General features: G+C 39.6%; 2 protein-coding genes across 3 annotated transcripts; both read right to left on the bottom strand.

The window, feature by feature from the left end:
- Positions 1-29247: 29247 nt before the first annotated feature.
- On the bottom strand, positions 29248-37371 carry ZNF622 (zinc finger protein 622). Its single transcript, XM_017838361.1, has 7 exons — positions 37267-37371; positions 34567-35183; positions 32952-33206; positions 32074-32236; positions 31162-31274; positions 30167-30310; positions 29248-29582 (listed from the first exon to the last, which is right to left on the bottom strand). The coding sequence occupies exons 2-7, from the start codon at positions 35171-35173 to the stop codon at positions 29455-29457; spliced, it is 1410 nt and encodes a 469-aa protein (XP_017693850.1). The 5' UTR covers positions 35174-35183; positions 37267-37371; the 3' UTR covers positions 29248-29454.
- Positions 37372-37862: 491 nt separating this feature from the next.
- Positions 37863-103781, bottom strand: FAM134B (family with sequence similarity 134 member B). Of its 2 annotated transcripts, XM_017838357.1 has the most exons (10): positions 103724-103781; positions 103172-103333; positions 89620-89726; positions 87845-87875; positions 51699-51825; positions 49509-49593; positions 48187-48324; positions 46357-46421; positions 45080-45206; positions 37863-42098 (listed from the first exon to the last, which is right to left on the bottom strand). In XM_017838357.1, exons 2-10 carry the CDS (start codon positions 103330-103332, stop codon positions 41587-41589), a joined length of 1353 nt encoding a protein of 450 aa, XP_017693846.1. In that variant the 5' UTR covers position 103333; positions 103724-103781; the 3' UTR covers positions 37863-41586. The 2 variants fall into 2 exon arrangements, with proteins under 2 accessions (XP_017693846.1, XP_017693847.1); XM_017838358.1 differs by lacking the exons at positions 87845-87875; positions 89620-89726; positions 103172-103333; positions 103724-103781 and adding an exon at positions 61567-61778.
- Positions 103782-113106: the final 9325 nt, after the last annotated feature.

The raw sequence follows: 113106 nt of genomic DNA, 5'->3' as shown, positions 1-113106 counted from the left end.
CCAAACTCTTTTATGAAGCTTTCCGAAGGCACTGTATGCCTTTGCTAACCTGTTGTCTATCTCTCCATCAATCTTACCATCCGAGGAGATGAGGCTACCTAGGTAATTAAACTGCTGGACTGATTTGAGCTCTGATTCGCCAATGGTGCTATGGGGATGAAGGAAGACTTCCTGAGGTGCTGGTTGATAGAGAACTTCTGTCTTCTTTAAGCTGACTTCCAACTCAAAGAGCTCAGCAGTGTCTGCAAAGCAGGATGTTAAACGCTGCAGAGCTGCTTCTGTGTGGGCAACAAGGACGGTGTCATCAGCATAAAGCAGCTCCCGGACAAGATGTTTTAAGGTCTTGGTGTGGGCCTTCAGTTGCCTTAGGTTGAATAGTACTTCCATCAGTACGGTATCGAATGTGGATACCGTCCTGATCATTGAGATCTGCCGTGGCCCTTTGGAGCATCATGATGAAAAAGATTGTGAATAGGGTTGGTGCGAGAACAACAGCCTTGTTTCACACCATTAGTTATTAGAAAGGGCTCAGAGAGTGCATTGCCAAATCTGACTTGGCCGTGCTGATCCTCATGGAGTGAGATAGGGTAAAATGAAAAACACTGATGTCAAACTAACTCCCAGACTCTGTGTGAAACACTTGTGTAATCAGGAAGCGACCAAGAGAGGAATTCTTGTCCGCCTAGATGGTGCTACGAGTGAGAGTGGGAGCAAGTTGAGTGAGTGTGTGAACACACAGGAGCCTGTGTTTGTGTGCTGGAGCACACAAATGAAAAACTTGAGTGACAGCTAAAAATGCCAAAGGCAATCCAAGGAGACAAAAGCGGAATAAACAGAATGGAAAAGAAATAATGGAAAACTCAATCAGCGGTGGTATGGGGAGAAGTGGAAAGCAACTGAGACTTTTCAACTGGGTGAAATAGAAGATGAAGCAAAGAGCAGATGCAGGGAAACAGAAAATAGATATGATTTGGGAGAACATTACGAGCCATCTTCCTTTTATATTCTTCAAATGACTACCACCCTTTCCAAGATAAGCACATCTGTATTGACTCTTTCTTATAAAATATCTTTTTTACCTTCCTGATCCACAAGATTTTTTGCTTGATATCTTACCAATGTACATGCAAAGGAAGTTTCCTGAAATTGTTTTCCTGTTTCAAGTGAGCACCTTATAACCAGAAACAGACTGAAGAGAGGCAAAAGCCTCACTTCCAAGGAGAACATCATCCTGTGTAATAATATCAGTAGGTCTAAATTCAAATTATGTGACCTGAACCACAACTCTAAGCTGCAAAGACAATCTTTGTTTCCTGAGTGATGAATATGAGAAATTCCAAACTGGCATTCTTTAGTCCGCCCTTAGAAAGCACTCTGTAATATTTCTCTTTTTGAGCTGTGACTGGATACTTCCTCCCTAACCAGAACAACAATGCACAGCTGAAAAAAAATAAACTAAAATAGTCAAAATTAAGTAAGAAAATGCAAAACAAAGCCATGCTTTGAGCAGAGGAACCACTTGGGAGAAAAGAAAAGAAGGAGCCTTCCAGTCAAATCTCCTAGGCTGGGAAGAAGACAATTTTTTCTATTTCCTGAATTCGAACACTCTGTATGAGTGCTTCCCTCCAAATGTCTTTAGAGAGTGATTAGCTTTTCTAGCTTTCAGCCCTCAAAATTGAAGGAACTTTCAAAATGTGCAACTTCAGCTCTTCCCCAGCAACCAAATCCTCCACCCTCAATTAAATCTTGTATATAAAATCCAAACATAGGCAGCAAGATGGCTGATGTTCGAAGAAGCATAGCTGTGCTGGTTTAAGAGTCAACCAGCAGGGGAAATGAACTCAACTCAAAGGAGAGACCACAAGTCAGAATAACAATTTATTAAAACAACACAGCAAGCACAATCACACAAACAAACAATTGGTCCTAACCCACAAAACCCACATGTACAACCCGGTACCCTGNAACATCTCCAAGAACAAAGACTCCACATCCCCCCTGGGCAATCCGTGCCAGTGCTTGGTCACCCTCACAGTGAAAAGCTGTTTCCTGATGTTCAGAGGGAACCTCACGTATTTTAGTATGTGCCCGTTGCCTCTAGTTCTGTCGCTGGCCACCACTGAAGAGATAGTCTGGCATATTCTCTTTGCACCCTCCATTCGGGCACTTACAACATTGGTAAAATCCACCTGAGCCTTCTCTTTACCAGGATGAATAGGTCCAGCTTTCTCAGCTCTTCCTCATAGGAGAGATAGTCCAGTCCCGTCCCTTCATCACATTTGTGGCCCATCATTAGATTATCTCCAGTAGGTCTAAGGAACTCTTGTACTGAGGATCCCCAGACCTGAACACAGCACTCAAGGTGTGGCCTCACCAGTGCCAAGCAGAGGGGAAGGATCCCTCCCTTGACCTTTTGACAACACGGCCCAGAATGCCTAATGCAGCCCAGGATACAAGTGCACCTTAGCAGCCGGGGTGCACTGCTGGCTTGTGTTCAATCCAGGTCTTGCTCTGCAAAACTGCTTTCCAGGTGGGCATTCCCCAGCATATAGTGGTGCCTGGGGTTGCTCCTCACTGGGTGCAGGACTTTACACTTTCCCGTGTTGAAATTCCTGTCAGCCCATTTCTCCAGCCTATCCAGATCCCTCTGGATGGCAACATGACTTTCTGATGGGTCTGCCACTCTTTGCAGTTTGGGTCATCAGCAAACTGGCTGAGGGTGCTTTTGAGACTATGCCCTTCTGTGTACTCCTCAGCTTATACAGAGAGGACAAAAGAAGATGAAAAATATCAGAGACCTGGAAACTGTGTTTTCTGGCTTACATGCAATTTTGCAGCTGCTTTGATCAGTAGTTATCCTTTCCCATATTACAGCTCAGTAGGTCCTGTCCCTGTTCCCTCAAATGGAGAAAGAAATTGGGTCCTCTTTTACTACACTCAGATACTTTTATCTACAAAAATATGGACAGGAACATATATAAAACCACTGTGTAAGCAAACACTCCAAGACTTGCAAGAGTAGCTTCTAAAAGCTTAAGAGACAATATTAAGGACTCTGCTAAATCTCTGTAATTTCAGTATGTGTAAAATTAGAAGAATAATCACTGTAGTGATGATGAAAATCAGGAAACCATATTATTCCTATGTATTTGCTGTATGTTATCCTGCTTAATTCAGTCTAAGAGTAACATTAATACTTCTGCTAAGCACAGCTATAGGGATAGATTCATAATATTTTTCTCGGAACAATGCTTTGGAGAGGGGCTGTGTGTTCCAGAAAGGAAAATCGATATTATTAGTTTAAGATCTGTAACTCTCTCTGCTACCTGGCTTTAAATTGCTAGAATTTACTGAGGAAATAAAAGCATATGTGGCCTCCTCAGCTTTTCCTCCAAGTTTTCCTCATCCAAAGGGAGAAACAGCCGTCATGATCAGTTTAGCCACATCCCCAGACATGGCATCACCCTGCCAGGAAACAAACAATTTTGCATTAATTATAACTGATCCCATAGTTCATATAATAAAATCTCAAGTACTTTACAGCAACTACTCCAACAGCAATAGGAGGAAGGAAGAAGCAGTGCGATGAACAACTCTGAGTGTGACTCTGATGGAGCTGGTCACTCATAGCCATCCTCAAAGGTAGCTTTTCCGTGGTTAGCAATGGGACTGCTTACAAGGTAAGGTGAAACATCTCCATAGGGAAACCAATTGCTTTAAGAGAAATGAGACTAAATTAATCTAATTTGTAAGTATTCATTAGAAATAAATTTCTCAGCTCAAACTGTGATTTTTACTAGTGCCTCTTGTTAAATCTATTAGAATACTGAGTTGATGAGTGCAGCACAGAGAGGAAGCAGTATGCCTCATTTTGTTTGTAAAATAAATGCTTTCCAAAGTTCTCTATGTGAATCCTGGAAAAGAATGGTTTTGATTTTCCCTTGAGAAATGGGCTGATGCATTTTTGTCAATAGGCGTCCTTTTCAGATAGAAACCTAATTCATTCTGGCCCTGCTGAATGGTTTCAGAGCCATATACCCTGGCAGCAATAATACTGTTAGCTTTCTCTCATATTAAATTCGCACTTGAGGAGCCTGTAGATGATGAATTTCAGATTTCTTTAGCCCTTGAAGCTGCTTTCAGGTTTTGAGCAAACTAATGCAAAATCTGCTTGCTGAAAAAGTCTATATGGAGCCTGTAAATAAGAGTCTGAGACTTGTGGTCAAATAGTAAAACATTAAAAAAATTACATATAGATATATATTTCAGGCTATGCATGTTTATACAATGTCTTGAACTTTTAAAGAAGAAGATATGCCCATTCAAGATGCAAGCCTGATTGCTTTACAGAGTGGCCTTGAACTCTGCATTTAATTTTATGGAGAGAAAATCAGAATGGAAGCTCAACCGTCAAAGTCTTATGATCCAAGTAGGAACTGGCATGGGAAGCACAGCATTCGGCTCTGGTGAGGAGTCAGAAAAGTCAGGAAAGAGCAATTCTAGGAAAAAAAGAGCTCAAGCACAGTTCAGAAACAGAGATTTTCCGAAGAGGAATTTGTATCCTGTTTGATGTTTTTTTCTAGTGAGTACTGGTATGGCACTACTAGCCTGTATATAGTGTTCCTAGTTCAGCTGCCATAAATACTCTCTCTTGGGTGTAACTAAGTTATGAAGACAGATAAACCCATTCACCAAAGAAAACAGAAAGACACTCTGAGAACATATGGTTTCCTTAAGGTTCTGCACAGCAGTGTGTTTCTTGTCCATTCTTGATACATGCCACAAACATTTACCATGTCTGTTCAGCTCATCTGTCCACCAGAGATTTTTTTTAGAACTGAGCATTGCAATTTATCACCGGGGAACAAAATTCCCAGCCTTGCCTCACCACAGGAACATGGCTGGATCTCAAGCAGTTTCTACCTAAATGTTTTACTTTCTTCCTTAGGTCTCCTTCTTTTTCTACATCTATACTCTGTTCCTTATTTATTAGACCCAGAATTTAGGCAGAGTACACCTTAAAATCATTATGATCAATGGCAAAAAAATGGTAGGTTTTGGATTGACAATTAAGTTTAAATTAAATAACCTTACAATAGTCACTATTTAATATGGCTTGTACAAGAGAAGATAAAAATAAATATGACAACATCATTGCAGCATGATCATGGAGAGAGTTATATGATATGTTGCAGTATTGGGGAAATTAGACTCGGTGGGAGAAGAAAAAAATCCTCAGCCATAAGAACCAGCTGTAGCACTAAAACACAGACAATAAAATTAAATCCTTATTAAAAAAACATCTGAAGTACGTGGGAAGATGTTTCTTTGTAGTTCAAGAAGGGAGAGTTGTAGATATGTAGATATTTATTTGTACATAAGGAAGTCCTCTGAAACTATCCCCTTTGAACCTGAAATAAGCAGAGTGGATGCTTCACATCACCTTCTGGGCATCAATCTTTTACTTTTACTATCTTCCTTTTACTACACTCAGTCCAAGCTATGGTGCTACCTCCAGGCACCAGAGTCACAAATCCAACTTGTTTCTACTCATTTTAGCCCTAACATCATAGAACCTGGCTCCTAACCAGGGTGTCAGAAATATCTGCAAGTACTGTTGGAAGATAAAATGATTATTTGTATTACCCATTAAAATGGAAAACATTGCAATTCACTCAATAGAATGTAGAAAGTACACAAAGAAGACTTTCCTCAAAGCAACAGATTCAGGCAACCCCAAGCTAATCCCAAGCATTGAAGAAAGATAAAGTACACTCAGTTGCCTAAGCCTGTGTATTAAACCTGGTAGCAGCCAGGTTCTCTATCCACTGTAGATGTAAAGAAGCAAAGAGAGTAAACATTTCCTATTGTACTGCAGGATACAAGCAAGGGGAGCTCAGAACTAGGCACTCATGTACATGCTGCACTTGCCAATCCAATAGAAGCCTTTCCTGTGCCCAAAAAGGCAAAGGTTGCAAGGTAAAAGAAATCACAAAAAAACCAAAAAACTAGAACACGTTTCTGTATACTGTGATGGCCCCAAGCAGCACCAAATGCAGAGAACCTTCAAATCAATGTTCACACTTGAGCGCTCAGGCTTTTCACCAGTATTTGTAGTACTTACACATCAAAAAACCGAAAGAATTTCCTGCCACTGAAATAATTCTAATTCGTGTATGTTTAAGGTACTTTAAGGTACTCATAAAAAGCAGTGACATATAGGTATTCTAGACTAAACTGGTGAAATGCAGCATTCCAGGACCAACCATCACTGTTGCGCAGTAATAACAAGCACAAACCCACTGCATCGTAGCTCCTGCTGGGCATTTTACAACACGATTGCTCATTCACTCTTCTCAGTCTGACTAGAGACAGACACAGAGCAGTATCAGGACAATACTAACTCAAGAGTTGGCTCTTGTTTTGTGGTTTTCTCCCTCTCCACATTTTAACAGTATGTGGCCGTTTCTATTATTTCCCGATCTGAGTTCTCTCTGTGAAGATGTTGCTAATGGCTAATTGTATTCATGAAATTCTAGCAGGGAATGCATTTCAGCATGAAATACACTGTATATCCTGTATTTATTCTTAATCAGGAAGCTCAGCTTCTAAGGAAGTGTGCTGATACATCTTCTTTATTTTTATGTCTGGCACCTTACGAAAAAAAAAAAGGTTGGCAAGACCTCAGTCTTTGCTAGACTGAGATTTTAACTCCTTCAGAGCCTTGTGTTAAGGAAGGATGAATCAGTCTGAATAGGAAAGGCATCCTCATCCTTTATGCTGAACATATGGAGAAATCTGGTAGCTCTCTGATGGCAGAATTTCAGAGCAAAGTTATTCCTAATTTCAAATGCAAGCAGGAATTTGAAAATACAGATATCACCAGCCTACTCAAAACTGAAAGCCTATTTCTTAATGGGCCAGCTAGATTCCTGATCATGAGAACGTCAGTTGCTACACTGAAGTTGATTTGTATCTCTGCATCTCTTGGGGTTTATGCATCCCCAGAGAGATGTGCATGAAATCTATTGAGTTCCCTTCTCACATCATTGAATCTTAGGAATTCCACTGGAGCTATACCACTATATACCAATCTGGAGGCATCTGCTGAGAGGACCATATCAATACCAGTGGATATTGTTATGGATGACGACATTATGTGCCAGTGTTATCTAGTAAATTACTTCAAAACAAATGAAAAAATAGCTGGGCATATACAAAAATGTACCTTGTATCCACTGTTAAAACAAACACTTAATTCGTCCTGATCACAAAGAATGTTTCGTCAGACTGAATTTCTTAAGGCTACTGGTTACTAAGTGGTAACCAGTTTCTAAAGAGGGGCCAAGAGGTAAAAATATGCATTAGAATACAGGGTCACAAATATTATGCTGAAAAATCTGGAGAGTAATGTTAATGTTTCTCAGAGAGGAAAACTTATTCCGTGAAACATAGATAGTGGCAGCCAGAAGGGTTTCCAGGGAAAGGTACTAATAATATATGCTCTTTTTTTAAAGACTCTCTTAAAAAGTAATAGAAAATGCTCTTTTCAAAACTCGTATATAATACATTTAAATTCCAAGAAAAATGGTTTTGGGAACAGTAACATTCTGCAGAATGATACAGGTAGCTCCGGAAATAGCCTAGTTAGACCTGTAGTTCAAACTGTAAATCAGATCTGAACACATATTCAACTCTACATGTACACACAACTGTATATATTATGTCCTTCAGTGCTGATCCAGAAATGCAAGTTGACTGAAAATGTCTAGAAACTGAAAAGCGGGGAGCTGGAACACAGAGTGTTCCAGTGGAGGCCACTCATTCAGCTGAGAAAATGCAGGAAGAATATCAAGACTCAAGCTGCCCCAGAAAGACCCCACACAAGTTGTCCTGAGGTCTTCCAACATTTAGGAAAACATAATGGGAGATGTAGGAAGCAAAAGTTACTTCCGTTCCACTCACTTATGGCAGAAGAATATCTGAGCCATTGTCCCCTGATTTCCCAGTAGTGCCGTTTCCACTGGGTGATTTGTCATGCTTCAGTAACACAGTCACCTTGATAACACATGATGATGCTTTGTCATGAGCTCTTCTTGAGGGACAGATTTCAGGGGAGGGTAGGTTGGGGGGAACATATAGACTGTACAAGTGCTTGCACATGGTACAAACTGTTCTCATAGCTGCTCCAAAAACACAACCACAGCTCAAGATAATCTGTGCTTTGGCTGATAATCTTATTAGTATTTATGGGAATTGGCGTGTAAAGTTACACACGGTGTTCCTTGCCAAAGGATCAATTTAATGTTCTGCCCTTAAGGTGCATCAGTTGTCTGAATAGTTTCCTCTTTATGGATTTAGGCAATATGAGACTGCATTTTCAGATATTCCTGGCTGCGATCCAGTCCAAGATTCACAAATACATTGGTTCAGAGAAGGAAATGAAGGAGATGGGAAGTTACAGGGGGAAGTGCAGACCTTGATAGTCTGTGTCAGATAGACTGAATCAGTCTTCTGTTACCTGCATTGGAGGGACAGTATCAGTCAAAGATATATTTAAGAAATGGCTCTGAATCACTGAGATCTGTTTCTAAGTAACAAGGAAGCTTATATTTCTGTGATGTTTATTGACCTTTGCCACGGTCCGAGGGGGGATGGGGCCATGACATAGCACGGACGGGTCCGGAGACAAGGTAGAGGTGCAAATGGAATACTTTATTGAGGTGTGCCTGGGGTTTTATGAGTTTAGGAGGGGAAAGGGCTAGAACATGGGGTGGAGCATGAGACAGACAAACGGGGGAGCAAATCGGGATAGGGACACAGGCAAAGGGGGAGGAACATGAGAGGAACCAGGGAAGGAAAGGGCAAATGGCAGCTTCTTCAGCCTATCAGAGAGGGGAGCGGGGAAGCAGGGAGCAGGCAAAACTCGTGGCAAGTCCGGGCGTGCCCAGGCTGTGCACTGTGTAATGTGGATACAATGCGATACGCATATCTGAAACCACATAATAAAGGTAAAGTCCATATGATAAAGTCCTGACAATTGCTGTATGTCTTTCTCCACGCCTGGAGCTGCTTCCATCCTGAATCTTGCTCCTTCACAGACCTTTTAAAATTCTTCTTTTGAAATATACTTACGATTGTGTCTACGACTCACCAGATTGGCACCTGTCAAAACAAAGCTAGCTTGGGTGCTGGAGCACCCTTCTCCCCATCCCATCGTTTTCAAGCATTGGTTTCATTCCTTAGTATTTAGATCAGTTAATCTACTTGTTGACTTCTTCCTCAGGATCTGTAATGCTGTTTTTTACAATTTCTCTACCTGAAGTGGTGCCCAGCTTGCATGCCCCCACTGAAGCTAATTTACCATCTTCACTTTTCTCCTGTAAATCTTTGTCTCAGCTAAGCCTGGGGAAGTCCTGATATCCAGTCTGATTTCCATCATTTGCACAGTGCCCACAGAGCTAAAACAAGAACAACAAAATAATTGACAAATTAATAAGACAGAAGATATGCTGATATGTGCAGGATAGTTGCGAGCAGGGGAGACAATTAAAAGCTGCTAGACAATAAATGACTCCAGCTAGATCCACTCAGAGACAGACATGCTTTCACCAGATTTGTCTATTCTTTCAGATAGAAATAATTCTGTGCGGGACATGATTTTACTGGAATTTGTCAGGAATTCTGCTAGAAACCTGTCTGCTTTGCCAGTGTTCATTCTGCTCAGCTCTGGGGTCACCCTTCTTGTTGATGGAAATGCCTGATTCTCAGTGTCTTGAAATATAAGATTGACTTATATGTTCATAAATCTAGGGGTTTTTTTCCTTTCACAAAAGGAGAAGTATAACTTAATGAAGAGATATTGTTGATGTTCATCTCTGCACAGGACCATCCCAGATGCCCATCAGATGCAGAAATTGATTCTCTCAACTCAGTCCCTACTGTATCTCAAGTCTAGCTCTTCAAAATGTGGGAAAAAAAAATCATAATTTGGTGCTTAACTGCTTAGAAAGATGGGAGTTCACAGCCAACCCACTCAAGAATTTTGTATTAGTAAGGGAGAAAAAAAGAAAAAAAAAACAAACATGCCAGCTGTTGCAAAATGGTATGTGGAAAAATGAAACCTTAAGATATGTTTGTGTGATTCAGCTGAGCTATCTGTAATATGTATCACACATTGCCTGATATAGTGTCAAGGTTTTAAAGAATTCTCTGAAAACTTAAGATTATGTTTTTCTTTTTTTCTAATTATTTTCTCACCCGTGTTTCATAGCAGATCAGGTAAAAATGGTTTTCTGCCATCCTAATTCATGTTAGTGGTGAGGGAGTAATATAACCTGCTGTCCAAATATCTGATTATTTGGTATTTTTACTTGTAAAGGTAATTTTCTTGCCAGATATTTTCTTTTTCACAGGTATTTGTTCCCTTACATATGCTTACATCTGTGTTGATGTCGCCTAACTAAAAAAAGGTACCTTGCAGATGAGTATATGCATATTTCTCCTCTGACTAGTTGTGGCTTCCACCTTCTGGATATTCCACTTGCATATCTACCTTATGCTGGAAATGAAACTGTTTCCACCTTCTGGAAACAGAACTGTTGTTAGATTTAATACTGTGGCACTTTATCCACACCATGGCTTCTGGAAGGAAAGAATTTGCTGTAGGATGGAAAGGGGAGGACAATGTTAAACGAATACTTATAAGCTCAATGTCCATCTTCAGCCAGATGAGCTCAAAGCAGAAAGTGTTTATCTTTCAGAAAATACATTACAGCATCCTCTCTTTGGCCACGAAATGACATGAATGCTGTCGTTATATGTATCTGCAGTCATCTGGAATTAGCAGAATGGGAAGAGTTACATAAATTCTGCATACTGACTGCACAGCACCCCAGAAGCCACTGGAAAAGTTGGCAGAGGGTAGGGGGAAGGTGTGGTAAAGGAGAAAGAGAACTAGAAAAGTTAATTTTGATTAAAAAGTGTTCATGTCTGTTGTTGGGGGTTACATTTCTGTCCTGTTATTGACTTTCATGGATGAGAATGTGTACTTTCATGTATTGCTGAAATAGTGTCCTGTCTGCCAGTCCAAAAGAACTTGTTCCCTTGAGGATGATAAGCAGAGAGCAGCCTCTCATGGACACTGCAATACATCTATGCTAATTTCTTCAATAAGTAACAAGCTCAGCCCAAGATGTTTGAAATCTCTCTCTGAAACTGCCAAAAATTTAGTACTTCACTAAATTGGCCACATTATCAATGCCTGTTTCATCCACTAAACCATCTGAAAATGTTTTCAGGGTGAACAAACACTTTCAGGTTGCCTTCAGCTAGCAGCACTACTGCATGCAGAAATGCTTCCTGGGCTATTTTCCTATTCCCAGCCATCTGTTACAATGGCAGCACAGAAATTCTTGGGTTTGTTTCATTGATGTATATGTGCCAATACAATACTAGTAACACTAATATGTTGACATGGACAGGTTGTCACAATCTTTCAGGGGCCACTTCTATGGGAAGTTTCAAGAAAAAGACTGCAACCATCTGCTTTATTTCTCTGTAAGGCACTTTTATACCATGGTGATGAAAACACAGAGAGGATCAAGCATTACTTTGTTATCAGATCAGAAATCAGAATCCTTTCAAGAAAAAAAAAAAGGGTCCATACTATTAAAACACTTAAAAAGTGCAACAACATCTTTTCAATGACTATAAAGCCCATTTACTATTATTTCTTGTTTTATTTGCCAGATTAACTTCCATAAAATCTATAGCTATGTTTAAAAAAAAGCAAACAACTCCCACAAAGACTGTTCTGCAATACCAGTATAGCAAGGAAAGTGATCACAAGGAGAGCATTTCATAAACTATCAGTTTATGAAAACAGCTCTTTGTATGTACTCTGTCAGTGAAATGCAGTCTCCTCTGAGGTAGACCACACGTGCTGTTGAGCAGTGCACATCAGAAACAGTGAACACTGGAGAGAACCACCATTATGTATCCATTGGAACCAAAAAGCCTACACAGAAAAAATTATTTTAAAAGAATCAACTCTGTTGGCCATGGGTGGTCTACACTGGTTGTTTATTAATTGTAGGATGGATAAAGATGCTTTCTCTCTGGTCCCCTGTGCACCTTTGATCTGGTTAGGCTTTTTAGTAAATTTTCCAGGAAGACAGGCATCCCAGTGGAAAGAAAGCTCTACTGTCTCTGATTGCATTTGCCTTCCAGCTTATATTAGTGTCCTCTGGCATCAAATACCAATACCAATTACAGAATTGGTAAAGGGGACCTTCAAGAACAGGAAGAAGGTGGTGGTGGTACTGGAAACAAGTAGCTGGGTTTGTGGTGGTTGAGAGGACACCGTGGACACCTGTTTGCTGGGCACCAAGGGAGTGAAACTTGATGTTTTGGGAGGGTACTTAAGTGTACAAGAATGAGCCCCCAGTTATGTAGGTATGCTGGTACCAAATGGTAGGGAAGGGTAGGACAGTAAGCTGTAGGATGAGGTCTGCTGTTGAAACTGTAGTCCAAGACCTCTATTCTGAATTTTTCTGAATACTTCTAGTTTCCTGTGAGAGACCATGGGGGCAGCTAAAGGTCCTGAGTGCCAGTGTGTGGATAAATGTTGGGGTGGAAAAGAGGGATTCATGCCTGTTAAGACCAGGAGACAGGAATAACCTGTAACGAATGGATGGGGTGTATCTTAACAGAAGCAAATACAATTTGCTGGTGCAGGAAACTGGGCTGAGGGAGTTGACAGGCATGGAAAATTCTCTTTTTACAGCTGGCACACTCCTCAGAAGGGATGCGGGTAATACTCAGTTGGCCTCTGAAAACATAAGAAGGGAAATAAATAGCACAATCACAATGAACAGAAAAAAATCAAACTGCCTACAATGCCAATACTGAGTGACAGAGCAAGGGCAGTGCTTGCAGTGCATGCAAATGGCAATCCTGATCAAACTAAATCCTTGGGGATGCAATGCCATGATACCCACTTTACAGGAGTGAAAGGGTGAGACATACAGATGGAGGAGTGACACCCTACATGAAGGACTATATGAACTGTAATAGAAGCAATGTATCATAGGAAAGAGACTCTGTTGAATGATTCTGGGTTGAAATACGATGATGGTACAAACACCATGATCAGGCTGATGACAACAATTAGGAAATCCTATCTCAGATCCCAGAACCTGTGAATTTATGACTGGTGACTGTAGAAGTCTTAAGCTACCTCTACACAGAGTGAAAAAATGCATCATTAGGCTGAGACACATAATAAAAATTTCAAGACATACTTTCAGAACTTTTTTGTAGACTCCCCAAGGGGTATGTGGCCTAGTTTATGACATACTAGCTAAAGGGCTGCTCTGTAACAGTACCCATAATGCTACTAGGCTAACACTACAGTGGGAAGGAACAAGCCAAGTACAGTCAGGCTGCAGTTATTAAATTGCAAATACAAGAGATATGTATAAATAGGATCAAACTATAAAGACCAATTCCAATGCTTTCCAGGACCCTAAGGAGTGTACAAAGATACTGTATCAGAAACCCAAGTAAATAGTATAGCATAAGTGAAAAAGAGAAAAACAGAAACCCTGGACAGAAGTAAAAAGTAGAAGAAAATAGGAAACAGAAAAGACTCAGTAGAAAATCTGGTAGGTTACCACTGGAGGGAAGCAAGTCCATGTTTAAAAATGGGAATGCTGAAATGAGAACAAGAATGGCCATAAAGCAAGTCAGGTCAACTGTAAACAGGAAATTAAGAAAGAACTTGAGGAGCACTTTGGAATGAATGCTTATGCTGACAGCAAGGATGTTATGTAAATGCTCAAAGGCAGGAAGCATTAGGAATTGTGAGATAATTGGATGATCAAGGTGTAAAAAGGACATTCAGGAATGAAAAGATCATGGCAGAGAAGCTCAGTAAAATCTTTGCTTTTCTTTTTGCTGATGAAGATGATGAGGAGATGCCTGCTCCCAACCCAGTGGAAATGTGGCTGTACAGCATGTCCCGTACCTTGGCTAGTAATGCTGCAATGCTGCAGCGGCACGAAGGCTGTGCTGTCTGCCAGGGTCAGTCTCATCTACAAGTACAACCCAGAAAAGGTTTGTGGAACCACAGACTTTTGAGCTTCCCTTCCAACCCTGATAAGAGAGACTCTGTTTTAGAAAATAGGTTCTCAGAGCATGGGATGAACATAACCATCTGGAAAAGAGCTGGCAAAGCTTCTGTAATGGAAAAACCTCTGCTCCAGCCTGCTGGACCTCAGTGGGTCAGTAAGTAGGAGGATAAAGGAGATCCATTCAGCCTCATTCACTTGGATTTTCAAAAACTGTTTTATAAGGTTCTGTGTTGAAGCTGGTTAAAGATGTCTTGAAGGAAAACTCCTTCTGTGGATTTAAAGGATAGAAAGGGAAGGGTTAGCTTATTGGTGACTTCTTAAGATGTGGACTACCAAAGGGCACTCCAAGGACCAGTGCTGAGATTAGTTGTTTTCAATGTCTTCATCAATTCCCTGGAAAAGAAGCACTGAAATCTCCAAAACAGTGGATGTAATTGGAATCTTTCCAGTAGCAAAATGCCAGCCTGATGATGAGGACCTTAAAACTGTGTATCTGTGTGGTGGGAGTGGGGACAGATGAGCTTCAGGGTAGAAAAATACATATTGTGTATTTAGGAGGGAAAAATAATATAATCCACATGTACATGGTGCTGAACTTGGAACCTGCAGCTGTAACTCAAGAGAGGTTTTGGAGTTGTCACTGCCAGTTCACTGAAACTGTTTTCCACTGGCTGCTGCATATTTAGCCAACAAAATTGTAGGAAACTCTCATGAAGGAAAAAGACTTTGGGCCCTAATAAAGACTTTGCACAACAACAACCATCTTAAATACTGTCTATAGTCCTGTTCACTGCAGCTCAAAAAAGGGCATAGTAGAGCTGGAGAAGGTTTAGCAGAAATCAAGTGAATTAACACCTGCCTTTGTAATAAAACACTAATAACAGAGACTGAGCCTTCAGTTTGGAGATGGGGAGGTTATTGATAGGTAACCTCTGAAACTTACCACAGGCAGCTGTTGGAGGTTCACTGTATCTGTAAGTTCAAAGATCAAGTCATAGACCATGAGGAGATGCTAAACAAAATAATCAGGAATGTATCTTCAACACTGTTATTAAGAGAAATATGACTGCTGAGGAAATAAAAGGAGGAGGGATAACTGAAAATGGCCAGGCTCACAGACTCCTGCTAGTGTCTCCTTTTGCCCTTGCTGGAGAGAGTATTTGGGCTCTATGGGCCATTGGTCCAAGTAGACCTTCCACAGCATTGTGGCTGCTACCAGAAACAGGACACTAGACTAAGTGCCTTTTGATCTGACCCAGTACAGATGTTCTTGTGTTCCTAGAGAGCTGGAAAAATCAAGAAAAAACAGATAAAAGCCCTTGTCCAGGAAAGGGGAACAAATTTGTTCCCAGATGGGAAAAAATCCAACTGTTTCTTTCTGGGGACTACCAGAAAGAAATGTAGTGTGCTGCTCTGACGAGATGGGCAGCTGAAGAAAAGCTCAGCAGAGGGGAATGTGCACTGCATTTTGTTTGTGAGAGTGTAATCCTACAGCCAACTGTGTCAAGTAAGGCCAGATTGGAGGGCTGAGTCAAAAAACAAAGCAGATGAAAACAATTACCCCGGCTTTATGAAGAAGCCTGCAAAGAGTCAAACTTGACCACAGTCAGACAAGGAAGGGTGTAACACCTAAATTCCCTGACTATGAGGTAATCATCATTACGCAGCAGCTTCTAATATAGACATTGGACACTGAGGTAAGGTACTGAGAAAAGGAAGGAGCAACCAGAATTACAGGTCTCTTGCCTGCATTACAGGGTACGAACTAAATTACTGTCCTTGCCTTACGTGGCACATGTAACCCTTCTCTGCACGCTCTCCATCCTGTCCACATCTTACTTGCATAGCAAGGACCAAAACTGAACACAGTGTGTGGCCTGACAAGCACTGAGTAGAGTGGGACAACGACTTCTTTATCTCTGCTGGTGGTGCCCTTGTTGATGCAACCCAGCATCCTGTTGGCTTGCTTCACTGCAGCAGCACACTTCTCACTCATGCTGAGCTTGTGGTTCACCAGGACCTCCAAGCCCTTTCCATGGAGCTGCTCCCTAGCCATGTAGATCCCAGCTTGTGCTGCTATGTTCTCCTGGGTGCAAGACCTTACACTTGTCCTTGTTGAATTTCATAAGTTTCTTGTTAACCCACTCTTTTCGGCTTATCTAGGTCTTCCCGAAGTCCATTAAGACAAGAGCATGGAGTTCTTCCTATTAAAAAGGAAACAACCAAAACCTGGACTCATCATTCAAGCTTCAATACCAAAGCACTTTCAAGCAGACTATAGTAAGAAAATTAATATCTTTGGGGCAGCAGTGAGTGAGGGACAGTTAATAAAAGCTCTTGCTCCCTCCTCTGCAGAGAAGCTCAAAAACACAATCCATATGCATCCTAGAGGTCCTACTGGAGGGAGGACATAAGAGTTGGATTTGCCTTCTTTTGCTGTAGGGGAGGGTTCGTTATTCCAGACAGTAGGGACTGAGATAAGACTCATGATTCCTATGAAAAACTGCTTCTGTGACACTATGGCCTTCTCTATTTTTCATGGTTTTTTTTCAGTGTCCTGTAAAAGGAAAGAAGTTAATCCAACTACGCATGAGAATATTTTAAAGGGTTCTTGCAATTTTTTTGCCATATTCTCCTTTTATTCCAATTTAAAAAATATGATTAGGGGAGTGGAGATGGTGGTACAGAGCTGCTATTGCCAGCACACACCTAGAAACCAGTACCACCGAGACAGGGAACTGCACCAGGCGCACCATTGGTCTGTGCAATATTAGCTTTGATTAGTCTCTACAGTGATGTGAGAAAGATGAAAGCAATCTTTTGTAGTCCCTCTTTTGAAAGGATTGAATCTCTTCCAGGGCTGCAGTGACGTTTTTCAAAACATACAAAGTTCAATGGGATGGATTAGTCCATTAAGACAAGAGCATTTCATTAAAAATGAAAACAATCAAAACCTGAAGTTTGGACTCATCATTCAAGCTGCAATACAACAACAACACTACAACAAGAAAATTAATATTCCTCTCCCTGGCCTTCTCATGCCTCCAATTGCATATTAGGATGGTGGGCTGGTAAAGAACAGATTTTCCACATAAATACACATCACATGTAATTGAATATGTGAGGCTGATTCTTCTGATTAACATATTATTTTTAGCTTCATTGATCAATGATCACGTCTCTTGCCATTCCACATTATCTGTTACTCTCCTAGGGATGTTTACTTGCCAAAGCAGCCATCAGTAAGCAAAATACTGCTAAAGTGCTGCAAAATGTCTTGGGGTTTTGTTCTTGACCTCAGCCCAGATCTCAGAAGAGGAAATCTTTCAGTAGGGTTGAGAGGATTTCCTGTAGATCTTAAGGATAACCAGGTTCTAGGTTGGATGGAGTAATTTCTCCAGTACTTCTTGGGGTCCCCTTCCAAAAAAAAAGTCCTCATACTGTCTTATATCTCTAGAAACAATGCAGAGAAAAAGTTTTTGTAGTGGACAAAGCTTTACAGCTGAGTATGGAGCCTGCTTATCTGCCGAGGTAATGGAAGATGCTGTCAAGGACTGCAACTGCAGCACAAATGAAATGGGACTGACAAAAAGGAACACCTAGTGTTGCAGATTTACCTAGGCACTCAGTTCACAACATTCTGCCTACTGTGATAAGGTATTTAGCACAATTTCCATTCACAAATAATTCATGCTGATCAGCTGGATCAGCATCACTATTGATGTTCTGCATACTGCTCTTCTTCCATTCAGTCATTAACTCCTTTAAGCTTGCTTAACCATGCTCATAATATGCAAAAAAGGTTTCGATTTACACATCTATCTTCTCAATGTAGACATTTTGAAGTTCATGATAATTTACAGAATGTGGCTCCAAGTGAGATAAAAACTTCAGCTCATGAATACTGTAAATAAAGCTCTGTATGCTGATGACTTGGACTTCTGCCTTCAGAAGCCAAATAAAACACAGGCCTAGGTGAATCAGCATATGCTATACTACTGAGTTATCCACATCTCACACAGTGAGGCTATTAACTCCTATTTAATCATAGAAGATGACAGTATTGAAAGGAGATAAAAAAGAAAAAAGGGCAGTTGTGAGCTAGCATCAAATCTAGAAGCTGTTGCATTTCAGCTGGAAGGCTGGGAAGGTGATGTGTTAGAGCTTGCCATTTCCTTTAAGATGACACAGAGTTTATGACTATTGAATTTGAACCATGAGATCCAGTTTGTTGTTTCTCTGTCCACGCACACAGCTCTGCTTGGAATGCCAAGGCTAGCCCTTGTTTTCTCTTGGCTGAAAATCCTAGGGTCTTGCCACTCAGCTAGAGTCTAAATGTGGTTGTGGATGGTCTGTAGGAGCAGAAGTGGAGTGGGGCAGACGGAAACACTGCGTGAAACCAGGAGGAAAGCGCAGGGGCAGCAGTCGGGAGAAGCTTCATGGCTGTGAAGGGTCCCGCAAAGCAGGTGCCAGAGGCAATGTGTGAGCCACCTAAGGCACGTTCCTCCGTGTCCCTGCAGGAAGCCTCAACGCTTCCCACCCATATAGTGCCTGAGTTAACATTAGAAGTATTAAGCTTGTGTGAAGTACCCTCTCAGAGAAAGGCAACAAGGCTGCTCATAACAAATGTGGAACTCTTCATCCACATGCCCCCATATGCCATCTGCGTGGTTCATCACCCATGCAAGGGGAATCTGGAAGTAGTTCCAGGGCAAATATATTGCCTAGAGAGAGCAGAGGGGAGCCTATGTCTTCAGGAGTCCTGCTGGTGTTGTTTGCCAGGCTGTGGTCAGAAAGCCTGTCACCAACCTGATTCGTGTCCACATTTTCTGAAACACCCATTGTGTGGCAGGAAGAGATACTATTTATCAAAGACTGGTTTTCTGCTGTGGTGGCAAACAGTTTTGTCTGGAAGTTGAGCACTCCTGTGCCCAGAATTAACATGTCAGCTAAAATTGGCAGTATGACTGGCCGCAAGTCCTGGCTGTGTCTCTCTGCTAGGCAGAAATCATACAATCATAGAATCAGCTGAGTTGGAAAGGACTTCTGAGATCATCAAGTCCAACCCTTGATCCACTACCGCCGTGGTTACTAGACCATGGCACTCAGTGCCACATCCAGTCTCATCTTAAAAACCTCCAGGGACGGAGAATCCACCACTTCTCTAGGCAGCCCATTCCAATGCCTGATTACCCTCTCTGTAAACAATTAATTCCTGATATCTAACCTAAACTTCCCCTGGCAGAGCTTAAGACCATGCACTCTTGTCTTGCTGATAGCTGCCTGGGAGACGAGACCAACCCCCACTTGGCTACAACCTCCTTTCGGGGAGTTGTAGAGAGTGATGAGGTCTCTCCTGAGCCTCCTCTTCTCCAGACTAAAATGCAATTGCCTTGGATGAATAAAGGTGAGGTAGTCTTTACCCACAGCACAGACTTTTTTTTTCAGCTGTGGGTTTTTCCTTTCCCCATTCCCTTTTTTTACCTTCACATTCGCTCAGGTCTAGGTGCTGTTTTCAAGCACGAGTTCAGGGAAGTTGGATCTTTCTTCTTCTTTCAGCACAAAGAACCGAGACCAAACAGATCCAGCATTAGGCAGCAGCCTCCACTGGACTGTCATTCACATGCCGGGCTGGAAGCAGAGGTGAGATCTCCTATGCAAACCCCTTAACTCCACAGGATGCATCAGGTTTTCCCCAGGGCTGCAGGAGAAAGTATTTCCCCTCTCAGGCAGACACTGCAGCTTTGATGAAAGCTGGATCGTTACAGTTTCGCGGTGAAAGCTGTCAGGTTACAGCACAGAAGCTCTTACACTCCAGATAGTTGGAGTGAGCTGCTTCCAGTCAGCTGGCTGAGGTTCCCATTGTGCTGGTTGGCTTCCACAGACAACTTATCCCTGCAACAGAAATGGTTTTGCTTGTTAATAGCTGTAGTACAACACTTGCATCACAAAAAGTAGTCACCTGCCCTGTCCTTTTGTTGCTACTGTGGGCCATATTTGACTTCAAGGCAATTTGTGTGTTTGCTATTGCATGTAGACAGCAGTTTGCATTTCCTCTCAGGCCGGTGTACTATCCATAAAGTTTTACACCTCTGGTCAAAACTGTAACAAACTTTTGGATGTAAGAAAGCAAGTTCTGTTTCCAAATGAGGCATTGAACTCAACTACAGAAAAACCCACAAGCAATGGTTTGTCCCATTTGAAGCCATTCTGAGTGTACTGGGTCCTTGTAAAGATGAGCATCTTCTGCAAGAGAATGGATAGGAGACATTGTTGGAAGTAAGCTTAGAGATTGCTGCCCAAGGGACTTATCCGGTGACTGCATCGTCAGGGTTTCTCTGTATTTTAGTCTCCAAATACAGGACATGCAGACATCAGACAGCAGGAAGAGAAAGCAATCAGGTGATAACACATCCCATGTTAACCAAAAGACTCTTACAACTAAAATCTTGTTTGTAAATAATGCAAATTATGTTACGCCATCCTCAAACATAGCTGGAATTGGAGCCTTTATGAAAAACCAAGCTTTTGGAGAGAACATCCCCAATTTTGTGTGGCTCTCCAAGCTGTAGAAGAGACTTGGGTCCCTACTGGAAGATTTCTTTTTCCTTCTGTCTGGATACATTTACCTCCTTCTTGCCGTAACCTTGATCTGTATCTGTATTCCAGATAGGGCACATCAGAGAGGAAGACGAACAGATGTGTAAGAATGCTGAGGCTTTTTGCAATATCATCACCTTGGCCAAGGAGGAAGACAGCCTTTCGAAACCTGCTGGGTACTTGTTCATAAATTGATGCTGTCATATTAATGAAGGAATTCCAGTTTAGTCTTCAATGGCTCTATAAAATCATTAATTACAGCACGGTACAGGAAAAAAAAGCAAAAGCCCTGTGTACATGACTGAAAAATAAAAAAAGTAAAATAGTTAAAAAGGTACTAAATCAAATAAATTGCATCTATTTTAGAACCACTCACCAATTTCATAGCTGGAAAATGCTGAAGTAGCTACATTTCATATTTTTCTGACGTATTTGGTTAGTTTATAAGAATAGCTCACCTGCTTCTTCAATGGGCTTTTAAAACATTGAGCAACTACTCTGTAAATATTATTCTCTAAAAATCCATTGGGATTCTTTTATTGCAGGCTACAAATTTTACACATTCAGTATGCAGAGGCCTTGGACTGCACAAAATCTCTTCCCCTTATCATACTAGTTTTTCTTTTCCTCCAAACCATTTAAGCTGTGCTGCAGATTTTATTTTTTGTTCTGATAACCTTGAGAGGTGCTGTTAGGTGACTAGTGAATTAAAACAGGGAAGATAAAGATGTGTGTTGAGTATTCCCAAGAGATTCCGAGATAGTATCTAAGAGGAATGAATGCCTTGATCACACAGCTCGCAAACATCTCTGATGTAACTGGTACACAATAAAACCCTGAGCAGCAAAGATTTATTAAAGGTACAAGGTCTTAGCAGGAATGAAATGTTAAGGGAGGAAAGCTCATAAACTACTCTCATAATGTGTTTTTTACACAAAAACACCGAGCAGGATCTAATAAAGTATATCAAGGTAACCATTGTGTTTATGATTTTTTTTTGTGTGTGAAGGCTTGAAAGACCCACTGTTCATAAGAGCTACTGACCATGTGGGCAGGTGGGGCGCAGCAAATCTAAATGCTCCTGACACATGATTTTATGCATTTGTATAACCTTCAGTCTCAGGCACGGTGATTTCTTTCGCTTGCCACTGGACATCAAACAACCTAGCCAGCTAAAATGGGATAATTTCCCCGCAATCGATAAGCCAGTAAAATATTATACAGAATAACAGAGGATTTATTTATTTTCTCTGCTTGAATGATTTGCTGTTAGTAGCTGCAGCTGTCACAGATAGGCATATAAATGGGCTTGGAAGTTCAGTAGCCTTCATGCTGGAATGCCTCGCTTAAGAGAGCATGTGAGCTGTGATCTGCTCCTGCTGACACAAACTGCAGAAAGGAAAACATGTAAAAAGTTATTTTGCTGTTAGAGTTCCTTCGGTTGTTTGCTAGAGTTATCAAGGGGAGTTTTTCTTTACTCAATCTCCTAACATGGCTGGTGTCAAGGGAAAAAGCATAGTTTTGGGGCTACTCTACTGAGCTCTGAGAGCTACTAGCCAGCTAGAGATGCCCTAGAAACAAGGTGAACAGCAGCAGCACAAGGACACAGCACAAGGGTATCTAACCACTGGAAAGAGCAGGTGGATTTCCAAATGATTCAATGCTTGGTGACCCCCTAAGTCAGGGTGTTCTTGCCACTGAGACATGATAAATGCTCAAGGTGGGCTGACTGCTGTTTCTGGCACTGATTTCCTGTATACATGACCCTGAGCAACTTGGGTATGCATGTACAGCTTTGGCTGTAATCCCACCCAAAGTACCTTAGCTATTCTTAATGGCTGTGCTGGGATCACTTATTGGAGCTATGCCACAGTACAGAAAAAAATGGATGAATCATGGGGCCAAAAGACCAAGGCATTTAAAATAAAACTTCAAAGGCATCTGGCTGATTTCTATATTTAGCTGCTTAGTGACAAGAATTTGAACAGCCGGTCTATTAATTAAGAAGTGGGCATCCCCCTGCAAGCACTTAAACCTTCAAGTCAGTTGTGGTCAGCTATCTGAAAAAACATCTGCTCTCAGGAGGGGACTCTCTGCTTCAGACTACAATTCAAGACAAGTGCCCAGACCCTGGGGCAAGGTGAGATGTTGCATTAGATCCTGATGATTAAATCTCGGTAACTCCTTGCTAGAGAATTATCTGGCCACAGCAGAGCCACCTAATCCTCTCTTTGTGCTCTGTAAATGGCTATGGGACTACACCATGACTGCACTGCTCCTCCTCTCTCCCATAATATGCCATTTTTCTGTCAGGAACTGTGTTGCAGGAAGAATCACGATGACTTGGGTTTTGGAAGAGTCAAGGACAAATTTAAGCGCATTCTCATGTGGCTACATCAGGATGGCTGAGTTAAGCAGAGAAGTAAGCAAACCAGCACAGACTATACAATGAATTATGGGGCTTCTAATGACACCCATTGGCCAACATCTAAAGTATTCCAGGATGACGGACAGAGCTCTGCACCTTACAGGTCACTCCTCCCTTCTCTGTGGGACTGTGAACCATCTACTGGTGGGAAAGCTGATGCAGCTGCCGTGTGTCCTGTATTAAAGATGAAAAAAGATGATGCCATTTACCAGGCACTTGGATGTGGGTCAACTTAACATATATTATTTGAATAAAAGGAACAGTCCAGGTTTATTGTTGGTCTATGGCCAGTTTAAGGAAATATCAGTTGGTATTGCCTAGCATTTAGTGGAAAAAAACCTTGAAATAATTCTTCATTTTGAAATGCTGTATTTTGAAAGCCTGCACAGTGTAGTTCAGGCAACTTGAATGGCAGGATTTATTGAAATACTGTGACTGCAAGGAATTAAGTGAATTAGGTATGACTGTACCTATGAAAGATGTCAGAAAATACCAGGATTTTGGAACACTTCAGTGAATATTTTACCAAGATTTTCAGTGCACATAACATGAGCAAACACATAGCTGCCCTACCTGTTAAGGCATTACTGGTGGTTAGTGTAGCAGAACAGTGAGACACAAAATGCAGCTCTTGCCTAGGAAAGACACGTTGCTTTCATGTCTGTAAGGAGTGGAAATTTAAGGGTGGAAAGCCACCCAAGCCAGAAAAAAAAGAAGCCAACATATCTGTACATGACTGTATAAACCTTGCCAAACCACTAACAGGCATTGGCAAGGGTAGAAAATGTGAAATTGTTTTTGCAGGGTGGAATTAGGTTGAGGTGGAGCAATGCAAGGCAAATTGGCCCTGAGATTTACAAGCATGCCCTCTTTTCTGACTTAAAAGAATGGCAAATAACAGGAAGCCAAGGCATGGACACCTCAATCAGGCTTCAGCTGGTATTTAGGGCTGCACTTGCACGCGTTGCAGAGCCTGGCATTAGTGTGTTGCAAGGGCCACAAGCCCCTCTGGAGCACTGCAGCCTGTGTGCCACAGGGTGTATGCTCAGGAAGACTCCTAGTGCCTCGGCTTGCTGAAAAATGTCCCCAGAGCTGAGTAACAGCCTATTCTGCAGCACTGCTCTCATATATCTGAGGTGCTTGGTTGAAAGCATTTGTCATAGAAATGCAACTTCTGTTGGTCTGGTGACTATTTACTGAGCCACTTTTGTAAACTTCCAGCTGCTGCCAATTCTGTTATTTGGGTTACTGACTGCCAGTCATTCCTAACCATACCTGTGTCCTGAAGATCCTTCAAGAAAGGAGTGTTAAGATATGAGGTTATTTGATCATGTGAGTATGAAGTTCTTCTGAGTCCTGGTACACATTCATTTCTCCTATTAACAGGATGCAGGAGGAGCAAGCCTCTTAGTTCCATATGAAAGGTAATGGAATTTAGCACTGTAAATTCCTAGCAAATAAAAGTTGCATAAATAAATACAATAAAGTGAAAAACAAGCAAGACACCAACACAACAATTGTAATTAATGACAGAAAATATGTCTCAATGTTAGATAACCCTTTTCCTTGCATAAGAAAGGTGTATAAGGACATACGTTTGGTAATGTCGTTGTGAAAAAACTTGCTTAAGGATCGCTCTTTGCTTTTGGAAGAGTCACATAACTTTACACTGGGAAGTACTTCCAGAGGAAAGTGATTCTGATTCCCTTCCTGGCTCAACTAGGATTTATTACTCTCCTTTAAGTCTGGTACAATAGACATGCAGAAATCCTTAAAACAAAACCAGCAGGTGCCCTGTCACCGCCTCTGTCACTCCTGAAGTGCCTGGCTGCTGCATCTTACACAGCTTGGGATGCAGTGGGAGAGAACAAAAATTTCCACTGGGTCAGATTCCCAAAAAGATATGTTTTGGCTTGCTCTGAAGACACGTTAAGTGCCATCAAATGGTCATCTTAACTATCCAGGCTCCGCCAACTGCTGAGGATTCAGGATTTGATGCCAGTCCGGTGACTGCTACTCTGCAGCTGCAGGAGGGTAATCTGTAGGACTAAAGCAATTAAACATTAAGATTCAAAGAGTTTAAGACATATTTTTAGTTTTCAGTCAGATGTGCCCTACAGCTTACCTATAATGTCTCATCTATTATAGGTCATAATAGTATAAAAACCCACTTGAGTCTCTGCAGTGTGGTTTCCCATCCGCAGCACTGTGCCCATAGTGTGGAGGAAGATGCCTAAACCCCTGAGCAGATGAAGGCCATTAGCACAGGATGTCTCAATTTCAATAGATAAAAAAAAACTTTTAAAAGTCGTAGCGGAGAATCTCAGCGAGATGCCCCTCAAGCACCAGATGTTAGCTGGGCAACAGTCCAACTCCTTTACATTTCAGGCCCTTTGCCTTGTGGAAACTGATTAGGGATCAATAATGCACTTTGAAAGGGGCTGCTTCCTTTAAATAGATCTTTACTTGTTGACTTGCAGCTTTAGCATAATTAGCTGTTAATTTGTTTTAATTCTGAGTCTCCTGTGTCTCTTCCACTCTACATCCCTTATGCTTCTCTCTCATTCCTAGCCCCTCCCTTCCAGATAACAATGACATATTTTTTCCCTCTAGTAGCATTTGAGTTGATTTTAGATAACTGAAGTGTACAAAACAGAACTACTTCCAAAAGGAGACAGCAGATGTACAGATATACTCTATCAGCTTCACCAGTTCTTTCATTCTGCATTCTGCTGCTTCATTCTGCAATGCCTGATGCAACACTGGGATCGTTTCAATACTTAGAAGTTAATGGATGGACAGGCAGGCAGAATCCAAAGAAACCTTGTCCAGAATAAGGTACCTGTTCTATGCTTCTTCCCAGCCCTTCCTACTATGAATGCAACAGCTTGAGAAGGGATCATCTCCTCCTCTGGGAGGAGACGCCCACTGAATTAATCATACCAGGAAATTCTTGCCCCAGAGTACCCACTATATCCAGAGACAGTCTCAAATCTACTTGGTTGACTCTAGATTTTACTTTTTTCTCATTCTCATTGTAAGAACCAGAAAATGCAAGGTTAGAGCAGGGGAGCACAAGTGCAAGTCTAGATCATAGCTGGAAACAGCTCCTTGTTGGCAACCAATATTTGGAATTCCTTTAGTAAACAAAAAACTGCCCTCAGCTGTCCTTTGTACAGGGAGGTAGAAGACTCAACACTGAGAAGTGTGTTTAATAAAAACATTCTCAGATACTTTGGCATAGCTGGAGTTACCTAGAAGCTGTGCAGACTGTAGCACTGTTGCTGAATACTGCTGACAATCCTCATACTTGTTCCAGCCACCCTGTGCCAGCAATGCTCTCCCAGGACCTACATAAAGATATTAACAGCAATTCATCTCACAGAAGCCTAGTGATAATCTTAACTTGTGGTAGTGATGAGCTTTGCCTTCTCTGTTATTCATGAATGTACTCTTACTAGGCTTTACTTATTTTCATAGTAAACACATTTGTGGGAAAAGCTTTCCTGTGCCCTCTGCTGGTTTTCCAAGGCACCCATTTTCAGCCAAGTGTTTAAATTCTTTCTGTAAAATACCAATAGGTTCCAATGTATCTCCTCCATTTTCTTCTGACTAAAGTGCAACAAGATGTATAGGACAGGAACATAGGTACATATCACACCAATCACCTACTTCTGCTTCCCCATGACCTGCAAAATGACTACCAATTTTCATTTTTGCTCACTTGCACTTTTTCTGAACTAGACTGTTCAGGAAATTCAGGCAATCCTCACCTTTTCATAAGCAACAGGCTTCTTTGAGCAAGTCTGCACAGAGAACAGGAGTTTCCTTTCGTGCCCTTTCATGTTGGGGAGAGCAGAGCAGCAAACTTCATGCACCTTCAGACTGAACCTTATGGCCCTAAAGTAAATTGTCACTGGATCAATTATCTCCTTATATTTCTGCCTTCACTGCCAAGACTCCTTTAGTACTTAACACTAAGATTTTAGCTGTTGTACTAGGTTATGCCCAAGACTCTTCCAGAACAATTCTCTTGTCTTTAACGTAAGTTTTGTATATTCCATGAGTGTTTTCCAAAAGCTCCAGGCTGAATACTGCTTTGATGGTCACTGGTGACTTATACTGGTACTCAAAGCCAGTTCTGCAGGTTTCAAGATTCAGGTTAAGAAGTCTAACCCTTCTGTTTCTGCATTTTTGTGGCATTTTACTTTGCCCTTTGTGTAAAGACAATCTCACCTGTCCAGAAACATAAGACTCTTTGATAGTAATCTCTAACTCCAAAGAAAAAGATATAAGCAGTTCCCGGTGGCCAGATGTTGATCCTACATGTATATGTGGGATATACCCTCAGTTCTAGAAATCAATACCGTAATTGCAAGCTGGGCCAGGTTATGACTGTAATAAAGGATATGGTGTCTAAAGATTCATATAGCTTGAGTCACATAGCTGAGACCAGGTATCTTACTTCTAACTTTGAGAGTGAAGCCTAATAACCCTCTAGAGCAAGCCCTCTAGAATAAATTCAAATGTGCACTAGATGCAGCTGGGATAAACAATCGAAGTAACTCTACCTTGCCAGGAGAAAGGAGGTATTAATTAATGAACCCAACTTTAGTTTAAGATTTTGGATGTGAACACAGCCTTTCTTGAAAATTCTCTCTGCTTCAGTTTTCCTTTTACTCAAATCTGTACCTTTTTTAATGTATTAGTCAGTTGACTTCTTAAATGCAGGCCTGTAGCCTGCATTACTGCTCAAGTTCTTTCTTCTTAGTAAAAGCAGGAACAGCAAAAAAACCTTCCAAGGCAGTAGAACTTACTAAAAAAACCCCAAAATCACCAACATACAAAACACCACAGACGAATCCACAAAACAACAAATCCCACACAGCATGCATGAAATTATCACTTTCCTAAGAGTCCCATAAAGACACTGCTCCCTCAGAAGTGCTGATACGCCAGTGGTAATGCTGTTTCTGAACTTACCCCTTAGGGAGACTTTAGAGAACTTCTTTAAGTGGTCAAAATACAGTGTTAATGGACAAAGTCTCTCTCTATATTCTCAGTGATATCATGAACACACTATTCACAAGTGAGGAAGAAAACTTGTATTGAAATAATGCCAGTGAAAGCCACTACTAGGGAATACAGAGCAATTGTAAAATGCAGAAGTGCAACTTGAGTGTAACCAGCCGCAGCTGCCTTCATAATGAACGGACAGGCAAGCAAACAGCCAATTTCCTGTGGCATACACTCAGAGTCCAGCACTACAGCTCCGAGCTTCATGAGCTAGCTCACACTTCTGGGTGTAACTGCCTGCCTCCCTACATGAAGGTCAGAACTGGTAAAGTCATGGAAACTTTTAAGACCTACAACACCAGGACTGACAGCAGCGCTGCTGCCTCAGCTCTTCAACAAGCAGGTTTTCTCTACACCTGCCTGCAACACTTCTCCTGTTTAAGTGGGAGAGCTGGCCTCTGTTCTAGCCAACATGTGTCTTGTATGAAACAAAATCAAATACCAAACACCAGTACTGAGTGGTAGCAACAGAAGCTGCCACCAACAGTGTGACTCTTCACAGTTCTAATCAGGAAATCAGCTGAAATTTTGATTGGCATTTGTCTAAAAGTTATGATAATTTTGAGCAGCTTTTAGAAAATGAAAATTCATTACATTCAATGTAAAACAACTGCGCTGTAAATTATTAATCCAATCCTGAGCTGGAGCACTAGGCAAGTACAGTCAACTTCTGAGGACAATATTAATCCTGAAGTTATATTTTCCATCAGTGCATTTCTTCAAACAATTATCACTTAACCTTCCATGAACCTCTGCTCTGAAATTTTCACCTCAACAGTGCCAGCTAGAAGTCCAAAACACCCTGCTAACATATCTCTGGCATCACAACTGAAAACATTCAGTACACTCCGTCTGAGGCTCTAGGATCTTCTCTCCGCCTCAACCAGTTTGTAGAATTGGAAACTGAAGATATTCAGATAAATGGCAACGTCAACTGCCCCACAGAAATGGGCTGCAAGACTATGTATGCATGTCATTCATAGCCATGACTACTTTGCCACATATTCCACAGAAGATATTTTATTTTTAAGTTAGGCCAACCCTCACTTCACTGCAATAGACAAGCTCCCTTCTCTTCTTCTCAGACAGGAAAGCACACCAGCACACACATCAGCACTGGACAGGTACCAGGTCCACTTTAATAACAGAATCCACAACCCAGAGACCATTAAATCCCCCTTCCCATAACCAGTTCCATGCAGCTCTTTTGGGAATTCAGAATCTGACTTGCATCCGGAAATGCATCTGCTTTGTAGCATTGTTACTCATTCCTGTCTTGAGCATCCACTTTGCCTTCATTCTCTGCAGGTACTGCATATCACGCAGCTGAGCGGAGACGGCCCCTTCAGGGAGAGAGCAGGAAGAGAAAGAGGGATCAGTGTCTGTAAGCTTACTTACTACTTATATGCAAACCAGCTGATCTGTCCACGTACATCAGCAGTTAGCTATAGGTTTTCCTTTCCACACTGGCACACTTATTTTCACTCTTCCCTGGGGAAAGGCCAGTTCCCTCTATGAATATCCACCAATGTGACTAAGGGAAAAGGTTGTTTTGCATCCTAAGCCTGATTCTTTTATTTCAAAAGTGGATATAGAACACACCACTGTTCCCCAACTGGAAAAGTATTCTGTCAAAGCATGATTTACATTACATGATTAAATAGCAAGAGTAGTGGTTTGGACAGGCAGAAAACAAGAAATCTCAGGAAGTCATCTAAATGCAAAGCTGCACAGAAGCCGTGCTGGATTTTAGACACAAGCAACTTTCTGCAACTTACTCTGCTTGGATGTCAGGAATGAAAAGGAACCAAGTGGAAGACAAACTACTGCATAAACCCCACATGTAAAACAAAGTCGGCCTATCCATTTGCAGAGCGATGACATCCTAGAAGCTCCTCCTCTGCAAAGCCCTCACGCTGTCACTCACCCGCCTGGCCCGTCCAGCCCAGAGCTCTGTACTGCTGCAGCACCCGACCCACTGCCTTCTTGTTTTTCGCAACAGCCACCGCTCTTGACAGACCAAACCGTTGCTTGTAGTATCTCATCAAAGAACGATGACCCACTCGTGCACCTGTTCAGAGGAGAGGACATCTTATTATGCATCATGAAGGAGCTTCTGAAATGGAGTATTCAAGCACATTGTGAAAACTATGGAAAAACTCTATGCTGAGAAACAATTTTAAAGGGTCCAGAACTTTAAAAATTTTAGGACAATCAGAAACTTAATGTAATTACTGTAAGAGCTGCTTTAAGGAAAAACACAAAAAGTACTGTGGTTCAAGAGGGCCTTAGCTCAGGTAACAAACAGACAGTTATCAGAAAAGAAAATTTTAATTAGTGGAATGAGCAGCGAGGCAATGCCATTTCAATTAACCAGGGAAGTAACTTGCTGACATTCAGGAAATCTTGTGTAACTGCATATTTGGCAGCACTTTTCAGAATGAAAGGGCTGAGGTTCCCTCATACAAAAACACCAAACAAAAAAACCAAGCAAGAGTGCCAAATGCTAAACAAGAGAAAGGCTGTTTAAATAAATTAATTTACAGAACTAGTTTACTAAAGTAGTTGGTAGCTGGCTCTCTGCAAAAAAACCCCTACACTAGATAACCTCAGTTATAGCCTCTCCGAGCTGCACTAAAACAAGTTATGGAAACTCCTGGAGTACACCATGAGAGTCACATGTCAATGAAGAGGTAAAACGGGCAAAGGAATCCACTGCCCCAGTCCACATATATATCAACGCTGAAGAAGTTGAACTATTTGGCAGTGACAACAATGGAAGGTAAGGACATAACCTCAAAGATGCAAAATTACCTTCCCCCTTCCCAAAAGAAAACACAACAATGGCCTATGCTACAGGTAATGGCTGCAGCTATGAGAAGTGCAGAGAAAGTATGGTATAACACAAACCCTATGGCCTACCTGAAGGAAGGATCAGCTCCATGGTGTCATCATCATAATCCAACTCTCTCTCTGCTGGGCGCTTTCCAGGCACCTCCACATCTTCCCCGTTCTCGTGATCAGGGTAAGTGCTCCTGTGGAAGAGCAGTAGTACACGTTTTATACATGGAGAGTAGCCACAGCTATACAGACTCATTGTACAAAAGAACTGCCACGCACAGCTACAGCAAGCCACAAACACTGTCACATTTTACCTGCCTTGGTGTGGGAGTTCTTCCCAGTAGCAAATTGCCTTGAATAGAGGCTGGAGACAAGGAACACCCTTCCTCCAACCCTATTCCACAACTCAACATGGTTCTGCTGCTGCACACTTATCAGTGACTTATGGTGAAATACCATCACAGTGCAGCCCACCAGCTCTGCACAGCTACTGAAAGAGCGCTCCCAGAAGCTCCACTAAATGCACCTGTCACCATAATATGAGGTATTTCTGACCACAATGAACACAGCTTAGGATAAGTTACAGAAAGTTCCACAAGAGACCTCTAAATCACAGCAGTCCTGTTAAACTCCAGCTACATCACAAAAAATATGTTAGAAATCCTCAGTAGATTTTAAGTCCACAATCTGCCTCAAAGGTAGTAGAAGAGACAGTTATGCCCTTTTATGGTCTTTTCTGGTGCACTGAAATCTATATTCAATAATGAACATACAAAACAGAATTCAAAATATATTTTCATGTAGGACTGGTAATAGTGATCACAGAAGAGGAGAACCAATCATGTTGTTATGCTTACCTAGAAAAGTGGTGAACCAACAATGCAAAATAAGTATCAGACACAGGACTAAATTTTAAGAATGAATAGTTTCTGTTGTAATATTTAACCTCCCTTTTGTCTGTCCCCATCTGTGCTCAAAGAAAACTGTCCTCACCTAAAGTCATAGAAGTCTGCAAATTCCAGGGCAGCATCTCCATCTGTGAACAGTTTGCAGTGACTTTTATCATTCATGTGAGCCTGTACTGCTTCTGTAGAGTAGAAGGATTTCCCTTTTTCATTGCACCAGATGCAGATTTTCCCAACGCCAACTTTCTCTCCTGCAGAAAACAACGGTACTTCTATTGGTCTGAATAGAACCTCCCCAGTCAGTAATTAACATTTCTGTAATGAAGCCCTCCCAGCTCGCAGGCAGAGAGATTGAGGCTTTTCATTTCCAGAAAAGCCCTGCTGTTCCTATGCCTTGACCATATGGCCCCATCAGGGACAAGTCTGTGCATTTAAAGATTTCTTGTGACAAGGTATGGATCATTAAGTATAATCAATAACACATTTTGTACTTCCAATACATTTTTCTATCTGATACTCCAAAATTATTTTATTCTCATCATTATTTGTAGGCTTCAAGGAAGATAAATTTCTTCCTAGCTTTTAGCTCTCTCACAAGTATAGTAAACCAATGAGGCAAATACTTGCAGCTCATTAGTAGGATAATACAGTTCATATGCACCCTTCAGCAAGAGAATTTTATCCCAAATTTCATGTTATCTGAATAACTTTCTCAACATTAGAAAACTATGTGAGACCTACAAAGTACACAATCACGTTTTCTCAGTGGGGTTTTCTCTCGCTCCTCCTGGAAAGCCTGTGGTCCTGCTCATCATCAAAATACTGAACTTGACAGCACATTCAGATTTTATACAAAAAAACACCCCCAAAAAATCACAAAACATTTGGTGTCATATCCAAATGACAATAAGCAATATCAGTGTATAATTATCCTGACCAAAAATCACAGAAAATTTACAGGCATACCCAGGTACTTGATTAGTCCTCTGAGGTCCACGAGATACTCTATGTCTGGGATAAAGAAGCTGTGAATTTTTGTCATATGGGCCACATTTTTTGTGAGAGATCTTGAATGATGGGGACAGAACAAGCAGTCTGTGACTGGTATAGCCCCAACAGCAGGCGTGCTTTCAGCTTCTGCCTGTTCCTCCTCTTCTTCTTCCACACTTTCCATCTCTTCTTCAGAGCCAAATTCTTCATGAGAATCCATATCTTCCCAGTCTTTTAAAGGAAGTTTAAAAAAAAGTAAAATTATATGATTACTTCTCCCAAGCAAAACAAGTACCAGTTAAGTCAGAAAAAGCCATCACAGAAAATACTGCATTTTCAGTTCTTACAGCTAAGTGCCACACAGTCACTTCCAGGTGCAAGAATATACCATTGCCAGTAAAAACACATTTTAAGATGCACAGCAAAGCACAAGGTTGCTCATAAAAAAATTGGCAGATCTGATACTTTTTCCCCTCCGCTTTCTTAGCTATTAACACTTTATTGCTGTTTCCATGCCTTGCAGTTAATTCACAACAGCACAAAACCACAAGAACGGTGCATTAAAAATAAGACAACTCTGACACCATCAGGAAAATACTCATATTCAGCAGTGACTCAGCAGTGAGGGAAAACACACTCCTGTTCACACACACATCTTTAACAACAGAGAACAATCCCAGCTGTCACAGATGTTACATGTTAGTATATACCAGGCTATAATATGAATTCTACACATTTGCAGGATTACTGCCAAGCTCATTAACAGATAAGCCATCAGATCATACTGCTAGAGGAGTACAGAAATATTTTTTAAGGAATTTGGCTTTGCGGCAGTGAGCATTTCACAGTACTTTTTCCCTACTGGTTCCCTAAAAAACGCCATGCCAACAGAGTGTTTGAGAACAGGTAACAGGGTGCTTCCGTTGTATGCTGCTAAATGGAGATCTTTGCTATAAGATGCAGTTCAATAATTTTAAACCCCTGACACTGAATTGACAGAACTTGTAAGAAACAACTCTGGACAAACACTTAAAAGGAAAATTAACATTCAGAAATCTACTGAGATTTTAGCATTACAATTTATGACTAACACATTAATCCAAGACAGGTGCAATATGACTCCTTTTTTAGGTGTTAAGGTGCATGTTCAGAGGTAAATGTTTCTTCTCCTGTAGAACAGATTTTCTGAACTGCAACTGAAATTTCAGCAGCACAAAACTGCTCTAACAGATGCAGTAACATGACACAGGGGTTTCAGTAACAAAGCTGGCATGAGGTTCCACCTCATTCATATCTGTCCCCTTGCTACAGTTGAATCACCCCATTCAACTGCTCCAATAGATGTGTTTGGAGCTGCACTGTCAACTACAGCACTGAAAGCATCCAGGTTAAAAAATAACCCTTTTCTGGAAACTCTGAAGCTCTCATCTTTTCAGCTGTCTGCTTTCCAGTCTGACCTTCAACAGAAACCTTTATTCACTGGAACAGGCAAGACCTTTTCTGATGGAAAATACAGCACTTCTACAGAAGGCTTTTGCACAAACCATGGCTTACCCCAAGTTATCTCTCGTCCGTATGTTTACTGCCTTACCTTCTTCATTATCCTCTTCCTCCTCTGCTTGTTGCTTGGCCAGCTTCTTTGCCTGCTGTTCAAACCACTGCAGTCGAGGAGGTATTTCTGGTCGCTCTCTGCTCTGTGATAAGCTGGCACTTTCCTTAGACACTGGAGAGCTACTTGCATTACTAGGAAATAAATGTGTTTTCTTTGGAGAGGAAGATGGCTGAGCTCTGATGGCTTGCTGAATAGCCGTATTCATTTCATCTTTGTTCACACTCTCCGGGGCCAGCCCCTTTTCCAGGTTCTTCTCATTTAGTATTTTTACCTTCTTGCTAACAGCTTGAACAGCTTTCTTCTCCAACTCCAGGTGCTTCTTGGACTTCAAGTGATTCTCGTAGGCATTGAAGGTAGAGAATCTCTTGCTGCAAACTGTGCAGTAAGTGGCAGTGATTTTGTTTCGCTCCTCTGCTACTGCTCTCTGTGCTAGGACTCTCTCTTGGAAATTCTCAGCAGTGACAGGAGGCATGTCAGCAACTTTACGCTTCAGGTTGTACCTGTGCCAGTCAGTTTTGTAATGGGCACGCTGAATGTCACCATCCTTGAAAGCCACACGGCAAGTGATACAAGTGTAGGTTGCCATTACTAGAAAGCTGGAAAAAAATAAAATCATGCTAAAAAAGATTAAGTAACAGCCCCAAAAAAAAACCCCAACAAGACACCCTGGGTGTGTTATGCACGAGCAGGAGCAAAAGAAGAAACTTATAAAAAAAAAACTTTGATGCAGTTACTAGAGGTTACCCATACCACAGCAGCATCTGAGTATCCAAGCTCTGGATGCAGAAAGACTCACTGTGCCTGTCGGGACTGAGACACAGAAGAGGGCTCCCAGTCACAGCAACAGTGTTTCAAAAGCTCTGCACTCTTCACTGAAGATCAGAGATTAAAGGTTTTTAACAATCTTGTGTTCTGCCAACTCTAAGATTTTGAGGAGACTAGTGATTGCTCCAAAATAAGGGTAAAAAGGGAAAACTGCGCTTTCAGGCCTATTTTCCATTTTTTACAGCCTTACCAAATGGGGAAAAAAGAAAAGTTACTGCATTTAAAAATAAAGCCTTCCTAGCTCTTCTGGAGCAGTGCATGTAGTGTTGACAACACTTTACCCTGCAGAGCTGTTCACCTGGAGATGCAGCCAATCATGCCTAGATCTAGCACTTGAAGCCACTGATAACCCTGATCTTCCTCCACTTCCAACCATCCAGCTGAGCTATGTTACTGGGGCTGTGACAGGACAACTGGAGAACAGTGACCTGTCACTGATGCTTTCAGTCCTTTCCAAAGCCACACATTTCCTTTCTTCTCAGTGCTTAATGAAACTCAACTTTTTCTTAAAACAAAGCTGATGGAATCTCTTCAATGTTCCAAAAGCAAAGAGCAAAAAAGCATGTTCTAACTGGAGATCACAGAAACCACCCTCATCTTTTAACTGATTTAGAGAAACCATGGCTTAATTGGGAAAAAAAAAAAAGAAATAATACATCAGGATGAGAGGTTCTGAAAGCAGGCAGAGGAAGAGCAGCTCCTCCCAGAAGCTACCAACAGGGAGAAGCAGTGGCAAAAGTCAAAAATACGTAGAGTCAAAAGACACAGTATGAAACGCTCATATCCTGTAACAACTGGACTCCTTACTGCTTGTGTTATCTCTAATGCTACAATGATAGGCAGAAAATAAAGGCCATACTGTTTTATTTGAAATACTATAAGCATCCATTCAGTGTAACACATGCTTTTTGTGTTTCAGAGAAAAATGTATCATCTGCCCACTGAGGGACTCCAATTGCTCCCTGAAGCATTTCCTTCCCACCTGCAGAGCTCCCTGCCCTTTTCCCAGCCCAAGCATCAATCTTACAGCTACAAACCACTGATGCAGAGCCACGTTGACTGTTAATCACAAACTCCTTGCAGAAACTTCAGGGACAGAACAGTCTGATCCGGTCCATGAGACACAGACAGTAGCCACACACTAGATTACCATGGGGGTATTTAAAAACACCCCGAAAAAAACAAAAAGCAGAAGAGAAGGAATAAAACTGACAGAATCTACAGCCATAAATCTTCACCTCTGGCTACTAGGCAGAGAAGTGCTTACAATTCAAGCTGCATAAAGCAGAAGAAGGCCCTGCAGTACCCTGTGTAGTTGCACCACCACTTCCCATGACCCACCTACATTTTCACCTCCCGTTTCAGGCCACCAGGCCCAGGCCCCGAATCCTGCCTTGTGTGGGGCTCGGGAAAAGGAAACCCGCGGCACTCACAACCCTGCAGCCCAGGAGGGCACAGCCAAGCCCTGCCAGACAAACTGGGTTCTCCCCCATGGTCTTTATCACGGGTGCTGCTTTCAGCCGCATTTACACTGAGCCCGTGTCCCTAAGGCTGACACAGGGCAGAAAGGCCTCACCGGCGGGGTGTGTGTGTTCATTATATGGACACCAGAAGTGCGGGCGAAACTTAAAAATAAATAAATTTTAAAAATAAATAAAATGAGAGATAAGACGTGGCGCAGGCGGCAGCCGGGAGCCTCTAGACCAGGCCGGGCTCACAGGGAGCCTCTGCCCCAAGGGAGTGCAGCCGGCTCGGCCGCGCCGCCTCCCCGCCGTCCCCATCGGGCCGCCCCGGCCCGCCCCATCCCGCCCCTCCGCATCCCACCCGTGCTCCCGGCCGGCCCCGCACACGCACCTGCGGCCGGCGGAGTAGAGGGTCCCGAGTGCCGCCGCCGCGGGACGGACGAGCAGGAAGCGGCCGCGCAGCGTCCGGCGGGAGGGGCCGGGCCGGGCCGGGCCCCGCTTCTGCCCCCGGGCGGCGGGAGGCCGCGAGACCGGGCAGGGCCGGGGAACGCATACGGGAGCGGCGGGACCTCCGCTGAAGGGGTTTTACTTTCACAGAATCGATTGGGTTGGAAAAGACCTCTGAAACCATGGAGTCGAACCTGTGACCGAACACCACCTTGTCAACTAGACCACGGCACTGAGTGACACGTCGTCTCTCCTTAAACACCTCCAGGGGCGGTGACTCCACCACCTCCCTGGGCAGCCCATTCCAATGTCTGATCACTCTTTCAGTGAAAATATTCTTCCTCATGTCCAACCTAACCCCTCCCCGGTGCAGCTTAAGACTCTGTCCTCTTGTCCCATCACTAGTTCCCGGGGAAAAGAGGCCGACTCCCACTTCGCTACAACCTCCTTTCACGTAGTTGTAGAGGGCGTTAAGGTCACCCTGCTTGTTGTTACAGAGTTCTTTTCCATTTTTGGGAATAAACACACGATAAGATGATGAAAGATAAAAACTAACACATATTTATTAAATGCTTTTACAAACGATCAATATAACAGTTCCATGTTTACAAAACAGTGATTGGGCAGGTAAAGTGCTGCAGAATACTTAAATAAAGACATTTTGTAATTCTCCAGTTTCTGGTTGCCCGGGTGGGGCTTACTCACAGACTGACACTGCTTGTGTGCTGAGAATACATGTGAAGACCACAGGGACTTTGTTCAGAAGGCTGGGACAGCCTGGAAAATGCCCAGAACGAACACAGAACAAGTAGAACGAGTATGTCTTCAGATCCTATCACTTTGGGTTGAAATAATTTACTCTCCTTTGCATAGAATAGTATTTTTTTTCCTGAACAAATGGAAGAATGGTCAGCAGGTGTGTGGTGCCTACCCATGGAAACCCCATGTGCTAAAAACAGGTGCTTTTGCACTGGATTTGACACGCCCATGGCCATCGATTAGATGGCGATCCCTCCGCCTGTCTCTCACATGTACTGACACAAGGGGAAATTTTCCAAGTATGAAGGACTGCACCACATCCCAGAGATGCTGCCCTGACACACGTCATTTTCTCCCAGTCAGGATGCATGAAGAAGCCACTGCAAGGCAAGGGAGTGTGAGCACTTCACTGCCAGGTAAGAGTAGACCACGTAACACAAGCAGTACCGATCCCACGGCAACATCACATGCTGTGTTACCGCAGGGCACTTGCTCACACTATGCCCTCCACGCTGCCTGTAGGCCTTTTGACTGGAAATCGCATGCAAGCAGGCTTTCCCTGGAAAAACTGAGTATTTCAAAGTTATTTACTACCTCATACTCACTTGCCTGTCTTTCTGCCTGTGTATTCAGTTTGGAAGATGAGAAGGTGATGACAGTGCTAGGTAGGAAAGATGCTGTGAACCATTGTGAGAGGAATTTTTTAAGGAACTGCTATTTTGTGGTTGCTGCTAGAATACAGCAAAATGAAGGTTTCTCAAGGGATTTCCAACTGAAGGCAGTGTAGAAGGTATCCATAAAGGAGAGAAACGTTTTCTTTGTGTTTTGCTGTCAAACTGCTGGCAGTGGAATGTATCGTATCCGAGCAAAGTGTTTCTTACATGCATTTTTCTGGGAGGGAAGAGATCATTTCCTGCAGAAAATGAGGCATCTTTTCACTACCTGAGGAAGAATATTAGATGTTACAGAATTACCTCCTTCCCATTACACAACATTTAGGGGCTTGAATGTAATCAACTACCATGAAAGTAGAAAAATACAATTCTAAAGACACTCAAATAAGCAACTATGTCCCTAAATTTAATGATTTTCTTTTCAAGTTTTGCTTTCTTTTTTCTTTCTGGGAAAAAGTGAGACTTGTATCGGAGAAAAATCAATCTATTTACCTGTCTTGAAACCAGAAAATGGGTAATTTACAAAAAGTCCGAGAATATCCTCCAACTGCTTTTCCTCCTGATCTAATCTACTATTCTAGAAGAGTGCCCCTGTGTTACGTACTTTTATAACCACAAGTATTCTTCATAAAACAACAATAAAGTGCACACTGTTATAAAGCCACCATTGACAGCCAGTTAGTCTGTCCCGTCAATCCGCTCCAGAAAAGCCCGTGAAAGACTGCTCCTTCCCTCATACCTCTCTGTCCCACAGCCTGTTTCCCCTCCTGGCACCAGTGCTCCTGGATAAAGAAGCACACAGTTGTTCAGGTGTCCTACAAAGTTCCATCAGCAACTCGGATTTGTACTCCTCTGTCCTAAACATGCAGCAACGAAATGATGCTTTTGAGTCATCCAAGAAATTTAAATGGTCTTTAAATTCACTAAATTTTCCAGCAAAAGCTTCTTTTAATTTTGGCTGGGTTTTTTTTGGTTTTTTTGTTTGTTTGCTTTGATTTTTTTCAAATGAGAAGGACAGGCTGGGGAAAGCTAAAAAGGAAACTTAGCAACCAATGCTGTGGAACTGATGTGGGCCATGGTTATTAATGATTTCCATAAACTCAGATGTTAAGATAATGCAATGTTAACCCAGATGTTAAGATACTGTAGTTTTGAAAGCTGCATCTTGTAGGATCTATATCCAGCATCCACTTATTTCATAATGTATTTGTTAATGAAGGCACAGGCTTACCTTTTTACTGGTAAAGGACAGCAGACACGGTCAATATGCATTACTGACAGAAAAGCACAAGCAACAATAAAGCTAGTGTCAAAAACTCTCAGCATCTTTCTTTTCACTAAACTCTTTTTGGCCTTCTGCCTATTTTTTCATCTCAAAAGGAAAAAAAAATACAAAATGAAGTTAACTTTAACCACAGGTTTACCTACACACATATGTTAGTGGAAGATTTTTTATCGTTTGTTGCTGTACTTTTTGAGGGTCCTAGATGACAGTATTCACCTCTTCAAATGCCAGCAAATGGAAATTTACTTAAGTAGTAGTAGCAGCTGACATGGTCCCTCAACATCGCTAATGGTTTACATCACATTAAAAAAACTAGCTTTACTTCTTCCTATTTCTTGGATTACTATTGCTTGGTATTGCAACTCAGTTTTGTTACAGGTGAACAAAAAAGCTCTAAAAAAATAAGTTATCTGCTTAAGATCCCATGCCACTTACTCAGCATGGGTGGACTTTAAACCAGCAAACGATTTAAACAAATTCTTTTTTGTTTTAAATTACATGCCAAGAAGAAGATTCTGAGTGTCTTCTCTAGCAAATGACCTTACCAAATACTTTTAAGTACCTTAAAATATTCAGCTTGCAACACAACTTTTGTTGCAAGTGGCAGCAGCTATCCTGTGAAAAAAAAACCAAATCAAAACCTACAGAATCTTGAATTAAGGAAGTGGCATCTAAAAAAGCTTTTATGCTTTTTTTAACCTTTAACCTTTACTCCGAACAATAACTACCCTCACCTGCTCCCATAAAGGTTGTTCAGTTTACACAATATTAACTTTTAAATATAAAAATTCATTGGCTGACTTCACATGGGCAATACTGCCATGGACCAGACTCCATCAAGGAACACAGCAGGTGGTCAGTCAAATAACATGCCACTTTACAACTCTACAAGCCTATAACAGCAAAAAACTTGGAAATGCATCACCACATCCAAAATAATTCAAAGGTTTTAAGTATGAAATCAAGTTTTCTTTTATAGTGTTGCATACATATTTAAACTAGAGTTGTGCTGGTTAATGTGTTTCATATACAGTAGATGCACTACACATAATCCTAACTGCAGGGATCCATACTTTTTGGTATGATTGAAGGAGGTGAGATGTACTTAATCTCATTGCAGTCCTCTGATAACTTGCCCTTGCTATTTGAGTCATTAGTTGTATTACAGGATTGGCAAACGAGTAAATAAATTGCTGATATTGAAAATTTGGCTCAGGACCCCAAAATAAATGGTTGTCAAAAAGATAGAAGAAATCTCTCCCCAACTCTTTTGAACAACTGACCTCCAACACTCATCTGTAACCAAACAGTGGACAGATAATTCATTTCCATGCTATTACATTGAGGTATAACTACCAGAAACATTACACTATCAGTATCATCTGATATTTATCCAGTTAATTCACTCTGCATAAGGGAAATTATAACAACACATCTAAAGGGATAGTTAAAGCTTGCAGCTCAGAATTTTCCTCTTTTTTTTTTTTTTTTGCATTTGATGATTTTTTGTGTGTGTTTTATGTTTAATTTCTTCTATGTTACCAGGTTAATGACTTCCAAGCAGATTTGAAAGAAAGCCTGAAGACTTTTTCTTTTCCTGGGATTCAGCTTCTTGGCCTTGTGAAAGTCCCAATTCTTTCTCAATCTGCTCTAGCTCAGACTGGTCAAGCAGTTCAAAATCATCAGCCTCCTCTGTGTCTGTCTCCTCACTCAAACTGGGTGCTGCATGTGAGGGAGCTTGCAGTGTGGACTGCAACTGCTCTTTGATGGCAGCAGACACCGCGGCTGTGATGACATCACCAGCAATTCCACTCATTAAATTAAAGGTTTGGTCACTGGTCAAAGGCAAGGACAACCCTGCAGTGGGTGGTCTCTCTTTACTCTGTCTGGAAGCGTGATCCACCTTGAAATCTGTTTGCTCTTTTCTTCGTTTTGGATGGATGGGCATTCCGATGCTTGAGTCATCATCATCATTTGTTCCGGCACCATTTTCTAAAGAAGGGAATTCTAAAAGATCTCTAGCGAAAGCTTCTTCATGATCACTAGGTCGGTCAAAATCTATTACAGGGTTAACAGAAGGAAATACAGTGTTAGCACTCACAAAAGGTTTCCCAAAAAAACAGCCACATGTAAAAATGCAGTTAGTAAGTGTTCCTTTGAATACATTTACTAATCTATAATCTAGTAGTTTTCACAAGCAAAGGAGCTTTGTGTGACATCTACAATAAAATAGTTTTGAGGTTGAAAAAATAGTACCACAAATCACCTGATATCAACCTAACTCTTTGAACAAAATACCTTTTTAAAGTGGTATCTAGCTATGAAACAACCCATGGAAATCTTTAGCACAGCTATTTCTAAATATACCAACCACATCAATCCTAAAATTTATAATGCAACAACAGACCCCTAACTATTTTTGCTTCACAATAAATTACAAATATGTAATTTATGTATGGATGTGTTACAAGCTTTTAATATTCACTAGAATAATAAAAAACAATGTTTATGTGTTTAAATGAAGATACAATATAAAACCAATGTAAGACAATTTCTAACTTTTTCCTTTCTTGGCCAATACTTGTATTAAATAGGAAACAGAAAATGGAAACTCTATAGATGATCAGGATTGTTTCAGGTTTTCAAGAGAATAAAAAGCAGAATGTAAACAAATAAAACATTAAATTTTAATGGCTGCATTAATGACAAATATTTATTATTAGAAATGTGTAAAACATACTGTGGAGTACATGGCCTGTGGAAGAGGCCTAAATGAGTACAAGGGAATACTTTGATCTAGTATTTGTATAAGAAGGTAAAAAATAATCAATTAGAACTTACTTTCTATGAAAACAAGGAATAGGAAGTTGTTGTAGGACCATTTACAAGGGCTAAGGAAATAAATCCTAAAAGTGTCTCATACGCTATTTTCTCCATTTTCTTTGGGAAAGACAGGTTGGAAAGGTGAGTAGGAAGGGTTGTGCTGTAGGCGGAGTGGTGGCTCAAATGCACAGAGCTCTGGAAGGAGATGAGCCAGTCCTCAGATGCAACCCATTTGGTCTTGTACTTTTGTGTATGTCCCATTTGCTGAAATATTCCATACAGGAGGAGAGTGGATGCTGTTTATTTTTCACTTAGCAAGGCCTCGAACACAGTTTCCCACATGATCCTTAAAGCCAAACTGGTGAGCGAATGGGGTAAGGGAACTGTAAGGTGGTGGAAAACTGTCCAGACTGACAGGGTCAAAGGCTGTGATCAGCACTGTAAGGTGCAACTGGAGGCTGGTTATCAGTGTCTGTCAAAGGTCCTGAAACAAACACTGTTCAATGTTTTTATTAATGACTTGGATGACAGGACGGAGTGTACTCTCCGCAAGTTCACAGCCAGAAAGCAACTGCTGTGGAGCAGGTGTATTTGATATTCTGGAGGTCAGGGTGCCTTCAGAGGGACCTCAACAGGAGGAACAGGCTGAAAAGGAAGATCATGACATTCAGCAAAAGCAAATGTGAAGTCCTGCATCTGGGATGGAATAACCTGTGCAGCAGTACAGGCTGGGGGCAACGAGACACAAAGCAGCTTTCTAGAAAAAGACCTGTGGACAGCAAGTATGTCCTTGCAGCAAGGAATGCAACTACATACTGAGCTATAGTAGCAAAAATGAAGGCAGAAAGTCAATGGAAGGGATTTCCCCCCTCTATTCAGCAACTGAGAGTACACATTGATGTACTTTGTCCAGTTTTGACCTCTCCTGTCCAAGATAGACAGTGATAGACAGGACTGAGTCCCCTGAAGGGCCATCATGATTATTTAGGGGGTTGGAGAACAGGATGTATGAGTAGATGCTGAAAGAATGGGCCTTGTTTGGCCCTAAGAGTAGGTGGCAGAGGAGAAATCAGATAGTTTAACTACTGAATGGGAACGTATAGAGAAGATGGGCTTGAATCTTCTAGAAAGTGCACAGTGAAAGGATAAGAGTAAATTGATACAATCTGGAACATGGGAAATTTTGACTCACTATAAAAAATTTTTCATTGTGAGGGTGAGCAAATATTGAAAAAGGCAGTCCAGGGAGGTGCTGAATCTCTACCACTGAAGATGCTCAAATTTCAAATGGTCACAGCCCTGAGAAACTTCATAACGCTCTGAATAGAAGCTTTGAACCTGCTTTGAATAGGAGTTTAGATAAGATGAATAACAATTGCTCTTTACAACTTATGATTCTGTGATCGTACAATGCTGTCTATTTACAACTTGAAATATTAAGAAAATAATTTAAATTACTAATTTGGCATGTATAATGCCACTAAGTAGTATCACTCTTCTTGTCATTTACAGTGACCTTTTTCTAGGAGAAATGCAAGGTAGGCAGAGGACCAGACCCACAGATAAGAGTGGTATTAAGATAATTAAGATAATAAGAGATGTGTATGTAACAACCAAACTACTGTTGTCTGTAATCTTTATTCAGGCAAAGTGCTAACTAATAGCTTGGACTGTAAAAAGTAAAAACTTTGATCTGGTCAAGATCAAGACAAGTGCTTGAGAATCTTTTCCTAGTCTTAGTCTTCAAATCTAATTGAGGCTCATTGCTGGCTCTCTTCATTTGCATTCTAGTAATAACATCTAATCATACTTTCCTTAATTGGCTGTTTAACAAGTCAAAGTATTCATTTTTTTCTTCCTTAGCTTTTATTTGTTTAGCTTAGCCACAAAAGCATTGGCACTAACTTAAAAGGTTTACTTGCTTAAAAGGTTTGGTAGAAGAGAGTGGTAAATCTGGCAGCTATTGAGTGTGTTGGTCTTACCCAGCACTACTGGTTTATTTAGACACTTGTTGATGTACCTTATTATTTTAAAGATGAGGACAGTTCTTAAAAAAAATGTATCCAAAACTATACAAAACACTAACATTAATCTTAAATTCATTTCAGGGTGGAAAGTAACAACTCAAAAAACCTCTGTCCTCAAATTCTCTAATAATTTTCAGGTAACTTGCATGACTGAAATTCATTGATAAGACAGATGAAGCTATTACATACCATCAGATGTGTCTGTCTGTGGAGAATACCCCTCGGATAAGTTAAAGGTCCCATTATCGGTCCAAGATACTTCCGATACATCTGTGTCAGACACTGACATCTCTTTGGCAACGACTGCAGGACTAACCTACGTGGAAAAAAGTTCCATACGTGGTATTCTTATGTGCAAAAAGTTCACACTATAGGAAGCCAACGCTTAAGATAATGAAAAAAATCCCTCTTGTATGTCATAGCAATATGAATCACTTCCTATTTAAGCTTTATTTGTAGAAAAATGAAAATAATAGTATACAGTGCCTAGAAGTGAAGCATCCCTCTTTGTAATCACTGAAAGCTGTATTATACTAAAGAAGCATAAAAAATTCCAGTTATTCATTCTGACAGTAATATCCTACTGTAAGAAAAGCAGAATGAGCCTGCAAGTACAAAATATGCATAAATGTAAAGAAACAAGTAAACTTGGATCAAAAAAACCAGCCCATTATCTGTAAGACCATAAAAAATTAGTTAAATAAAAAAATATTATCCTTTGCTAATTTATCCAACAATATTCAATTATGTCAGCTACAGACATATCCCATGGGATTTTTTGTTTCCAGAATACAAAACCACCTTCAGAGTGATCACTGTCAAAGTCAAGCTTTATACACTACTCATCAAATACTGCATAATAATTTCCATTAAGATGAATTTTTTATATGAATCAGTGTTCTGATTATAATAGAAAAACCTTTGCCATACAGTTATTTGGAGTACTAAGAGAAAAATGAGATATTTGAGTGTTCCAATACATATCTAGAATTATATTTATAGATAATATACGTATTTACACTAGCACTGAAAATTAACAAACAAGTGATTACAAAAGTATCTGACAAATTATGTAGGGTTTCTATGAATGTTTCCCTTTTACAGTTTAATTTGATAAACATTAACTGCAATTTCACTGTTTCAAATAAAAATAACCACCTTTGCTATTAAATATTAAAATATTTCAATCATTCTACAGCCAATACAAAATAAACACATTCTTAGCTCAGTAGGCCATATTAAACCATTACCTTGAAGGCCAGAAGTCATAAATGCAGTAAGTCAGTTAGCATAAGCCTAAAGGTGGAGACTATGAATCACTTCTAAAACATACTGCTTAGTTCAGGAACACAGCCTTCTGGGCAGGTTAAAGTCTTCCACAGAAGAACAGAGACAGTAATCTAGATAGTCTCCCATTATCTATATTGATCTTAAAAGCAAGACAGGGATGACTGAAAAAAAGTCACCTTAGGACACAGAGCTGATATGTCTAATTCACTGTCATCTTCTGTGGGTTTTGTTTTTGCTGTTTCTGAAAGAAAAAAAATATATTTTTTATCCTACTCATGACAATGGATTTCCAGGTTCAGTGTGTGTTCTCTGTCACACAGCTTGTGTAGCACAATAACCTTCCACCTGCTGACGCAGTGCATCCTTAACGTAATATGCTACTCAGGTGAGGGAAACAAGGCTGACTCAGAGACTGGATGCTTATCAAAAGACATTGTGCAGCAGCCAAAGCAGGAGAGATAACGTTGCTCTGAAACGCATTCCAACAAATTTCTTTACCTGCATTGTACTTCCTTCAGGAGTGTCTGTTGCTCACCATTATGTTACCTGTCCTGGCAATAAATGTCTATCTTTTAAACTCCACTGCTGGTACAATGGACAGGTTAACATATTGCTAGAACAGGCTGTGTAGTTATCCCACCACATTACTTCTACATGAGAACATGCAATTTTCTGGATAATTGCATGTAATCTTCATCCACTAAACCCTTCTTTGCGCCCAGCTACCCTGCATTCACAGTCATATGCAAGGAACCCTCTGAAGTCTGGGAGAGTGTTGGTCTTTGCAGATGAGCAGAGACACAAATCTCACCTCCTCTGTCTGGGAATCTTTTAAACGAAACACACAGTCAGAGTATTCTTGGTTGCTTCTTTCTGCAACTTGCTTTTTCCTCTCTTGTGCCAGCACAAGGGCTTGTGAACCTATGTGGTGAACCCAAGTGGCAAAGCAAGGTAAGGGACCCTGACTGGATTAAATTAAACTGCAGGGCAAGATGCAGGAAAGAACGCATCTAACCTCAATCATTTTCCCAGTGCTGGCTTATGGAATTCATGAAACAAGTCTAAACTCTTCCTCTGCCAGTTTCACTTAAAAAACCTGAACAATGTAAAATAATACATGAAGGAAAATTTTCAATGCATTATTCCTTATTTCTGGCAACTACTGCATTACACATAAGAGAAGGGGAGAAGACAGACGGTGGTTCTCATTGGGTCTAGGAACAGCACATTGCATGGTTAATGGTTACAAGAAATGCATGTTTTAGAAGCAGATGTTAACTAACTAAAAAGGGTAGGCTACCTGCAAGTAATGGACTACATTACAAAGGTTTAATTATCAAATATGCACAAAAACCCAAACATAATACTGTTGATATATATATTTTTCGTGAAATAGCTTTATTGCTTAAAATCTGAAAGTTTCTAATGTTAGGAAAATTTCAGGTGAGATAGCTGAAATTTTGTTTTAAATTGATTTCTCCCCTTTCCACCTAAAAATTTTTATTAACTTGTAGCTACTATTCTATGGCAGTTCTTAAACGCTTTTTGAGTATTTGGGGAAGAAAACAAATTCTTCCTGCTGTGGGGAGAGAAACCAAGGAGGATTAAGATACCGGAACAGAGTTTTGTCTCTTATTGAAAATTCTGTTATGCACTTATTTTGAGACCCTTAAGTTAGTCTCACTCCTGGGTAAGTTTGCCTTATCTAAACAGCTACAAGCATTGCATGCTTACAGCAAGTTTTTTCAGAAAACTTACAAGCAGTACATCTAATAAAGTATGAAGAGCTTGCTTTGCTTCTTTCCATGAAATAGTAATTTTTGTTATCATACCCAGACGTCTGACATACACTGTCACCCCTTATAAAGCTAATAACAGTACCAAGGTTAAAAGCAAGAAATATCTTTACGACTGGCTTCTCAGGACAAACCAAACTGTCTGCAAGGTGAATAAAATTTTCTCTGTATACAGAAATACATTATTTGGGACTATAATTAATTACTCACCAAATCTCTCTTTTTTCTTCTGGTTGATATATTCCACTATTCCAAAATCTAGTTTCATCAGAACAGCCTTAATTTTGCTGTACACTTTCTGTCCAAATTCATTGCACTTAAGGAAGGGACACAAAAAGGCACACAATACTGTGACAAAAATGAAGACAGAGAAAAATTGCATTGAAATATTGCTGTATAAGAAGTTAATAAAGCTTAAACAATGCCTCTGCATACAATAACTACTAATTTTACATAATACAATTAGTTTACATAAAAATGCGCTGTGAAATGCCCATATCAGACAAACTGTTAATGTCAAATTCAGTTTCCAACAGCCATTCTTACTCATCACAGAAAATACCATTGCATTCCCATCAATTGACATCTTTTTTATTTTCAGTAAGGTACAATTTATGATCATTATATCATTTATCATCATCTTGACTTAGCCTGATTTTGTTATCTTGACCTGAAAAAAACATGATTATGCAACATTGTGCCAGAATCAATATGCCGAAAAAAATAGTAATCTGACTTCCTTGTGACAAAATATTGTTAAAAGTTTCTTACTTATATCTAATCTAAATTGACCATCTTTCAGTTTAAACCTCTTGTCCTACTGCAACAGGCCATGCTAAAATGTTTGTCCCCATCTTTCTTATATGCCCCCTCTAAGAACTGAAAGGCCACAAAAAGGTCTCCCTGTAGTCTTCTCCAGGCTGAACAACCCCAACTCTCTCAGCCTGTCTTCACAGGAGAGTGCTCCAGCCCTCTGATTATCTTGGTGGCCTCCTTGGACTTGATCCAACATGTTCATGTCTTTCTTGTCCTGGGGAACCCAGAACTGGATGCAGTACTCCAGGCAGAGCCTCACCAGAGCACAGTAGAGTAGAGTGGAGTAGATCTCCTCCCTTGACCTGCTGGCCACGCGGCTTTTGATGCAGTTCAGGATACAATTGGCTTTCTGGGCTGTAAGTGCACATTGCTGGGTCATGTCCAGCCTCTCAACCACCAGCACCCCCAAGTCCTTCTCAGCAGGGCTGCTCTCAATCCCTTAATCCCCCAGCCTGCATTGATACTGGAGGCTGCCCTGGACCCAAGTGCAGCACCTCACACTTGGTCTTGCTGAACCTCATGAGGCTCCCATAGGCCCAGTTCTCAAGCCTGTCCAGGTCCCTCTGGACAGCATCCTGTCCCACAGAGATTGGTGTTTTCTGGAAACTTGTACGTGTGTGTAAATAGATATAAATAAATAAATACTTCCTATATAGAGATTAAATAATGAAGAAACCACATACACAAATCATGACTGAAAAAGAGACTATACTTACACAAGACATAGGAGAGGACAACTCCAGGAATGTAACTTCCCAAGACAGTGAAAAATGTACATATGCTGCAGACTAGTAGGCAAAACTGGTAAAAACATTAAAATTGACCATTAACACTTTCACTATTTAACTGTTTAGGTAATTTTGTTAAAAAGAAAAATGTTGCATGCTAAATCATAACTAGAATTCAGTGCAAAGTCGAAGATTTTAATTTTAAACTGGGAAATACTTTTAACGCTTCTGGTAAAAAGAAGCATCAAACATTCCATTTTGGCTAATTAGGATGCATCCCCTCTTCTATTATAAAAACATGCTATTTTTATTCATTTACTGTAAAGGTTTAACAAGCTCACGGTTATTGCTAAAATCATCAGAAATTACTTCACCCTCATTAGAAAAAGAAAGACTGAACAGTTTATATGCAGGAAAAACAACTCACTAATTGCAATATTACAATACATACTTACTGCATGCTTACAAAAGCAAAACATCCTTCCTATAGCTACAGTTCTCTCCCCTGTTGTGTTACTTCGTGAAACTGTTTTCTCTCATATGCTGGCAAGCATTCTCTTGATGCCTGTTGGCTACTCTAGCATCCCTGTTAATGACAAGACTGAGCTGAATTTTCAATATAAAATTCAAGATTTGGTCTTTGTGGCGACTGAGACATACAGTGCATCTTTCACAACTGCACAATGCTGAGTACAGAATTGATCTGTCGGAAGTTTACAGATAGAATCTATTTGCTTTAGGAGCTAAACTGCAATAAAATGGCTATTTCGGAAAAATTTTGCACACAGCATCACTGCCTAATTTGCTTCTAATTATAGCAGTAAAATAATGACACGACTTAGAGAATGAGGTCAGGAAAAAGAAGGGAAAACATGCTGTCAAAATTAGCTTTTCTAAACCCATATTAGATATACCTTAACATACAGTTACTGTTACCACATGACAGAATTATGGGATTGTGTATACTGATACTGCATTTCCTTCCTTCATTATATACATAATTCTTTTAAGTACATTTATTGTCCAAAGTATATTTATTTATATACTATTCATATACTTTTAAGCATATTTATTTATTGTTCAAACATATAACTCCTCTTTGTATAATTTATTCATTTTTTAAAGATATTTCATCCTGTTGCTCATCTGTATTTTCAGTCTAAACTGCTAATATTTGAGCGTGGTACTACATACATTCTGTTTGCTAATTCTGAATGGCGTATTTTCAGGTCCTGGGGACCTCACTGCCACTGTCCAAGCTTGCTCGGCCCCGGCAGATGAACCTCAGGATTAAAGGGTGGGCTCAGTTCAGCGCACGCTGTGTCTCACCTAAAAAATCCACTGCGCAGGCTCGAAGGGTTAATGACCTTTCCCAAATCTTCGCTCGCGAAGACTGGCCATTATTATTATTATTTTCAGGAAGATTTTGCGGTAAAACTAACCCAGATTAAAAGAGGAGAAAAAGCCTCCTAATCTCCTTTTAACTTGTATTTAGCAATACAAATATAAAAATGAAATCTACTATTGCCATAATATACTTCTACATTATTTATATTATTCTTTGGGGAAAAAAAATCTGCTTCACTTTTGACTAGAACTAAGTAATGATGTTCTTCCAAGTTGGAAGGAAAAAACCTTATTCTTGCTTGCCTCTTCATGAACTGGGTTCTCCAGCTCAGTCTTTCCAGTAAAAAAAAAAGGAAAACCACCAACTATAAGTGTATAGAAGAAAAGTTATCACAATAAAATATGAGGAACTCTCTTCTTACATTAAATACTTGTGCAGCTATTCCTGAAGACTACAGTTATTTGAGGGGAAAAAAAGAGTTTATATTCAGGTATATGCCTATATGACTTTTTTTCTTTTCAAAGTTTTTATTAAATTGTTATGTTTTAAATTTCCTTTAAAAAGTCCATGGACTAACTGGTGAAGTTCCAACAGCTGCACGGGAAGGGACTGTATTGCTATAAACTTTACTGTGAACAGCTTTTCTCACTGACTCCCTACCCATGTTCTCCACAGCACAAAAATTTAGCAGAAACTCATGACTTAATGTATCAGAATGTGCATTTTATTTTTCAATTTTTCTGCTTGCTGGCTTGTTTGTTTTTTTTTAAATTTATCTCACCTTTTTATTAAACCATATAGAACTGTTAATCTCACTTGGGAGTGCTTACCTTGCCAGGGTTTTGTTCCTTAAAGTGGGACATTTCTTGAAGAAATACAAATAAATTCATCAGTGTTTCTGAAATGCACTGATTTATTCTGGGTCTGTAGTCTTGCCTGGAATCGATGACTTTCCAGCTGAGTAAAACAAACAAAAATACCCAACTTTGTTTACAGCTCATATGAAAGTTGAAACTAGTTGAAAACACCATGTTGTAAAGCCATAGCCTCTGGCAATCCAATGGCTGTTGCTATGCTAGAGACACCTGTGCTTGTTTAAACATATTTTATATAAGGCTAATTTGACCTTTTTAAGCTAAAAAAATAATCTGTTCAGCAGTAGCAATTCTGAGTCTCCATACAAGCAATTACCAAAGAAATGACTGCTTATTCACCATGGCCATACAAAGACACTGAGTTCAAGGGGTTGTCATCTAAATTAAGCAAATGAACCCCAAACTTGTTTTTTAATATTATTTTTTCTTTAAAAAATATACCACAGTATTTTCATTGCCAAAGGATGGCCATACATATTAACACATTTAATTTCATGCATATAATCCTTCTGCTTTTTCTTTTCTATTTTTTGTCTTGCTCTGCAAACTATCATGATGAAATTGTTATCCAACCTAGAAAAAAAATTGCTCTTGAAGTCTTGATTCAGTTCCTTACTGAATTTTAATTTTTCTATTTTATTGAAAGGACTTTCTAAAGCTTATCTTTTGATGTTCAGTACCTTCAATAAAATAACACTCCCCCCTCCCCAAAAACTACTGAAGAATTTGCTGAAACCCATTTGAAAGCATATGTATCTACCATATTTGGGGCTGAAAAGTTTAGACAATACCCAGTTTAAATGGTCACATTGTATACCTTTGTGGAGTAGACAAAACAACTACAACAAAGATGTTTATGAAACAACAAATGGAAAGAAAAACACAGACTGTCCAGTCAGTGTCAAATCAAACTGGTACAAAGTACGGATGAACCACTGTGCAAACACTGAGAATCTGAAGTAAATTCTACACCAGCTGTCTTTTGCATAATATACTGCTGAATACACACAGCTTCAATTCCAGTGAATGCAAGTCAGCCATGAACTACCCCAGCTATTTTATGGGATACATAACCCATTACATGTCCTGTGCATCACTGCCTTAAAAGTAAACATTCTGTGATGGGTGGATTGAATTACAACATAAATCAAAATCTAAATTATGGAAAAAACAGCTATACAATTGTTGGTGCAGCAATAACACCACACTCACAGACTGTCAGATCAAACTGCCAACTCCTATCAGATACACAATCTCCGCAGCCGTATTTTTGTAAAAAATCAGAACAATTTCAGTCAAAAATGCCTAGTTACACACCCACGGAGCCCCTTCCCCTTTCTCATGGCTGTATTCGGTTCGCCACCAGGTGGTGACACAGCAGCGCCAGGACCAGCGCAAGGATCTTCATCACATGGGACAGGAGCAGTGCAGGGGGGTCACAGCATCAATGCCCAGGGCACCGTGACCTACAGAAAAACTGCTATTTCAAACACGGGGTAAAACTCATTGAAGTCCAAAACTCAAATCAGTGTCTAACTCCTGACTTTATTTTAGTATTTATTGCGCTGCAGTGGTGTGCTTTCTTCTTACATTACAAAACATTCAGGGTGAAAGAATTTTTCCCCATTTTGAGAATCAACAATGAACTATTTAAAATAGTGTACCTCAAATGCATAGGGTGACATCCCCATGTCTTGGACTAGGTGACTTTTGCAATTTCCCAGCCATGCATTGCACTGCATGCAAGTATTTACCCCTGACATAGGATGTAAATAAAACCATAAAGGAACTCATGGAGATCACTGCAGGAACCCAGCTAGAGGGATCAGCACAGTTACACAGAACTTTATATCTGCGTCCCATCCACAACAGAGATTTCAATTTCCATCATCTCTGACACTTAGTTGCTTGAGAAAAGTAGCATACAAGGGTTTTGTCTTACAGGAACTGCAATTTTTATTATAGGATAGGCTATTCCCCTTAAAGAAGCACTGCTTCCAGCTTTTGTAAACCATTCTGCACCATTAATCAGTATTTCAAGAGTTGCCTGTTTATTCCAGTGTTGAAAACCTATTATGACAGTATTCTGAATTACAAAATCCTTTTACAGATTTTTACTCCTACCCTTTATTTAAAATGGTTGACAATCGAAGTTAAGCTTAGGGGAAGCACAGAGCAAAACCAGATAGGCCTGATGCCTACTATCAAATCAGAGCTTTGAAATATTTAGGACATTTGTAGATAGCCATTTTACTAATTTTAAGTTAATAGCAAAAACAGAGGGGGGGAAGATGAAAGCATAAACTACAATAATAATGCAAACTATCTTCATATATGCTAACCACTAATATAAAGACAATATAGATTAGAGAGGAGAAGGTGTAATAAGGTACAGTGGGATAACTAGTAACAATTCAAAATAAAAACAGAAATTATGCAGAAAAATGGCACATTTGTACAGAAAGTATTCTGGAGATGCTTTGCTTGGTTGTTAGCAATGCTTTCTTTAGCCAAGGTGTTGAAAGTATAAGCTGAAATTCAGATTAAATTTAAACTAAAAACCTCCATGTTTTGGTTCTGTAGTCCACATGTAGTGCATTGACAAGAAGACAAGTAAGAAGAGTGGATGGTACCGGTGAAGTTTGCTTAAAAATACTGCAAACCCTCAACTGAGCTCCACAAAAGAATACTTGGCATTTTTTTGTAAGCCACAAGAAATCATAAGACATCTTTGTCAGTTCTACTATAGCCACAGTTTTCTAATTTGCAAGGAACACCAGGGACTATTCTGAAGCCTTATTCTGTTCTTACACAATTAGTGGTGTAAGAAAGTCAGCTTGCTGATCTTCAATGTGACAATCAGATGCATGTGCTACCTCTTCTTGTTCACATCTCTCAACAACTACCAGCCCTGGTGACATCTTTCCCAGAGCCCACTTGAACTGCAGTGCTACCCGGAGACCAAAGGGTTCGAACAAGGGGAAAGCAAAAGAGATCTTTGTGAAGGGGGAGTGAGAAAGAAAGGAGGACCGTCATATAACTGTCTGTACAACATACAGTGGTGTGTATGCAAAGATAGAGAGGTTATGTCATGCCCCTGTATATTAGTGGAGTTAACTTACAGTACCCTAATAAATGACTTAAATGTGAACCCTATATTTCCTGCTGAAACAGCTTTTGGTACTCCTGTCCAGGTGCTCCTTTTGGGATATAAGCAGCCAGCTGTCCCTGAACACCTTAAAGGCTTTTGTGCACAACTTAGAAAGAAGGAAGTTTTACGTCCCATCACTTATCCTGAGTTTCATATGAAGTGCTACACTTCCATTCTAAAACTACTGTCAGTAAGACTGAGGGTGTTCAGAAAGAAAATAAATTACTCATATCTTTCTGATGCCTATGGCCTGATTTCTACAACTGAGCAAATACATACACTGTTGCCTGGTAGTTGCAAAAAAGCCTACCCAAAACACACTCCTGCCCAGACGCTTCCACCAATCACAGTCACAAACTCTGGCCAGAACAGTCAGTGGTGTTACATTCTCTAAAAATGACTGATGGTGTCATGCTCTCATTTTGTATCTGGACATCTGTTCAAGCAAAGCCCCATCACATTTCTCTCAGAAAGGTCAGCAGATCTCATGTTACTGCTTTAAAGATCTTTTCGTGATGTGCTGGATTTTTTTTTATTATGTGTATACAGTTTTATATGTATCTCCCGTAGATATGCTACTCAGAACTGCAGCAGTGACAGAGTACACCGTGATGCGCTGGAGCTGAAGGACTGCACCTACATAAACACAGAGTTAGTAATTATAGAGCTTTGAAACCCTCTTGATTTCCCAACTGTAACCACACATGCCTGAAGCCGGTACAGACTGTAATTTTAAGGGTAACTTAGAACGTATTAGTCAAGGCGGAAGAGCTGAAAATTACATTCCCAAAGATATATAAATCTAGTAATAGGTAATATGGCTATTTTGTAGCTTTTTAAAAAGGGTATCTAGAACTTACAGAATGGTGTATCTTAAGGGAACTGGATACCTAAGGACAAACAGGCAACCAGGAGTTCAGTATGAAATTTAACCAAATGAAATCCAAAGTATAAGCTGTTAGCAAAACCCAATCAAGCAGGTTTACCTTTTCAGAGCTTCAACAGATCTCTGCTATGAGGAAAGAAATCACCTCACTGCAGAGGGAAGTGATCATAATGATGCAGTTATCCTCTCCAAAACATAAAATAGTGTAAAAAGCATATTTTACAATTAAGTGTATTAAAGTGCAAATAGCAAACTGTCTAAAATCTACTATTGAACTGTGTAGTAGAAAACAATGCACTATTGATTAGCCTTATTGAAACACAATGTAACAAATTGGTGGATGTTATGTGCACTATGTGGAAAGACAGAATGGCCAGCACCACTGAACTCACAGCATAGCATCTTAATGACATACGTGGCTAATTTTAAAGGTGATTATGGAGAACCGTGCTCTATCCTGTGCCACTTTTGGATCCTATGCAATCGTTAAATATACTAAAATAATTATATTTGTGTCATGTGGCTATGACCTAGTCAACAAGACCTGCAATTTAAATGAATCACTGGGGCACCATGTAAAATCCTGCTTGCTTCAAAGACTTCCACAAAAGGATGCTGTGTCACTGAAAGAAAAAGCAATACAGGAAACATCTACAAATACAACTGTTCTCAGACTTCAGGAAGAACCTTCATCTACAACCTTCTTGCTACAAACTCTACCAAGCTTTTCTAAAAGAAATCTCTCCAGCTTGTACATATCCATACGCACTTTATTTCCCATTGCTAATCTGTAGGTGCTGTACAGGTTTAGGCTCAGCAATGTGTAGTACTATGGCAAACATCCTTTAACTGATCACAATTGACCATCCCTTCAGTGTTGAGGCTTGGACACACTTGGAATCTCTAAGATATACACACAGATCTTGTTTTTAAATTAAAGCCGGAGAATGTAGTATCAACGTCAAAGAGCAGCTAACAATATTTCCCAGTTAAGAAATTTCTTTTAATTATAATATCTCCTGTAGTTCAAATACATTGTTTGTAACATCTAAAGTAATTGTTAATACTGTGCAACATTGCTTCTCAAGCTTTTTAAAGTATTTTCTCCTGACCTTATTATCTAACACTTCAGTTTTGTGCTTTTTATTAACAGTGAGTCAGTCCAATTCACTGTTACTGGTTTTTTTCAGGGGAAGATGTGGAATAAAAAGCTGAAAGAAAGATGTTATTTCACAGCTTTCAGTAACATGCACGTCCTTTGTATATCCTGACCAAGAAGATTTTTTCTGTAATATTACTGTACAAGAAATATGTTTAAATCATCAGCATTTGATAAGGCTGGATGTGCCTTTTTCAACAGACTGCACAGCAGACCAGTCAGGATACTTGACTTTTAACAAAACATAATATAAGCAACCTTTCATCCCTGACTCTATACACTTCCTGCACGGTGTGTTGAACTAAAGTCATAATGATATTTTCTTCTCTTCAACTGACATGGGAACATTTTACCACTGGTGTGCTGCTAGACAATCAGCAATCCTATCAATGAAGGTGGTTCTACTGCTTATATTACCAGTCAAGAACAAAGTTTTCTGAAAATGAAAGCAATCCTGTTCTTATAAAAATCCACCGAAGTGTTCTGCAAAGAGATAGGGGAACTCATCTTTTCCAACAGATTGCTTAAAAAACCAAAAAAAAATAGAAAATGACCCATTACTTCAAGGACTGTATTTTGTAGGGAATGTGTTCATCTCTTCTATTCAGGTATAACATCAGTCATCTTATAAGTCTTAATAAGGAGCTGCACTGTCTTTCTTTAGCTGACCAAACTCAAACAGGTTAATTTCAGCTTTTTTGAAGGCAATTCCAGTACACAAGTTCCTCACATAGCATGTTAAATATTGTCACCTTTTGCTGAATATCCTGCTAAACCAACCAAAATATACTCTAACTAAATCTGGGTAATTTTATTGTCCAGCTGCTCTAGAGAGACTCTCATAAGCAAATTGGTAGGCCAGCTCTCACGGGAAACTCTTCCTTTGAAGTACTCCTGTCCAGCTCCCCCGAGAACACCAGCTACTAGTGCAGTTTGAGGTCATTCAAAATGTGATCTGATAGTCAAGTGCTATTAGTCCAAACTCATGATTTAGTCAATTTTTAAAGCATCTCTTTGCATGAAAACTGAGTGTTTGACTGACATGTAAATACTATTATAGACTTGCTTTCTGTTTAGCAAAGACTACAGTGCTATTACTATGTGCTGTTGTCTTTTTACCAAGACAGGACAAGCACTGGGATCTTCTCGGTCAGCTTCTTGCTTGTAACAGAAACTGGTTACATAAAAAAAGACATTTTTATTGCATTATTTTTGTTCAGAAAAGTAAGGAAATGCCTTCCTAATCAACAGGAATATAGAGTTCCATTTGCAGAACTTTAAACACATCTGCTCAGCTGCTGGAAGCAATTCTTTGGCATTTATTTGTCTCCTGCAAAGACAACTCTGTTAACCATTTTTCACAAAATCAATTAATTTTCCTCCTTCACAGCCTCCTCATTCTTCAGCTGGGATACTCCAAGTTCAAGGCCTTTCAAAGTCAAGCAGCTAGGAAAGATGAGCTGAGCATTCTCTGAGTTGCAGGGCAGCTGCACAAAAAAGGAAAACTGGATTTTCAAGTGCCAAATAATACTTTTGACCTGCAAAAACATAAAACCGACTTTCTGTGTAACATCACAAGGTGGCTTTAACTCTTTCTGTGCAAAACCTCATTTTGACTCTTTACAAAGGGTTTTAATGTACTTTGTAGGAGTAGGTTATTCCTTACTCTGAGGAAATACTGTATTAATGAGAGTTCCTGGCATGAGCTAACAACTTGTTCCCTCCATTTATGCAGAGAATTCAATCACAAAAGAAAATAAAATACTTTAGTTTTATTAAATAATACTAGTAGAAGAAGCAAATATTATTCTATAATTACAATGTAACATGCTTTGAGTAAATAAATAACATGCAGATTTGACTTTAAACTGGATCTTCATTTTTCTAAGCCCAAGCAGATGCTGAGAAAGGTCATGCACTATAAAACTGTAGTTCAAAATCAACTGGTCCAAAAGAATGTAGCTTTCTCTCCCATTTTAATTCAAGTCATAAAAGGTTCTGGCCACCATCCTTTTCAATAATAGGCAGGTGAGGACGATTAGAACAACAGACATTGTTATGATGTTGGTATCTCTCTGAAGCACCTAAAGCCATGTGCTTCCACCACTTCAGGACTGATTATTCACAGTACCTTTTATACATTCTTGACCATCATTCCTCATGAGTTGTCAATTTTTTTAAAAAAATACACTATACCATCTTACACTAAAACTATAGGGGACCTGATGATAAAGAATTACTGGGGGGAAATACCTCCTTATGCTAAATTGTTTTCAATCCTTTACCTTCGGCCACGTATTTCCTCACTGCTCTTCATCTGTTACCACCCAGGATCATATGACAAAACAAAACAGAAGATATGAGTGGGTACCTAATCTTCACAATCCCTAGTTTTTTTACTAGCCTTACTAGGAAGTATTTGTGCCTCTGTTTCTTTGCTTATTGTTCACTGAAATTCACAGTATGACTAACAGACTATTGACCAATGCCACGTATTTAACTCTGACGTAACTATGTTCATGAAATACACTTGTGACACAACACTACATATTTTCTGAAGTAGGATATGAACTCAAGAGGAGAGAGCATATAAGAACTACTTGCATCTAAGAAGGAGCTACAAGTAGTGCAGTGTGCTGAAACCAATCTGGGAACAAAGCCCATTCTGCATCTTCTACAAAAATACCACTGCTGTCGTTTTTACAGTATATAAAGCCTCAGCTTTGATTCAGTGTGCCCTTAAAATTACCTCATGATCTGTACATTTACATTACTATTTCTTCTTTTGCAATTCTAAGATTAATTGCTCCAGTACAGTTCCTATAGTGTTCCAGTAGAGTTCCCATAGCTCCTCCTTCTATTCCCTCCTGTTTAACTTGGACCAAAATATTCTGACTTCCACTAAATCTCATTAGCACTTCTGTAGGAATGCCCTCTGGTTATATCCTATTTGTTATGACCAAGACAAAAAGGTAAATTAATTTCAGAAAAAAAATCGGAACCTTCTGATTAAACTTTTTTCTCAAACCTTTTTGCTCATTAGGAAAGACACAAAAGGATGAGGGAATAGGATCGGGGTCAATTAATTTAATGGTAGCTTCAAAAATTATAAATGGGCAGAGCAGGCCCTGTTATCATTCTTTTTCAGGTTACTGCTCTAGAAAAGTTCATAGTTTTTGTTTCAAAAACAAAACAAAAACCCCAACAACTCTGAAAGAAAAAGAGGTCTTAGAGTTCTGGGCCTAGTTTTACTTCTGTTTAACTGCCAAAGCTTGCTACAAGCCTTTATAGAGAAAGAATTGTGAACAAAATAAGTTAGATATTATTACAAAGCTGAAACCTCCTTTTTTAATGTGTCACGCATATTCCTGTTTCCTTTATTGAAAGACATACAACTGAACAAATTGGAGATGTTGCTAAACATTCTTTAAAGAACTGCAATTAACACTTTGATGATTACCAGTCATAAGTTCAGCATTTCCTTAAAAGAAAAGAAAAAATACTACCTGCTACTAGAGTTAATTTTAATCTATGTCATATATAGGGCACAACTTAGATATCCCTGCAAACGGAAATGCGTAGGTGACCCCACCCCTGCAGAGACACAGTTACACCCCTGGGGATCCATTCACCCACACTCACCCAGTTAGGTGGCTGTGCCTGAGTATGCTGCTCTACAACAGACAACCAGAGGTGTCTCCTGTATTTCATCTCACATTGACACACATTCTAGAAAAACATCCACATAAATGTTCATATTTAAATTTAACTAGAAAAAATGAAATCCAAAGCCATAATGAAATGCTCATTTTCGATCCTTATAATTCCTTAATTTTGCCTCTATATTCTGACGTTTTATTAACTAACTTCTATAAATTCTATTTTACATACATGACAAAAATATTTTTTTTGCAGTATCAAGCATTTCATTAACACCATTTTAGAGCTAACATTTTGATTAGCATCCAGACTATGGAAAAACCATGTGGACTTTGTCCTAGCCAAACATCAATAGCATCAACTTCTAAAATACATATTTTAAAATCTATTTAGCTAAATTTATTTAGTGCCTTTATTTCATAGGAATGTGCTGGATCATATTTGAGAAAACAGTATTTGTTAAATTGTTATCAAGTTTTAGATCCAACTACTTTTTTCTTGTCCTGACCATTGGTTTTATAAAGCTAAGTAAGTTAAAAGCTAAACTTCAGAAAGACAGGCAAAGGGACACAGTGCCCTATCTCACAGAAATGAGTTACAGTTCTGTCAGTAGCCTGGCTCCAACTAAACTATTTCTGTGCCTGACATTTTGAGGCTTATAAGTTGTCCCATGGTTGCGAAAAGTGACTAGGTAGGAACCACCCAGTATTTTCTTCCCTACAGCTTTAGTTTAACAAATACCTAAGAGCTATACAATTTAACCTCTATGCAGACATTAAGACTCTTATTTCTCTCCTAAGAAGCCTTATGTTAGCTTTAAAGGCAAAACCCTCAAGAAGCAGATGATCTGTTACAAGGCAGAGAAAACTGATCTCAGGCTGAGCACTCGGGAGTGCACACAGATTAATTACATGAAGCCTCAGTCCTTACTGCTCTGCACGAGAACATCACAAGCAATGTACAGTACCTGTCATCTTGTCCCAGATCCTCACTGTCTGGCATTTCAGATGTAAAAAGGAATTCTCTATTTCTTTCTACCAATCTAGATAATCCAGGCCACAATCTTCTATTCTGTTTTGTGTTTTAGGAGCCACCACCTGAGCACCTGTCCTGCTCTCTGCCAGGAAGAATGCTCCTTGCTCAGAGAGCAAATGTTTACAAGACATCCTAAGTGCCTGCTGGTCTTGAATGAAGTTTGAGCGGTCAGCTTTGATTGGCCACAGCTATAAATAAACAGGTCGTGACTCACCTCACACACTATGACAGGGTGTTTAGTAGCAAGCACAGCCAAAAGCCAAACAGTTTGTTTTCCTTCTGGTCATGTGAGGGAGAATCACCACCCAGTTAGTACATTTTATTTTTCTGCTTCCACTGGAAATCTTCCTTAGCATCTGCCATTTTTCTCAGTTGTAAATAAGCAGCACCAAAATGATAGGAAGTGTAATGACACAAACTTTTAATAAAGTGATAGGCCTAAAAATATGAGAACAAAGAGCTTACTCTTAAGTATAAAAAATACCTTTTTTCATCCCCACAAAGTGTCGGTCACAAGCTGTCAGATGCAGCAAAATTATTCTCTAATGACTAAATTCACAGATTAAAAAAATCCACAATTGGTAATTTTTTAAAATAAGGAATAGGAAGATAAGTTTTCAATAATTATTGATTGCATTGGTTTTAAATTCTGATTCCAAGCTCATCTGCCACAAGCAGTCTTAGCTATCATAGGGATACCAGCAAATTGTGCTGGAAGAGTCCTCAAAAATGAAAGTATGCTGACAGGATGAGGTTTTCTGCCAAAATACTTTGATTACTTCTGCAAACAACCTAAGGTGAACTGACATATGGATTTCCTCCTATGGCATTCTGCTGCATGCATGACAGGGATTCTGTCACTCCAGCTACACCAGCTACGTCTCTATTAATTTTCAACACCCCAGCAACCTTATCTGTGCTGGTGAAGCTTTGTCACACAGTCCAAGACTCCAAGGATCTCACATGTATGTTGTTCAGCACATTGCTCAGCACTGCTTCCTTCTTTCATTAAACAGGTTGACCTGTTGTTCTTAATATATTTTCAAATAAATATTACGTCCAGAGGTCTTCACATAGAAATCTTTATTTCTAGGGAGTATTCTAGCAAGATTTACACCTGCCTCTCCTTCATGAGACAGTAGGAATTGTCCTGGGGACGTCACATGTTAAAAGTAAATTTAAAAGAAACACACAAAGCTGGAAAAAAAAGGTATGCCATATATCTTTGATTTGGTAAGCTCTATTTGGTGCATTGTGAGTAATACATCATTTCTGGAAAGCTGCTTTCAAAACGATAAAGGATTCTATCTTTACTTCTTTCTTTTTTTTAATATAAATTTCTTCAAAAGTAAGATCAAGAAAAAGAATGAGAGCAAAGTCCTCTGTCTAAATTATGCAATGCAATATATATGTAAGTATTCATTCCTGGCCTACAACTGAAACTTTCCATGATCACCAATACCTTCATATTCCAATACAGTCCTCTTTTTCTTTTCTTTCTATAACTTATGATAGTTATAGCTGAAATAAGTAAGAGTTGAATTTTCTTCAAGTTTACCCTGAAACAACACAGCTGCTAAATTCAAAAATCTTAATTAATAAAACGATTTTGTATGACAAAATCATCTTCAGACCAAAGTTCTGAAGTCTTCCAATTGTGAAAAGAAGCAAAAGAAATAACTGAAATCTACAAACACATAAAAGAATCATTCAAAATTTAAATGTGGCATCAAAAATAAGAGCAAAAAAAATTAAACCCCTTGTGCAACTTGGGGTTGCTTTTGTTTAACATTCATTGCAGCATACTCTTACACAGCCACATATATTTACTATGTAAAATGCCTTTTACAAAATATTTCATTTTAATGCATTTGACGAACACACTCAGAAGCTGAAAAGCTTTCAGTATCGTGTCTGTCCCTGTATGTCAGTCTTGGAACTTATGAACTCCAAACTCTTCAAGTACAGCTCTGGACTGTTCATTTCTTTGTCACACTCTGTACACAGCAGAAAAATGGTTCTCTGTTTACTTTTACAATTCCTTAGAATTCTTCTCAGCCCTCACTGAGGTAAAGACCATAATATCACCTGATGTACTTATTTGTAAACAAAACCTGGAAAGATTAGTTCAAAACTGTCTACTAAATGAGTACCTATCTAAAATGTCAAGGACCTGTTAGCTTGGAAGTAGAGCATTTATAAAATACTTTCTAAAACTTCAGTACTCAAAGACTAATTTCTACTGGTATCACTGCTCATCACTTTTGTAAATCAGACTTCAGAACAGGATGAGAACCTAATTAGCAGAACTACAATCATACTGAAGTATTTTTCCCAGTAACACAAAGAAGACTATCTAAAAAATTAATCTCATTTTTTTTATCATTCTTAATACTTCTGCACCCAAGGGAATTAGAGCTTGTATTGGCCCATCTGGAGTTTTCCAGCAGATCGGGCTCCAGACTATTTCACAGCTGCACAAGACGGAATGACCTCTCCAAGACCACTTGGGTGGAACAGCAGGAGGTGAACAAACATACTGTACTGAATCAGGCCAAAGGGCTTCTGCCATCTCCTCCTGCGTCCAGAAGCACAGCCAAGGGACTAATGCATTGCTGCCTTCTACAGATAATCTTTCAGACTCCCAATTTGTGGAGTTTTGAACCAGCAGTGATGCCTGTTTTTTTAGCTCTGGGTGGATTTCTGTCCTGTGATAACACCGATAACATCTTGTGGCAAGGACATCTGCAGCTTAACTGCATACTATTTGGAAACAAAAAAAAAAACCAAAACAACCAAACCCCACACAATTTTGTTTGCTCCAATCTAGCCACTTCAACTGGTTTCTAAGAAGTCTTATACTGAAACAGGTAGATGACAGTTAACTCTCTGTAGCTAAAAATCAGTTTTAAACTTTTTCAATATGGAAAACTTAAAGTGACTAGAAATGACAGAACTGAGGAAGGAAAAGCTCTTTCCCTACCCATGTTATTTTTCAAGGACGTTCTTACTTCCTTGCTTAGCTGCACCTGAGCACTGCACTCTGAACTGCAGCAGACTTGGGTCAGTCCTCTCTGTCCCTTCTAAGTTCTTTGTTGCCACTTTTGAGGCCCCAAATCACATGACTAATCTGTGCTCCTCTCAGCAACCTCCTTGCCTGAGCTGCTATCTTCCAGGCTTGCTATGTCTCTCTCACTTCTCATATGCAGCATTTTCTGAAATTTTCCCTCCCCTTGACTCTGTTCATTCCTTAACAGAAAGAACAACCTCTTCCACCTTAATGCGAGTTCCTCTCCCCAGCCTTATTACTTCTGAAATTAACATGGAAGCCCCTGGCTTTATAATCAAGAGGAAGAAGATTCCATTGACAATGTCCTATTCTTGGTCAGTTCATTCAGCTTTAAAAGCCCTATTTCGCTCATCTGTTTCATACATGTAAGCTCTTGCATGGCCTCAAACATCCTGACTATTCTTTTGCAAACTCTTCCTATTTTTACTATAACCAATTCAAGGTGGAAAACCCCAGGAATGTACACAGTTACTCCCAGTGCGGGTATACTTTTACATATTATTTACACATTTTGACTCTTTTTGTGAGTTGTTCCTCAAGCTCTGTTGGCTGTTGTTACTTTTACATATAGCTTTCCAGAGTACCTGGTCTTCCTTATGTTATTTGGATAACTTAAAGAATCAATGCTTCTTACTTCTGTTCATCTCCATGGCCCTGTTTTCACTTAAGCAGACCTCTTCTAAACCTTTCTGAAAACTTGCTTGAGAGCCGTTGAGTAACAGCTCTTTACTGTCAGGTATTAAGACATCCCAAAAGATGTGCTGGCATGCAGATCAGAAATTTTCCTTTTACAGGCAGGCACCAAGGACGGCAGAAGTCTCCAATGAAAGAAGAAGACTCCAACGAAAGAAGCTCCAACGAAAAACTACGTTCTTGCCACAGACAAGGAAGCAGCCTTACTGAATAGCTGAGAGGACTGGAAATAGTGTCACATGCACTGCTGTGCATACTTAGATACTGAAGATGCTCCAAGGTGTTAGGAGGTAGGTAAAAGGCAGCGTGTTGTCCATGTGGAGTGCAAGGGTGTCATCTGGCATTGCGTGGTAGATAATGTGTCTCACCCAGGCTGCAAGCTTTCAAAGATTTTAATTAGTCAGCCTGTGGCACACTTTAGCTGATCAACCAGCTCCAAAACTACTCACAATCACTACTGCCTTCTATGTCTCTCCTCACCTAAAAGGAGAGTAAGATGGTGCTTTCAACATATAACCCTGTTCTAATTATTCAGCTGTGAACAGGACTCACTTCTAATAATGTGGATGAAAAAATTATGAACACCCTGCTGTACACTTAAAGACATCCCAAAAATCCTCAACTGACAGGAAAAAAAAAATCACACTCCCAAAAGAACATGTAGTTTAGCTTGTGTTTCCAGAAGGAATTTAAAGGCTAGCATTTTAATTTTTGTAGATGGTTTATGCTGATGTTATTTTCAGCAAGAGCATGGGTTTAAAAATTACCATCATTGTCAAAGGCATGTTTAGGATGAAAACTAATTTGAAATCTCTTTTAATGCTACTGAAAAAAATCATACTAATAACATACATGAAGTATCCCAAAATAAAATATTCCCACCTTTTTCAATATAGAACTGAATATACTGATCACATTTGTGTGTGTACCTTTCTGTATTTATAAGCACATACACATTACTGTAATTGGCTCGCAGGCTGAGCACAAAGTACTCTCTGTGAATGGGGATAACATGAGACTGGAGACCTGTCACTAGTGGGGTTCCACAGAGCTCCATCTTATGCCCTGTGCTCTTCAACAGGGAGGCCCTGCAGAGACACCTCGACAAATGAGAGGACTGGGCAATCACGAACCATATGAAGTTCAACCAGGGAAAGTGCCGGATTCTGCATGTGGGATGGGGCAACCCTGGATGTTTGTACAGACTGGGGAATGAGATGCTGGAAAGCAGTGACTGCTGGAAAGCAGGAAGGGACCTGGGGGTCCTGGTCTATGGCAAGTTGAATATGAGTCAGCAGTGCCCTGGCAGCCAGGAGGGCCAACTGTGTCCTGGGGGGCATCAGGCAAAGCATCACCAACCAGTGGAGAGAGGGGATTGTCCCGCTCTGCTCTGCACTGGTGTGGCCTCACCTTGAATTTTGTATGTACCTTGGGCACCACAATATAAGAAAGATATTAAGCTGTTAGAGTGCCCAAAGGAGGGCAACAGAGATGGTGAAGGGCCTTGAGGGGAAGCCGTATGTGAAGTGGCTGAAGTCACTTGGTCTGTTCAGCCTGGAGAAGAAGAGACTGAGGGGAGACTTCATTGCAGTCTACAACTTCCTTGTGAGGGGAAGAGGGGGGCAGGCACTGATTTCTTCTCTGTGGTGACTAGTGACGGGACCTGAGGGAGTGGCCTGAAGTTGTGTTAGGGGAGGTTTAGGTTGGATATTAGAAAAAGGTTCTTCACCCAGAGGGTGGTTGGGCACTGGACAGGCTCCTCGTGGAAGGGGTCACAGCACCAAGCCTGACAAGAGTTCAAGAGGCATTTGGATGATGTTCTCGGGCACACGGTGTGATTTTGGAGATGGTCCCATGCAGGGCTAAGAGTTGGACTCGATGGTCCTGGTGGGTCCCTTCCAATTCAGCATATTCTGTGATTCATCAATTTGAAGGGCATGACCAATTTTCACATATTTTCAACATCCAAATTTGCTGAACAACACCTATCCTGATTCTTTCTATGTAAAGCTTACTTAAAATTGCAAATGCTTAATATATTTCCTTAACTTTGAGATCTCCCCATATACTACAAGATATACACAGAAGCCTTGTTTATAAGAGAGGAAGCCTTTCATACAAGTGTGAATGAAAAATCATGAAAATGGACCTACTGAAAGTGCTCAGTTATTTGCTGGGGTATTATATCAGGTGTAACCACAACCTGGTAAGCAGTGTGCTAAAAAAGCTGAAGACACCTATTATACACAAAATATAGTTTGGTATTTAGCTGTACCTAGGATCAGGATTGTAAAAAAAATAAATAAAATCCTTCAACAGTCGAAGACCAATAAAAGTAAACAAAAAAAGTGCTTTCTTTCTCTCTTCATGGAATTCTGCATATTATACAGGATTCTTATTTTTACCTGGATGAAATAACTAATTGTTAAAACATTTTTTAAATTACGAGTTGCATATTCAGGAAAAAAACCACAAACAAAACAGCATCCAGTTTTGACATAAAAAAAGTAATGCAACGTTCAAAAAGCTAAACAACCACATGCAAGAAATACTGGGCAGAACAAAGCACATGAATACGTATTTTTAAAGAATCATAAAAAATTGAGTATGAAAGCAAACTCACTATCAACAGACACCAAAACCTGATTTATATCAGCAAAAATGAATTGTCACTGTGAGGTTTTAGTGTTTCGTCACAAAGCACGCATAACAATGCTCCACGATGCATGAGAATATTTCTGAGTTTCAAACACAAGCAGAAAGAGGAGTTAAAGGGAGTAAGAGACACTTCAACTGCAGTTTAAAAAGCAAAATATTACATTTTAGTAACATGAAGATAGCAAATTTTCCTCTATACAAATATGACAGATCATGCTGGATTTGTGTCACAAACAGAAAAGAGCTGGAGACAGGAAGGTAGAAGATCTTACCACTAGGGGCGAAAATCTCAACTGCTCTGGGACTTTTTGGCCATGGGATCTTGTTAAATAGCTATAAAAGAAACAAATATTTGGAGGAAAAAAAAAAGAGCAAACAAAAAAACTAAACCTACCTAGTAATGATCTGAGCGATTTCTAAAGATAACTGAATATTTTTCCCAAATTTTCAAAAAACCCTTTACATACATTTTCATGAAATTATTTACCCTAAACCTACAAAAGTGATTATGTACTAGTTCATCTATAATCATGATCTGTAATTCAGTCAAGTCACATTAAAATGAAGGTTTTTTCCCTAGGTACACACGCTACACAAGATTCTGAAACCTGCCCATCTCCCTGTCTCCTTTAGTTCGTAGCAATCTGAATCTGATTTTTCTCAGCAATTGGTTTCTTTTCGTACTGAAAAAAAAAGAACTATACGAAAGGCAGACCAAACAGCAAGATAGCTACACAATGAAGTCAGCTTTCTTTGAAAAAATTGGTTAAAAAAAATGCATGAGGACTTCAAAATAGTTTTCAAAAGTACTGACACAAAGAGTTAAAACACAAACCTGAGAAGTTTGTAATGTTTTCTATACAAGTAGATTTAGAAGACAAGTCTATATGTAATTCAATTAAGAAGATAAGAAATCACTCAGCTACATAGAATCTCTAAGATAATTAGAACACTCAGACCACATACTGACAGTGCATATTTTTAAAAGATTTTGCTGGTATGCTCACAGTTTGCTAAGACAGCCCACCATTATTTCACTGCTACAATTGTCCTATGAACAAGAGGATATGAGCCAGTTTTCCATCTAGTCATATAATTTATTCTTCAGTGCAACATAAGAAAATCTCTCCAGAGAATGGTTAGTGCAATTGCAAGCCATAACTAGATCGAAGTCCAGGTCACCAGCCCCGAATTAGACCTTAGAAGCTTAGGGATGAATAACTGTAGGACTTCAAGTATATTATAATGTAAGCACAGCACACAGTTATATATTAATCATTTTTACTCACATCAACCCTATTCTTATGTCCCAGCACAAAGAGCCAAAGTTTTGATTAATATTCAGAATTGCTAGCCAAATGTTTTCATACTAAGTATGATTCATTTTGATTCCTTAAGGTCCACAGCCTTTTTCAATGCCCATATAGAGAAAGCGAAACAGATGACTAAATGATACTGTTAATTTATCAACTTATTAACACCAACTTCTTATCTATTAGTTCATTTACTGTGTAACAAGAGATGAAGTCTCCAGTGTTTAATATGTCTGATGGTAAAATTACAATCATATTCTCTCCCCTTATAAAGAGCATTTTGCAACAGCATTGTCTTTATTCAGTCTCAATGTGGTAGTTTGTACAACTGCGCAACTGTAACAAAAAAAAGATAATTAAATTGTCACTAATGTGACTCAGTTTCAAGGCCATATTTTAATCTGATGCAGCAACTGGTAATCTGTATGCTACATGCCAGTACCTTCCAATTGCAACACCTGTAATCGCATGTTATAAAATTTGATAAATTATAAAGAAAAGAGTAACATGTAGATTTATATAAAAAAAGTTTAAAGTATTTATGAACTACAATCAGGGAAAAAATGTCAGTGTGTGCCACTTTAAAAGGCACATATTTGTGTATGCTGATCAACCAGCTTGTTTAAAAAAGAGTATTAAGAAAATATAGAAGCCTCTCACCATAGTTCATATTACCTTTTGATCTCATGTTATAGCTCTACCAGCTCAAGAGAGTAAACAGACAAACAAACTTGTTAAATGCTAACATCAAAACTTAAAGAAAATATTTCTACATAGTATCACAACAACATAGAAGAGTAAGATAGGTAATAATGAGAAAAAGCAGCATGAACTACATTAGATGAAGCAACAGTATGCTTCACGCAACAGCAGTTCATACATGTACACAACTGCAAACTAAATAAGATGGTTACTTCTGAGTGTACTGATTAAAACAAAACTAACTTTATCCAGGAGTGACTGGATAAACCAATTTCTTCACAGAGTTTCTCCAAAGTGAATACTTGTCAAACCACAACCATTCTACTCTTTCAACATCCAGCCCTCTGAGAAACAACTACAAATTTTAAAGATATGGGAGACCAGTGAAACACCACACAGCTCCACAGAAAAGGCAAGGGGATAGTCAAGACTGCAAAACAGAAGTGAGCCCCCTCCTGCAATTGCACTCACCCCCCAGAAAACCTAGAGAGTCAAATGGCTCTTGGGCTAATACAAGTCAAGAAAGGTTCAGAGGAGGAATGATGATCGATGAAGACCTGCAGCTTAACCTGTTTGTCAGCAAGGGCACATGTTGATTTGTGATCTAGAGGAATCCCCTGAACTGGTCGGGTGAGCGCTGCCAGAACACTCAGCCAGAAGTGCTGAGTACCTGATAACCTTCACCCTGCCTTGAGAAGATGATAGTATGCATGACATTTTGCTGAGGGGCTGACAGAACTGCTGGGAAGCCAAACTAACTTCAGTTAGCTAGGCTTTTGTCCCGAAGTATAAAATACAAATTTTCCTTTTCCTGTTCCTTCACTAATAATTTTAATTAAATTCAATCCATTTCATAAGGTGGTTTAGAACACATGTATGCACCACGCTGTTTTGCACAGCACAACAGCAGCTCCTATCACCACTAAAACTTTCTTTTCCCTCATTTTTTTAATGGACGTTTAAAGACTTCTACAGAATCTTTTTTAAGCTGTATGAAATACATTTTAATAGTACAATTTGGTGCTAGAAGACTAAAAAAATAAGCTTTCCGTTTAGAAGTTACTTATATATAAATACATACACATCTATTCAATCTGTAAAATGCACAGTATTTTATCACAGCTTTTGCTGTTTCCTTCAGAATATTGAATTAGGATCATTAAGCCCAATTCCCTGGATGTTCCTACAGATGTTGTTGTAGAGAAGGGAAGTAGAAGGGTGAAAAAAATAACACTCTACGCAGGCTTTTACTTTAGTCCAGTGAGTCTCTCTTATTAAAAAAACCTCAAACAAAGCACTAAAAAAACCCTAAAAAAACCCCCCAAAACCAAAACCAACAAAAAACTCCCCACAATCCCCAAAATAATTTATTTGGGAAACATTCAGAGTACTTTAAATATATCATTTTTCAACTGCTTTTCAGGTAACCTGCATTTCTCTTCATCTCATTTCAGTGACTGACAAAGAAAGCCCCAGAAGACTATAATTTCCACCTGCTAAAATTATTCTTTACAAAAAAAAAAAAAGCCTCTTCAGTATGGTTTGAGTTTGACTGCTGATTGAAGAAATAAGTTTTTTCCAAGGTACATCTAGAAGGATTTTGAGTAAAGTATTTGAAACTTTAACAACAAATTCTGCTTAGTGTCCTTTCCAGACATTTCTATTTATCGAGATTTCAGCTGAATTCTCACATTTTTGAGACTTTGATAATAATAAAAAATACCTAATTCAGCTAACCAGTTAGGACAGAAGTTGTCAAGGCACACATCCTAGGAAAACTGTTTGCTTATGGTGAACTCACAATGGGAACTGTTTCATACAGTAATTGTTCAGACATCTCAGTTTGTGTTCTAAGAAAAGCTCCACATGTATTCAGCTAAAAGCTCTTAAAAATGTTTAGAACAGCATTTTTTTAAGGATCAGACATGCAAACCTCAGGTATTACTGCTCTGATTGATTGTATTACTCTGATCTCATGCCTAAATGCAAAAAGAGCAGGATCTTATGGTACACGCTGACCTTGCAACTTCTGTGGAATGTGTTGGTAGCAACAGACAGTCTAAAATTGGGCAACAGCTATCTCACGTGCCCTTCTGGGATTTCTCAGACTTAAATATTTATATACAATTATATACAAATGCAGAAATAAACAGATATATTTATTTCAGTCTTACTTTGTCACTTAACTGAATAAAAAGTCAATGCTTGTAACACTTTTTACAACAACAGCTACACTGGGTCAGCCAAAGCTCCATCTAGCCCTGTGCCCTGTTGGTTGCCAAAACCAAATACCTCGGGATACCTAAGAAACAAAATAATAACAAGGGAAAATACATGATGACATTTCCATAAAACACAATAGATCGTCCAACAATCTGCAAATCAGGGACTTCCAAACCCACAGGTTTTTTATTTTTAATAGCCTTCAACTGATTTTCTTTAAAAACTGTCCTGTGATTTGTATTTTAATCCACGTATAGTTCTAACATTCACAACAATCACGTGTCAAGGATTTCTAAAGCTTAATTACTTATTTTTATTTTTCCTCAGCCTGCTATTTTGATGCCTCCTCTTTCCAACAGTGTGAGAGAGAAGGCACGTTCCTTATGGTATCTTGGAGAGCTCCAATATGTTTCCTTTTAATTATTCTTTTTCTCTTTTGAAAAAAAAACACCTCATTTACTTGTTCTCTATATGGAAATAGTTCTGTATAGTTGATCTACCTTATTGCTCTGCTCTGGACTTTTCTTCTCCTGTATCTTTTTCTGGGAGGTAGCAGAACAGAACCACACAGAGTATTCAGGATTTTGACATACAACAGATTTAAAAGTGTCATGTGGCTGTGATTACTTTTGCCCTGCATGTCTTTTTTACTGATAATTAACAGTTCATTTAGTCTGTTGATCAACACTGATTTTCTGAGAAGGTATCTTATTCACGAGTGGTTACAGTCACCTTCACACACAACTATTTTATATGTGAATTTAGTACTGGTATTTCTGCATAACTTTACAGTTACCTACACTGAATTTCAAATGCTATTTCAGTGTGAAAGAATCCTGTAAGGATATTGTGAAATTCTTCATAGTTGGTCCTTGCTTCATTTTCTTGAATAATTTGGTACGTGGCCATCCCACCATTCACTGCTTTTTCCGATCACTTATGAGTAGTTTTGTCAGAATAGTTCCAGCACAGATAGTGGATATTTCTACATTCACTGTGAAATTCCCTTAAGCATTACCTCCTTCTATAAACTGACCTATACTAACCTCAATGGCCACAACTACATCAGTGATCTATTAACTGTACTACGAATCCAAGCGCTCAGAAAAAAAGGCTGAATTTCTGAAAGATTATCATCCTTTTTATATCAAATCTAAGCTAGGGAAAGGAAGTGTGTGTCATAAGGCACTGTGGCCACAACATGCAACTGGACTTGAGAGAACTTTCATGGTTTTGTGCTACAGCAAATACTTATCTGTGAAAATTTCTGTTAAACTGGTCTCCTTAATGTTTGATCATCTGTATTCAAGGAGTGTGGAAATGTGCAGAACATGCAGAACATAATGAGCGTGTGTCACTTTCTGTTTTCCTCAGTGTAAAAATAAATGACTTATAGCTTTATAGAACTGATCTGGAGTGTTATTTAGACTCTAAAATATTTGAAATATTAATAAAAAAAAAATGAAGGCATGAAATATATTTTAGTAAGTAAACATGCAACATTTCTTCTGCCAGTAAGAAATACGAGTTAAAAAGGAGACACAGGGAAGGAATACCGTCATGTTTGTTTCAAAACAGCTGAGCTGTTTTACTCAACTGTATGTTGAGTAAAAGAATATAATATGTTATTCTGCTGATAGGCTCACATGCTTCAACAAAACTGTGCCAGGACATTCCTTACTAAATTAGTGACTAATCAGATGTTGCACTGGGAAGCACACCCTCACGTGTTACAACCACCCAGACGTCTGCAACATTAAGAAAAAAAAGATTATGACTATAGGTTCTTGTGCCCCCTGTAAATAATTTCCATCATGCGCTTTGTAATCTAATGCTTGTATTGCTTGTATTTAGCAAATAAGATGCAATTAAAGGTAACAACCTGACTATCACAGAACCTCAAATTGACTTATTCTGATCTTTCTCCTGACTATCATCATTTTAAAGATTGCAAGCAATGATGTCCTCTCCTGCCCATGTCAATAACTAGTATATATTTCTAAATACCTTGTTTCATTAATCACAAATATTTCTTGCTTCTCTTACCAAGTTCTCTAACTGAAATCGCTTGTTTCTTTTTCCGTCTTATTACCCTCAAATTTCCAGTATCCTGTATAAATTGTTCAGAATTTGAAAATGTGACAGAAATTAAGTCAATAGGCTGTTAGGACACCCACATCTCTTTTTTTAATTTTTTTTTTTTTTTGTGTGGAACAAACCCTACTCTTCTCAATACAATTAAAATAACAAAAGTGGCATTTCTGCCTACAGGAAACAGTTAATATAGACCAATATTAAAAGAGGATAAAGCTACTTGTACTTGCAGGAGAAAACCATCTTTTTCACATGTTTAGCATAAGCCATACCATTTGCTTTTCATGCAGTCTTCAGTGATAATGCAAAAATACAGAATATGGTTAGGCTTGCTACCTGTTTTTATGGAGTTTTAAATCAGCCATCATTACAGTTCTGCTTAAGAGAAGCCATTTCAAAATGAAACAGTCTGGTTTTCTTCTTAATCCTAAAAGCAGTCTCTCTATTTAAAGTAACACTGGGGGCTCCCTGAATGCTATAGTTTATAAATACCCTTTAAGATGACAAGTCAAATGACTTCAGGATTGTAAGTTATCTCTCACAGTTGTTCAACTGTTAAAATGGAAAGTGGTAAGAATAGAATAAAAATACTGATGGCAAAAATATTACGTGTGCAATGGAACAAACATAGCGAACAGGACATGACCATTTTAACATTAATCTTTCCACTTAAATTTACTATCTAGCCTTTGAAAAGGTCAGCTTTGTGAACTTCTCTCCCGATGAGCAATTTGAGGTCTGCCATTACATTCAAAGTTTCATGCTGATCAGAAATGCAATCTTCCTCTACTCATGATCTGTCTGGTACTTGTTTGCAACAATATTGTGCTAGTTTAGGCATCAGTAATAATTTGCCATAACCCACCTCATTTGCTTATAATGAACATTTTAAAATATATAAAAAAAAGTGAAAAATATGAACATCCCATTTGCAAGCTGAACAAATCTCTGAGGCAAGCAAACATACACAATAGCTCTGTGGCAATCAGACAGGCTACTCTGTAACTAGGCAGTACATTTATTGTATGGTATAACCCTACCAAGAGTTAGAAAAAGGATGTTTCAACTGTAAGTCATGTTTCTGTTCTCTTTAACAGGGCTTGGTACCTTGGCACCCTAAAAAAAGAACTATTGCTTTTTAACCATTTCAAAATTACAACAATATGCTTCTAAGGCTCAACTGTCTAGACATTTTACTAAGTCTGCCTAAGCTTTCTCAAGTCTTTAAACTAGAAGATAGCCCTGTTAACTCTGAGAATTGCCCTAGAAAAAAGAAGAGATATGCTTTAGAAGGAATTGACTTTTTCCAGTTAGTGCTGTCTGCAAAGCCTTGGAATACAGTATCTCCACTTGAAAATAAGGAATTAAAGATTGCACTCCACTCAGTAATCTAATGTCAGTTCTACTGTACTGATATGCAGCTACTTCTGCACAGTCACAACTACAAATTGCAAAACGTACAGATTCCCACCATAAATAAGAAAATCCCAGCACACTGAATACTTGTTCAAAAGTCTTTATGGATTATGAATAAATATTCAAGGTGAGAGCTGACAGAGGCAGGGAGTGACCAGTTGCTCCATTCAGAATGACGTGACTGCATCCAAGTCATCTTTCCCTCTCTGAGCCAGATGGGAAGGCTGTTGTGACCTTTCAAGAGGTAGTTCATAACTTGAACCTAGTAAGTTCAGCACATGAGTTTAAGTAAATTACATTACTTTTTGCCTGACATTTTATAACAGTATGTCCAAACCTCTTGGATCCTTCAACTAGAAGGGTCTTTATTTAAGATATGAGGGGGTTTTGTCACTTTCTGCCATGTACACTTGATTCCAAGTTTCACTTTCTTATTGGCGAAATATCTGTCAATCACATCCCTGGACAGGTTGTCTTGTAATGCTATTCAGGCTGGCAGCGTAATTAAGAGTATACTCTTCCACGCTCTGCCTCTGAAGTGTGCTATTTATAATAAACAATTTGTTAACTGAAACAAGTAAAAAAAAAAAAAAGAAACAAAGCAGGGCTTTATACTGGAAGTGAAGTAATATTCAGAACTGACAATGATATATAAGTATGCCTGCCAGTATATGACAATTTCCAAGCAACTTTGACAAGTAAATAGGGAAAGAATAACAAATGCTATAGTTAGCATAAAAAAGCTGATCTGCTCAAAAATAGTCAGAAAAGAACATTTTATTAGATTTAGGAAGTAACCAAAGATTGCCCCTTTTCTTTTAATTCATTTGATACTCTCTATGGGGGTGCTGCACCCCACAACAAGCAAAGATTGATTGCTTGATTCAGGAGGGGTCCCTGAAGAGAGACAGAAAAAGTGATCTGAGATGGATTGTACCAGCACAATTCCTCTGCAGTTTTTCAGACAGATATTCTCTATAGAGATGTTCACATGTAAGAGTCGAACCTCAGCTATCATCAGGAAGGGGCTTGATGGGCTTGAGCCGGAAGCCTTGGGCCACAGGGGCTGGGGAAAAACCCACCATCTAAAAGACCAGACACAATCCACTGACATTCATTTGTGGGGCTGTCCTGTCTCCCCCAGCAGGATATAGAGAGACTGCTGTGATGCTACTGGTTCATGCAAAAGCCTCATTGTTTTCTCCCCTCCCTGTGTAATCCTTATTTCGGGAAAAGCCGACCATTCTACCCCAATGTAATACTGCTTACTGGAAATATCAATTCTTTTTGCCCAAATGTAAATACTGTATCCGAGAAATGCAAATCCCTTTTTCCCCTTATGTCACCCCTGCTACTGGAAGGATTCCCCTACTTGGCATAAACTGGTCTCCTTATTAGCATGTTAGGCCCCCGAGACCCTTAAATAAGCGCTTTGCACGTTGAATAAAGCATTCCAGGTTCTTCCCCCAAACCTGGGATCTTTTTAGTCTTTTTGGACCCGTTACATTCACAGACTCAAGAAATCAACCCAGGAAGATGGGATAGGTGAGTACTTTAAGAGAAGCTTGTAGCTTTCGTTGTATGAGCAAGGTGCAGTGCGCACCTCAACACAAAAGAGAGTATGGGTTTTTTCCCCTGCAATTAAGACTTTTAAAGCTTTATCTCAGTTGGTGAAAAATACCGGTGTCAATACTGCTATATCAGTAAGAAATATGAAACATTAAGAAGTGAAGGACACCTCCAAACTCCCTTACTGAAAGCTGGGAAAACTTGGCAAACAGCATGCAACCACACTGTACAAAGCAGCTAATTCAAATGCAGCCCCTGCCATACTTGCTCTTGTCTAAGATGGGCGAGTAGATCTAAGCACTGCTTACTGAGGTAGGTGCAAAGCTGAAAAAGGGACAAGTGGCATGGGAGAGCTCCACAGTAATACTAGCCATTCTGGCCATTTCCTCACTGTGAATCTGGTTCGTTTCTCCACCCACCTCCTCCATGGAATTTTCTGTAATTGCTTTTATCTCTTTCCTTTCAACTCCATCAGCTTCCAGAAGCTGGGTTTTTCCTTAGTGCTGGAAACAAGCTGAACTAAAAAATCCCAAAATACCTGCAATTCTACATATCTTGTACTTAATATTTAGTTAGTACTGCGACCAAAAGAACCATTTTATCAAACAAGAAACATAGTGATAAAAAATATGTGAGACAACCAAGGCGATGGTAGGCAGCAGTGGGGAGTTTTATTTTTTCCCCAGTGATGACAATATGGTTAGTAGGTGACATGCCAGTGAGCGTGACACAGAGCTATCAGAACTGGGTCAGCTCAGAATTAGCAGTTCCTATGTGTTGTTCACAAGGGACAAATCCACCTGCCTGCACTCACAGACACCTTTAACTGAACTGCATTTCTGACACTGGATCTAGAAATAACTGAACCATGACTGTAGCTCCATGCTTCAAAATATTAAACATGGAATAGAGCTGACTTTAGGATATGTTGAAAAGTGCTGAAGAAAAAATGCCTTATGTTTAAACAAAAGATGACGAACAAAGGCTGTATTTCCATCCTCCTATCATCACAGGGTTAGCATTTTTGAACTGAGTGTAGCATTTAATTTTTACCAATGAGTAACAAAGGAAATTAATTACTGAGTCACTGTTGCACAGGAAGCAGCATACATACCCTGCAGTTTGCAAAGACTGCACTTATGTGAGGTATTTATTTCACACATTTAATCACGGATGCAGTGACTTCACCTGAACAAGGTATTTTAAAAAAAAAGTATTTCAAACCTAGTTTATTTAAACATAGTAAAAATACATGTCTCACAGTGCCCAGATGACCCTTTTTCCAACATGGAGGCAAACTTGTAAAATCACAGAATCATTTATGTTGCAAAAGGCTTTTAAGATATCACTGAGTCCAATCATAATGCTAAGTATAAGCAAATTTTGAAGCCTTCACATGAAATCACCTTGAGCTGTTTAATGAAATTACTCCATCTGACTTTAAATTTTTTTATGCCTGAGAAGATACAAACAGAATACACACATGCACAAACTTTCAAACAATATGCTTAGAAAAGATTACTGAAATTGCCTATGAAATATTAGCAAGATCAAATAACAACTGTCAAAATCAGACTATGTGAGGTGTTCTTCTGCATCTTGAAATTTTGATTAGATATTTCTGTAAGAACACCTCTGTTATCAGGAGAACGGAAGAAAAAAATTCCCAGATGTACACAACAGAGATCTTCTAAATGATTGCCTAGTATCTCAGTACTGCAACCTCAAAATATACAATATGGAATTGTTTCAGAGCTCTCTAAATAGAATAAAAAGTTTAAAATAATTCTGGATAGTTTTGATCACAACTAACCAATGGGCTAGAGGAAAGGACAGGACTGTGGGACAATTAAGAGAGTAATAAATTTCTCTAAGAATTATGATGTATAAACTAGAAAAAATAGTGCTATCTAAGCAACTTCAGATCAACTGCTCTCACTTGGACACTTGGAGAGATAGTAAGAAAATTAGTGGCACAGCTCGGAAGCTTTTAAAGCAGTCAATGAGGATTATTAAGTATCCAAAAAAAGTAAAAAAAGAAGGCATATTTCTTTTAGAAAAGTAAACAGCCTGTCCTGAAGAAAAAAATGGAAGCATCCATCTCAACTGTTGCAATGCTTTTGGAATTTTGCTATAGGACTCAATAGCAGACTGCAAAATTACGACATATATGCAATCCCCATAAAGTAACTTCACATTTAATTGAAAAGCTGTACCAAAGGGCAAGGTATTAGAAGTGTCTTATTATTTGAGATCAGTATGTCCTTAGCATTTTCATTCAGTATCTGCACTAATCCTTTGGATGAGTCAGTGGCAATACTCTGGGAAGAGTGGCAGACACTGTAAAGGATAGAATCCAAGGGTTCTAAGCATAGCTCAGATTGGAAAATGGCATGAAGCAATCTACTATCCAAATTCATCAGGGACATACTATATTTGACAGGCCAAGTGCACGAAGGCAAAACGGGAAACAACTTACTACGCAACCAGTGCAGTGAAAAAGAAGAATGTTTCCAACAGAATATAAGGTACCTGCATTATTTGAAAGTCTTAAAAAAAAATACATCTATGCCTGGAATGCATTTACAAGACATTTACCATATACAACACAAGTCATCTCTTTTACACGATACTGGTAAGACCTCAGTTTGACCACCATGCTTGGAAAGCAACACAGATACTCAAACATGAATTATGACAGTTTGTGAAAATATAACAGGGCTGATGGAATATATCCTTGTATAAAAACACTTAATTCTGCTGGTCCTTTGTTTCTGCCCTTACTTCTTCAGAAGTTACTCTTTTCTTGCAGTCAAGATAATATTTAACCTTCATATTTAACTAATAGGGACAGAAGGCAAATAAGGCTTACAGAAAGAGGAGTATTCATCTGATGATTGTAAAGAGGATGGACCACTCCAGCATTTTCTCCTCATCTCTTCTGTGCACCTTCCATACTGAAAGGTGAGTTGAGCTTTTGGGGACAAGGAAGAGAGAAAACGCCTTGTGATGGCTAAGGCAGAATTGCGCTACAACCAAATTACTAAAGAACCACAGATAGAAGGCCTGACTTCAAAAGACTGCAAATGACCCTCTGTGAGAAGAAATTGGTTATATGCACTACAAACCAACTATTTCTACCAGTGAGATATATGACACCTACAAAGGCTGTGCCATCTCCTTCATTTCCCCTCCCCTGACACAAAAAAGAAGCAACCAACCACCAGCCTTTCTCTGTAAGTGTATACTAAAATGTATTAAACAGTCTTCAGACTGTGACACTTTTGCCAAAGTTACAGCATTTCTACTGAGTATTATTTTTTGTTCCTGTAAGAAAATGAATACACAAAACTTTACCTGAATGCTGATTTCATCATTTATCAATATAAAAAAACAAACCCTGAAAAACACATTACTTGAGAAGTGAGTTAACAGTTTGGAAATAACTAGACACAAAGCAGGAATGAAGTCACATGATATAAAAAAATAAAATGAAAAAAAGGAAGCATCAAGAAGTTTTTGCAACGGAGACAATTCTTTCTGCAATGTGCAGAAGGTTTGATCATTTATGTATAAAGTGCCTTTGTGATTCGGAAAAAAAACCCACCATGCATATTACTAGCTGAGTTGTGACAATGCATTACATAAAACGAAGAAAAATTACACTACAATTTGGTATTTGAACAGTACAGAGGCTACTGAAAAAATAAAATATAGGTTTAAACTGCAAATAAAACTCAGTTTCCATTCGCTTTCCACAAGTATGCATCCACTTTCTGAAGGACTACAACCACTTTTTTATATTAAGAGCTTTTGGGAAAACCATATTTTAAAGTAGAATTATTTGAGGTACGTTACTCAGCCGTATATATATTCCAACACAAACATATGAATATACGAGCTGAAATGAACAGAACAGCAAACACTATGAAATGACAAGAGTGGAAGTCTTTGAGTATACTAGATGCCTTCAGATCAAACTGAAATAAGTGAAGAAGGAAATATTTGCTCTTTGAAGCCTATTTTTATCTATTTATCTTCTCAGACTTTATTCTGCCCTCTGCCTTCCTGTAGGTCCACAGGAAGTTTTTTCTTCAGTCTGTTACCAGATTTCATGCAGTTGTGTAGGGCCATGTGAAGAATGGATCTCGTCTGGATGACCAAAACAATACTAAGGGACTGTGCAACAGAAACTGGTACCAGTAGTGCCGTGTTTTGGTACTGACTGGCCCACATGACTGGCCTTGGCTTACATGAGCTTTTTTCCTATCTACAACATCAAGGAAGTGGATTAACAAACACAAAAGAGAAATGCTCCCATTACAACCTTGATCCTGAGTTCCTAATGGAAAAAGACCTCTTAGTTCCTAATCCACCCATCCCCAAAGAAATCTCTTGCAACACCCTGAAGGAGAGATTTTTTTTTTTTTTTGAGATATGATTAAGCAGTATATCCTTGATGTCTCAAGAGTGATCTGAATACACAATCACACATGTGCCTGAGACTCATTTCAGAGAAATTGGTTACATACACAAAGAGCTAAATAAATCTAGTCCCCATGCCCTGCAGTTATTGCTGTGGACTGGTACATCAGCATGTTGTGGCAAGACTCAGCTTCTTATTGTAGCCATGAGCAGCAGACAGTGGCATCTTTAAAATAGACAGGTCTTCAGATCAAGAGGAAATAACGACACCCTAGGGTTACTGTATACATTCAAGGGAAACAAATAGTCACCATGAAGGCACAATATACCTGACCAGACAACAGACATTTCATTTAGGAAGAAATAAATCATGATATGTATCTCACAAAGTATTTCAACTCTTTCTCCATTGATCATGAAATAAGACTAGGCAGACTATGTCAGAAATACTTAGGCAAATGACCTGCAGATTGTGTTAAGCAAACCCAGTAGGCAAAGCATATGCAAATCAGAGGTATATAAAGCCTTGGACATAATCAACGAAGCACAGTAATTAGATGAAAAGGGGCATTGTCTCATTTATTTTTAGGTATAACATGAAGAGTTTTTTCATTGCTCTGAGGAACATATCAGGCATCATTTTGCACAAGTGCATTATGGAGTTATGATTAGGTTCAAAAAATTTTTCTTCTCCTTGAAAAAAAAAAATAGCCACACATTATTTGAAGTCTGTCAAGCTTTGAACGGTGCTAGCATAGAAGATTGTTTTTCAGAGTGCACTGACTATTGCAATGCATACAAATGTCTACGAGCTGGGCTGATGCAAGTGTGCAATCTATGTAGGTCGAAAGATGAAGTCAGGTCTTGGAAAGTTATGACCTGAATTTGAAGCTGATTTGTCACAACAGGGATATAGCACTTGCTGACCCAGTAATGGATGTTACCTACCAAACAGTAACGCTACCCTGGAAGCAAGCAGCAACTTTGACAGCTCTGGGAGTCCGCAAGTATCACCACAGTTAACTCTCATAAAAGGAATACAAAAAGAAGGGACTGGAGGAGGGAGGAGAAACAGGAATGTCCTGGGCTTGGACAACAACGTCTGCGTATCTGTTTGTAACATTCTATTAGTGAAGGTTGTTATTTCAGAAATAACCAGATGGATAACGACTAAGCTTCAAGAGAACTTTAATATTAACCCATGGTTTTCAACATCAAGTCCTAAATTGCTGCAATAAAGACAGCTGCAAGTTAAAAGCTGCAACCAAGGAGAGTCCTTTTTGTCTTGTAATGTTCCTGTTTCTTCTTACAGAAGTCTAAATCTTGAGCGATGTGATTATATGAGCGGCAGTGAAGAAGACATGCTGTTCATGGTGCTGCACCTCCTTATTTTTCCCTCTTATTGGGACCACAGGAGAGCACGCAAGTCTACCTGGGAGGAAAAGCCCACTCTGGCAATAAAAAGACTTTCTTTCAAACTACGAGGCCAGGAGAACTGTTTCAGGACTTATTTTCATGGCCTAAAGAATGATATCCAAAATGTTTAGTGTATAATAACGTAGTAAGTACTGCACACCTGCTGCAGTCTGTGCAGCTGATGCAGCCACTAGTGCCAGTAGAGAGCCTAACACCACCACTGGTCAGGAAAAGCTCTTCCTAGAAGTCAGTAGTTTTAGTTGAAGAAAATAATAAAACATAATGGGGGACTGAAAACTAGCTATGCAGAGCTGTCAGCTGCACTAACTCCTTTTTTTCTGTCTTATTCTCTTCAGTCACTCTTTGATGGCCATTTTAAAGGACTGTTGATAGTCTCTTCTCAGGCTGCAATTGATTATTTTAGGCTTGCTATAAAAGGATAATTTTGAATTAATATTAATTTGACTTTCTTAAATTTGACCACACAAGAAATGAATGTGTGCCACAAGTCCTGAGCATATTCTAATAAGTCTACTAACTAGAGAAGCATCAGGTTTCAAATAAATCTTACTAGGATATGAAGAAATAAAACAGCTTTATAGTGAAAAAGAGTAATTTAACAAGTGACCTTTTCCACTGTTCCTTTAACCCTTTTTTAAAAGGCAAGATATCAGCACAGGAGTTCCTCAGAAACAGAAGAAGATTCAGGGGAAAAAAAAAAGGTCCTACAGGAGCCTGCTTCAACTGAGGAAGATTCAGGATGAGATCTTATCTTGCTTCAGTTTGAAAATTTTAAACTTAAAATAGTACTAAATGACTCCATTAGAAATAGAAGCACAGGTCTTCTTATATATACACATTTTACACGGGAGACAACTAGCATTCTGCATTTGAATGATGGCAATGAAAAAGAAAGGAGGCTACGCTTGCTCTAACTAGTCAGCAGTGCTCAACTAAGACCAAGGAGGACTAAAAACAAGTGCCACAAATTAACAGTGTCTTCACTGAAGTACTTTGATTTCTGGTACTTGGAGTGTATGTGCAGTTGGAGAGATACACAATGCAGGTGAATGTTGAAAAAATACAAGTTGCAGAACAGTGATAATCAGTCATTCATCCTCCAATTATCAACACATTTTACTTCCAAAAATAATAGCACAAAGGATACAATTTCACTACTAAATACATGCCAACTATGCCACCATTTATCAAACATCATAGTGCAACAGTGACTGACTGATATTAATTTTCAAAACCAGAATAATGCAAAGGTAAGGCAGGAGAGGAGTCAGTTCAGATAATTTGTTACTTTATGACTATGTCTGTTTTAAAAAACCAAACTGTGTGTGGCAATGCTGTCAGGCACTAGTTATGCAGTTCAATCATTAAAATAGCTCTTAGCACAGTTTTGGCACACGCCAACTAGGCACTTTCCAAAACAACTCGAGGTAGTTACAAAGTTGACATAGACCAGGAATCCCTTCCTGCCTGCACAGGGCCATTCCATATGGAACGTAAGGCAGTTAAATTCTGTGGATGCAGGTGTTTTGTGCCTGGGGCCATGATGCTCAAAAAAAAATCATAAACATGTTTAATTTATTAGAATAGGCATCTATTAGAGTAGGCACTGCCTCTCCTTGCAAGTACCACAGATCTACTAAATTTCTTCTCTGTATGTTATCTAAGAGCAGGTGATTTTCTGCTGAGTAGCGTTTCTTGTAAACAGAGAGTATGGGGATACACTTGGCACATCTTGCTTACATATGATAACCTGAAGACAGCTTTTCATATACAGTTCTGAGTAAAATGAAAAGCAACCACACGCCCAGCCTCAACATCTTACAGCAGTTCTTCCAATTTCAACACAATCAACAGGCACATTTATGTTAGCATTCAGAAAGAAAAGAAAAAAAAGAAATCCAAACACCCACTCACAGTGTAAACAAATGCAAAGTCTTTATGGGAACTTATAAAAGTTATAAATGAAAGCTAGGGTGCAACAGTTGAAATTTCATTTATGTTAAACAACCTCTCTTAAAGCTGCCTTCACATCAGAGGGCTGTGAAGTGTCTAAAGCAACATCTATTTTTAGAGAAGGTGCTCAAGAGCCATAGAAATACAAATCACTAAAGACTCATCTCTGCTCTGTGCAAACTGTGGAAAACTAATAAAGGACATGCAGGTCCTTTCAAAGAGCCAACCTGCTTGTTGTAGACAAACACTGATGGCCACAAAAATTCATCTGGATTTCTGAGAAGGCTTTCAACAAGCTCTCTTATCAATTGCTCTTATGGAGTCTGAGAAGTAATGGGATATGAGAGGGATTATTCTGGTAAAGACAGAGACCAGTTGCAAAGAACTGCGTAACTTTAATCAATTATCATGTGATTTGCTTGCAAAAAAGGCAGATGAAACAAGAAGAGATTCTCAGAGTTTAAAAAACCCTCTTAAAGTCACATGGGCTTTAAGCTGATCTTTACTACTCAGGAACATAATCTTGAAATGATGGAAACATCAATTCAGAGTTCAGTAGAGGCTAAAAAGTCAACCATGCACTGGGGTTTATCATGAAAAGAAGAGAGGGCATTCTTGTGCTGACATATAGTCCAAGGGTGTCCCTGAATGCTATTTGTAATTCTGTCCCCCTGACAAAAAGGATAACAGAAATGGAAGAAAAGTGCAGAAAAGCACAATGAAGACACAAAAACTATGGAGAACTTCTATTTTAAGAACAATTAAGTAGTCATGAACTAAACGGGACAGGATAGAAGCTTGTTGAAGAATATTAATAGAGAATGATTGCTCAGTATCTCTTCCAATGAGAAAAAAATGTAGGAAGAGATTAAGAAACTATTATACAAGCAGTAAACAAACAGAAGACTGTTCACAAAGTACACGGTTCAGCTGTGGATATCTGGGCTACAGGATGTTGTAAATAGCAAAAGTTTTTAAGAACAAAAGCAATGAGGCAAATTCACTGACAGTCCACTTAGAACAGCTTGGGATGGGGGTGGGGAGGAAGGTTCAACTGGAAGCTGCTGGGAAAGTACACCAGAGGAAGTACCTTGCAAGCTTGTCCTGCTTTTACACACTACCCAAGGTCATGTTTCTCCTGGCTGCATGCCTTCAGAGAACAGATACTGGGCTAGATGGACTTACAGATTGACATTGTGTTCTACCCATTGCAAACTATTTTACACAGAGACATGCAGTACTTGTATTATATTACCCAATGGTATAAGCTATGGTGAGCTCATCAAATTCTCTTTTCCACTCTCTGCATTGTCTTCCCACAGAACAGCAAATCAAGTCCAAGATTCTGGACACATGAAAAACTGAATCCAAGATATTTAAAGTACTATTTATAGCCTTTTCACAAAAATCAACTCTTCTGGTTTGGGAACCTGATGAATTACGGAGTAAGAGAAAAATCTAGTCTCAGACTGCAGAATTATTTCTCACAGAAACAAAAGTCAGTCAAAAACCTGTTTCCTTCCACTCCACAAGCAATTTTCTTTGCCTTCCTCTTCTTGAATATAAACAGACAGGCAAATTCAGATGTCAAACGCCAAAAGATAGTAAATTTTATCTAAAGTTCTCTCACAAAGAACAGGAGGAAGAAACGAAACACAAATCACACTAATCTACTGTGTCATAGCAATGGCTTCTCAATTAAAATTTTTCAAGCACTGACAGTCTACACAGATACACAAAGTAGCACTAGCTATGGTAAAAGAAGCATTTTACACTTCTCAGTTCATGACCTAACCTGGCACGAATTCCATATAGCTCCACTTCATGTTTATAAGAAGGTCTGAAGATATTTCATACCTCTAGAAAAGGTATCTATCTCTAGGCAGAGAACAAAACCCTGCATCTTCCCCTTTTCAACTTTACATCACTGTTTCTTCAGTGTCAGGGTGTAATACAATAGTGTACTAATGGATAAGCTTTCAAATGACATCAGATATATAATAATTCCTAGCGGTCTGTTTAGAGGAATAAAACCTTATATGTACAGACTTTTATTCTGCAAATGGATTGTCTGTAAATCATGTAGAGACATTGATTATACTGCCAACAAATTAAATAAATTGTATACTCTACTCTAACAAAACAATATAAACATTTGCCTGAGACAGGTCAATGGCAAGTCAACAGATTTCAGAATAATTAATTTTTATTCATATGGATATCAACTAATGTTTATTTGAAATTATAATGATCAATTACTTGTGCTGATTTAAAGGGACACCCCAGCAAGCTTATCTACTTCTAAACAGAACTGGTATAATGAAGTTCTAACAGTTACCTCCTTGACCAAGACAGCATTTTTCCCTACTTGAAAGAAAACACCAATTCCCAGAAAACACAAAGCATGATAACCCTGCTGTAAGGAAAAGCATTTCTAGAAGTATTCTGATACACTACTATATACTTTAATATAACTCAAATCAGGAAAAAAATAAGTTATTAAAAACTATGAACAAACAGTAATAAACTTAGAAAAGATGGTAAGATCAAAATAATTTGGTTGTAATTTGAGGAAAAATAGCTTTTTTTTAAATTTCAGACTAACTATAAAAAAAATAGGTATTAAATAACCAATGTATTAAAAATAATATACCTACTTGCCAGTGATGGTCCTCCAAAGCTTTGCACCTGCAATTGTAGGAACGTAAGATGAAACACCATGCACTAAACCAGAAAGAATATTATTTTTTTCTTTATTCATAAGGACTGTTCAAAATTGAGACAAAATTACTACGGAAATGTCTGTATCAGTCAAACAGGAAGGGTATCTTAACTTACAGTAACAGTTATTGAATTGCTTTCTGTAAACTTAACATAACAGTAAAAAACATAAATGGAAAAATCAGCATCTTCTATGGCTACATTTCCACATCGAAGGATGTCATGAAGAAGATAACCAGCATAACTTATGCTTTACATCTACACACTGTCAACATCTACCACTTTCTACATTCCTTATGAATCTGTAATAGTCTTGCCATCTAGTGGTTGGCTGGAAGTGTGAAGCAGCTACACAGAAGTGTTACTTTGGGAAGAACTTTTTTCTGCTTTTTGGAGTGGCGCTTCATTGATTTCAAGTCACTAACACTTCCACCGTGTTACTTCAAGAACCTGATTGTTCTTGAACTCTGTGTATCATGACATCAAAGATAAAGATTATTACTAAAGATTATTGTTACAGTAAATAATCATTCTGTAAGCTGGGAAATACAGGTCTTCCTAGCCTCATTTCTACAGTGAATGGTTAAATAATCACACAGACACGAGAGCGGTGCATCTCGACTTGGGTCAATACAAAAATATTAATTACAGGTAAGAGTGAATTTACCTAAATCATTACCTTCCCACTACTGAGGTAATCAATGTTTGTGGTGATTTATGCAACGCAGAGCCTAAAAAATTAATTTCTGCTAAGCTTTACAATTTGGCCTCTGAGCTTGTAATGGTCAAGCAGGAAACAAAATGGTAACCAAGACTCCCAGAAAAGGCAATGAGAATAAATCATGCTTCAGAAAAGGCTGCAAATAATTGTCATAATTTCTCAGGGAACAACAGGCTTTGGAAGTCAGAAATGACGTGTTAATACATCAAAGAGGAATACCACGCTTCTCTGACACCTATTTCCTGCTTTTGTACTATGTTCAGATGATTTTTCAAACACTTTGCATGGGATTCAACATTGAACAAAAGGCAAAATAAGACACTTGAAAAAATCTTCCTAAGAATGAAAATTACAGACTTGTGATGAACATTTTCTCAAAGAATTTGCAAGATGGTAATGAAATACAGGACAGGAATTAAAAAAAAAACAAACAACCTCTAAACACCAGCCCAGCCAACAAATGCAAAATCACTTTCAAAACTGGTTGTATCCACATAAAACTTTATACACATTGGAAACTAAATGCTACATAAAGTAGAAAAAAGTACTGCTCACTTCTTATTTCAACTGTGCTAAAACAGGTAATTTCTCTATCTGTTTACAGATGTGACCAATTTATATTGGATGTCCCAAACTTTCCAACAGTGCTATAATTAGAATAATGCCAGAAGAAGTATGAATGTTTAGGAAAACTCTGTAATTTAGAAAATAATTCATTTTCAGACCTAGCAGTTAAGAAACAAGAATGATTGTTCAGTGATACCAATTATACTCATCCAAATGCTAAAAGAAATCTGCTAATGCCCTTCCTATAAAATACAGCAAAACTTCATTGAAAATGGTAATAGACCATCATAGACCTATTATCCCTCTCTAAAATTAGCTAATACTTTTAGAATAATCATAATATTGACCTGGCTTTAGTAATGAAATAACATGCTCCAAATTGCAAGTGTTTAAGCATGGAACTCTATCAGTACGCTGTCTTACCTTTTATCCTTGAGAATACCAAATCCTTCATGATCTGAAGAATTAGCACTCCAAGTATTATGAGAGAAGTTAGATGATACACTCTCCAAGAGGTCAGTGCAAGAAACCTAGAATGTCAAGAAGAAATAGATGTTGAATACTTTTAAACTTATTGGCAGCATATGAAAACTCACAGCTGCTACTAATACTGAAAAAAATAAACTGAGATTACATTAATTGAATTTAGTTTTTCCCCACAACCTTTCCACGGGAAGCAAACAGTGAGAGCTTGAAGCATGACATAGTCTCATTTAAAGATACAATCATCAAACATACATTAAGTTTGTAGTATACTTTTATTTAAGCACAGAGTATGTAAAACAAAATATTTTAAAATTACTTTTAAATTAATTATGGTTTTATTAGCATAAATTGCCTTGACACAATGCACACAAAAAAGGTTAAACATTTTTTTGTGTTTCCTACAGAGCCTGTGTTCAAACATGATTTCTATACAAATCATTCTTTCAAATACAAAGATGAGGTAAATCTGTATCATGGCATCATATTCAAAACTGTCTTCATAACACACTTTTGTGAATTTTGTTTTTCATTACATAATTTTTTAGAACACGTCTAGTCAAGTCAAACAGACCTACACTCAGAACATATGAGTTATAATCTCATGCACTGTTGACTTTACTGTCCAGGTGTGCTTGGAGATTAGCTCTTCTATCTGTTTTACTGGCAAATATCTTAACTCACAAAAAAAAAAGGGTGTGACAGAAAAAGAATTAAAATTCAATTAAATACAGAAAATAAGTGGAAGTATTTATTAGCTTGTTTCAAGCACTTTAAATCAGAAATGTGAATACAGATAATGAACAAATTCTTATCTTTTTTAAAGAAAAAGCAATTAACTTAAAAAGTTGAGGATAGCCAAAATCAGTAAGAAGCCACTGTTCAAGGAACTAGATCAAATGAGAATACCAACAGAAACAAAATCGTACAAAGCTGGGACGTTTCCAAGAAACTTCTCAGATTTGAAAACAGGGCAACTGGCCACCCAATGAGTTGCTGCTGCAGAGATTTTCTGCATGAAAGAGGGGGAAGAGAAAAGGAGTAGCAAGCATGGCCAATGGAGGAAGCCAAGAGAGACCCTTTGAGGACACTTGGATTTTTAAAAAGAAAACTGACTTCCCTGCCGCGGTCCGAAAAAAGCGGGGGAGGACCGTGGCACTACACAACTCCGGGACACAAATGTGGGATGCAGGTAGAATCCCTATTCACGCGTGCACACCGACTTTTGTCAGCTCGGGAGGGGAAAGGGCCAGAACATAGAGCGGAGCATGAGACAGACAAGCAGGGGGACAAACCAGGATAGGGACACGGGCAAAAGGGGGAGGAACGTGGGAGGAACCGGGGAGAGAAGGGGCGAATGGGGGCTGTCCCCTCTCTGCAGCCTCCCCAGCCAGTGGGCAGAGAAACAGAGGAGCAGGGAGGTGGACAGGCCGGGACATGCCCGGGAAATACAAACCCTGGGGAAGCATACAATGTGTACACACGTAACAACTGTAAAGTCTGCATCATAAAGTCCTTTCAATCACTGCACATCTTTTTCCACTTCTGAGATTTTCCCCATTCTGATTCCTGGTCCTTCACACTTCCCAATGTTTCTAACAAGCTCAGGACACACTGCTGTTGTAAAAAACTTTTTCCAGTAATCCTCAAAAAGCAAGGTTGCAATCCTCAAAAAGCAAGGTTGCATTAAAAAAAAAAAAAAAAAAGAGTCCATGCCACTAATTTTCACATTTAACAGAAATCCATATTTGCCCTGAGCAGATCAGGATGTGATTTCCAATAAACACAAACATGCAAGCTCACTCTTAAAGTTTTACCTGAATATAAAGGGTTTCTACATCTGTGGAGAATTCAAATTACAGGACTATTCTATGAAAAAAAAACCCTGTATAATTTCAGCCAGCTCAAGAAAACTAACAGAGAACTACAGAGAAAAATTATTGCAAGGTAAGCTCTTTCAAAGCTGCCCAATCACAGCTCATTAAATCAAAATTCCTAACAGCTTTGCATCCTGTTGTTGTACTATTTTTCTAGGTAATATTATTCAGCATTAAAAATCCTTGATTTTAAGTTCAACTGCACTGAAGACTTTGTTTAGCCTACCTAACTTATTGATAATGGGCTGAGGCGAGAGATGTGACACTGTACGGGAAAAATCAAGTGAAGAATTTCTCATCCAGCTCCTAGGCAGCAGAAGTTTATAACAAATGCAGGCCTTTAAATTATTTAATACCATACCTATTCTGTAGGTTTTTCATGGTGCTTGTGCATGAATGTTCTATAGAATCACATAGTATGCCCTGACTTAACAATTACCACTGGCCAGTCCTCGATGGTCTCAAAGAAAGACATCAATACCAAAATTTTATGTGTGTGTGCATGTGTGTGTGTATGTACACACACGTTTTACTAGCTTTTCAAAGTAAGATCAGATGTTTATGAAGAAGGCTTAGTCTATCTTTCAAAGAACGCACAGAACATGTTTGACCTATTTTATGCTCACAACTAAACGGCACTGCTAGTTTCACTGCAATCACAGCTGTCATCTGCTGTTAAAAACAATTGCACTAATGCGGACAAGGATTAGCAAACAAGGATTAACAAGGTAGCATCCTCTCTGAAAGATGCTTCCAAGTCATGTCATTCTATGTTCTTGATACTGCAGTCTTTCTGCTCCATAGCTTTTAAGGAAAAAACCTGTAATCTAGTTGGAGTAGCTACTGTAGTCACCAAACAAGGGCTCTTCACTCGTTTGGAGAGCTTTGAATTATTCTGATTGGACTTCCCATGCCTCAGCGTTATTGGCTGTCACAGTCCTTTCTCCCCTGCTTCCGTACTCTTCACCTAGACTTTGATGTTTGCAAGAAAGACCATCTCTTACGAATTTATTCACAGCCAGCGTGTGTCAGCCCTCAGGTGCCACAGCAATACAGATTAGAAAAACTTTTTGCATGTCAGATCTATGTCCTTGAAGCCCTTCCTGGTGAAAAGCTGATAAGATCCCCTTGTACTTTTTTTGGCATATCTATCATAACCTTTTCAAAAGGTTAGTCCAACATGCTGGGATCTGAAAAACACTTGTTTTGCTACCAGTGTCAGGATTCAAAATTCTTCTAGGAATTATCAACATGATGCATAGCAACGAGACTAACAAAACGTTTCACTGGTACTTTTGCTTATTATTAAGAGCTAGGGCATTTTTTTCCTCTTCTTTTTTTAAGAAAAAGAACAGACTTTACTCTTAAGTACTTCTAACACACCCACACCCACCTGATAAACTGAAAGGCTCCAGAATGACATCTTTTTTTACTTCACAAAAATACTGTTTTGTAGAAGAATCAATAGCTATGCTTACTCAACATCGCCTGTTTTTAAGCAATAACCAAAACAGACTCAAGTTCAAATTGTTTAAGTTCTTCTGCAAGTGATGTGGAAGTAAAAACCATTACAAGACACATAACCAAGATTTGTTCCTTTGTTCCCCCATGGAATTCTGCAGTATTTTTGAGGTTTTAGTGGGTTTTTTTGGTTTGTTTTGGTTTTGCCTTTTTTTTTTTTAAGAAGGAGAGGGTTAAAACAATGTATAGAATTATCCATTTCAGATAATTACTTCAGCAGTTAACAGGGCAGCTGGCATGGCAAGGGGGCAGGAAACTGCTGAAGGCAGTGCAGAACTGCAAAAAAATGGTCCTGAGGTGGCACAGGACTCAGTCCCCAGCACTGGCTGAAACAGGCACTCCCCGCATAGAAAAGGCCTTCACTCATATGCAGCTCCAGAGGTGGGATACAGCCACCTGGCTTTGAGGCTGCAAGAAAAGACTCTCCCCTGGACTGATGGCAAAAGTGGCCTCATTGTGAAGGGTGTCCTCTGGTTAACATACAGAGCAGTCCAGTGAGAGAGCTACTGAAGGCACTAAGCAGGTGGCAGACCCCTATGGAGTATGACTTGCAAAAACTTTATTGTGTAAGAACCTAAGCAACGTGTTCTAACTGGACCTCGTTTGATCAAGTCAGACTAGCTGACCTGCTGTTTTCCTTCCAACCTATGTTCTTCTATGTCGAAAGAATATAAGCATGATGGAGCCAAATCTACTACTCAACTCCACTGTGGAAGACTGAAAAACCAGTTTTGGGAAATGAAACAGGAGAGCTATCAACTATTGGCTGTTAGAATAATTAAGCAGTGGTTACCCACAGAGGTCGTGGAATTTTCAACCTTGAACGCTGTCAAGACAAAACACTGAGCAATCTGACCTGAATTAATATTGATTTTATTTTGGTCTGGAAGTCATACTAGAGACCTCCTAAAGTCCCTACCAACCTGAATGATATCTTCATTCTATGACTATTTTAGTCTATTGGAAGTGGCCGGCAAATCCTTTTCAGTAAGACCTTAGAACTCTGAGGTATAACAGTTTCTGTTTCTGGGCCTAGTTATACTGCAGCTGGACAGAAGTGATTCTAAACTGCACTATTAAGAGTCAAAACTTGAAAACTTCCACACTTAAAAGTGGAATTTCATCGACTGTATAATGGTGGACTCTTTCTATTGTGGTTTTAAAATAATACATGTATTGAGATTTTCTGGGAAAAGAAACCCAAACAACCCACAGCCATTATGAAATTACACTGCAAACTACTCTACCTTCTCTTCAGCATTTCAGTCACTTTCATTTCTTCCTATCTATAAAGTAGTAAAAAATAATTTTCTTAAATTACGTAATTCAACTTCTTAGCAAGTTATGCTTCCTTATTTTTAATGTCACACAAATAAATATGCCTTGCCCTTAACCTCTACTGCCTATTCAGAAGTAGCTAAATTCAAATGTAACTCTTTCAGTATTTTGCCAACTTCCATATTTTTCTAAAATGTTAAGTTCAAGAATCATGCTCTAAGAGCAAAAAAAGTAATATCCTTTTGACCAGCTTCCCATAGCTAGGAAGTTCGGATGGAAAGAAAAAATGGGACAGAAAATACAAATGAAATCCCAATGCAAAAGCCAGACTGTACATAGCAGAAGAGCACTACAGGCCTCATCTGGTTAGAGGGCTCCTTTACTTGCTCATAGAGGTGATATTACCTAATATCACATGACCTATAGATAGAAAAGTACCCCAAGGTATCTTGTCCTTGTAATTTCTCCAGCTTTACTCCAGTAGGGGGTAGCCATATATCAATGCTGGCAAAATATATTAACTAACATAACAAATCATCCATTGGATTTGATGTAACAAGAAGCAGCTACCTCACAGAACAGACAATGTGGGACAATTAACTGCACAAACCAGATTGTACAAAGGCATTCAAGTGGCACAAGCCAGCTAGGAAATTTCAAAGGTAAATAATATCATTCATTATTGCAGCCTGTAAACATAATGAACTTTTACAGGGCATGACAAAGAGCTATTTTTAATTGTACTCATGAGATACAGGTAAGGCTGTCTTTAATTTCTTTAAAAGTTAAATAAACAAATTTATCTCATTTTATCTGAGAAGGTATTTTTTTTACAACACATTCTAGAACTATGAATGATCTGCACTTTGTAAACACAAACCATATGAAAATATTTAATCAAAAATTAAATGATTTAGACTATCAGCAGCCAGAGATAGTTATTTCTAGAAAGCCTTAGCAGACGCATTTTCAATAACCATCTATCCTTAGATGAATTCCAGACATAATAACACAAGTAAAAGAAAGCTGTGAATAACACAGATGCAAGCATGGAGCTTTACTTCACCATCAGCTTTTATGATACATTTACTGGCTGCATGATTTGTGGACTTAAGCTCCACTCTCAACAAACACATATTTGCAACTTAAAACCAGAGCTCAAACTCTTCAGAGTAATTCTGTGGAGTTCTAAATGGTGAAGGTTGGTAGGCACTTGTTTCATCATTAAATGATAAGGTGAAAAATCTACTGGCACCTTCCAGACAGTTTTCTATAGAACCAGTCTTTTTCCATGAGACACGTAAGCCAGACGGGGCTATGACATAAACCAGATAGAGAATGGCTCTCCCCTGTATAGATCAAATATTTCTAGTGCATTTTAAGAATACTGATCTGCTAATTTCAAAGGTTTTTCATTTAGAGGTACGTCTACTTCTGCTCTTACAGGGGACCACCCAACACTGTTTCAGACAAACATGGATAGTGAAGGCAGTAGGTAAGGAAAAGATGTGGTAGTAACTGTTTCCTGGTAGTAACTATTTCCTGCTTGGAGCTGAATGTAGGGCATTCTTCCATGCTTACTGCTGGAGCGATCAACACCTGTCTGCTTGCAATAAATTCTGCTGATTAGCTGAAGCAAGAGGTCTGGGGAAGAGGAAGAGGGTTAGTTTTATTCTAAATACAGCATGAAATGCACTGCCTGAAGAGCATTTTTGAAATACATGGCAAAGATAGTATCAGAAAGCTCGTGCCCTTACTGATCACTGGCACAATTATTTTGTTTGCCCTCTTTTGAATCAAGAAGGAATAATACATATTCTACAGGAATAACTACATTTTATTTACAGGTAGTTTAAAACTCTGACTCTTCTAAATGAAAAAACGTCCCAAAGCAGGTTGGCTAATCCCACTTTCTATGTCTATTAAATTAACAACTTTTATATTAATTGCTCTGATACATACATTTATATGAATGTAAATGATTTTCACACTAAGCCTCTGTAAATACCAAAATGCAGTATCTACAAATATTGAAATCCAAACTTCAAGTATTCAACACATTGGAAGTCCAAAACTCAGTAATCCAGTATATTTCCTGTTGTTCCTTTAGTACCTCTTGGTGCTGTGGTATAATACTAGCTGGCAACTAAGCTGCTCACTCACTTTTCTCCCACACTGGTGAGATGGGAAGGAAAATTGGTAAAAAGTCAAGGCGATGGGTTAAGAACAGTTTAATAATTGAAGTAAAGTTAGTAGCAGTAACAATAACAATAATAATTATAAATGAAAAGTGATACAACAAAAAGAGAGAGAGGAATAAAACCCGAGAAAGAGCAGTGATGCAGAATACCACTGCTCACCACCCACTGACCAATGCCCAGCCCAATCCGACCAGTGATGGGGAGCTCCAGGCCAACTCCCCCCCAGTTTGCATACTGGGTACACTGTGGTGTGGAATATCCCTTTGGCCAATTTGGGTCAGTTGTCCTGGCCATGCTCCCTCCTGACTTCTTGTGCACCTGCGCACTGGCAGAGAATGGGAAACTGAAAAGTCCTTGACTTAGGGTAAGAACTGCTAAGCAACAAGTAAAACATCAGTGTGTTATCAACATTATTCCCACATTAAATCCAAAACACAGCGCTCTACTATTGTATCAGGAAGAAAACTAAGTTCTTCCCAGCCAAAAGAAGGACAATTGGTGTGTGCTGTCAAAAATTTTCCAAGAAACAAAGACTTATAAATGCTGTCTAAAAAACCTCCCCACCCCTTCAAAAAGCATAATTTGTTGAATAAAATAATTTCAAATGCACTTACTCTACATCTTATGTTAATTCAAAGTTAAAATATGCACACCCCCACTCTGGGTGCCTGGCAGCTTGAACTTAGATAGCTGTGTATCTGTTTACCTGAAAACCTGTGAAATGATGTAATAGGATCCTTCTTAAAAATATGTACGTTAAAAACGTTTTAAATCACTTCAAATTTAGTGAAGAAAAATGTAAGCTTCTGTAAAGACATAAATTAGGAAGAAGTACCTTTTTTTTTAGCTTTTTCTCTAAATAAGAATGCCACCCAATAATTCAGATATCCACGATATTTCAACCAAAATAAAATGAAGTACTGCAGAGCAGTTGATTTGTAACCTATGTACCAACTAGCAAAGAGTTTTTCATTGGGTAGTGCCCAGAAGTCTAAAAATTCTGTCATTAAGTACATAAAAATTTAAAAAACCCAAACAGAAGAGGCATGATTATTATTCTAAAACTTGCATTATTTTCTTTAATTCTTTCTTTGTGAAGACAAAGAAAACTCAGCCATCAGCCTTTTATTCAAAGAGCTTATTTGTCAGGTTTCATTCAAAAGATTAGGATCATATTTGTTCAGCCAGAAAGCACAGATCAAATCAGCTGTTCTTTAGAAAACCTTCCAGAACTTATTAGGAAAAAAAGATTTTTAAATAGTAAATAAATCTTTTGTCCTAAGAAACAGAGTCCCACAAATCTAAACTACTATTGCTACCCGTAGAAGGAGTAGTACTCCGGGGGGCCTGTGCACAGGTTTCAGGGCAAAAGACAAAGACTGCAGGACAACGCTAACTAAAGTTAACACCCAAGTTAGGAATTCAAATTGCATATTCTCTCCACCCCAACTGCAAGAAACCGACTCTTAAACTTAAAAATAAGTCTAAATTAAAAAAAAATAGTACAAGTCTCTAAGAAAAAAATATTGGAAAAACCTTTGCAATGCTTTGCATTTAATCACCAAAGATAAATTTGCTTATAAACTGGTAAATTTGGAAGTACATTGGTGGTCTGGGAAATAGGATTAAGTTAATAACAAAATGTCACATTGCAAAATTATCTCACACTATTTGCAAGGAAACCTCTTGGGGAATGCTGCCGTTAGAATCATGTTTCAACATTTGTGGCTTGTGGATCAGATTTACAGCAACCTGTTGCACTCAGATAGGCATTTTAAAAAAAAGAACTGAGAAGGAGTTTAAATGACCTAAACTACATACCTTCTGAGTCTATCATGACATTGAATTCAGGGATGATGTTTCCATGGAAGTTAAAATGATTTTGATTTAAACACATAACATCGAATAACCTGGCTTCCTTTGTTTTTTGCAGACACATGCCCAGATGACCTTAATTAACCTGTACTCTGGCAAAGTACAGAAGAAATCTTAATCCCATTTTCTCATACAGTAGCAGCAGTTTGAGCAGTAGCACCTCTACCATGCTGCCCTAAATCTCCTTTTCTTTAATGCTCTCATTAGTCCTGTAACATCTACCACGGAGCATAACATATCCCCCTAAAACGACCATTGTTCTCAGAATTCTACTCACTGTTTGAAAGGTTTCATTATTTTGAGTTAATACATGAAGAAATTATCATTTCTCTCTTAAGACAACTGTTTTAGACACAGCACAGGTAAATTTCAGCAAGACAGAATAAACCCAAGCTATGCTGCAATTCATCTATTGTCCTTTGTTAGAGATTTCCATCTTCCACAAAGTCCTTATCCCAGATTTGGTCCTAAATTGTTCAGTAATGCTCGCTTTTCCTCAATTCCTCAATTACCCCAACTGATTTCTTTTCTGACTGATCCTGATTTCATCTTATTGGTCGAAAAATGCTGTAAACTGTCCAGGTTTTTATGTAACACTGTCTGGCTCCTAAACAATGTCAATTTTATTCCAGTAAACCAATCTCTCAGCCAAAAGTATCCAAACTGTCACTAAAGAGCTCTTAATGACTTTTAATTTTTTTTCTAATGAAATTAAATTAACTTTCTGTTCCACTTTTCTACCTCCAAAGCCTTGAACAGTTTCAATAATTTGTAGTAGAAAAGTGAACATAAGCTTGAAACTGCCTGAGTGAAAACAAGTAGACCCTAAAATTATATCGCAACTGACATTGGAATTTTATCTTTAGTTGAGGAAGAGTATTTTGAAATGTCATCTTCTAGGAAGAAAAAAAATCCACCAACCCTTAATTTTTTTTTTAAGCTTGAAGAAATATCAGCAATTTACTGTACCGCAGCTGAGTGTAATAAAATAATCTCAATACCAAGAAGTTACAAAGCCTTGGTAAAAGGCAGCAAATTAAGTAACTTATAACTATCAGAAAAGAAGAAACAAACTAGCAACCATGTAAGAAACCCACTCGTGAAAGCACAGTGAATTTCAAAACAGCCTATGCCAGAACTTTTTCTTCTCTTTTCTGATAATGAATGTATTATCATTACAAAAGTACTATGTCAATACATAACCTATTCTACTATCCTTACTCAAGGGATAGGAGATAAAAACTCATATTAGGGTTTGAGGCAGGACTATTCACTTGTGTGCTATCCTGATACTTTGGATCTCAGGAAAGTAATCCCAAAACAACTAAAAATGTAGCTTAAAGATTTCCTGTAACAAGGACAGCCAAAGACTGAAATTTCCCACATTCAAACCCACATTTGGCATCTGGTTGCTATAAGGAAAAAAACATCTTGTCACAGAAACATGTATTACAAATTTAATACAGTGCTCTGAAGACCAGCATACTACAAACTGGCCTTAAGATGTCAATATCTGGTCTTACTCCAACTCACTTAATTTTCATGCATTTTTCTTTATGTTTTGATTTCAGAGATTTCTTTTATTCCAATTCTCACCTAATACAGTTTGGTGATCTCCTTCCTGACTACCACCACTGATGAATTTCCCACATATATCCAAAATGGAAGCCAGTATTTTGAACCAAATATTTTCTTCTTAAGGAATAAAATTTTGTCAGAATTAATTCTTTCTGTATTAATTTTGCTCGTATGCTCTCAGATTTGAGTGTTTCCCTGAGAGGGAAATAAAAAAGGATTCTGAGCTGAATTACTGTGTGCCCAAATTAAAGCAATAGGGAGTAAATAATTTATATATTGCAACTTTCAATAACTGGATTCATAAAAAATGTCAAGTGAAATTAAAAACTGAATGCAGATAGCCAACACCATCTATACAGAGTCTCTGTAAATGTCTTACTAATGACATCTGGTGAAATGCTGGTCATGAAGAGTGACAGGATCCTTGTACAACGACTAAGTGAGTCATCCTTAAGGAAGGGACCACACACAGTGCTGAGGGAAACCCATAGTCAACCTCACAGCCCCCAGGCAGTACTGAAAGACACTAACGACCACAGCAGTCTTCTAGGAATAACATCAGTAGCATAAGAAGACCACCTAATACAGATAAGACCAAGAAGAAAGTAACATTTTGTCACCAAGATGTCCTATGTGAGCAGCTCTCCAGGGACTACATTTCTAGTGGTACCCACAGTCAACGCTGATAGTGGGCAAAAATATGCAGCCAACTTTCTCAAACATTCAAAATAGAAAATAGTGATTGAACTTCTGGTACCAGAACAGTTTGTCTGCTCTTAGGCCCATCACTCACTTTTTTGGTATGATGTGTGTAAAATAGGGGGGAAAAACAGCCTTGTTTTCCTGTGTTATTTTGACTTCAGTTTGCAAGCTATATACAGAAGAAGAATCCATATTACATTTCAGATGATTAGGTGCAAAACGGTGCTTATTTTAAAGATTTTCAATCAGGTTCATTTGGGGCAAGAGGCTTAAAGCTGTACATGGTGAATAAATAATGGAAGTGCCAACTGAAAAATGCTTTTTCAATAACCAGGTTTGTTTCTACTTTTTCTACTCTCTTGTTAAGGAGCCCATGATAATTTGTTAGGAATATTCAAAAAATTACAGCAATCATAATGAAATTAAGTTAGTACATTTCTTGTATTTATAAGAACATTATTTTAGTAGTAAACATCAAAAATGCATTTATATGCAGTACAATGGTTACGAGATTTTCAACACAAAAGAGGTTACAATCAAACGTATTAAAAAAAAAAAGATTTTGTGACATCAGAGAAACAGTTCACTCTCAGCAGCTCCGACTGCAACAGTTTACACATGAAGTGTTTTGAATGGCACATATACTAAGCTCACTGTGAGGAAAACATAGTCTCGACAATATGAATCAGACAGGAGAAAGGAACTACCATTACTTTTTTAGAAAACTGTAAAATTAAACCTCACCTTCCCTTCCTCCCTCTTCCACCAAGACTGCTGCTGCTATAGTGAGAGAAGTCTCCCATCCAGCAATATTGACTTCTCAGCTTTGAGAAATCCTGAGATTAGAGCCCCTCACACTGGGAGTGAACCTACTCTAATGGGGATAGGGATACTTGGAGGCACATGACAAGAAAAGATGAGGTACACGGAGCAGCAACCAGGAAACGTTCCTACTACCTAGGCTCTGGCCACAAAGCCCTGTTAGGAGAGACTTGAAAAGCAGCAGGGGCAGACATTTGTTCCCAGTCCAGAAGCAGTAGCAACTCTCTGAGTCATGACAAACTAGGCTGATGAGCTGAATCTCAAACAAGGAGAAGGAGCAAACACTGTGCTGCAAACAGGACACCAACACCAAAGCAGAGAAATGTGACACCAAACAACTGTTTCATTTTCAAAGTGTCAGATTTCATATGTTTGCTAAGGAGATCTTTCCTGTTGTTCTTCAGTCTCAAACCACAGAATTTTACTGGTCAACATTCCTGCTCCTGAATTTCCTGGTTTGTATACACCCCTCAAAAACTCCCTGGTACTAGGATGGCAAGCTTCCTGCTGAGGTACAATACCACCAAAGTAAAATGAGCAATCCTTGCCCTGACTTTTGCTATTCTGACTCATTTTGAGAGTAAGAAAGTAGAGTGAACTATGAATTTTAATAAAATAACTTCAAATACTGGTCACATAATAAGTTGCCAGTAAGACTACCAAAGAAGACTTCCTATAGGCATTACATAATGCTGGAACTATATACCTTGCTTATGACCAAAGTTGGACCAAAGAATAGAAAACTGGTTGCCCAGTAGATACTATTCCTTGAGACGTGGAAACGTATTCTTCTAGATGTTGTCCCCGAAAATTTTATCAGAGCCATGTTGCAAAGAAACATAAAGCTTTATGACTCTTCCAAATTGCTGAAAGAATAGGTGATCTCTGAAGTATGCAGAAAATGAGAGCATAAGCATGTTACTTTCTCAATGAAAGGGTTTACCACGGATACCTAAGAGCAGGATGGATAATAAAAGTCAATCAAAATTACAAATCACACACACTTGCACAGAGATTTTCCTGTGCAGCACGAAGCCTCAGAAAGTTCTCTTTCTATGACTTTGATCTCATGTTTAAAGATCATGCTTGTTACAGTTATAGAGAACTAAGTGGGGTTTGCAACTAATCCACCTCTGTTGCTTGTTTGCCTCTTATTCACTCAAGGGGAAAGGAGGCAGTTCTAGCCACAGGAAACACAATTCAGTCTTAAGAGTCTCTGCAGTATGATTAGACCCTAATTATTAGTGGTATTATTAGAGCCCTAATTCATAAATCACTCTACACAAGCAACATTTTAGATCAGAAAACGAAAAATGTAGGCATCGACAAAACCAAGGATCAGGAGAAAGCCCTGAAGAAGTTTCACATAGGAAGACAAGTTTTTTTCCTATAGGAGTAAACAGAACAGTCATGACAAACACAACAACGAACACATCCCCATGTTAAGTTCTGGAGTTTATTGAACAAAACTATCTGACTTGAAAAAGCTTAGTCAAGAAAGAGAACTGGTGCACTGCAGTAACATTCCCGCTGTCCCCACTCCTCAAAGCCTCCACTAACTAGGCCACTAATTTGGAAAAGCAGGTACACTCAACATGAACTCTGAAGCACTGGTCCAGGGCAGCAGCACAGCTCTACCTATGGGCTCGGGGCCTGATTCCAGGAGGTTTCAAAACTCTGCAGAGAAATGCGGGCCCACGGCTTATCTCGGCTGCGGGAAATGCAAGTTCCCGGCGGCGTGTGCTGCAGCCGCCCTGCTCAGGTTCGCTCCGAGGCTCCTCCTCATCATCACACATCATGCTGTGGGAAATGGGAGCAGAGGGGCGTGTGTGGGGCTAGGGCAGACACCGAGGATGAAAGAACCCGACCAAGCAGATGCACACCGCCGGAGGGCCATGGCCAGACGCGGGGCGGCGGCTGGGGCACGGAATGCCGTGGCGCAGGTGAAGCGAAAAGCAGGACCTTCCTTCCCACGGAGGAGCTGGGGGCGCGGGCCAGCTCCCCGTGAAGGGCTGTCGGAAAGGGGAAACAGGGGCAAACGCTCCTCCCGGGGACGAGGGAAGAGGGGCGGGGGGAGGAGACGCCCGCGGCCGGGCGGGGCGGCGCGGACCAGGCAGGAGCTCTCCCATCCCGGGGGGCGGTCCCGACCCCAGCCCCGGCGCCCAGCCCGGCCCGGCCCGGCTCGCTCACCAGAAGAGCAGGTTGGCGCAGACGAAGCCGCCCAGGCTGCGGAGGGGCCGCTCCCAGCTCAGCGCCGCCGCGATGCAGCAGCTCACGGCCAGCCCCGTCTCCCCCAGCACCGCCGCCGCCCCGGCCCCGCTTGACACTTCCGTGCGCTCTGTATCCCCGGCCGCAGCCGCGCCCTGCTCCTCCGGGGCCTCCGGCTCAGGGGGCTGCGCGGGTACCGCCGCGCTCGCCATCGCTCGGTGGCGGCCGCCGGGCTGCGGCTCGGCCGGGCGGAGCTGGGGCTGGAGCGGAGTGGGGCCGGGCCGGGCGGGCGGGAGGCGGGTCGGAGGCGGAGCGCGGCGCTGCCCCCGCGTTACCCCGCACCCGCCTCCGCGCAGGTGCGGCGGGGGCGGTGCCGGCGGCCGTGACTCCGCAGGGGCGGGCGGGGGCGGTGCTGGGAGCGTCTGTCTGGTAGTGTCTGTGTGGCGGTGTCCGGCGCGCTTGTGTGTGCAGCTCCTGGCAGGCGCTCTCGCTGCAGGAGTGACCGCGTAAGTGTGGAGGATTCCGGTTCCCTGCTCAGGGAAGGCTGGGCAACCAGCTGCCGTCTTGATTTGGGAAAAGGTGTGGGGCGAAGCCCACCGGAAGATGTTGCCGCCGAGACTTGCCTTTCGTCTCCTTCTCGTGTATATCCCACAGCCAAGGAACAGTTGGAGCACATTCAGAGGAGGACCACGAAGTTGATAGGAGGACTGGAGCACCTCCCCTACGAAGACAGGCTGACAAAGTTGGGGCTCTGTTCAGCCTGGAGAACAGAAAGTTGCGTGCAGACCTCATAGCAACCTTCCAGTATCTGAGTCCCCCCCATGAGGGGGACTCGTGGTCAGGATCTGTAGGGATAGGACAAGGAGTAGTCGGTACAAATTGAAAGAGGGGAAATTTAGGTTAGACTTTAAGAAGAAATTCTTTACTGTGAGAAGGGTGAGACACTGGAGCAGGGAGGTTGTGGATGCCCCAAGCCTGGCAGTGTTCAAAGCCAGGTTGGATAAGGCCTCGGGCAGCCTGGTCTAGTGGGAGGTATCTCTGCCCATGGCCAGGTGGTTGGGACGAGATGATCTTTAAGGTCCCTTCCAACCCCTTAAAATTCTGTAATTCCATGATTCTGTGGTAACAGTCCCCAAAATCCTAAAAAAATAATGGAAGTAAGCTGCTTTTGTCACAGCACTGGGAACTTTTCCTGAGACCACAAAGAAGGCTATGGGAATTTGATGGCTTCCATCTTCCTCTTAAGTAGCCAAGAAACATCCTTGAAAATCTCTACCATGCTATCCTATCATCTGCACTATCTGGCCAGCCCCAGGCTCCAGGTGGAAGCCTGACTCTGTCTTCAGGCTGATGATGTGCATAATAGGTAATGTGATTATTGGGAAGCTGAATTCTGGGGAGCGTACCTGGTGAGAAACATCACTCAAGCATCTGTTACTGAGTAGGAAGAGCCAAAAATTGGAACTGGTGAAGGTGTTTCACAGCGTAAACTGGGTAAAATTAAATAATTTTTACTGCAAGAGCAGAATTTTGGATTAGGAGATGACATCTGTTTCTAGCTTAATTGAGCACCCCTTGTTAGAATGACTTTTAAGAGGGAAAAGGCGTCATACTCACTTCAAGGTCAACATCTTTTTTTTTTTCCTTTGAGGTAAAAGAAGACAAAATCACAAAATTAAGTTGTAACATTGACTGTGGATTGCAGTTCTCCTGTGTGTTTTCACTAGATAACCTTGGGAAGGAGTTATTCTGTTTCTCTGATTCCACACAATCTCTGTAGCATATGAATTGTACCTGAGAGGAAATATACAGAATGTTGTTTTACATAAGCAATTAACATTTTTTCTAAAGAACATTTTAGTTTTATGCTGATTTGGAGTACTGCTATGCTCTTACGTCTAAGAACCTGGAGCCAGGCAGAGCTGCCTGAATAACAAGCCCAGATAAAGTGTTGTCTATGAAAGTCTGAGAGAGCAAAAGGAAAGAGACAGGCTCCCCTAGTAACCTAAAACACAGAGATGGAAAAGAAAGGCTCTATGAAGAAGTCACAGCAAAGCTGGAGAAAAACACTTTGTTCTTTTGCTTTGGTTTTGTGCTGATGAATGAAAGTTGGTCCTAAAAAGACTTAGTCAAAACAGTGTGTCCTCCATGTGCTGGGAAGCGGGCAGCTGTTTCCTGTGTGTGCCAGCAGCTGCTTACAGTTACTGAGCACTTCTCCTGGTGCCATTTGGGCATCTGATGGTTCCCTAGGATGAGCAGTGGTTGTTTGCCGATTTCCTGGTTTGGGGAATGGGAGCAGAGGGGATTTTAGGAGGGAATCTTAACAGTCCACAGGAGTAGAAACAATCTTCTGGCAAGGAAAAAGAGGTAGGGAAGATAGACACAAATGGGGGAGTTTCTCCTATACTTACCCTTTTCTTTTTTCAGATCATTGTAGGATACTCTATTATCCATGGCAAGCTGCTGTTCTAGTGAACACTGCCCATAACTTGTAAAAACCATCCCCAGCTTAGCCAGCGGCAAATTGCTTTCCCTTGCTAGCATTCAGTTATTTCAGTAATGTGGGCTATCTGATCCAGCATCCAAGTCTAACTCCAAACAGTAAGTAGGTAAGCCTGGAAAGGAGTCAGGTGTTCCTCATGCGCGTTTAAAGTGACCATGGGATAGTTAGATTCAGAAAGTGCAATGGGGTTAAAATGTTAAAATTTGGGTTTAACCAACAGTGGGAGAATGGCAATATAATCTCGTTGCCTGAAGGATTACAACCATGGCAGGTTTGAGGCAATCCTCCCTTACCGATATTCCACTTTTTTAAACATTTGAGGATGATTGTATGTCATGTGTTCCCCCCCCTCCCCGCCCCATTTTTTACTCTGCCACACTCTCTTTAGTCACAGGAGTTCAAGAATGCCCCATGCCCCATCTCCTCAGAAAAGTGAAGGTGGAATCTGGGATGGGAGGATGAAGTGGGGTTTCAGTGGGCAGGGTAGACTACAGATATGGGAACTCTTGGATTTTGATTAAACTGTTCTAGATTACTGGTCTTTGCTTTTCTGAGCAATACGATGAAGAATATGAACAGGAACTTGTGAAAAGTTCTTCCAGAATATGTTTTGTAATTGAACTAAATTCAAAAAAATTGCTTCAAGGGTTGATGAATGCCAGCTCTCTTTTTTTTCACTGTTGATTGTTCTTGGGCTGGGTTTATATGAGTGAGCTTACTGAAAGCATGCTGGTATAAACATCAGTGTGAGAGAAGAAATGGATGCTTCATTCCCAGCCATTGAAAGTTTACATGTCTTTTTCAGAAAAAATAGTAATAAATAGGTTGTCTGGCTTTGATCTTCCTGTGCTTTGATGTTCTGCCTGCCAGGGTTTGTGTGCAGTTTGAGTTTGGGCTGAGAAAAACTGGGACTAGCACCCAGTGTACAGTTGCATGTGTGAGCTGTAATGCACAGAATTAGGTTAGGGACTGTAGGTCTGGTGCCAGGGACTACAGTGTAAATGATGGATGAAAACCAAGGAGAAAGCATTCTTAATGGTTGTTTCAAAGGAACTTACAAATATCAAAGCATCCTAATGCTTCTGAAATATGTTTGAAAATGCTGATGCCAGCATAGAGTAACTGTTGAATTCAATTGAGGATTCCAGCTTGAAATGGAGTGATTTTCCCTCATTTTTCCTTTTTTTTTTTAAGCTTGTTTTCCATTTGCTTCATTTCATCACAGGATAACAGAGTAAATTAGTTTGGAAGACTGTAAGACATTTGGCCTGACCCTTCTCCCCATATACATGCTCAAAGCACCCTTGGTAGTTGGCTGTGACATGTTGTTCCGTGCCACGCCCAGGTTAGTTCTGAACATCTCTGAGGACTGGAGATTCTACACTGCACTCTGGGCAACCTGTTCAATGTTTGACCACATTCATTGTGAAGAATATTTTCTTATTATGTATTAAAAATTTCTTGTTTCACCCATTTCCTCTAATTTGGTTCTGCACTTCGTAGGGGAGGGCTCTGTCCCCATCTGTTCTATAAGGACACCTGAGGTACCTAGAAAGTAGGTCCCTGTTAACCTTCTGTCTTTCAGAGTGAGTGAGCCCAACTCTCCCAGCCTTGCCTTTTACATCATGAGCTGTGTGCCACTGACCTTCCGGGGGCCTTTTGAACTCCTTCCAGGATGTCAGTGTGTGTCTTGAGTTGCCCAAAACTGGACAAAGTATTCCATATGTGGTCCCACAAATGGTAGAAGGAGAGGAAAAAATACTTCCCTTGTCCTACTAATGACCCATAGTTAGTGCATGATTACTGACTCTATATCCAGTCATCCCCATGGCACTTTCTAACTTGTCTGTGTTTTGAAGCTGAAGAATTGCGTCTTAGTCACTCTTAATGTGGTAGTATTTCTGTGACTTTGGTCATCCTTATTCCCTTTTCCCAAGCTTTTTTGAGTTCTAAGATAGCTTTCTTGTGGAGTTCTAGTCACATCATCACAGCATTTGTTTGAAGTAGGAGCAGGTCATGGATTTGGATAACAGTGCTCTATGGTTTGCTTTTGTAATAATTTCTAATGACTCCTTTCCTTTTTCCTTTTTTTTTTTTCCCCCTAACTGGTTGATATTTTTTCTGGAACTATTAAAACTTCGCCATTTTGTCCCTAAGTGCTAATAATCACTTCAGAGCTTGCTGTACAGCTGAATCTGGTATTGGGCTTCCTCCTTCACCTCACTTGCTTCATTTTATCTACTTGGAATTTATTTGCTATTTTATTGGACAACTGTTTGGTTTCCTGAAGTCATGCAGGTTTTTTTTAAGTCAGCCCTTATCCTCACTTTCCTGAATAACTTGATGTCATTGCTACGCATTGAGCTTGCTGTTTGTCATTTTTCCAGTTCACTGTTCAATAGGTCGAAGAGCTCAGAGCCTCTACTGAACTTCAGTGATCTCCTTCCTTTGTTTGGAATAGATCACTGGCTTTTACTGTCTGTTCCCTATCTTCTAGCCAATTATTTCTCCACATCAGGACTTCCTATGTGGATACACAGCTTCCTTGAAGCCTTAGGTGCTGAATTTAGCCAAAAGTCTTTTTGAAATCCAGGTAAACCAGACTGTCTTTATTCACAGATTTGTCAAAGAACTTCAGCAGACTTCTAGGGCAGTCCTTTATTAATCAGAACCCATGCTGCCTCTTCCCAGTAGATCATATTTCTTCAGATGTCTGCTGATTATATGCTTTATTATTATATTTACTAGTTAAGATTAAAAGCCTTTGGTTGCCTAGATCCCTCAAACTCTTTAAAGTCTGGTATCATAGATGACATACATACTACGCACCTTTTGTTAATCCTGTTTCTGTCTGAAGCTTCGTGCATGCTTTTGTGGAATTTCTCCTGGGTCTTTCCACTAAACTCTGATATCTTTTAATAGTTACTGTTTAACTGTAGAATAACTTTCCAATTAATAATTATCAAACGCTTTTTTCCTTTGATGCACACCTTCTTAGCATTTCAGCATCCTTAAGGTCTATTGTGGAACATGTTGAAACTACATCCCAAACTGTTTATTCTTTTATTTAATTGTAATATATAATAGTATTTAACTATGGAGCAGGAACATGTTAAGTGTTATCCTGTTATTCAAAATGCAATTAGGACTGTGACACATCTTTCTAAGTATTTTACATACAAGTCTGTGCATTTCAAAATGCTCTTGTGTTACACTGAAGTTTCTCTGTTGGGCAGTTGGAATACCTGCAACCTGATTTGCTTTGTAAGCTAAAACTATGTGGTGGGTTGACCCTGGTGGGATGCCAGGTGCCCACCAAGCCACTATCACTCCCCTCCTCAACTGGACAGGGTAGAAAACATATAATGAAAAGTTCATGAGTCAAGATGAGGACAGGGAGAGATCACTCACCAGTTACCATCATGGGCAAAACAGACTTGATGCTGGGAAGTTAGTTTAATTATGAATCAAATAATGAGAAATAAAATCAAATCTTAAAACTACCTTCCAAACACCTTTCTCCACCCCTCCCTTCTTCCCAATTTTCTTCTTCCCAACTTTTACTCCCAATTTCTCTACCTCTTCCTCCCCTCAGTGGTGCAGAGGGTCAGGGGGTGGGGGCTGTGGTCAGTTCATCACATGTTGTCTTTGCTGCTCCCTCCTCCTCAGGGGGAAATATCCTCACACTCTTCCTCTGCTCCAGTGTAGGGTCCCTTCCACGGGGTGCAGTTCTTCAGGAACAGGTTGGTCCACTGTGGGTCCCCTGTGGGGTCAAAAGTCCTGCATGGGCTTCCCACAGGGTCGCAGCTTCCTTTGGGCATCCACCTGCTCTGGCATGGGGCCCTCCATGGGCTGCAAGTGGATCTCCGCCCAAACATGAACCACCATGATCTTCACAACAGGCTGTGGGGAAATATCAGCTCTGGTGCCTGGAGCACCTCCTCCACCTCCTTCTTTGCTAACCTTAGTATCTGCAGGGCTGGTTATCCCATGTATTCTCATTCCCCTCTCCCAGCTGCTGTTGCACAGCAGATTTTTTCCCGTTCTTAAATACGTTACCACAGAGGTGCTGTTGCCATCACTGATGGGCTTATCCAGCAGATGGGTCCATGTTGGAGCCAGTTGGCATTGGCTTTTCTGTATGTGGCAGAAGCTTCTGGCAGCCTCTCACAGAAGCCACCCCTGTAGCCCTCCTGTTACCAGAACCTTGCCATGCAAACCTAATAAAAGGTGTATAATACCAGTTGATACAACATGACAAATTTAACATCAGTGATAAGATTATGAGTGTTGATGCTGCTTCTTATCAAGAAATGTTAGTGTTTGGAGTTTTTTCCTCACTGCGAGGTTATGCTTCTTCTTAATGCCTGTGAACTCAAAGATTTAAGAGCAGAACTCAATGATGAAGTAATGTCAGGAAGAATAATGCTTCAGTTTTAGGTTTTCTGTAATACAGATCATAATCAAAAAGCTCTGATACCGCCCCATCAGATATTCCTTTTTGTGTGGTACGTGTGTGTGAGAACAATAGTAAATATTCCATTCTCAAGTGCAGCATTGTTCTGTTATGAATCCAGGTTTTATAGAATTGAGCTAACATAGCAATTATATCCATTTATTATAGCAATTATATACATTTATATGTCTTGAGTGGTTGGCATTAGATGGATAATAAAGACAGTTCAACTTTAAATTAGAAAGATCAGTATCTCTGATGTAACTCTTTAGGACCTGAGAAAAGAAAATGTATGTTGACAGGCTCAACAGCTATGGTCAAAGCCAGTTAAGAAACCACTTAAAACAAGTGGTTTTAGCCCAGAAAAAGAACTGTACAGCAATCTTATAAAATATTTATGCAATAATTTATAGGTGTTTAACACCAAACTATGTTGCTCTTTTTGTCTGCGTAATTGTGCCATGTAGATCAATAAGAATAATTGATTTTCATGAATCTAATTTTGGATCTAATTACTGTAATCTCTTAGATGGCATAATCTGTTTGATTATATGTGATAGAGAGTTGATAACAACTTTAGCTCCACTCTTTGTTGAACTCCACCTGAGAGCAGGCCAAGCAGGCCGGTAACCTTTTTGAATCTAGCAATTTTTTAGAATTTATGAAATAGGTAAACTCATGCACGAGTTGTCATTGGCAAGGAAGAATCAAAATCACAGTGAATCAGGAAATTTGTACATTTTGGCTTTATTTGTAGGGAGAGTGGTCTAAGTAAAAAACATTAGTATTGTGATAAAACTATACAATGCCTTAAATATTTCAGAAAGTAATTAGATGCATTTGATCATTACATTGACTTCATGAACTTACTTTTGAGACACAGCTATGCAGATGATCTGCCAAGAGTTGAAGTTTGACACTGTGCATTGTTTAAAAGTTGTAGTTCAAAAAAGATCAAGATTCTCAAAGTGGAAAGGTGTATGGGACACACAAAACTGAGGGCAGTTGAGCATGGAAAATGTTTGCTGTATAAGTAGCCAGAACTGCACCCCCAGCTGCTGACAGGGAGAGTGCTACAAACAGTGGTCTCCACAGCTAAGGCTGATGAGGGCAGCAGATCTATCTATCTCTTCCCTGTGAGGCCTGTTCCTATGGGATTCTTCCAAGAAGATTCCTGAAGAGGCTAGAGTTAGCTCTCTTGAAATCCATGGTTGTATTCTTACCTGCTGCCCTGCTTTCTCCTCACCTGATACCAAAGTCTTCAATCTTATGGTCACTACAGCCAAGGCTGCCCCCAACCTTCACATCTCCAACAAGGCTTTCCCTGTTTGTTAGTCTGAGGGAGCAGCACATTGTTCCTCATGGGGTCTTCCACTACCTGTGACAGGAAGTTATCGTCAGTGCTTTCCAGGAACCTCCTGGACTGTTTGTTCTTGGCTGTGTTGCTTCTCCGGCTGATGTCAAGGTAGTTAAAGTTCCTGACAAGAACCAGGGCCTGTGACTTTGTGGCTCCTTCTAGTTGCCTGTGGAAGGCCTCATCCACTTCTTCCTCCTGATCAGGCAGCCTGTAGCAAACGCTCACAGCAGTGTCACCCTTAGTAATCTGCTCTTATATTCTGACCTATAAGCTCTTGACTTGCTCATCATCCACCTTGAGTCAGAGCTCAATACCTTCCAAGTGTTGCCTCACACAGAGGGCAACTCCACTGTGCGTTCCTGGTCTCTGTCTTTCCTAAGCAGCGTGTAGCCCTTCATGAGAACATTCCAATCATACAAGCTATCCCACCCTGTCTCCATAATCGCAATGGAATCAAAGTCCTGTGACTGCACACAGATCTCCAGTTCCTCCTGTTTTTTCCTTGTACTGAGTGCATTGGCACACAGGCACTTAATAGAAGTATTTGATTATGTCAGTATCCTGGGAGGGGTGCAAAGGGATGCTGCATAGTCCTGTCTTGATGCACCCCCTGGGAGGGGTGCAAAGGGATGCTGCATAGTCCTGTCTTGATGTTACATCTTTGGCTGCTTGTGCTTGATTGATGTATCCCCTCTTAAGCCTCCGTTTGCTACTGGAGTTGTTGTTATAGTTCTCCCCTTCCCATACCTCTGGCAAGTCTGGCCCTGTCCCTGTCCCCTTCAAATCCAGTTCAAAACTCTCTGAATGAGCCCTGCTAATTCCTGAGCTAAGATCTTTTCCCCGCTTTGAGTCACTCCCAGCCAATGCTCCTCAGAGTCCCTAATACTACTTAGTCTTTCTACTTCATCACTCAGCTCTGCCACTAGGCTGAGCAGATTGTCGACCTGATTGCACCTCACACAGCTGTTCTTCCTGCTGCCCTCTGAGAGCAGCCGTAGGCTCTGGCACTCCCTGCAGTCTGAGACCTGGACCCCTGCATGCTTTCACAG

The sequence above is a fragment of the Lepidothrix coronata genome, unplaced genomic scaffold (assembly GCF_001604755.1).
Source record: "Lepidothrix coronata isolate B3197 unplaced genomic scaffold, Lepidothrix_coronata-1.0 Scaffold334, whole genome shotgun sequence".
NCBI classification, from domain to species: Eukaryota; Metazoa; Chordata; class Aves; order Passeriformes; family Pipridae; genus Lepidothrix; species Lepidothrix coronata.
Note: the sequence above shows the minus strand (reverse complement) of the source record. Positions and strands in the feature narration are given on the sequence as shown.

Excerpts from the sequence above, each read along its gene's own strand:
- FAM134B (XM_017838357.1), bottom strand. The coding sequence starts at position 103,332 with ATGATGTGTGATGATGAGGAGGAGCCTCGGAGCGAACCTGAGCAGGGC. Across the intron at positions 87,876-89,619 it reads GGTATTCTCAAGGATAAAAG|GTGCAAAGCTTTGGAGGACC; the intron begins GTAAGACAGCGT and ends CTACAATTGCAG. Across the intron at positions 49,594-51,698 it reads AGGAACAAAACCCTGGCAAG|TTTTGCCTACTAGTCTGCAG; the intron begins GTAAGCACTCCC and ends TGTTTTTACCAG.
- ZNF622 (XM_017838361.1), bottom strand. The coding sequence starts at position 35,173 with ATGGCAACCTACACTTGTATCACTTGCCGTGTGGCTTTCAAGGATGGT. Across the intron at positions 33,207-34,566 it reads GGAAGAGGATAATGAAGAAG|ACTGGGAAGATATGGATTCT; the intron begins GTAAGGCAGTAA and ends TTCCTTTAAAAG. Across the intron at positions 30,311-31,161 it reads GGAGCTGATCCTTCCTTCAG|GTGCACGAGTGGGTCATCGT; the intron begins GTAGGCCATAGG and ends TCCTCTGAACAG.